The 113,078-nt window shown below is 42.6% G+C and overlaps 7 protein-coding genes across 11 annotated transcripts in view; 5 read left to right on the plus strand and 2 right to left on the minus strand.

Moving 5' to 3' along the window:
• The first annotated feature begins 1,671 nt into the window (after positions 1 to 1,671).
• adamts5 (ADAM metallopeptidase with thrombospondin type 1 motif, 5 (aggrecanase-2)) lies at positions 1,672 to 16,381 on the plus strand. Its single transcript, XM_026158618.2, has 8 exons — positions 1,672 to 3,120; positions 11,038 to 11,170; positions 11,408 to 11,575; positions 12,091 to 12,374; positions 13,680 to 13,863; positions 13,961 to 14,136; positions 14,222 to 14,397; positions 15,256 to 16,381. The coding sequence occupies exons 1-8, from the start codon at positions 2,041 to 2,043 to the stop codon at positions 15,935 to 15,937; spliced, it is 2,883 nt and encodes a 960-aa protein (XP_026014403.2). The 5' UTR covers positions 1,672 to 2,040; the 3' UTR covers positions 15,938 to 16,381.
• Positions 16,382 to 22,795: 6,414 nt separating this feature from the next.
• On the plus strand, positions 22,796 to 28,699 carry adamts1 (ADAM metallopeptidase with thrombospondin type 1 motif, 1). The gene is made up of 8 exons (XM_026158619.2): positions 22,796 to 23,820; positions 24,651 to 24,991; positions 25,092 to 25,224; positions 25,317 to 25,774; positions 25,869 to 26,055; positions 26,175 to 26,353; positions 26,582 to 26,757; positions 26,855 to 28,699. The coding sequence occupies exons 1-8, from the start codon at positions 23,196 to 23,198 to the stop codon at positions 27,600 to 27,602; spliced, it is 2,847 nt and encodes a 948-aa protein (XP_026014404.2). The 5' UTR covers positions 22,796 to 23,195; the 3' UTR covers positions 27,603 to 28,699.
• An 8,503-nt stretch (positions 28,700 to 37,202) lies between these two features.
• Positions 37,203 to 44,933, minus strand: LOC113025516 (uncharacterized). The gene is made up of 2 exons (XM_026173351.2): positions 44,818 to 44,933; positions 37,203 to 44,628 (listed from the first exon to the last, which is right to left on the minus strand). The coding sequence occupies exon 2, from the start codon at positions 43,798 to 43,800 to the stop codon at positions 37,849 to 37,851; it is 5,952 nt and encodes a 1,983-aa protein (XP_026029136.2). The 5' UTR covers positions 43,801 to 44,628; positions 44,818 to 44,933; the 3' UTR covers positions 37,203 to 37,848.
• Positions 44,934 to 51,111: 6,178 nt separating this feature from the next.
• cyyr1 (cysteine/tyrosine-rich 1) lies at positions 51,112 to 61,173 on the plus strand. Its single transcript, XM_026159013.2, has 4 exons — positions 51,112 to 51,524; positions 55,188 to 55,287; positions 57,164 to 57,327; positions 60,037 to 61,173. The coding sequence occupies exons 1-4, from the start codon at positions 51,449 to 51,451 to the stop codon at positions 60,168 to 60,170; spliced, it is 474 nt and encodes a 157-aa protein (XP_026014798.1). The 5' UTR covers positions 51,112 to 51,448; the 3' UTR covers positions 60,171 to 61,173.
• Positions 61,174 to 61,530: 357 nt separating this feature from the next.
• On the plus strand, positions 61,531 to 96,133 carry appa (amyloid beta (A4) precursor protein a). Of its 2 annotated transcripts, XM_026157783.2 has the most exons (17): positions 61,531 to 61,810; positions 79,549 to 79,716; positions 81,458 to 81,587; positions 82,190 to 82,302; positions 82,385 to 82,575; positions 82,897 to 83,210; positions 83,776 to 83,943; positions 87,424 to 87,557; positions 88,224 to 88,298; positions 88,391 to 88,549; positions 88,950 to 89,078; positions 89,235 to 89,334; positions 90,203 to 90,415; positions 90,568 to 90,621; positions 91,648 to 91,739; positions 94,698 to 94,844; positions 95,309 to 96,133. In XM_026157783.2, the coding sequence occupies exons 1-17, from the start codon at positions 61,751 to 61,753 to the stop codon at positions 95,408 to 95,410; spliced, it is 2,349 nt and encodes a 782-aa protein (XP_026013568.1). In that variant the 5' UTR covers positions 61,531 to 61,750; the 3' UTR covers positions 95,411 to 96,133. The 2 variants fall into 2 exon arrangements, with proteins under 2 accessions (XP_026013568.1, XP_026013569.1); XM_026157784.2 differs by lacking the exon at positions 83,776 to 83,943 and having other exon boundaries at positions 61,566 to 61,810.
• Positions 96,134 to 99,631: 3,498 nt separating this feature from the next.
• On the plus strand, positions 99,632 to 101,719 carry atp5pf (ATP synthase peripheral stalk subunit F6). The gene is made up of 4 exons (XM_026158615.2): positions 99,632 to 99,774; positions 100,377 to 100,546; positions 100,771 to 100,895; positions 101,618 to 101,719. Exons 1-4 carry the CDS (start codon positions 99,676 to 99,678, stop codon positions 101,644 to 101,646), a joined length of 423 nt encoding a protein of 140 aa, XP_026014400.1. The 5' UTR covers positions 99,632 to 99,675; the 3' UTR covers positions 101,647 to 101,719.
• Positions 101,720 to 103,807: 2,088 nt separating this feature from the next.
• The window catches only part of jam2a (junctional adhesion molecule 2a), a 21,472-nt gene continuing 12,201 nt past the window's right edge, over positions 103,808 to 113,078 (minus strand). The window contains exons 5-11 of one of the 4 annotated variants that reach the window (XM_080296895.1): positions 112,888 to 113,075; positions 112,558 to 112,660; positions 111,620 to 111,727; positions 111,464 to 111,476; positions 106,903 to 106,974; positions 104,864 to 104,897; positions 103,808 to 104,696 (exon numbers count right to left, since the gene is read on the minus strand). In XM_080296895.1, the coding sequence (XP_080153021.1) occupies positions 104,658 to 104,696; positions 104,864 to 104,897; positions 106,903 to 106,974; positions 111,464 to 111,476; positions 111,620 to 111,727; positions 112,558 to 112,660; positions 112,888 to 113,075 (557 nt within the window). In that variant the 3' untranslated portion in view covers positions 103,808 to 104,657. Of the gene's footprint in view, positions 104,697 to 104,863; positions 104,898 to 106,902; positions 106,975 to 111,463; positions 111,480 to 111,619; positions 111,728 to 112,557; positions 112,661 to 112,887; positions 113,076 to 113,078 lie in introns of all 4 variants that reach the window. The other 3 variants (XM_080296894.1, XM_026158614.2, XM_026158613.2) reach the window with 3 other exon arrangements.

Here is a 113,078-nt window from a genome sequence, read left to right on the forward strand (position 1 = left end):
AAGCACTTGGAGGGGGAATCGAGATGAAACTTGAGGACAGGGAGGAGAGAAAGGGTGGGGGGGTTGCATAACAGCTGGGTGATTTGCACGTGAAGTTGAGCTTGATATTGGATCCGCTGAGCAGTGGTGGTGCTGTCTTCAGGTCTGTGGGACTCTATAGCACAGGCTTTAACACTCAGCAGCAGAGCCGTAACAAAGATATGAGGAGGTCACGAGCCCAAGTCCCCCACCCAGCCGCCCCCACTAAACACACAACTTTGCACACTTTGTAACAATTTGTGATTATTCTCTAAATATTTAAGTTAGTCATTTACAAGTTTTAGAAAGTAAAGCGCTCCTCCGTGTGGGATGTTTGGTTCAAATGTGGATCGTACCATGGCGGGATTTGACAGGGGGTGTTCCAGGGTTTATGGTGGCGGTGCACTGTGTTCCCATTTTGGGCCGAGTTTCCGCTGTCCACCCACACGACCCCCACCCCCATCACACAGCTGCGTGCCAGCCAGCACTGCCCACACCACTCAGTTGTCCAGCAAGCTTTTGGATTATGGCTCTTTAGGAGGGCTGACATGCTCTCTCACCGTCCGACGCAGCAAAGTTGAAATGTAATATCTGTTCTCAAGTTCTGCACAGAGAAGAAAGAAAAGTAGGAGGGGGGGGAGTGTATCCACGAAGAGAGGCCTTCCTCTTAGCACACAGACACACACTGACCTCCCCCTTCGCTGGTGTGTGAAGGTAATAGCTGTTAGGTGAGTCAGCGAATGAGCAGTGTCTTGGAAGACTTTTTTTTTCTTTTCTTTTCAGAAAAGCCACTCTCCTGTTTGGCTGCCCTCTGAGAGCATGTTTGTTTGTGCATGAGTGAGACGTGGTGACTTCAGCCCCAGCAAGAGGCTAAATCTCTCTCAGCACACAAGTATGACATCCCATTTGCAATACCACACACACACACACACACTCCAGGCCCCTGAAAAGGTACAATAAATAATCAAGACAGGTCCTGGGGCAGTATCGGGCACAGCCACACACCTGCAGAGTCACACACACAACACACAACACACACACTTTTTTTCCTCTCCCACCACCTTTACATTCACAGAACCAGTTGGAGCAATACAGCACCTACTGTATGCACGCTCACAGATTTCCCTCCATTGCTTCCGTTTCCTCCTCAAACACACACACACAGCATTAAATGTTCTCACACCGGGAACAGTGAACTCCCAGAGTTCTTATTCAGGAGCGGCCATAAATTATCTATTCCGCTTTAAGTTTTTTGAAAGTCTCCTTTCAAATCCTGCCGCCCTTCAATTATTAAAGTAGTCAAAGTGGTAAAAGTGTTAAAAATAACAGGCTGGCATTTAATGGAGGGGTGTCGGAGTTCACTTTAAGGGGGGGGAGAAGCAACTTGGTTTTTTGTTTTTTGGGTGAAGTTTTTAATGTAAACTGGAAGTTGGTGTTGAAAACTTAAAACTGATGAATGCATAAGTTTTAGATTTTCATTATTTCTTCACAGCCACGAGTGACTTAAAGATAATAACTGCCTCCTCATTCCTTTGCTGAGGCAACAGAAAATCCTCCAGTGACAGCATTGTTACGGTTTCCCTCCTCTCCTCTCCTCCAGCACTTGACTTTACTCTGATTTGAGGAAGAGAGCGAGAGACAGAGAAAAGAGGAGGGGGGTGGAGGAATGGTGATTGAGCGCAAAGGGGGCAGGACTTTTTCCTCTCCGGGTCCTATTAAGAGCAAACTTTGTGTTTTTGTTCTCCAAGTTCAGCTCGGTGCTCTCCAGCCTGCGCACAGTTCCTCTCTGCTGCTCTTTTTTTCTTCCCTTTTCTGTTTTTTTCTGTTTTTTTCTTGGGTTTTTTTTTCTTCCTTTATGGTTTTATTTGCCTGCCTGTTGGTGAATGCTGTGTGCTTTTGGATGAGAGCTGTGGACACCGAGAGGATGCGCATTTTGGAGGAACAAGCACTCAAAGTTGTCTTCTCCTCTGGTCCAGGTTTGTTTTAGTGGATTCGTAGATGTTTGTCACGTTGGAATGAACAATGGTGCAGCTCCTGGGTGCTCTGACCGGGAGCATGCTCTGGTTTCGGCTACTGCTGCTGTGCGTCGTGGAGTTGGAGCTGGAAGCCGGGCTTGCCACTTTCCAGGGTTTCTATCTTCCACCTGCGAGCGGCTCGCCTCTGACACCTGCCCGGAGGACAGACGGGGTTGTGCGGACTATTGACCGGATTTACCACGGGGGAGGGAGGGTTGGCTACCTGGTGTACCTGGATGAGAGCCGCTTTCAGCTGGACATGGAACGAGACGAGTCGGTGCTGTCTCATCACTTCAGCCCCCAGTATGTGCTCGCCATGATGGGACAGAGCCCTGCGCCTCTGCAGAGGGAGTGCGTGTACCGCGGGACCGTGAACTCCAACCCGGAGTCCCTGGCCGTGTTCAACCTCTGCGGAGGAGGTCTCGAGGGCTTCTTCGCAGTGAAGGACGCGCGCTACACCGTCACCCCCATCGTCAGGGCAAAAGGACACGAGCATGACGTGCGCGCCCTGCAGGACAAGGATGCGGAGAGCGCGCTCCACGTGTTCACGCGCGAAAGTTTCAGCTTCGAGGAGATGAGCGAGGGCCGCGAGAGCTGCGGGACGCGCGACGGGCGCAAGAAACGCAAACGCCGGCGCAGAGGTCGCGGGAAGGGTAGACGGGAACGCGAGGGGCTCGCTTTGGAAGCCGAAGATGAGCGCGGGCGGAGATGGTGGAGCCGGCTCGCCACGGCACCCTCCCCGGAGCCGGGCGCACGGCGCAGGAGGTCGGTGTCTCGCGCCAGGTACGTGGAGCTGCTCCTGGTGGCGGACGAGACCATGACTAAGAAGTATGGAAAGGACTTGAACCACTACTTGCTCACGTTGGCCTCCATCGCCTCTAAGCTGTACGGGCACGCCAGCATCGAGAACCCCATCCGGCTGTCGGTGGTCAAAGTGACCGCGGTGACCGACAAGGAGAAGGGATTGGAGGTGACCAAGAACGCGGCGGCGACGCTCAAGAGCTTCTGCAAGTGGCAGAACCAGCAGAACCCACTGGACGACGACCACCAGCACCACCACGACGCCGCCATCCTCTTCACCAGGCAGGTAAACAGACAGCCCCCTCCCTTATTTATTTATGTTTCTCTTTTTTATTTTACGCGCCTCCACCTGCCGCTTCTCCGCTTGCGCGCTCGCATAGAGACCGAGGCAGCTGTTGGAGTGTGACGACACAGTTTGTTTTGATTTCGATGGCGCACGCGGGGGCAGCTGGTTCACTATAACCAAGGAGCTCACACACGTCACATATTCGTCTTTGAACATGAAGAAATGTCACGTTATTCTGTGTTTTAATCGATTTCCCTAAATATAAACCCCGAAGGTCGAAACAGCAACGACAGTTTGCCCGCGTGTCTCTGTGTTCACACCCCTGTAGTGTTTATTTTCCTGCTCCTTGTGTTTTCCTCCCATCTTCTGTTCTGCTGAAACTCGCGTGCGTAAATCGAGCGCAGCGTGTGTGAAAACGGCCATAAAAACTGTATTTCCTGCCCCTGGTGTTTTTCTGGGCAGGCCCTTCTGTCTCCATCCCACCCACCCCCATCCTCTCATCCCGTAACCCTCCCAGTCCCCTGACAACCCCAAAAAGCCTCGCAGTCTGTGTGTCCCAGTGTTGGAGACTTGAAATCAGCTGCAGGGTGCAGAGCAGAACTATCCCTAAAAAAAATTTCTAAATTCCCCCTGAAGCAGCATTTAATTAGGTAGCTGTCCCAGATCCCCCCCCCCCCCCCTCTTTTTTTCTTCTTCTTCTTCTCTTTCTCTCATCACTCCTGCCTGCACATTTCTTTCCCCAGTTACTTTTCCAGTGTCTGTCAGCTGGAGCCTGGGAGCTGTCAGAAAAACAAACACATCCACCCTGTGAGAAGCCCTGCGCTTTACTGAGACCACACTCTTCTATCCCTTCTTTCACCATCCCTTTCTCTCCTCCTACTCCTTCCCTAAATGTCTGGCCTGAAGCCGCAGGGCAGCAACAGCAGATCTGCATTTTTCACCTCTCCGGGTGTGGCTTTGTGGTGGTTTTAGCTGCAGTGTCAGATGGCTTCGCCTTGGATTGCGGTGGGTTTAAGTCATGCAAGGTCTTGTCATGGCTTGGGCTAAAAAAAAAAAAGAAAATAGCATTGGTATTACTTCGGATCTCCTGCACAAGACAGCCGGTAGTGCATGCCTGAGGTCAGCACAGCTGGCAGAGTGGCACAGTTTCTGTGCGCCAGCCACCTCGTGGCTCCTCTGCCACTACACCTGCAGGGGTGTGATTGAGAGAGAGCTCAGGCAGGAGGAAGTGGCATCCTTCGGCGCTTGTGTTTGGCAGGCTGGACGGGCACGGAAACACTAATCCAGATACTCAGGCAGACTCGGGACAGACAGGCAGACTCAGAATGGACAGGAATTTTTTATGAAACATGACAGGCCGTGTACTGTGACTTCTTTCCAGCTGTTCTGCTGCTTTGATCTCATTAAAATACCCATGCTCACACTGGCATAACACATCCATCAGAGTGTCAGTGTACTGGTTAAAGTCGCCTTTTCATCTCCAGCATGCTATAGATAAGATTACAGTCATGCACAGTTTGAAACTTCAGAGTTATATCATGTACATTCAGTCCATTTCTGTCCTCACAGGTTACAGTCCACATGAATGCACCTCCCAGGACTAATTATCAGACTTCAAGACAACAAAATTTCCCTTTTCAAGGGACGGAAAGGCACGTGTATGTTCCTAAAGAGCGAAAGGTCCATATTTCCACAGTTTGTTCTAGAATTTAAAGTGCAATATTAAGAGAGAAACACAAAAGAAAAGCATATGTGTATACATATATATGTGTGTGTGTGTGTGTGTGTGTGTGTGTGTGTGTGTGTGTGTGTGTGTGTGTGTGTGTGTGTGTGTGTGTGTGTGTGTGTGTGTGTACATATATATTTATTTAAGTTTGAACCTTTATGTCATTCCATGTGATGTGAGATAAAGCTTTGAGTCAGTCTGTACTCCCTCCACTGTTCAAGTGACAAACCACTGTATACCTAAAGGTTCAATAACATAGTTCCAATATGATCCTCACTATATCACTCAGCACAATATTTTAGTGTCACCTCTCACGGCTCCTGCATTATTCACAAACCTGTCTCTGGGTCTCTTTCACACCCATCTCACCTTCACTGCTGAACCTGGAGGTCATACAGTGGATTCAGCCTCCCAGCAGTGCTTTTAATCATCCGTAACATAACGAAGTCCTCCGATGAACTTCATAAGGTGGGTTCTTGATTTCTATCTGTCTCACCTCTGCAGGACAAATGAGCCCAGTCGCTGCTAAATGCGGTTAATGTGTGCGGTGAGCATTAGCACAATCAGGTAATGCATGACCTAGCTTTTGGTGGGTCGTGATTTTAACAAGCCAAAGAGAAGTTTCTGGCTATTAGAGTTGTTATGGGACAGGTCGACAAGCAGGGCCACACTGCTGCAGAGGTGCTGCAAAGAGTGAAAAGATGCTGACATCATGAAAAATGTCTGCTTCGTGAGAAAGAATATTTTGCTGTCAATTGTTGCATAAGAATTGAGCTTAAGAGCAGCAAATTCTACACACAGAATGCAGCTATTAATGTTTCCACTAACTGAGGGGGTGCCAGCAAGAACATAACTTGATTGGCCTCAATTACTTCATACCTTGTTGCTTTTTGCCTTGAAAAAGAAGAACTATTTTCTCAGGAACAGAACTTGTAGGCCAAATGGAAACGTCACGGGGAAAGACAAGTTTGAATGTGGCTTTGACTGAGCTCAAAGTTCCTTGTAAGCTCCATCTCACCGAATGTCAGAGGTATCAAATAATAAGAGGACGCTGGTTTTCATGTGAAAATCTTTCATCTGTGTATTCAGAGTGAAACTGTGATGCAGAGCCCAATTATTGCCATCCGACAAAGTAGAGCCAAAGCTCACAGTGACCGCAGAGTCAGGCCACTCCATTGTTCCCACACGAAAGGGCCAGATCGCACGGGGGCCCCTTTTGTGGTTGGGTCCAATTACTCCAACACCCAGTACCCGCAGTGTGCTGACCCGTGTGGCCGTGTCACCCAGTTCCACACATACCAGCACAAGAATAATACAACGGCTACATTGAACGGGACTTTGGACACTTTTGTGTGTGTTTGGCTGTGTTGTGTACAGTAGACAAAGCAGTACTATAAGGAAAGCATGAGCGCAAAACTGTGGATATACTGGCGTGCATACGTGTTCATGTTGCCATTTGGGGGGTGGGTTTCACTCACTTCAAACATTTGTAGCAATATTGCTCCCACCCTATGACCAACACTTGCCGACAGTGGGAAGGAAAAACTCTCTTTTCACAGGAACAAACCTCCAGCAGAACCAGGATCAGGGAGGGGCAGTCGTCTGTCACGGAGACAAGAAAAAAAAACACTGTGGAAGAGAGCCAGAGATTAATAACAACTAATGATTAAATGGAAAGTAGTGTATAAACAACAACAAGTTAGATAAATGCATATATTAGGGGAAAGTACTGTATGATAAATGTCTTAACAGCATTAATCCTCATGTGCCAGTGAGAAAGCTCGACGTAGAGACACATTACACCATCTATTCCCTCCACACGGTTGTAGTCATTTGCCCTCTGGCAGTATAAACATGTGTATAGTTTGGAGCCCCCCACCCCTTTCCTGTGCACTTGCCTCCACTCCTCTCCAGCGTCCATACATTGAAGTGTACATTTCCCAGCCCTCGCCCCCGTCACAGCCAGTTACTCTATTTGTTTTCAATGCTCTTGATATTTCACATGTGCTTTACTTCGTCTGGCATATGTTGACAACCTGCAGACAGCTTTTAGATTCCAAACTTTCGACCCCCTCGCAACCCCCCGCCCCCCATGTCTGTCTGTCGACATTACATAACTAGCCCAGGAGTTTGGTTTGTCCCATGCCAACAAACGAACCTCGCCCTCTTCACCCTCAAGATGCATCGGTGACTTTAAAACACACTCCTGTTTGCAGTCATTTCCTAAAGTTTCCTTTGATTCTGGACTAAAGGCCAATTCATGTGACACAACAAATTAAAAATAACTCCATTTATTCACTCCACCAAACTATTTATTTTCTCATTAACTGATAAGCAGTTTTTCTTTTGAACTGCACCAAGTGCAACTTAATCCGTCATGTGTGTTTCTTAACTCTTATCTGCCTCGCTGTTGTGTGCCACCTTCAAAAGCAGGGACTATGGCATCCTCATACTGGTTATTTATTTCTTTAAAGTATAGAACTGAAGTGCTTCTGTTCTTTGATTTACTATGGTGTTCCCCAAGGACCATTACTGGGACCACTGTTGTTCAGTGTGCAAGTGCTGCCACATTGTCAAATCCATCTACACTGATGACACACAGACATTTCTAGTAGTTCTTCCTAGACTTTGAAAGTAAAGGTTTACTTGTAAGGAATCATTTGGGTGCATTTGAACATTCTTCAGTCAAAAGTTTTCAAGGATGTCTCCATTAATCTCAAGGTAATGGATCTAAATGGATCTAAAATCAGGTGATAAAAATGTAGCAACCGTTGAGACGAGTCTGTTTCTGATGGGATGTAAGAATTTTGGAGGCAAAGCCTTGCTAGATAGGTCGTGCACATGTTTGGGGTAATTTTAGACATGCTAACAAGCTCATTACAAAGTATCTCAACTGCTTAGTTGAAAGTCTTTAATGTGGTTGCAAATCTTTTGTACTTAGCGCAAAGAACCATCAGCTAAGGCCGGGGTGAATGTCAGTTTTCAAAGGTGTTTGGTCATATGTTAAAGTGGACACTCCTTCCTTCTTATATTTTATTCTATTTTCAAGAAAATCTAAATACATAAGGACATTTTTTTTACTAATCATGAACATAATGACTGTAAAATAGTCTCATTTTGTGCATATCAAAGACTATAAAGAACAAGAGCAACCTATTAAATGGTTATTATTTACCTTTTGACGAATATGTGTCAGCTTTTGGTCAGCGTTACTCACTGGTGGCGAATCATTCGGAACCATTACGGTCAGTGTTTGTAATTAGGATTGCTGGAAATCAACCTGCAGCAGGTTTCACAAAGTGAGCTGAACTCTCTCTGCGAGAGGGACTGCTCTGTGTGTTTGGGTCTAGCCAACTGTTTGTTTAGCCTCGGCTTAGACTGCAAGTGGTCTTGTACCTCACACACACACAGAAACATACACACTGACACACTGCTCTGATCGCCTCTTGACCTTTGCAGCCAGCTTGCCACCTGTTCTCCTGTTATTTCTGCCAATATTGCCGTAACTCCTTGTCCTCTCAGTTCTTCTCCTTAATTTCCGGCAATCCTCCATCCTTTCCCAGCTGTGAGTGATTCTTGAACTTATTTTTCTTTACCCGCCCTGCTTTTCTTTTTCTCTGCATGTCTGCAGAGGCCTTCGAATGAAAGCGAGTTTAGGAAGTCTTGGCAGAGGGAAGAAGTAGAAAATATGCTCAGTTTTGGGGGGAATTTCCTGTATTATTCACTCGTCACTATTTATCAAACAGGAGATTCCAATTTTTCACCCGCTTGTTACACGGGGTTATATCAATGAAAGGCATGTACACAAAAAAAGGAGCGGAACAAAAACAGCTCTCACATTAATATCTGGGAGGGGATGAATGAATAAATAAATGAAATGGAAAAGGGGTGTAAAGCGCAGCAGGGTGAAAGAGTATGGGAAAAGGGGAGAAGAGAAAGCCAAAATATGAAGGCTAACTTCTCTATAAGTCCTCGGTTTCTGAGCAAAATAAACAAGCTTCCTTTTGTAGTTTTCAGGCCTTTCCACACACAGGCAGAAACTTCAGTTTTGCTCTAGTTAGCCGTCCGTGCAGTCAGAATCAGCCTTTGTTTGCTTCCTCTTTCATCCAGCAGCTAATTGGCAAAAGCACATGCGGTCTTCCTGTATCTGTGTGCATTGTGAATTTCCAGTAAAATGCTATATATGTTCCATGTCCTTAATTGTATGCACTTACAGCTATCTGAGTGTGTGTTTCTGTGCGAGCAGGTCCCACCCAGTCAGTCATGTGTGTGAGTGCAGAACACAAGGCAGTTTGTTCCAAACCGATCGGCCCGGAACGGGTAAACACCCTCCCCACAGAGCCTCTCACACACGACCCAGCAGGCCTGTCAGCACCATTTAACATGACAATTCATCCTCTCCATGGGACATGTGTGTGTCTGCGCGTGTGTGGAAATGCATGAATCTCAGTCTCCATATATGTATGTGCAACTACGTGCCGAACGCATATTTTTTAAGCATGTCCCGTTGGACTGGCTCATGTGCAGGCCTGCTTGTACTGATGGAACGGTACGATTTGCCGATTGATTTTAGCACTCAGTGCAGCCAGGCAGCGCCGCCTGAGGCATCATCTGCATGGACATGTGTGGGAATCAAAACAAAGATCAATACTGTGTACTCTGGCAAGGCAGACAGACAGATGGTGGAGGAGAGAGTGAGCAGGGAGAGCAAAAAAAGTGCGTATTAAAATCATTTTAGCTTGAAGAAAGGTGCCAAAGAACAATGACAGGCACATCTTTAATCTGGATCAGTCAGCACACTGGATTTAACAACAGCTTTTGAGAAATTAACATATTGGGTTGTGGTTAAAGACATTAGAAGTAAATTGTGAACAGCTGGGACTTACTGAAACTTTTGTGTGTTGTGTTGCAGATACATCCACCATAATTGGAAGTCACCTTGTACACTTGCACAATAATACCTTAACTATCCCATCTAGAGGTACAACCAGTATAGCTGCCCTCTATCCAAGATGAGAAGCAGAAGTTCTTCTATACAGCCTTTGGTTCAAACAGGTAGCTGGTGACTGAAATGGGAAACGCAACGACACCTGTAGCTCTTGCCATAGACTGTAGATAAAAGATGGGAGTAGCAACTAGTATCTGAGCTTCTCATTTTGAAACCTTCAGCATTTTGCCTCCCGTCATGTTGGTGTAATGATTCACAATATTTGGACAAGAGGACAAAAGACTTCATAAACGGCCTACACCAAACAGCAATCCATATTATTTGTCAAATAATTCCAGTGAAAGCAAAATGGAAAACGCAACAACACCATAAACCAGGCCCAGCTCAGTGGCTAGCGGGCGCGAGGCCTTGCAGGTGACATTGGCCTGTGTCGACACACCATAAAAAATAGTTCAACCACGATACAGTTGTAGAGTTGGAAACTATCCACGATGAACAAAATCAAGCTGTAAATATGCTTTTATAGTCTTTATAGTGGGGTATTTTAACATGCAGTTGGCTTCATTCTGTAGCCCCATAGGTAGCGTGTTGGTTTTGGAAAGTGAAGAAGAGTGACGTAAAACCAAACAATCATATGAGCAAGCACTTTGGCGACAGTGGGAAGGAAAAACTCCCTTTTAACAGGAAGAAACCGCTGACAGAACCAGGCTCAGGGTGGGGCGGGGCCATCTGCTGCAGCCGGTTGGGGTGAGAGGAGGAAGATAAAAGACATGCCTTCTCTAAAATCTGAGCAATAAACTGTAATTCTGAGATGGGTTTGTTACTGGCAAGAGGAGAGAAGGGTCAACCTTGGGTTTTTTTGTTTTTTTGTAAAAGTGGTCAGAGGACAGCATTCCTAAAATAAGCAGGGACTTTGCTAGACACTGGTGAAGCGTTGATTACGGCGAGTACACGGGGACCAGTAGATTAAAAGGCAGTTTTGAACTCATGGAGCTTCCTCCTACATCACTCGTAATTTCTCCTCCCCCAGCATGAGAGGACTGGTCCCGGCAACAAGCCGACCATTTAGCTTCTTCAGCAAGTGGATGATTTCTATGCTGGAGCAGACTCGAGATCCAGAGTTTCGAAGTAGCTTTACCTATATTTCATTTAATTGTGATGAAATATCTTGAGATTGAGTATGAAGCCCATTATTTATTTGTTATTAGCTTTTGATTTAAATGTGCAGTATTTTTTTGTCCAGGACCTCTGTGGCCACCACTCCTGTGACACGCTGGGCATGGCGGACGTCGGCACCATCTGCTCTCCAGAGAGGAGCTGCGCCGTCATCGAGGACGACGGGCTTCACGCCGCATTTACCGTCGCCCATGAGATAGGTAGGCATGGATACACACACACAGCAACACAAAGATGTAAACAAGCCAGGGCTTGCACATGCACATCTGTCAGCACTCTGTCTTCCTCTCGCTGATTAATCTCACACCAGTGTTCCCTGATGTCATACCACTGATAACATTAGGTGTGTTTTCTTTTCTCATTCTTGCTGCGTGTGCAAATCTGAGACAAGTCCTTCAGGGGGAAAAACAAAAATGTCCTCTCTCGTTGCGACTCAGGTCACCTGCTTGGTTTGTCCCACGACGACTCCAAGTTCTGCGAAGAGCGCTTCGGAGTGAACAGCGACAAGCGGCTCATGTCCTCCATTCTCACCTCCATCGATGCCTCCAAACCCTGGAGCCGCTGCACCTCAGCAACCATCACCGACTTCTTCGACGACGGCAACGGTGAGCGTGGGAGAAGATGCACGACAGCAATGCTTGTAATTTCTTTCTAAAAGTGAGAACTTTTCCCAGGCTGCCACCTCCAAATTGCATCCATGTGAATTTGACTGGTGATAGCTATCACTGAGAGCTGTTTACTACCAAGCAAAGCAATAATCTCTATTAATAGAGGCTTATTTACAATCCTGCTAAGTTCTTTAAAGAGCAGTTGCAGTGCAGCCAAAGATCAGGATGAGTCATGCTTTGCATTCCAGTTTGATCAGGCAGTTTTATTCATGACAACCATAAAGCACCACAGTTTGCTGACTTTTTGCTCAGCGTTTCCATGGATTTCGGCGTATTTCATGTACCAACAGCATGATTTAAGGCTTGACAGCATGTGCTGCTGCTCCAGCACTTTTATTGAGTGATAGGTCATAATGGCCTAGTTTATCTGTCAACTGAAAGAAGCATTCGTACACCAGTGCACAAACAGTATGCACGGCACAGATCTTTAAAAACACCTCCTTCCTCCACAGCCGAATGCCTCCTCGACTCGCCCCGCCAGGCCCTCCTCGGCCCCGAGGAGCTCCCGGGGCAGAGCTACGACGCCGTACGCCAGTGTCGCCTGGCCTTCGGCCCTGAGTACACGGTGTGCCCGGGCATGGACGTATGTTCGCGGCTGTGGTGCGCAGTGATTCGCCAGGGACAGATGGTGTGCCTGACCAAGAAGCTGCCGGCAGTGGAGGGAACGCCCTGTGGGAAGGGTCGCATCTGCCTGCAGGGAAAGTGCGTGGACAAGACCCGCAAGAAGCACTACTCGGTAAGAGGGATGGATGGATGGTGTTGGAGTCTAAGGTAAAAGACGCAGAGACAGAAGGAATTTGTCAGGAGAGACAAAAGGGAGTCGATAGAAATAGAGTTCTTTTTATAGCTCGCAAGCTGATATTTTAGGATCTCATTCCCACATTGGACAAACTTGTTTGTAGGAGACAAAGAGAAAAAGTATACACTTCATATGTAGAGCACACAGGGGTGCTTTGGAGAGCGCATGGAAGTAGAAAGTCAGTAAAAAAAAATGAAAGCGAGCAAAAGATCAAATTCATTCTGTGGCTTCATTGTGTGGTCTGCTGTATTCAAGACACTGCTGATCTGTGCTATTTGTTCCGTCGGCCTTACTCAAACAGGCCCAAATTGAATTTGGCCTTTATGAGTTAAAGGATCCAATCTGTTCTTGGCAGACTGTCGACCCCGTGTGTGTGTGTGCATCAGGGGAGGAAAAGAGAGGGAATGTCCAAAAAAGAAAGATTGGGAGCAAGGAGAATATTTTCTCCTTTTGTGTTTGTTTGTCACATGACATTTGACGAGAGCGACTGGATCCTTGGCAGACGGCTGCACGGCTAGATGTGGCTCAAGTTCTGAGTCATTTCATTTTCACTGCTTATATGACGAGCAGTTTCCTGCTCGGAGCAAGCTTAAACCCACTCCCTGTATTTTAGACTTTGGGATCTTTTAACCTCTCCGTATTTCTTGAAGTATGATTGCAGATTGCATAGCTTTTACTGTGGAAAGAATTGGTTCAAGTGCCATAAAACTCTGCAGTGGAATTAAATGGAAAGCTATTTCCAAAGAAATAGGGGGATTACACGATCCAGTTTGTCTCATAAAATGCAAAGAGCTACTTATCCAGTTGTTTTTATCGCCAATGAATCATGTAAGGCTGGTTGGAAAGACACAAAAAAATAGTCATGTTACCTGAAGAATTTCATTCAGGCTGCTCCTCCGGGGAAGCATGTGAGCTCTGACCGCAGATAGAACCTCCTCTGCTGCACTAACGAGTGGCTTTTAAAAAGAGTTATTATCACATGACCATAGTCTCCAACCTTTTCCCGTCTCTTTTCCAAAGTGAACGTCATATTTTCCTTTATCGCAGATCTCTCTCCAAACAGCTTTTCCTATGACACGTGATTTGGCCGACTCCAGCTTCTAGCATGTTTGATAAGCACTAATTGTTCTCTCTCATCTCCTTTTTTTCCTTCATCTTTTATACCCTCTGATCTTTCCTCTGCTGTCATTTTTGCCTCTTTCATCTTCCCTCTCCTCTCTACTCCTTTCGCTCCTCTGCCAGGCGTCCAATCACGGTAGCTGGAGTTCTTGGGGTCCTTGGGGTCCGTGCTCCAGAACTTGTGGGGGTGGGGTGCAGTTTGCCCAGCGCCTTTGCAACAACCCACCACCACGGAACAACGGGCGCTACTGCACAGGAAAGAGGGCCATCTATCGGTCTTGCAGTGTAACACCGTGCCCAACACCAAGTGAGCGTGACAGCTTAAGAATGCATAAGCTATTAGTGCACATCTATTAGTACGTAGTCATTAATTTCAAACCTCTTTTTACTGCACTTTCCTGCAGACAAGAGTTTCCGCCAGGAGCAGTGTGAGGTGCGCAACGGTCCCCAGACAGATCCCAAAGGGGTGAAGACCTTCGTTGAGTGGGTGCCTAAGTACGCAGGAGTTCTGCCTAAAGATGTGTGCAAGCTAACTTGCAGAGCAAAAGGAACTGGATACTATGTGGTGTTCTCTCAAAGGGTGAGTTACTTAGACGACAGCGCTGTGTATTTAATGACGGGGAAGATGTACACGATTGATCACGATAGCGACTTTGTGTTTTCAGGTGGTAGATGGGACAGAGTGCCGTCCGTACAGCAGTTCGGTATGCGTGAAAGGGAAATGTGTGCGGACAGGATGCGATGGCATCATTGGCTCCAAGCTTCAGTTTGACAAGTGTGGTATATGTGGAGGTGATGGCACAGGATGCATACGTGTGGTGGGAAACTTCACCAAGAAGAGGTAAGGCAAAAGCATTGTATGCATTGTAGCTCCATTGCATACATGCATGAGCAGGACTGTTAGTAGCTGGTCAGTTTGTACATGGAAGATGTCAACAACTATGTCATATTGCTTCTTGTCATGATACGCTCTTGTCAGTATTTACATAACAGCATCACTACTTCATAACTGCTGATGGTGGCGCTGCAGGTAGAGCAAATCGATGTTAATTTGTAGTGAAGCAGTAAAATATTAGACATTCAATTGATTATCTAACTCAATGGACGAATTACAACTTCATAATTCTATTCACTAGCACTAACACCACAATACAATGAAAAATTCCTGATTTTTGGATTTTTTTGTGGTGTTTTCCTTTAGGTACACAGATATTGTGGTCCATCATAGATAACTGCCTTGCAGGTTATCAGTCTTGCAGAATCACTACATCGTGATACCTTTGGTGTATTGTTATAATATCGTACCGTGAATAACTATGCGATACCCAGGCCTAAATGTTAACTCTGATTATATCTAATTATCAGTTGGCTTAAGACTTTATTTTGTGTTGTGCTAATCCTACTATATGGCCGGCGTAACAGTATCTAGCGTGAAAAAAGCTCACGGACTTAGCTACAGTCATAGTACAAACAAAAATGTATCCGCACATGACTATTTAGGCAGATATCCGTTGACTGTTGCTCTTTAACTCCCTCTATTTGCATTTGTTATTAGTGTTGCTAAACAAGCCTAAATTTATTCTGATTCTATAGCATGTGACAGCAGGTCTAAACACTGAAAACAGCTTTTAGTTTTATAAGGACAAGATCATGTGTTATTTACTGAACTGACCCCTCTACTTTCTCTCATGCCAAACAGTAAGGGCTACACTGACGTAGTGAAGATCCCTGCAGGCTCTACTCACATCAAGGTTCGTCAGCACAAGGCCAAGGACCAGACCCGGTACACTGCCTACCTAGCTCTTCGACGGCCCAATGGAGACTACCTCCTAAATGGCAAGTTCATGATCTCCACCTCTGAGACAGTCATCCCACTCAACGGTTCTGTGCTCAACTACAGTGGGTGGAGCCAGAGGGAGGAATGGCTTCACAGTATGGGCCCCGGGGCTCTTCAAGAACCCTTGGTGGTTCAGATTCTAGCGACAGATGCCAAAAAGCCTCTGGATGTCCATTATAGCTTTTTCATGCCCCGTCGGACAAATCCACAGCCACGGTCACTTCCTCTCATCCCCAATCCAAAGTTAACTACAACACTGTTAACTACGACAAGAACCACCACCACTACCACTAGCAGTACCACTTTGTCTTCCTACGCTCCTCCTCTTCTTGTTCCAGGGCCATCCACAGCTCCAGGTCCCTCAACCCCGGCTCCAGGGCCACAGTGGGTAACGGGGCCGTGGATGACCTGCTCCAGGACTTGTGACACTGGCTGGCAGAGCCGGACAGTACAGTGTAAGGACCGGGATGGGAAACTGTCTAAAAGATGTGTGCTGGGTGCCCGCCCCTCAGCCTTCAGACACTGTCTGGTGAAGAAATGCTGAGGCGGCAAGAGGAAAGTGTCAATTGATTAAAGTCTCAAGTGCTGGATGTAGAACTACGAACCAATGAATTAAAAATGTCGACCCTTAAACAGGATAGTGAATGTTGTCAGATAGCACCCAGAATAGACCCAAAGAGACTCTGAGGCAGATCGGCATGGATGTACCTGACCATATGGCAGAGGAATTATCTGGAATAACAATAGCTATGCAGAATCGAGGACAGTTTTGATATGAGAGTGATGACTGTTGCCCTGCCATGGCTAAGTTGCATGCCACATGGACAAATAACTAACTGTCTTTACTTCAGTCTCCAAATTCTGGAGGCCTAGTGTGTGTTGCCCCGTAATGGCATGCGTGTCGTGTCTTCTTATGATTCCATGTGTTCATCTCACTGTGGGAATTTGGAAATCGTCTTTTGTCCTAAGACAAGAGCCCCAACCAAGGGAAGCCTTCGTTACTCATCTCATCATCAGTCACACAACTTTCACACCACATGTCATGAACCTAGATTGTCATCTCCTGTACATTCGACATTTTAGTGTCTCTCACAGAAGGCAGCCCTGACCGACAAAAAGGTCTCTTCCATTAAACAGGCTTCCATTCTGTTAAATAGTGGTCCATAGTCTTCCAATCAAAGGTTCTTTGCTTATAAAAATGTGACTGAAATGTCCATATTACTGTAGCTGCAGACAGATCACAGCTAGCCATATATTTGACTTCAGGCATTTGCGTCTTTCTTTGATAGATCCAACTGACAACCAAAAACACAACAGATAGCTCATGAATACAGTTTCCAGCTGAAGGTACATGGGGAGATTGGCTCGATGACCAAGAACAAACGTGAAAACCCAGACATCGATGATACATTGTGTTAAAGCTCTATATTTAATCAAATGTACCAAGGTCAAGACAACTTTTGAGTGATCACTTCACTCAGAATGAGCATAGGAAGAAAGTTTATCCTAAAGACACCAGTATTGATTCTACTGACTTTTACAACTACCCGTTCACTGCAACAGCAGCATAGCATCTTAAAAAAGAAGTTGAATAAGAGGCAAAGTGACCATGACACTCCTTAATATTTATGGAGAATGATAGTGACTCACAGGTCTGGGACAATGCTTGGTTTTAATGCCTGTGCAGTGTGTAAGTGTGAGCATGTTATGTGCCACTACCCAGTCCTGTGTTTTAAGCACATTGAGTATATACCGTGAACATGTTTTACTACGTCTTGAAACTTCTTCACTCTCAGCTCCACATATGTCAGTCATTATACTGGTGCTGAAAGGGTATTTTTTGTGTTAGTTAATGCCTGTTTGTCTGTTTATCTGTTTAGGAAATTATGCTAATATGACATTGTGTGCCCTGGATACTCGCAATGACAGCAAGAGAAATAGTAATGCAGTCATTATTGTCCTTTTGCAATTCAATTCTTTTTTTCATCACATTTTACTCTTTTGCTCATTTTACATGCTGTCCAAGTCATTTTTTCAGGACTGATGGGTGAAGTTGGCTATCATACAAAAATATATTGATGTCACAAAAAAGTCCTTTGGAACAAGGATTAAATTGTTCAATCTGATTGCTGGTTTTTAAAAGCTAATGTCTGACCTTTCGTCAGTAACCTTTTGCTCTTTGCACAAGTCTAAGGACCAGTCGGAGACTATCTGGCAACACCAGTTGCCAGTGAATGATATGTATTGTGTATGTACAGCTGGTGATTGGTTGTTGAAGGTTGCTAACAGTTGCTGTGAAATCAATTGCTAAAGCCGCTGTCAACTAGTTGCTGACTTGTTTGCAAACACTTGCAAACTATTTGCCAAGTAGTGAAACTGTGCAATGCAAAGCAAAAACAAAGACTGCTCACCTTCAAAGTCAAATTTGTGTTGGTTGTAGTGGTATGGCACAACTTTTACTGTAAAGGCAAACATTCTACCTTTTTGGTTTATACTGGTGTTTTTCTAAACTTCACGACAGCTCAGACAGTTTTTAAATTGACATTTTCCACAAAAACTACAGGCAAGTGCAGCAATTTGCTAGTGCCCAAGCAACGATAAGTGCCCTGTACAGTGCCCTCTTTGTGACCAACAGCCAGCAACCTCCAGCATCCACTTGCCAATGCATTTTCGCATCTTTCCTCTGTGCCCAGCGGTTGCCAAGGGGTTACTGACCAGTTTATAGGTCTATGTGTCTGAGGTCTTAGCTTGTCTGGTGTTTCCACCAAAAATATAAGTATAGTTTGATGACAGATTTTTTTTTAATTCAGCAAATGGTAGCATTTTATATGGAATCTAAGGAGCTTGTAAAGAAAAATGACTGGACTTCTTTAAGTTCTAAAAGATGTTTTATCTCTCATCCGAGAGGCTTCTTCAGTTCTTAGATCAAATGTTGGAGAGTTCCAGGTATTTAAGCCCTAGTGGGAGTAGTACCTTAAGAGGGTCGTCAACCCATATAAGTGGACGTCAAGGCGCCTGGGAATTTTTTTTTAAAATTTTATATTGACTCCAGGTTCAGCTGTCATTAATGTCATTGGAACTATTTTAACTAACTACCGTAGAAATTGTTATATGTTAGCTAGTAAACACTGATTGTACAAAAAGAAATTGTCATTGAATTGTAAAAAGAAAACAAAGACAAAACACTTGTCTTTTGTGAAATTACACACATAGGCATCTTTTAAACAGAGTAGCGCACAAAACTAGCATGGCTTGCTTTATGCTAATTGTAGATCAAAAATACATTCAAGAAAGATTAAAAATACACACACTGGCATTTCTAAAGTAAAAAAATATGTCATTATACCATTCTTATTCATGTTTTACATAAACTGGAGTGTAAAGTTGTATTCAAATTTGCCTATGTTTGCTGTCTGAATGCTAAACTACGCTAACAAGCTGTTCCAAGACGACTGATGCTTAGCACCTGGCAAATAGATATTAAAACAATTAATTTAGGCAAAACCTTGCTAGTTAATACTTAATCTACTGTAAGCTTTTGTTTAATTTAAATAGACCAACCCCTTAAAATATTCATTTTGGGGTAACACTATATGAACAGCATTAATATTTCCATAAGAATTTAATACCGAGGACTTTAATTACCTCACTTATTGTTGATAATATTTAATCCCTATTATAACAAAGTAAAGTTAATTACATATCTAATGGGCTTAAAAAAAATACCTTCCTGTAATTGTATTAAAGTATCTGGCACCTATTGCATTTTCCTGTGTGACCAACCTCACCCATCTGGCATCTGTGCAGGAGAAAACAAAGCATGAGAAGAGGTTGCTGATATGACATGACCGAGGTCACTCTTAAAATGTTTTCTCTTTGCCGCTCAGACATTCACATTTATTTTCGCAATGTAGACAATGTTTGTACAATGCATAGATCATTCATATGTGTTAGTATTCAGCCATGTTGTAACAGTAATGTACACATGCAGTCACATTGAAACAATCCATCATTTGCACAGATTTCAGCCATAAACTTCGCAGACACAGACTCCACACACAACCCGACTCTGACTCCTGTGGGGAAAACCCCTCTCGCTGAATGACAGAAACACAGCACTGAACTTGTAATTTATTGTTTGTATAACTGGTATGTGTGAATAAAAAGCAATGAGATGAGTTTTATTTATTATAGTAATTTTGTATCAAATTACTATTTAACTTAGGAATATGACTGTGCAGAATCATTCCTTTGTAAGAATATAGTGTTTTCTTTTCTAGTCACCCACATGAATATATGTATATAAAATCTATATATTTAAAAGTCTTTGTGTCTGTGTCGTTTTTGTCATGGCATCAGTGTATATACCTGATGGTAGAGTCAATAACATATAGTCTTCCAATTACAGATTTAGTAAACTAGACTAAAAAATGTGCGAATGACAAATACTCTACTATAGATATTTGATCCATTTTAAGGACATACTACTCTGACCTCTGAAGCTGGACTGTTGTAAAGTAATTTAAGTAACCACTTCAGGTTTAAAACAAGAGCCATGATTCAGTTGTAGAAACCACATGGTTTTAGGACATGTCTAAAATCCATTGTTGAATACAGATTGTTAGTGCATCCAACCATGCAAGTTAAGCTTCTACCATGTAAAAATACATGTAGAAACACTCCCACTGTCTCTGGGCCTCAGTCGGTTTAGAAACAACCAAAGTGAATTAAAAATCTGTCCTGTTGATGGACGAGTAAAAACTTGACAGTCTTTCTAGAAATCACTGCGATCCTTCAGGTTTTATGTGAAAGGGAAGATTTGGCTCGTTACCAGTTTCTAGTTTATTACATTGCACACATAACTTGCACATCTGTGAAGGCACCATTAATGGTGGTTGATATATACAGGCTCTGAAATATTGTATCCCACTTCCAGATGACTTCTTTTGCAAGGAACACCCTGCTTACCTTGCAATGATGCCCAGAAATGTTCTGCATATATTACACCATGGTTCAAAGGTACAATCAAGATCTGAACCCATTAAGTGCATCTGGCCCAAACTAACAGCTCGAATGAAGCATCATTTTCCTTTAAAACTAGAGAAACTGGTCTGAGCTTCTGAACACTTACACACAGATCTTAAAGTGGCCCAGAATGATCCATAAATCACTTTAAGTTAATTAAGATGTTGTGAGTTCAATTAATGAGCAATTCGATGTAAAATGTGGGCTAATGCATACTTCTGTGGAATGAGCTAATGTTTTGCATGTTACAGCATTGCATTGCTTCCTGCATGGTAAACTGGTTAGTTGGCAGTACCATATAGAGAAGATTATAGTGATGCTTAAGCTAGACTGCTACAGAGCAGGCTATCATGTTCATGGTCCAGGTTAGGTTATATTCTGGTAGCAGATTTCTATTTAATACGATGATGCTTAATTCTAACTTTAAATTAGCTTTAGACTAGCTTTATAATGTCCAGGGATTGAAGATCAGCCTTATAACTCTCCTGAAACTGAAAATCACATCTCATCTGCTTGTTGAATTCAACTGGCTAAATCCACAAAGAGCAGTGAATATAGAGTAGCAGCCCAGGTCAGCTGTACACAAAGAAAAATCTACTGGAACTAACAGAAGAAATGATTATGTGACTTATTTTTAAGTAATTATTTTCCCCAAGCACTGATGCACCACATCGGTCAGTCCCAGTATTTATGAATCATATTCCTGGCATCAAATTCAAAATGAGCATTTATTTTACAATAAACGATTATATCTCTCAGATTCATTTTTTTGTTTGTTTCTTTTCTTTCAATACTACTCAATAAAATATAGGATTTTGGTGAATTTGTTCATTTATTCACTTCTGACATCATTTCAAGCTACACTGTTAACTTTCCTACACTGCATCTGGCTTAAGTGGGCGAAAGCCCATCTGGATCACCAATTAATGCTGTTTCAGGTGAAAAGTTTCACACCTCACGTTTTTCCTTGAAAATCATTTATCTCCCGTTTCTATTGAACATTTATCATCTCATAAACTTTCTGCGTTGCATAATCAGCACCCTAAAGCACAAACACCGTTCTCTACGCAGTACTTTCATATTGGTTTATGTGGGAAGGCTGCCCCCTCGCGTTCGGCAGCTCACCCCATTTCTGATGCAAGAGCACCACCTATCGGCCACGCTTATGGTTGCTCTATGGGGTCATGGAAAATTTCTCCAACTGCCTGGAGACATTCCTGAACAATTACCTGCCATCTACTGGAAGTAGCCGAAGTTACAGTTATTCTTTTTTTCGAACCTGTTGCTTTTAAGGTGGAATTCCACAATCTGTCCATTCACACTCATCACTGATGTTTGCTTCTATAAGTCAACAGTAACAACAAACAGAAAAAATAGATACAGAGAGAGAATAAGCAATGTAGGAGCTATCAAACTTGGTCCAAAACAATTAATTCAATCATTTCACACGTGTCTTTAAAGTCGTAACATTAATCTAACCTTAAAACATTTAAGGGTAATATCAGTATGTTTGCCTTTAAAAACTGCATAATTATTTTGATGATTTCTTTAAAAAGATGTATGCGGGCTATTTTCATTCATTTCTGACGTGTCTTGCAAGCACTGTAGATAACAGGAACCTTGCTTTGCCAGTTACTTTTTAATGAAACTCCAGCGTAAACTCTTCCTGTGTCTAAGAGGAGATCAGCAGTCGGTACGGGCGGGGGAAGGAGCCCGAGGGCTGGGGCTGTGCCTGCCGTGGCTGTAGTGCAGAAACAGCACAGTGGAGGAACCGCTCCACCTTAAGACCTCGGCGGCCCCTCTCTGCTCCCTCTCCCCGGGGAGCAGAGCGGTGGAACCTGGCCACGGCGCACCACAGCCGGCTTGGCACAGAAAAGGTGAGTACGGCTTCTGGAGCCCAGGCCAGCACGATATTGTTCCCATTCCCCAGCTTCCCTTCTTCAGCTGCAGTGACACTTCGCCATGCTAGAAACGGATTAACGTCTAATGAACGTTATACAGCTCTGAGAAAGTAGAACACCGCTTCTATAACAAAGCTTTATCAGGTATACACTAAAAGGGGCCTAAAGACGTTTCCAGTGAAATTCTTCGAAAGTCTATATTATAAGGTGAATGCTAATATAACCCACATACAGCAATGATACCGTGAGGGGCTTTAAGAGTAACTGTTCTGACAGATAAGCACGGACCAAAGAAGAAAAGTTCCTCTGCCAAGAGCTCTCTCCTCCACAATGATTGATTATCATGGCAACGCTCCAGGTCGCTGGTGCGTTTTCGTTGCGCACGGGATTCGGCCCCACTCAGATCAAAGGGCCCTCAGGAAAGGGGTGGTCCCGGGATATGGGGATAAATAGGAGGGACCGGCTCAGTTCTGACAGAAGGCAGAACAGACCAGACGGTCCTGCAGAGCAAAGACTTGCCTCTGACCTGACAGCTAGATTTAGACACGGAGACATCTCAGTTTTAAAGAAAGAGATAGAGAGATAGAGGCGACCTGTTGGATTTTACTGCCGCAACCCTTATTGTCGTTTAATGAACGGACTTCTTTGCAACAGTTCAAATCTGCACATAACTTTTAAATTAGTTTTGCACTGGATTTGATTTTTTTCTTAGTTATTTGTTTAGATTTATATACGTGTGCGTAATATTGGGTTTTGGGGGTTTTGTGAGTTCAAAGACCTTTTTTTAGTTCATGGTGGATTTTTAAAGGATTTACTTCTTCATTGTAAAGACTTAACTCTCAGTTTATCTTTCCACTTGTCGGATTCCACAGTTCCATGATGTCGTTTTTACCCATTTCCATCAGTTTAATTGCCGCTCTGTGCGTCTGCGCAGCGCACGGTGCTTGGGAGCAGGGCACCGTTGTGCCGGTCAGGTTAGACCCGACGGCCCGGTCGGAGAGCGAAACCGAACCGTGGCGGACTCTTTCCGCGGAGGAGAGCGAGAAGGAGGCGGAAATGAGGGTGTACCGGTTGGACGTATTTGGCATGCAGCTGGTTTTGCGTCTAGAGCCTGACCAGACCTTTTTGGCGCCAGGTTTTGTCTTCCACATCGTGGGGACTCCAGTGTCTGAACCGACACCGAAACCCAATAGCGGAGCCGAGCCGGGTTGCTTCTACTCGGGCACGGTGAACGGGGATGAGCGCTCCGCCGCTGCGCTCAACCTGTGCCATGGACTCAGGGGCGGATTCTACTTCAAGGGCGAAGAGTACTTTATTCAGCCCCTTAACTCCACTGATTTCTTGGGCACGGACGAAGATGTGCATACGATTCGCCGGAGAGGCCGGGCAGCTTCGGCTGAGGAGAGCACCTCCAAGTGCGGGGTCAACGAGGATGAGGAGAGGGTGCCAAAGAATCTGGGAAAAGCGGCCAGTCACGGAGCCCCTAACGCAGACCAGACAGGTAATGCTGTGCGCATTTTACACGCTGTTACTCATTTTTATGACGGACTTAGCTGAAATGCGGAGAGCAGCAACATAAAAGAAGCAAAGAAAACCCAACAAGGTTATTTATGTATTTTTAAAAACGAAAAGTATTCAGCTTTAAATATTAAAAAAGAGAGCAAAGATTAGATTTTATGTTAAACGTGTAAATGTAGCAAAAGTTAATGTGTCAGGGTTGCACAGCGTGCGCGATGCACTCGACTACCTTTTGACAGCTCTGTCAGCGCACTGCCAGTGAGGAAGGGAGGGGAGGAAAGGTGGGGGTGGTGTGTGTGTGTGTGTGGGGGGGGGGGGGTTAAACTACTTTAAGAGGAAAGAAGAGGAGGAGTGTGGGTGAAGGGGGTTGGGGCCAGTCAGAGCCCGGTATCGCTGAGGCGTGTAAACTCGCCTCCTGGTACAACTCTCACCGGCAGACACTCTTCCCCCCACCCCACCCCCAGAAAGGATTTTCTCCCTTCGCTCTTTCTCTCTCTGGCATAATTTTCCACCAGAGAAGGTCAGTTTAAGAATGCGTGGACCCCGAGGAGGAGGAGCTGTTGGTGGTGTGACGCTGAGTCATGGCAGCCAGGCTGCTCCAGGCACATCCGGAGCTCTCCTGGGAGCCTCTATCCCTCTGAGAAGAAAAAAAAAATAACGGGTCCCTGTAGCTGCTATTTAGGACACTAACTGCCCTCTAGCATTTCTTATAATTGAAGTCATTCAGTTTATCTGGGGCAACTTGCACACTGCAGAACTCAGCAGCAAACGTTGGACTAACAGAATAAATGCTCATTAAACCTCTGCTCTCAGCTCACCACAGGGCCAGGCGTTTTGTTTCCACCCCTCGTTATCTGGAGATCATGCTGGTGGCTGACCAGTCTATGGCCGAGTTCCACGGCACGGGGCTCAAACCTTACCTCCTGAGCATTATGGCAGTGGCGTCCCGCCTTTACCGCCACCCTAGCATCCACAACTCAATCAGCCTGGCGGTGGTGAAGCTGCTGGTGGTGTACGAGGAGGAGCGAGGTCCTCAGGTGTCATCCAACGCTGCCATGACTCTCCGCAACTTCTGCAAGTGGCAGCGACAGCACAATCCTCCAAGCGACCGCCACCCGGAGCACTACGACACGGCTGTGCTCTTCACCAGGACGGTAAGTCAGAGTGTTGGTTTTATGGTAGAGCATATAATAGAACAGGTGTGGAGAAATGGGGAGTATTCACGATCTTGCTCTCCACTTTCTGCTTTGTTAGGACCTTTGCGGTGCCCACTCGTGTGACACTTTGGGCATGGCGGATGTTGGCACGGTGTGTGACCCGGACAGGAGCTGCTCGATTATTGAGGATGATGGACTCCAAGCAGCATTTACAGTGGCACACGAACTGGGTAAGTAAAAAAAAAAAAGTTTGGCCATGATGTAAAATCTTTTTAATTACATGCATCACTTATTAAATAACTTATTTCATCTCCTCCTTCAGGCCACGTGTTTAACATGCCTCATGATGATGCCCAGCTGTGTTCTGGCATCAACGGTGCCCACTGGGGTTCCCACATGATGGCCTCCACCCTGTCTAACCTGGACCAGCAGCAGCCTTGGTCTCCTTGCTCCGCCCTAATGGTCACCACCTTCCTGGACAACGGCCATGGTCAGTGTCTGCTGGATAAGCCTGTTAAGCCCGAGCCACTGCCCCAGCCCCTGCCCGGGGCAGTCTATGATGCTGACCATCAGTGTAGCCTGACCTTTGATGAAGACTCCCAGCACTGCCCTGACCTGAGCACCACTTGTGCAGCTCTGTGGTGCACTGTGACTACATCCAATGGTTTGCTCGTGTGCCAAACCAAGAACTTCCCATGGGCTGATGGGACACCCTGCGGGCATGACAGCTACTGCTTGGCTGGGCACTGTCTCACTAAGAGCCAGGCCGCTAAACAACAGGTATGACCCAGACCTGATTTAAGCACTTTTTTTCTACATGCTGTTAGTCTGCTGGACCAATCGAGCTATAATTTTTAAATTGCCCTGATTTCAGACTCCTGTTAATGGTGGATGGGGTCCCTGGGGTCCCTGGGGCGACTGCTCTCGGACCTGTGGTGGAGGAGTGCAGTATTCCTTCCGTGCCTGTGATAACCCTGTGCCTGAGAATGGGGGAAAATACTGCGAGGGAAAGAGGATCCAGTACCGCTCATGCAACACAGAAGTGTGCCCAGACACCAATGGTAAGAAATTTTGGCGATTAAATAGAAATAATTCACTTCCCACTCGTTACCTGGGTGTGAATGCTGGCCTGCGGTTATACACTAGCACTAAAGCTGACTTATCCTTGTCTCTTTGTCAGGCCTGTCTTTCCGTGAGGAGCAGTGCTTGGCCCACAATGACATGTCAGCTCAAGTGTCACTGGGTTCAGGCGACGGCGTCGAGTGGGTCCCCAAGTACGCTGGAGTTTCACCTAAAGACCGCTGCAAGCTGGTGTGCAGGGCCAAGGGGACCGGATACTTCTTTGTCCTCAAGTCTAAGGTGAGAGTTTCTAAAGGCTACAAAAAACAATATTTATAGTGCACAAGTTCATTATTACCCTCAACAGTCCTCTAAGTCATGCAGACATCCAAGTGAAAGGATTAATCATTGCACTTTTCCCCCCCACCCTCTGGGTTTCAGTCTCAGCATGGAAAAGTCACCTTTTACCTTTTGAATCTTACAAAGCAAAACTTTAATGTCCCATTTGTGCTTCTCTGCTGACCCCAGGTGGCTGACGGCACACCATGCAGCCCTGATTCCACCTCAGTCTGCGTCCAGGGCCAGTGTGTGAAGGCTGGATGTGATCGTATCATCGGCTCCAACCGGCGCTTCGATAAGTGTGGCGTGTGTGGCGGAGATGGTTCGACCTGCAAGAAGGTGTCAGGCTCTATGGAGCGTGCCAGGTAGACATCTGACCTTAAAATATTCATCACTCTTGTATCAGATTCTTTTTTTAATATATATGTTGCTAAATTTACCCTCCATCTGTGTCTGTTTCAGGCCTGGTTACCAGGATGTTGTAACTATCCCTGCTGGTGCCACACACCTCGACATCAAGCAGCGTGCTCCAGCCAGTAGTCGTCACGATAACAGCTACTTGGCAGTGCGGCGCCAGGATGGAACCTATTTACTTAATGGTGATTACAAGCTGATGACCATGGAGACGGACATTCCCCTCCCAGGGGCACTCTTGCGCTACAGCGGCTCCTCAGCCACTCTGGAGCGCATCAGGAGCTTCTCCCCGCTCCCTGAGGCCCTCACAATCCAGGTGCTTTCCGTAGGGGAATCCCCGAGGCCCAGGGTTAAATACAGCTATTTTGCCCCTCGTCCCAATCATGCTGCTTCATCCTCCAACAACAACAACATTGGAGGCCGTCGGAAGTCTATCAATGCCATCCAAGAGGTGGGAGGAGCCGAGTGGACTCTGAGGGAGTGGGGTCCCTGTTCCCAGACCTGCGGAGAAGGTGTGCAACAGAGAGCGGTCGTGTGCCTGGACTCCCAGGGACATCCCTCTGGAGACTGCCCAGAGGAGCTTCGCCCTTTGGCCTCACGGTCCTGCGCCCTCCATTCCTGCCCCTCCTGGCTCCTTGGAAAATGGTCACCGTGCTCTAAGACCTGCGGCCGAGGTTTCCGTAAACGTGCGCTGCGCTGCATCGACCACAACGGGCGCACGCTAACCAACGACAGCTGTGACCCCAAAGACCGTCCGCGACCCCTGCTGGAGCTGTGCGATCAGAGTGCCTGCTGAGGACTGCATATGCAATCTAACCTTCTGTTACACCAGCACTCAGAAAGACAGCAGATTAAAAACTCTGATCTTTTCTGCCCACAGAGGCTAATGAATGTTTACATCCAGAGTGAGAGTGCCACAGAATTCAGTGTGTCCACAATTGTCACTGTAACTATCAATATTTAGCCATTCCCTCCATCAATCCGGGGGTTAAATGTTGAACAGTAGGACTGAACATAGCTTGCTGCCTGTCTGTCCTCCTTGTAAAGCAGTGGCACATTTCATTTGCGTCCCATTGAGGGGAAGAACGCATGGACATTCCTGATTTCCCTAAAAGAGGATGCTGCTTATCATACCAATGTCACACCTGTGTGTGTGTGTTTGTGTGTGTGTCAGACAGTATGTGTGTGTCATAATTTTAATGCATGTATATAATGTTTGTCCAAGCTGGGCTGGACAGATAAATAATGGTTGGAATGGGGGAGGAGCTTAATCGCACAGTATATAAAGAGACAAAAGGAAGAGAATAGCTCATAATCTAACTGCTCACCCCATCAGGTATGGAAAATAAGATGGCTCATGGTCATGTCCAAACTTCAGTCTGCATTTATTTATCATAAACCTGAAGCACTTCATCTTCTTTTCTATTCTTTTGTTTTAGCCAGCGGCACATTGTAACACCCAGTTTCTCTGAATGCCTCAGTATAGTGTTTTTTAGCCATATCTTGCCCTCGTCTACACAGCCTTCCAAGAGGGAATTCCTCAAAGACCAAAGAGGTGTGTGTGTGTGTGTGTGTGTGTGTGTGGGTGAACATGCGTGTGCGTGGAGGCCTAAAGAGGGACGTGTCTCCTACTACTACTTCATAAGTAAGTCTCTCCTGCCTTCTGTGAAGACACCATGTTTTGTTTTGTTTTCCTTTTGTATAGAATATCCAAACTTTATTTATTTTTGTACAGCCTGTTAAATATAACCATGTGGCTTTTTAAAAAAATATTATTTTTTATTTGTTATTGAGGTCAAAGAAGGAAGTAGAATATATAGAGTATTTATACAGTGTTTTATATATATAAATGGTCCTAGGTTCATGAATAAAACATCGCATTAACTTGTTCAATTTATGTGTCCCGAGTTGTTTGTCTGACTCAAAGTTATGCATTATTAGCAGAGCCCAACGTTTATCAGCCGATATTAGCTATTTGCTGAGATCTCAGTACTGGAATTTATGATGGAGTAAAGAATAAACAAGAGAAACATCCTTTAGCCTTTTTGTACGTGTTGATATTGTTTTAATCTGACAATCGACTATTGTGCGGGCAACTTCCCAACCAGCTCATACAAGTAGAGTCAGGCACAGCATAAGCAAGTAATTCACAACTACATTCTTTTTAAACTGCATAGCCGTATTACCTCAATAAGGACTCTAAAATAACTAAACTTAACAAATGTTAGGGAAATTCCTCTATGTTTCGTATGACTGAAAGAAAAAATATCAGCTCATATGTATCAACTGCTTAAATCAATAAATATTGGTTGGTATCAGTATTGGTCTTAAAATCAGGCTATAACAAATTATAAAAGCAGGCTGTAGCTGCCAGCTGTTTGCTAGGCTCCATCTCCACTAAGTTGACAGGACCTCTCGATTGTGTTTATGGTGTCTGTGGCCCTATGAGCATTTTTAATGCATTTTGTATGACAAACAACATTCCTCCATGTGGGAAAGTCCATCCAAGACATCTGTGCGACAGTTGTGGTCAGTGAAAGCATGTTACCTCGCTAATCCAGTCTATTAGGGTCAGCTGATGCACTCCAATACACACATGCACCTTAAAAAATATCTAACTTTAAAATGAGACTTCACCGAGCCGCTACATTCATCTGTTACATACAGCCCATGGTTCCAGTGAGCTCTGGGGGCCTGTTTGACAACTTCTTCTTTATTATTTATTGATGGTTGGCAAACAGCAAAATGGAGTTTGACGACTTTTGATTTTTGTGTCTTTGTGTGTGATTCAGAGTTCATCCACTAGATGGGACTACATAAATTTTTTCTCCTCCACTATGACTCCATAAACCACTATATTCCATAACTAACCATATAGTGGTCTGTGTCTCAGAAACGTTTGGGTTGCAAAAGGAAAGAGGGAAGGGCTTTAGTCATTTGGGTGAACTGGCCCCTTTTAAATAATGGTGTAACTGGACTGAAGACTGCAAAACAATCAGTTCATTAGCTGTTATCAGCCCAAATCTGTTTGAGCTGCTCACAAAACCTTTTTATATGCTCATTATTATCAGAATCAGAGTACTTTATTATTCTGTGAGGAAATTATATCATCACAGTTGCTCCCCGAGCTTCTGAAAAGACAGGGTGAAATATTTTTTCTCTGAAAAATTAAAATCAATGCCAGAGAAGCTTAAAATAATTATAGGAAAACGTGAATTCCACAACAACTGCAGGACTGACATTTTAATAGTAAGACAGCAGGAATAAATAACAAACAGGAGAGGAGGCACACATTAGAGAACAGGTCACATGACATGATATCATTTTCTCTGCAATTTCTACTCGTAGTTTTAACTGAATAACAAATAACATGTATTTTAAAGTCACAGACAATGAAAACTAACAGAAATCTGTGCTGAATTTGTTATGTTGTAAGTTCAATTCACTTCAATCTGTATAGTGCCAAATAGAATGAAATGATGGCTTTCTCAAGGTGTTTCACTCTGTAAGGTAAGGTAACAAGCTTACAGTATTAAAAAGTAACCCCCAACAGACAAGCCCCTTTGAGCCGAGCACTAGGCCACAGTGGGGAGGAAGAAACCTCTGGCAGAACCAGGCTCAGTGAGTGGGGGCCATTTCACGACTGCTCCAAGGGTTTTCAAAAAGAACTTGATCAATTAAAGAGCCATTATGATTTTAAAACTAGCTCATTTAAAGTCTCCAATTAGTTTTAAAGAATGTTTTCAGTGGATATCACAGTTTCCCTACATTTCAGAAACCTTATTTTGTCTGCTGGTGCAGTTGTTCCACCGAAACTTGTATTTTTCTTTCTTTTCTTATGTTAGTCTCAACATCATGGGCTCTTGCATTGCCAGTGCTTCACAGCATTGCAACAAAGAAGTGGATCGCAGATGATCATAAGCATATGATGCCAAATGAAGCTGTGCAGCAGGAGCACGCCACAGATGAATTACAGGAAGCTGTGAAACCAAATGACAGTGCATCACAGGTTGGAGATAGAAATGATGCAGATCATAGCTCACGTGGGTCTCAAGTGAGCCATCTTGAGACCCACATTACTACCAAATTAGTAGAGTTTCCTAAACTCGTGCTAAACAGGAAGCAGGAGCCATGCTGGAACGTGTCGCAGCGTTGAAGAAAAAGCAACAACTTGAGTTTGAGTTGGCCAGGATTAGGCAACATCTTGAGCTTGAAACAGCAAGAGTCAAAGCTGAAAAGGAAGAGTTAGAGCTGGAGACTGCATTAGCTGAAAGCCAAGCAAAGTTAAAGGTCCTTAAAGAATATGAAAGATCTGAAGATGGTCTGAGAAGTTATGTATCAATACAAAGATCGCAAGGTCGAGGAGTTAAAAAGGAAAGGGTTGGCATGATGCTCCCCACAACAAACTGATGTTATCACTGAGTTACTTGTGAAACAGCAGCAGCTGGCTCAGTAGCCAACAAAGGACAGTCCTGTTTTTAGAGGTGATGCACTAGCCTTCATAAGAGCCTCCGAGCATGCAGTAAAGCAAAAGACTGATAACAATCAAGATAAGTTGTATTTCTTGGAACAATTCACTGCTGGCGAACCACAGGAGCTAATTCACAGTTGTGTACACATGACTCCTAGCAAAGGTTACCGTGAGGCCAAACAGTTGCTACATAAGCACTATGGCGATGAGCTAAGGATCGCAAATGCATTCATTTAGAAAGCACTCAAATGGCCCCAAGTGAAAAATGATGACAGCAAAGCATTAAATGCTTATGCTATGTTTTTGACTGGATGTAGCAACATCATGAAGGATGTTGAATTTTTGGAAGAGATGGATAATCCTACCAATCTACGTACAGTGATATCCAAGCTGCCCTACAAAACCCAAAAACGGAGTGTTGAGGCATTTGAATTCCAAGAGAAAAGGGGTAAAAGAGAAAGATTTGCTGACTTCATGAACTTCATAGACCGCCAAGCTAAAATAGCTATGGATCCACTCTTTGGTAATATCCCAGACAACCATGTAATGACAAGTGGAAAGAGTGACCAAAGGGAAAGGTATCCAGCAAAGAAAGAGTTTCGGGGAAGCAATTTTGCCACCAACATTCCACTGAGAACAAAAGACCACAAGAAACAAACATTAAAACAGAAAACTTAATCAAAACAGTGAGTGCTTTTGAGAAGCCATGTTTGTACTGTCAGCAGCCTCACGCTCTTGTTTCTTGTGGCAAGATTAAGAATCAACCACACAAAGAACAAGTAGACTTGTGGAAGTCAAAAGGACTCTGTTTTGGATGTTTGGTTTCTGGGCGTCTCAGCAAGTTCTGCAAACGAAGAATGGAATGTAAAGAATGTTCACTAAAATCTAAAATGAGTGTTAAATACATAGAGACATACGCCTTTTTAGACCCGGGAAGCACGGCAACATTTTGCACTGAAGATCTGCAAAGGAAACTGAATGTTAAAGGAAAGCGTACACAGATACTCCTAAGTACCATGAGTCAAGAAAACCCAGGAGAACAGAAACTCATGAATAGTTTTGTTATATCAGACCTGGAAGTGTGTGGGTTGGAAGATTCCAAGTTCACTGACTTACCCAAGGTGTTTACTCACACTAGTATACCTGTGAGTAGTGGAAACATACCCAAACAGTCAGACATTCATAAATGGTCGTATCTACATGAAGTGAGGCTACCAGAGATAGAGGCTAATGTTGAGCTGCTTATATGAGTTAACTGTGCAAAAGCAATGGAGCCATGGCGTGTCATTAATGGACAAAATGGAGGTCCTTATGCAGTGAAGACTACCACTGGTTGGGTTGTGAACGGACCCATAAGCAAAGAACTAAACGGCACAGAAGACAAAGAACCACATTTCTCAGTAAGCAGAATCTCCTTGGTGGAAGTTGAGAAGCTTCTAGTCCAACAGTACAATATAGATTTTTCAGAACGTAATTATGATGACGAAGAGGAAATGTCACAAGAAGACAAAACAGTTTCTAAGATCAGTAGAAAAGACAACGACCTTTGAAAATGGACACTATAGCATTGGATTGCCGCTCAGGAATGAGAATATCCAAATGCCAGACAACCGTTGTGTTGCAGAACAGCGAATAGCATGTTTGCTCAGGAAGTTTAAGAAGAATCTTCAATTTTTTGAAGAGTACAAGGCTTTCGTGGAAAACATCATCACCAAGGGCTATGCAGTTCATGTGCCAGACCACCAGTTGAGCCATGATGACAACAGAGTGTTCTATATACCACACCATGGGGTGTATCACCCGAAGAAGAGAAAGTTGCGAGTCGTGTTTGACTGTACGGCTTCATACCAGGATATGTCTCTAAACAAGGGACTGCAGGGACCGGATCTGACTAACACACTGGTGGGTGTTCTTTTAAGATTCCATGAAGAACCAGTAGCGCTGATGGCAGACATTGAATCCATGTTTTACCAAGTCAATGTACCAGAACGAGATGCTGATCTTCTTCGTTTTCTTTGGTGGCCAGATGGCAAGCTGGATGAGCCCATGAAGAAATATAGGATAATGGTGCATCTCTTTGGAGCTACTTCCTCACCAAGTGTCACCTCATATGCACTAAGAAGAACGGCAGAAGATCACAAGGAAGAAGCGTCTCCAGAAGCTGTTTAGACAGTCCTGTGCAACTTCTACATAGATGACTGTCTGAAAGGTGTAGCTACAGAAGAAGCTGCAGTGAAATTAGTCAGTGATCTTCGTGCTTTGTGTACCAGTGGAGGGTTTACATTAACAAAGTGGACAAGTAACAGTAGGAAAGTGTTGATCTCAATTCCTGAAGAACACAGAGCAAGTGAAGTGAAAGATCTGCATCTTAGGCATGACACTGAGAGAACTCTCAGTGTACAGTGGGACATAGAAACAGATACCTTCACTTACACCATAAAGCTGCAAGACAAGCCAATAACCAGAAGAGGCATTTTGTCAGTCATTAATTCCATATGTGACCCTCTTGGCTTTTTAGCACCAGTCATCTTGCCTGCGAAACTTTTGTTGAAAGATCTCTGTAAAGAGCAGCATGGTTGGGACAAAGAGATCAACGAAAAGCATGCAAAATTTTGGAGAAAATGGCAAGAAGATGTTGTACTTCTCTCTAACTTCCATTTGAGTAGATGCCTAATGCCTACAGGTTTGGATGCACTGTTGTTGTGCAGTTGCACCATTTTTCCGATGCTTCAGATTATGCATGGAACTGTCTCCATCAACCTGTTGATGGAAAACAGACGAGGCAAGAGACATTGCGCTTTACTCATTGGGAAATCAAGAGTTTCTCCACTCAAGAAAATCACAATCCCCATGCTTGAGCTGACTGCAGCAGTGATTTCAGTGAGGATGGACAGATTACTGCGACAAGAGCTTCATGTTCCTCTGCAACAGTCAGTCTTCTGGACAGACAGTACAACTGTGCTTAGATACGTTGCCAGTGAAACATCTCGCTTCAAAACCTTTGTTCCAAATAGAGTTTCGCTGATTTGAGAAGCAACCAAACCATCGCAATGGAAGTATGTGACATCGGCAGAAAATCCTGCAGATCAAGCAAGCAGAGGCTTAATGGCAAAGGATCTGTTGGAAGGAGGTTCATGAATTCACAGGCCAAACTATCTTCTAGATGAAAATGAATGTCCAGAACAGCCAGTGAGAAAGAAGGAAAACCTTCAAAATGATCCAGAAGTCAAGACTTCAGCAAGTGTTAATATACACTTAAAGTTGAAGAAGGCATGGAACCAATGAACCGTGTGATTGACTACTATTCAGACTGGAATAAACTGAAAAGATCAGTGGCCTGGATGATGAAGCTAAGGGAGGGGCTGTGGATGTTAAAAGAAGAAAGTGAACATTTCTCAAAAATAATCCAGAAAAATGAAAATGATCCTGAAAAGCAAAAATTTAGGTTGCAGGTGCACATGGAGAAATTTAAATCTGCAATGGAAAGAAAGGCACTTGCTTTGGAGGATCTTGAGGCTGCCAAATCAGAAATTGTTCGCTTCACCCTACAGACAGGAGGACATCTTAGTTGTGGCAGTCAGTTGTTCAAATTAGACCCAGATCTTCGTGATGGGATGCTGAGAGTTGGTGGCAGACTCAATACATCGGGCTTGCCAGAAAATGCTAAGCAACCAACAAAATCTCTGAACTCATCTTGACAGACATCCATCAAAGAACTGGTCACTGCGGTCACAATTACGTGCTGGCGCAGCTGCGATGCAGATATTGGTTTCCACAAGCCAATTTGGCTGTTAGAAAGATAATCAACAAATGTCAAACTTGCCGTAGGATTTCTGGAAAGGTTGGTGAGCAGAAGATGGACACAGATTCCTGTATCAATGCGATTCGACGTTTCATTTGCAGAAGAGGTCAAGTCACCATAATGAGGTCAGATAATGTCACAAACTTTGTGGCAGCTGAAAGGGAGTTGAGGGAAGCCATTCAACGACTGGATAATGACAAAATAGAAAGAGTCCTACAACCAAAAGGTATAAAGTGGATTTTTATCAGCCCAGCTGCTTCACATAAAGGTGGGGTCTGGGAGAAACAAATTCAAACAGTGCGGCGAATTCTCACCGCTCTATTTTTTGCACCTGTACCGTTTGGTTCTTTAGTTGTCAGAATTGTTGTCTGAAGGCCAACAAAGATACCCAACGGTCCATTTGATCGACCTTTGTTGTTATTATTATATATTTAATTTTATTTTCAGTTGTTACAGACGGGACAGACATGGTTGGGGGATAGGAAAGGGAGAAAGAAAAATGAAGGAAAAGAGGGGAAGAGGGAGAGTGAGAAAGGGCACTTAAAAAGAAAAAAGAAATCTCCCGGATCACCTGTTGAGAGAGAAAAAAAAAAGAGAAAACAAGCACAAAAAGAGAGCAGCGCAATAAACACAACACCATCGCATTTATCTAGCCAAGTGTAAATAACAGTAAATACTAATATTGAATGTTGTTGTGCAGCATGCAGGGCCAACAGCGCACAGTGTGCTTTGAGGTAGCAGCCAAGAAAGGTGTGGTTTGTGTCTATGGACAGTGAACACCCGTGTGTACACCAGTGTGCACACCTGTGTGGATGAGCACGCTTGTATTCAAAAGGTTTCTCTATGTAACGATCTGCTAGAGCAGTGGTTCCCAAACTTTTTTCGCTAGGCCCCGCCTTTGTTTTACAAAAAAATCTTCGCGCCCCACCCCCTCCAACCACACACAGTCATATTTTGCTTTAAACTCCCATCCAGTTTATTTCACACCTTAAACATTTAGTAAACAATGAAACTAATAAAAGTAAACTGCAATAAATTACAGGCAGCAATAAAATAAACTACTAACTCTTACGCCACGTCCACACCTACATGGGTATTTTCGAAAATGCAGCTTTTTTTCTATGCGTTTGGACCTTTCGTCCACATGTAAACAGCGTTTCGATTATTAAATGTTATATTTTTTGTTTGTCAGGTGTCCTTTTTGAAGAAAACACATAGGAGCCACTTGAATGAATGTATATAAACACATTTACATGACGGAAAATTTCAAGGAAATAAAAATGCTCAAATTTGAAAGTTTATACAGTGAAGAAATTTAATTTTACGTTTTATAGCTGAAGGAAATGCCTGTAAATAGTACAGAGAATATACTGTTAATCTACAGAATTTTCCGTTTTATCATTTACGGAAAAGTCCTTCAACTTCCATAATAAAAAACTGAAATTGTACTGGCAGAAAATTACCAGGACATTTTTTTTGTTTTTCTATGGAATTCTTTTTTACAGTGTAGCTGTGTAGCTTGTCTTTGACTTGGACGTACTTCTACCTTGAAGACACAAAACTCAATCTATGTTGGCGTTCTGTACATGACCACAGACAACATGGTTGTATGCACTGAGTGACTTGTGTGCCTGAAATTTCTCTCTGGTGTATACACTGGGTTGCTCCACCAAATACGTGTATATATCTGCCCACTGGATATTTTGCCATCTACTAATGTCTTCCACTCAATCTGTAATATCACAAGGAAGTAATTTACTGGTCATCAAAGTTTATTTGCTCAGGTAGTTTTCCCCGTTTTGGGGGGGATAATTGGTTGATTATCTATCTACCTATTACACTCCACTATACTTCAGTTTCCAAATTACACATGCATCCATACCTACGTCATCAAATGTTAGTAAAACAATTTGCGTGCTTATATGAAATATCCTCCTCCCTCCTTTTGCGCCTTGAGAAAGGACCTCCCCAAAACACAACATATGTAACAGTAGTGATGGGAAAATGAAGCTCGTATCACCACCAAAACACAGCACAAATCCTGCCAATGATTCCATTTTTTTTTTTAAACTGCAGCAAAACCGCCATAAGTCCTTGGCGAAAAAGGTGAAAAATAGGGCTTGTAGCATTCCAGCCGGACTTTATTCAGACGATGCACTCAATGATCATTACGGATGGACCATGGTGGGGTATTCCAACCCATTTATTCACAAATTGCCATAGACACATCGTAAGAGCTGTAACCATAACATAAAACAAACATTCACTTGATATAACCACGTTTCTGTTATGCTAATCAATTCACAGAAAAGGCACAGGAGGTGCTAGCATCAGCCTGCTAGATCGCTCATAAACTTATTAACAATCAAGTAATACATTTACAAATTGTCCGAAATGTAAACAACAAGTACAACACACAAACATACCTGTTCGCCTTCCAGCTAGATGCTAATTTTAAGATGGATGGAAAACGATAACCTTCTCATTTAATCCTTTCTGCGGCAAGCAGTTGCGGTACGATCTTCCTTCCCGGAAGTTGCCCGTTACGAATTTCAAAATAAGAGTTTAATCTATATTATAAGGTATAATTCGTTCAGGGATTTAACTATTTGAAAAATATCAAATAAACAAATAATCTGGGTCATTTACACTCCCACCAAATCATTAGTGTTCAAAAACATAACTCCATAAACATAGGAAGAAAGAACACAATGATTTCATAATACAAATAATGACCAAACAACAGAAGCATAGTATGCAAGGAATGGACTAGTCACCTTCCAACAATAAGACTAGTTTTTGAACTGGCCGTTCGAGCACTGACCGCTTAGTAAGACGTTCACCATTTTTGCCAAGTTTCCTGTCACCTAGACAGAGCTTCACTCTCCTAACCAGTCCATCTCTGTCCATTGTAGTCTCTACGACTCTTCCCAACCTCCATTCATTTCTGGGCAAGTCTTCATCCTTCATTATGACTATATCCCCGATCTGCAGGTTTCTCTTTGGGGTGTGCCAGCGTTGTCTAAAGGCAATGTTGGCTAAGTACTCTTTCTGCCAACGGCTCCAGAACTGCTCGGCCAAATATTGTACGTGGCGCCATCTCTTTCTCGCATACATATCTTCCCTTATGAACTTGCCGGGGGGAGGAAGGGCCATGGTAGGCTTCAGGGTAAGTAAGTGGTTTGGTGTCAGTGGCTCAAGACTGTTGGGATCATGTAGGTTTTCAATAGTGAGAGGACGACTATTAACTATCGTCATTGCTTCATAGAAGAATGCTCGGAGGGAAGCATCAGGTAGGTTTCCAGGTGAGAGTCCAAGGGTCGCGTTGAGAACACTCCTGACTGTTCTAATTTGACGCTCCCACACTCCACCAACATGACTTGATCCAGGAGCATTTAGGATGAAGTCACACTGCTTCTTAGAAAGGAAGTTCGTCAGTTTATCACCATCTAATTCCGTGAGGGCTTCCTGCAGTTCATTCTTGGCTCCTAGGAAGTTACTGCCTTGGTCAGATTTGATCTGGCGTACGGCTCCACGTATAGCAATGAAGCAGCGCAGTCCAATTATGAATGAGTCTGTAGATAGATCCTCCAGCATTTCAATATGGATGGCTCTGGAGGAGAAGCAGGTGAAAAGGAGACCATATCGTTTTCGCACACTACGTCCTTGCTTGCTATAGAAGGGTCCAAAGCAATCCATTCCACAGTAGGTAAAGGGTGGAGATGGATTTACTCGCTCTGGAGGGAGATCGGCCATTTTCTGTTCTTCTGTCCGTCTCCGAAGCTTCCGACAAACTACACATCGGCGAAGATAGGATGCAACCGTCCTGCCAATTCCTGGTATCCAGTAACCTCTTGTCCTAATTGCACTGAGAGTCATCCCCTTGCCTTGATGTTTGACTTCTTCATGACAGTATGCTATGATCATCCTTGTAACATGATGTTCCTTTGGAATGATGGTAGGGTGTTTAACTGAGAGAGGAAGGTTTGAATCACGGAGTCGACCTCCCACCTTAATCACACCATTGTTGTCCAAGAAGGGGTTGAGGTGATGTAGCTTGTTATGAGGTGGCAGCTGACAACCTTTCTTCAGTAGCCGCACTTCCTCCGAATATGTTTGTCTCTGCAGATCTTTGATGATGAGGCGCTCGGCTTCTTCTCTTTCCTGCACTGTAGAGAGGCCGATTGACTTATCCTTGTTGATCCTTCGAAGAATGCGAGCCACTGCACAGATGGCACGAGTCCAGGATGAGAACTTTGCCAGCCGATAAGTAAGAGAATCTTGTTCTACAGTTTCCGTGTTTAGAGTCCGTGTTTCCTTAACTTCTGGATCTCCGACTGACAGTTCCGGAGCCACCTCTTCTGAGAGGTCAACTCCCTTTTCCCATAGAAATGCAGGGCCGGTAAACCAGTCCGATGATATTAGCTCATGGACAAAACAACCTCTAGAAGCACGATCCGCAGGATTCTGGTCAGTAGGGACGTATCTCCATTGCCTTTGATTCGTGTAGAGATGTATCTTCTGGATACGGTTGGCTACGAATGTATGAAAACGTCGAGCCTCATTATTGATGTACCCTAGTACAACCTTGGAATCGGTCCAAAAATGCTCTTCAATGTCCGCATATCCAAGTTCTTCCTTCAAAACATTGCTGGTTTTCACAGAGATGACTGCAGCCGTCAACTCTAATCTTGGGATCGTGGTGACCTTTGTTGGGGCGACACGAGATTTGGCCATGGCTAAAGCACAGTGGATGTCTCCTTCTTCATTGCTAAGCCTCAGATATGAACACTGTCCATAGCCAGTAGTGCTTGCGTCGGAGAAGTGATGTAACTCACGTTTAATAACCCTTCCGAAATCTGCCGGGGCATAACTTCGGGGTATATTTATCCTCTCCAAGTTGTTGAGGTCGTTTTTCCATTTCTCCCACCGTGGACGAAGTTCGTTGGTTAGAGGGTCGTCCCAACCTGTTCCATGGCAGCACATCTGCTGCAGCACTTCCTTTCCAATGAGCAAAAAGGGGGCTATGAGACCCAAGGGATCGTACAGGGATGCAACAATGGACAATATGCCTCGACGTGTTGCAGGCTGTTCCTTAAGGTTGGTGCTGATCTTCAGGCAGTCTGATTCGACGTGCCATTGGATACCCAACGCTCTCTCTGAAGGTAAGTTATCAAAGGCAAGGTTGAGGTCTTTAATGTCTGATGCACGTTCAGTTGCTGGTATGCTTACCAGGACAGCTTTGTCATTGGACACAAACTTGTGGAGCCTAAGACCACCCAGGGCACAAAGTTTTCTGGCTTCTTCTGCTAACTTGATAGCCTTCTCTGAGCTGTCTGTACTTGTGACTCCATCGTCGACATAGAAATTTCTCAGAATGAACTGAGAGCCTAATGGGTATCGGTCCTTATTTTCTGTAGCCAAATGCTTCAATCCGTAGTTCGCATAGCCAGGCGATGAGGCTGCGCCAAAGATATGCACCCTCATACGGTATTCTTGGGGCTGTGCACCGAGATCTCCTTTCTTCCACCAAAGGAAGCGCAGGTAATCCTGGTCTGACTTCTTCACATGAAATTGGTGAAACATTTTCTCTATGTCGCACATCAATGCAGTGGAGTGCAACCGGAAGCGAAGAAGTACACCGTTGAGATTGTTCATCAGGTCAGGTCCAGTGAGCAGATGATCATTCAAACTGGTTCCCTGGTACTTGGCAGAGCAGTCGAACACCACGCGCAGTTTGCCTGGCTTCTTGTCGTGGAATACACCGTGATGAGGTATGTACCATTTTTCGCCCTCTTTCCCATCATCGTGGACTTCCTCTGCATCACCCCTTTCTATGACCTCCTCCATGAACTTGATATACTGTTCTTTGTACCCTTCATCCTTTAACAGCTTCCTCTTTAGATGGCTCAGACGTATGACTGCAAGCTGTTTGTTGTCAGGTAAGGTAGGTCTCTCCTTAAAGGGCAACGGCATCTCGTAGTGACCTAGACTGTTCTTTTCGATGTGGTTCTTGAGTTTGTCCAGGAACAGGATGTCCTCCTGAGACACTGGTTTGCCGTCTTCCTTAGCATCCTTAAAGTCAGACTCTAGAATGCGAATGGCATCTGCCGGAGTGACTGGTGGGAGCTCCCTGACTGCAACTCGGAAGCACTGTCCCGCCGTACTTGAGGTGTCGGGGCATGTCGACGTACCACCAACTATGCTCCATCCTAAGTCGGTACGAATTGCATAAGGCTCATCGTCTCCTCCCGTTATGACGTCTCTTGGTGCCATTGCTCGTGCGCAGTTATAGCCTATCAATAAACCAACCTCACAGTCCTGTAGAGGTGGAATCTCTTCTATGACCTTGGAGAGATGATTCCACCTTTTAGCTGTCTCGCATGTTGGGATATGGGCTCTGTTTACTGGTATGCAATCCTTGGTATAAGCAGGAGGAAGGTCGATGAGGAGGGAAGAGCGATAACCCCGAACACAAAGCCCTGAGACTCTTTGGCTCTTTACGATCACGTCGCGTCCAATCATAGTAGTTAACTTCAGCTTAACTGGACAGGAATCTGCCTTTAATACATCACTCAGTTCCTGCTCAACAAACGTCGTGTCGCTTTGCGTGTCTAGCAAGGCGTAAACCAGTTTCTCAGTTCCTGTATCCTTTTTTGACACCCACACAGGCACAATCATTGATGTGTTAGTTGGCTGTCCAGTAATCACTGACATTGAAGTTGCAGCAGCCTCCGTTTGGCCGGCATTGCTCAGGATAGTGGTTTCCTGTGGCAGAACTCTTTCCTTCTTTAAATAGTTGTCATCGTGTAAACAAGTGGGATGTTTACCCTTGCACGTGTTGCATGAGTGTCGATGTCGACAGTCTTTTGCACTATGTCCAGGTTTGGTGCAGCCATAGCAGAGCTTATGTTCTCTGACAAAATCTCGACGCTCCTCCAGAGTTTTAGCAATAAACTTGGGACATCCATGTAGTCTGTGTTGATTATTTTGACAGAAGGCACAAGGAGACCTTTCCTTTCCTTTAACTGGCTTGAGCCTCTCGGTGTCAGCCTCAGTCTGTGTGTTTAGAACGCTTGCCTTGTTCCTCTTAGGGTCTCTGCTGCCTTGTTTTGCAGTGCTCGACTCAGAGCTGCGGAGGGCATAAGCTGAGGTGATTGGATTGCAAGCAATCTCTGCCTCTGTCGCCATAAATGCGGCGAAGTCCTTAAAACTGGGGAATTCCTTATTGCCCTTTAAGGCTTCAGTAACCTTCCTGTTCCAGTGAGATGCTATCCACTCTGGTAGTTTAAGGATTAGCTTCTTATTCTCTTCACAGTCGTTCAGTATTTCGAGGCTCTTCACATGTGTCATTGCATCTTGGCAAGCGTTTAAGAAATCTGAGAAGTCTCTTAATCCTTCTGCATCTCTTGGTTGGATCTTTGGCCAATCTGTGAGCTTATCTCTGAAGGCTTTCTGTATAATAAAGGTTTGGCCATATCTGTTATCCAGTTTGTTCCACGCATCCTTATAAGCGTCGCTGTCATTCCTATAGAAAGTTCCTTCTAATGTTTTACGAGCTGGGCCGCCTACATACTTCCTCAAGTAATAAAGTTTGTCTGCTGGGGAGATGGCCTTTTTGTCAATAAGTGACATGAATGAAGTTTTCCACTCGATGAACTGAATGGGGTCCCCACTAAATACAGACGGCTCTGGAACTGGAAGTCTATTTAGAGCCATACTGTCTTGTAGGGCTTGGGCAAGGGATGACACGTTTAGGTCGGGTGGCGATGCTGTGACGGTGGGAGTTGGAGGGTTGATAGCAGGGGGAACATGATGGTTTCCCACTGAACTATTAGAGGAATGGAGACTGCCTTCCTGCGAGGCTACCTGGCTGTAGACTTGCAGTTTGGCCCGAGCGGCCCTCAAATTCTTTTCTGCTTGGAGGCGTTCAAGTCTGCGCTTTTCTACTTCCATTTTTCTGTGCTGTTCCTCTATCTTCTCCATTTGTCTCTCTTCTTCCAGCAACCCTTCAAATTCGACTTCCTTAGCAGCTAGCTCTGCTGCTGCATCCGCCTGTTTGAGTGTTAGAGTAGTGCCTTTGTGACTACGGATTGACTTTGTCACTCTAGATGCAGTGGATCCATAGATGGAGCGTGCGTAGCTGTTCTTAAGCAGCTCCCTGAGACGGCAATGTACTTGTTCTGCATCATAATCACCATCGAGATCTGACATTCTCTCGTAGGTAACTTTCATAATTTCGGCTGTAACTGCCTCACAACTGTCAACGTGACGTCTTAATTCTGGAGAAGGTGTAATGTGACTTCGTATTTCAAGGTAAGTGTTTAACACAGTTTCTTTCTCTTTCTCCAAAGAATCCATCAAAGATGCCAGCTCGCCTTTACTAATGTCTGACTTGAGCTGCTCTCTTGACTCTCGGGCTCGAATCTTCCATCTTTCGTACGTTGAGATGAACTTTCTTTCCCTTTTTCTTGCTTCGTCCTGTTGCATTTCGAGCGCCTTTGGAGTTGGGAATTTTGTTCGAGTGGAACGTCGGAGGCCTTCCTTAAGCTCACCTTGTAAGTTGTTCAACGTTTCTTCTCTGCGTTGAATTTCCTTCTCCAAAAGTTCTATTTCCGTAGTTTCTGATGTGTCTTCAAGAGACGCTTTAAGCCCTTTGATTTTATTCTGCAGGTCGACTATCTGATGCTCTAGTTCTGTTTGTGAGGAGGGAGTCTCCATTTCCTTCGTGTTTATGTTATTTACTTATCTAATTTGCAGGCTTTAGTTAATGAGCTGCTTGTGGTTACTATAACTTACAGGCTGCATTAACAGATGGGAGGAGAATCTCTGCACTTTAAACCAAGTTGAAATAGAAGCGGATAACCAACACAACATTGAGAAGAAATGTATAAAATAATAAATGCAACCTGCTAGCTGTTGCAAACTGATGTGGTAAAGTAAACCTCTTATGCTAAACACAGATCAATACACCATTACTATTGTACAGTTACAAATTGAACTAAATGCCCCTCTTTCACCCCCTTTTGGGTCAGTAGAAAGAATGATAAATATACAGTAGTGGTGGTAAATACCAATAAACAAAATTACTTCACTTGTTATTACTTCATGTCCGTTGTGTCTTAATGCAGCAGATGTCCACAGTAGTTGACGACCTTCTCTCTCCCTTTAACCACCACTGATGAGAATGAATGTCCTTTCCTTGTCGATTAGAATGAAATGTTCCATACCTTTTCTGACCGTCACATCAAACCATTAAGCCAGCTGCATGATGATTATAAAGTCTCTGTCTAGAAGACCCATAGAATGGCACTGAGTTGCTCCGTGAAATGTCTTGTCAATCCCAGACGAATAGCAACACAGCTCCGTGACTCGTCCTCGTGGTTCCGTGGTGCAGGATGGCAGCAGGATGATGCGGGGGATCAGCTCTTACTGTAGCATTCCAGCCGGACTTTATTCAGACGATGCACTCAATGATCATTACGGATGGACCATGGTGGGGTATTCCAACCCATTTATTCACAAATTGCCATAGACACATCGTAAGAGCTGTAACCATAACATAAAACAAACATTCACTTGATATAACCACGTTTCTGTTATGCTAATCAATTCACAGAAAAGGCACAGGAGGTGCTAGCATCAGCCTGCTAGATCGCTCATAAACTTATTAACAATCAAGTAATACATTTACAAATTGTCCGAAATGTAAACAACAAGTACAACACACAAACATACCTGTTCGCCTTCCAGCTAGATGCTAATTTTAAGATGGATGGAAAACGATAACCTTCTCATTTAATCCTTTCTGCGGCAAGCAGTTGCGGTACGATCTTCCTTCCCGGAAGTTGCCCGTTACGAATTTCAAAATAAGAGTTTAATCTATATTATAAGGTATAATTCGTTCAGGGATTTAACTATTTGAAAAATATCAAATAAACAAATAATCTGGGTCATTTACAGGGCTTTAGGATTGAGGGTGTAACTATTGCACCTATTGTAACTATTAAATATTGTGCACTTGTGCTTTAGATGGAGAAGTTGTACAGCGAGATATCCACAGGCAGGAGTGATTTCCTGTGTCATTCAGCGGTGTATTTGGGTAATCTCAGTCTATCGCCGTACGTGCTCCTGGGACTGGCCACTATGTCATGGAGTGGGTGGGGTGTATTCTCCGGCATTGCCATTAACCTGCCAGTTCAGGTTATTGTTTAATTTCTCATCTCTGTTCGCCTGTGTTTTTGTTTTGTGGTAGTTATCAGCCTAAAGAAACGCTTCTTTAGTTTTGTCTCCCGTGTGTTCTGCTTTTGGGTCCCCTCCTCAAACACACCAGCCATTCCAGCCATGACAACCTCTTAATTTCAAATTAATTAAACCAATTAAACCATATCCAAACTTTATTTATTTTGGACAGCCTGTATAATTATTTGACTTAATAAAATGTTATTTATACATTTTGTTATTAAAGTCAAAGAAGGAAGTGGAACACAAAGAGTATTTTTGCTGTGTTTTATATCTATTTGACCCTTAGTGACCTAAACAATCAGTGGCTTCTAACTGTAACCATCACATCTAAATGACAGTTGTACAGGGGGTTGCTAAAGACTCAGAGTTATCCATTATTAGTAGAGCCCAGCTTATATCAGTCAATGTTAGCTATTTGCCAATATAACAGAACTGCCATTTATTATGAAAAGAAAGTTTAAGAAGCAAAGGAGAAGCAGCAGAAATACCCTTCAACCATGTTGTGAGTATTGATGTTGGATAATTCATCCATCATCTATTGTGTTGGCAACTTCCCAGCCAGTTGATCCAAGTGAGTAATCCACAACCTGATTATATTTAAAACTGCATTTCCATATTATCTTAGTAAGGACTCGCATGTATCTAGACTTAACAAACATTAGGGAAATTGTTTTATGTTTCATGTGTCAGAAAGAAAAAATACCGGTTAATATATTGGATTTTAAAAATCAGGAAATATTGGTATTGGTATCTGTCTTGAAGTCAAAGGAGCTTGCAAAGAAAAGCGTCTGGACTTCTTTAAGTTACTTGAAGACGTTTCACCTCTCATCCGAGAAGCTTCTTCAGTTCTAAGGTCAAATGGTGGAGAGTCCCAGATATAAACCTAGTGGGAGTGACCCCCCACAGAGGGACAAAAGGACCCCCTGATGATCCTCTAATCGCCTGAGCCAAGGTGTGTAACTGGGTGTGGGTCCCAATCAGCCAGAGTTTCGGGTGTGTTCATTGTGAAACCTGGCCCCACCTTATCATGCGAATTCCTGAGGTCAGATGGCCCAGGATGTGAGTGGGCGTTAAGGCGTCTGGGAAGGGATCTCAAAACTGGATTATAGATGGCAGAGAGTTGGTGTCGTAAACCCCCGCCTGTGTTCAAAGATGGTCGCTCACAGTGGACATAGATGGCTTCTTTCACTCCTCTTTCAAACCATCTGTCCTCTCTGTCCAAAATGTGAACATTGGCATCCTCGAAAGAGTGTCCTTTATCCTTAAGATGCAGATGGACTGCTGAGTCTTGTCCTGTGGAGGTGGCTCTTCTGTGTTGTGCCATGCGCTTGTGAAGTGGCTGTTTGGTCTCTCCAATGTAGAGGTCTGAGCATTCCTCGCTGCACTGTACAGTATACACCACATTGTTAAGTTTGTGTTTTGGCGTTTTGTCTTTCAGGTGAACCAGTTTCTGTCTGAGCGTGTTGCTGGGTCTGAAATGCACTGGGATGTCATGCTTGGAGAAAACTCTCCTGAGTTTCTCTGATACACTGGCTACATAGGGGATGACAATCATTGTCACGCTCAGACAAAAACTGGTTCACCCGAAAGACAAAACGCCAAATCACAGACTTAACAATGTGGTGTATGCTGTACAGTGCGCGCGCACACACACACACACACACACACACACACACACACACACACACACACACACACACACACACACACACACACACACCAGTAGGTGAATTATCTAAATTGGAAAAGTAAGTTGCAGTACACGAGTGAAAAGAACTCCTTGTTTGTGAGTAAGGTAAGGATGGGTCTGACATTATTCTGTTATTATTCCCATATATATCTGTTCAATTTCATACTTAGATGTAATATAACAAATGTTGTGCTGAGTACATTGACGTCACTCTGAATAAGCCGAGCACCTACCTTCCTCCTCTAAAATTGGTCTAATCAAAGTGAGGCGCTACTTCAGATCCGGCTTAAAAGCAGTCATTGTCATGTCGAGCTACAGTGCAGGAAGTGGAAAATACACTGTCCTTACTGTACGGTCCGGTATGACAGGAAATAACTTTTAGGAAGCCACTGACGTCTTTTTTGCCTCAATGAAAAGTTTGATTGCCACCTCGTCTCTCCTGAACTAGAAGCTGGAGCACATGTGGCACTTCCTGTTTGGCCCCGAGGAAGATGATTTCCCGCCCTGTCGGCTTCAGTGCAGCACAAAGGAAATGATTATCCCCTAATTATAGATGGTTGAGAAGAAAATTGTCTGTCTCTGTAATCTTGATAATAGCATAATGTGTCACCAGCCCAAACAACTGGTCACAGTGATGTTTTGACTTTTTTTTTCCCCTCTCAAATTACAGCTAATAGAAAATCACACAGTTATGGGGGAGATGTCACCTTCAGTGTGAATGTCTAAAATGAAAGCGATGCCTACTTTCTTCCTCTTCTTCTTCTTCTTTTTTTACCTGCTTGTTTTTACATGTCTTGCCGTCACATCATTACAGCTTAAAAGAAACATCTGGAAGGCATTATGAATCATCGCTGCTCGATGTGGGTGGCATTTCCGAGAACTAAATTACCTTCATCCTCTTGCCACCCTTGGTTGCTTGTAAAAGTTTGTTTAAATTATGGCAAATTTGATCCAGTTTTCCCAACTGCAGAGGAAACTGCATTCATATTTTGAGGATCTAAACCCATTACGGCCAAAAGAGGACTTCAGTAGGCCCGTGCAGTAAGTGCAATATGTGTGCAAGCACAGATATGAAAATGTTCATAGTCCTCTAGATAAATTCATGCAATAAACTCTACAGTTTAAGTCAAATTGTTACAGATTACTTCTGAAATCAGGACTGGAGTTTGCACATTTTTTCTTTGGCATGTAGTGATATGTTTCCATCCACGCCTTTTTTTTGTGACTTAATATATCAGCTATAAAAATGTCTGGAGTGTCTTGAATATATAATATGAAACTATTTTATTTCTGCTCTCTACATCCACTAACCAAAAAAAAAAGCATGCTTGAGGTTGGGGGTATATTAGTGTTCACATCCTGTCATGCCACTGCTAGCATCTGGCCACATGTCTCTTCGCACTGCTGCAGAGTGATGTGGATGGTGCGTAGTTTGGTGGAAAGGAAAACTGGATCTGAGGTTTCCATATGTATTTTTAACACATACGACCAGTGCCATTTAGCTCCATTGTATTCAAGTGTAGGGCGGCACGGTAGACCATCACCTCAAACTGGTACACATTTTAGATCAGGGGTGTCAAATGCAAGATTTGGCCCAGCACTCCAATCTGGCCCACTGAGGAGCTCTTGAAAACTTGATTTGGGACTTCTTCTTTTTTTTTCTACTGATAAAGGCCTCCCCAGTGGCCATTCATAGTACATCAAGGTGAGTTCAGGATTTCATTAGAAAGCTGAGACGTGCAGTTGATGTTGCACTTCTTTCTCTGTGGTGAAGTCAGCAGAAAAGGACAACTGTTGTGTCTGACCAAATTTCCTAGCACAGTGGGGGGTGCATGGGGGTGGTGGACTTACCCTTTTGGCTAAAGGTGCAATAATGTCCCTCCCCTATATATACTGCCTTTACTCTGCCATGTGATCAGATATATATAATCCCTTAAATAAATAATAAATAATGTTTTCTGCTGTCATGGCCATAATTTTTCCTGCACACAATACTCAGAAGGCAGAGGCCTTGAAACACAGACCAGATTTAATCAGAATCAGAATCAGAAAGACTTTATTTATCCCCAGGGGGCAATTAACATACAATAGAGGTAGATAGAAGACAAGGGTAATAAGAACAGGCAATAAGAGTGAGATATACACAGAATATCCAGTATATACAGTTTTAAAATTAATGGTTCTCTGTACCTATAATGCGCCTCATACCCCTGAGTTTGAGGGGCTGTGCAACTTTTTGTGTTCCCCTGTCCCTGACACTGGTCTAAGCGTGTGTGATTCGTGTTGTTTGGCTTGCTGTAAAAAAAAAATCCCCTGAGTGTTGTCAGGCAGGTGTGAAGCGGTGTATCGTGCCGCCGTGGGTCATTATCCTCTTTTATCTCAATAGAGGTCGTGATGTGACGGCAGCACGAGAAGCTGCGGCCTGAGATGAGTGGAGGACAAGCGTGTGCGCGAGCACGTCGAAACACGTGCACCTTTCTCTCTCCGCGCCAGGCTGACGGTCACAACGAAGATAAAACAGGAGCCCAGACAGTGCCTTCAAAGTAAAAGCACCAGTGGCTGTAAAATTCATTGTATACCAATATTTTAACTACATCTCATTCCTACTCAACTCTTACCACAGCGTGAACACCTGAGTTGCTATAGTTACCAGACATTTGAACCATAAACTACTAAAATTCAGTAGTGATGATTTGTATGGATACGTGCTATAGAGTCAAAACAAGTCTTAAAGTGCGTAGGTTGACAGTATAGGTCTACATTCTATTAGTGGCACATGACTAGCACAGGGTTGGACCATGTTTTGTCTTTAGAACTGCCTTAATTGTTCATGAATCAAATCTCCAGTCTCCAAATCCCTAATGTGCCCGATTGAGTTGATACTTGGTGACTGCGGGGGTCAGTGAGTGCAGTGAACTCATTGCTCTCTTTAGGCCATTCTCTGTAAACCCTATAGAGGGTTGCATGGGAAAATCCCACCAGATCAGCAGTTTTTTAGAATATCATACAAAGCATGCAAATACCAACAACCCTGTCATGTTCAAAGTCACCTTTCTCAGTTTGAGCTTCAGCAGGTCATCTTTCAAAGTGAAAATTGCAGAAAATGTTGTTAATTATGGCAATATTTTCAATAAAATGCATGGCTATTCCTGGTTTGGTGATGCTAGCCTTAGACAGGAGTCAGAATTAACTGAAAATGAAAGTAATTATTAGAGGCATGTGAAATGATCCAAACATTGATAGTATTGATACCAATGCTGGTACTAGTATTGGATCGATACTATCGCGATAGGATCGATACTTTGTTTCTATCCTCTCAGTTCAGTATGAAGCGCACTGAATTGTGTTAAAATAGTTATTTTTTGTTGCAACATTCATCTTTTATTTATAGCCTATAGCACATTTAAATAACAGAGCGGACCCAAAGTGCTTCAGGGACAAGCGCATTTTAATTCCAGCTCTTTCAAAATACAAAAAAAGCTGAAAGTTGTGTTTTATTGTTGTAACTAATTATCATGGAAAATAATCATCTCATAAATCATGACACACTGCTCTCCCCTGCTTAAGCTGCCTTTATAAGTTAAAACTATGGGTATCGGTATTGATATCTGGAATACGGGCCTTGTATTGAACTGGTAACTAATTATAGAGCTAGAAAAAAGCTTGTATCATGAAGACAGAAAATAGGCCTAATAATGTTGTTTCACTCAAAAACAACAACAAAACTCAAAGGCTTTATGCCTTTATTCTGAAATCTTTAATTTTTTATATGATAGTACACTCAATGCATATGGAAAAAATAAGATATATTTCTTTTTGAAATGTATTTTTCTTAAGACCTCTCGAGCTAATTAATACTTTCGCGTGAAACGTTTTTAAATGATAAAAATCGTATTTTAATATTAACAACCACTTTCTGTTGTCTGGCAGAAGTGAGATAAAAGGGTGTCTTCCACTTGGGCTTATGGTTTTAGCTTGATTTTTTATATATATACTTCGGGTGAAGAAAAATCTAAATAAATAAACAAATAAAAATAAAAACCATCCATTAATTTTATTTTGAAAGTCTCGGCCAGAAGCTTTTATATATAGCCCGTATCCCTCTGTAATTTGAGAAAAGGGGGGACGGCAGGAGGGAGGGCAGGACAATAAAAAAAAAAAAACCTTGGCGATCAGTCGGAGGTGTGAGAACGAGACCCAGCAGGACAGGAAAAGACGCTCACGCGTGGAGGAACAAACCGAGCGCTTAAACAAGTAGCCTACCCAACTAACTGCTGTCTGTTTCGGGGGGAATGAAGGGATAAGGCAATGCTACTGGGAGAGCCGTATAGGTGAGGAGACCAGGCAGTGTAAATGAGCGCTTTTTGTTATATTTTGTGGTTGAGAAAGTAAGAGCAGAGAGGGAGGAAAGTGGGCACCCGGTGAGTGAAGATTATGGAAACCCTCTGGAGGAGGAGGACGCAGGCGGTGAGATGGAAGTGGAACTCGCTGCTGCTCTGTTTATTCACCGGTGAGTTTCTGCTTTAATCGTTTAAAACACTTTCATCTCCCAGTCACCTTTAAGGTGGCTGTAGTGGCTCTTCCAGCCGTACAAATAAGCCACTGGACAAGCGCAATGAAACGTTTGGAAAGGAAGGAAACGTGTTTAATATATAAGCACATTTGGGGGGATGGTTGTTTGTTTGTTTTTTGTAGAGATTTTCAAAATCCGAGAACAGTCAGGACTTGAAAACTGCTAAAACTTCTCATCTTGAGTTAAAGTGTGCCTTACAAGGCTGCTGTGGTTGGGGGCAGGGGAGAGGACTGGCTGGAGGGGTTGGTGTATGTATTTGAGAGAAGGAGCAAAAAAGAAAAGAGGTGGGGGTGAAGGACATGGTCCCATTGTCTCCCAGCGTGTGGAGAGACAGGAGCCAGGACCTCAAGAGGGACCACCCAGATTGAGCACACCAGAGGTCTGCAAAAAAACCAAAAATGGGACCTCCTATTGATTTGACATGGAAGTATTTGATTCAGGGAGGTAGTGTGTAATTAAAAGGATGTGTCACCACTGCAGAGACAGCATCTATTAAACTAAGATAAATAAATAAATAAAGGCTTAACTGATTTGGAAATCCACACTTTCACTGCACACGCCCCTGCCACCCCACCCTGCCCAATTTTCATATTACGTTTTTATGACATACCTCCATCTGTAGTAATGTAAAGCCACCCCTCTCTCATCTACTTTCTTTGCCTCCGTTTGAACCCATGTGTGGAAATATGTGTGTATATTCCCCTTGGGCAAACACAGTCTGAGTGTGAGTGACTGCTGAGAGAAAGCAGAGCCGGGTGTACACACATGCTTGTTTTTTCTTCCTTTCTTTTCCTTTTTTTTTCTGCATTGTCCTTCATCTGAATCACGTCCCCGGCGCGCTCTTGGTTGTGAAAGGCTCCCGACCTTCTGCGCGAAAAAGCTGCAAATATCGCAGAGAGCCTTCGGGACGAAAAGGGCTGGTGTCGTGACAGCAGGTTGAGACGAGTATACAGAGAGGCACAGCTGTGTGCACAATGCTTTTTAGCTGAGCCCTGGGAGGGGGGGTTAATAAAGCACATTAGTCAAACACACACACTAAAAGAGATCCTGCCAGTGTCACTCACTCAAATGGGTGTTAAATTCTCGTTGTGGATCATGAATTGCGTCGGCGCAGAAGGAGAAAAGCACTGAAACCATCTTAATTTGATCCATCACGCATACACAAACACTTGTACTGTATCTTATTCTAATGGTCTCCCACTCAAAGGGTAATTAATTCAGCTGGTGGATTGCTGAGGCTCACGAGCGTGTGCTAATTTGAGAGCCACAGTCATGAGTTTAAGAGCTTGGGGAGGGAAAAAAAAGGGTGACTGGACCTCCCATCCGAGAGGCTTCCTCAGTTCTAAAAACAAAAAAGGTGGAGAGACCTGCGTATTTAAACCCTAGTGGAGGTTGTCCCCTTTGGACACCCACTATTGATCATCACATCACAAGACTGCCATGAGCGTGACGACTGAGAGCCTAAACAGTTCTTGAGGACTCTTAAAGGTTGCCTGAACTCCAGCAATGTGGCTTTTCTCAAAGCTGAGGGGCTCGTAGGAAATAGGTACTTAAGGTAATAGCTAAAAAACAAATTTTAGAGGTTGAGACATCTTCGGTGAACTCCCCAAAACACTGGAGTCTAGGCTGCCTATAATAAGACCAATCTTTATGCTTCATTTGTACTAAATGCATTTTTCTAGCAATTTGCAGTCTCTGAGTCAGAGCCTGATGGTCCACAGAGATTTCAGTTTTCTTCTTGATTTTTTTATCAGTTTTGGTAAAGGCTCGGTTTTATCTCCCGGAGCCTGAATACAGTGGAAAAACAGCTGAGGTGGGGAAAAAAGGTTTGCAAGTGGCTTAAGTGTGTAAAAGATCTACTTCTATCCGGTCGAAGTCATGGCAGCCTCGACAGAAAGAGCTGCTAAGCTAGGGGCGTGCTATTATTACTGATAAACTGCATTGTTTGGTGCTTATTCTCAAATCTCTTGTTCAAGTGCAGAGCCAGTTCTGCTTCAGTTCCTTTTAAAAACCATCCCTCATTTGATCACTTCTGAGAACTGAGCCTTGTGTCCCTTAGTGGTTGCCTAGTGCCGCATTGCCTGGGTGTTGCATACCTGTACACAGGCTACACAATGGAACGCAGCATTGGAAGAAGTTTGTGTAATTTTGGTGGGAAGAAACCGAGAGTGGACTGAATATGGATCTGTGAAATCAGCTGTGAGCTCTCAAACAGAAAACCACAACAGCGGTTTCATCTTTCTTTCTTTTTTTAATACTGCACAATATAGGTGATTAATACAAAAATATTGCCTCACACAGTTTTGGGACAACAACTTTGTGGTGGTGCCGGTTCCAGATTAGGCACCAGACTACACCCAGAGTCAGTGGAGAAGAGTCGATGGTGTCCACCGTGTCCAAATGCCTCACCAAGATTTAATGCCAGATACTCTCCATGACGCAGCTCTTCCCATTTATCCAGGCTTGGGACTGGTGAAGTACCAAAAGGGATTGCCTGTATTTAAACCGTTGTAAATGACTTGTTGTCTTATAATATGTCAAACATAGATGTCATGAAGGATATCAAGTCATTTTAAGCTAATCAAAAGATTCTTGTCATCAGGTAGAAGCTGCAGAAACCACTGAATTGATTTTAATGTAGGTACAGTAACGCAGCGTCATAAAAACACTTACAAAATAGGTCATTTCTTTATTTTACATATAGTTTATTAACCAGTGGCTGGGTTATATTCAAGCCCATGGAATAAGCTTTAAAAACCTTAACCTTAAGACAAGGAAGGTTCTGGTATCCTAACACGATCTAAATTTAATATTACTGGTACGTCATCACATGAAAAGTGTTATGTTTTTTTGCTGTGTCACAGATTTGTCTGTCATCCTACATCAGCCTACAGTGTTTGATTCAGCCGGTGGGACACGTGGGCTGTTTTGCCACCTCGGTCCAGCCTGCGTGTGGGAAAATAAACCGTGCACATGTAGTTTTCAACGGTGAAACCCTGAACGGCACATGGCCTTGCTGTTCTATGCCATCAGGAGGTTCTTCTTTCATAGGCCATTGTGACATTTTTCTTTGTAATTGAAGACTGAATTAAAATGTTTTTTGTCCCCGCTGGCTGTTATTAAGAAACATTGTGATGGAGGCAAGCAGGGCTGGCTGAGTGCATTGAAACAAAACCCTAATGTGTGTGTTTCTCTTTTTCTTTTTCCCCTGAATGCTCCGCAGGTGCATTTAACGCAGGCAGTGCCTTTAAATCAGTCTTGAAATATAAATAGAAGCTGCCAGTTGGAGGTTGTGTACTTAGGGGTTAGTTCATAAGAGGTTTCATTATAGTGTTGAAGTTTTTTTTTTTTTTCTTTTTCGTGATGGGAAAGGATCAAAAAGTGTTGGCAAGATCTGAATGAAGAAGTTTTTGAAGTGTACACTGGCAGCTTAACACCTTGACAATGCTCTGTGACTTTTTATTTCCACTATTTCATCGAAGCAACTATCTCTCAGGCTTCACCTTTTTGTCCACTCGCACTTCTTTGGCTCCACAAACCTATGACATCCTGCATTAGCAGTCTGTAACCAGTGTGTGGTTGCTTTTGTGTGTGTTACAGGTGGCAGCGAAGCCCAGTGTGAGGGCTGCGTAGAGTACTGCTGCGATGGGTCGCCGCCTTTCTGCTGTTCCTACTACGCCTATGTGGGAGACGTCCTCTCGTAAGTAGAGGTGGGGGATTAATCCAAATATCGATACTAATGGTATTGGTACTGGATCGATACTAGCCCAGCAGGATCGATACTTTGTATTTACTTGATATCGGATCGATACCACAATTTACAGTATCACGTCACCCCACATACACAGGAAGCAATCCAGAGATATCAAAGACAGTGTTTTTGTTGGAGTTTCCTCAAGTTTTAAGGTCCTGATTTCTGTAAAGGCAAAAATATCTAGCAGTGGTGTTAAGACTGCCATCATCCTTTCCCTTTTTGTGTCTAAATATAGCTGATAACAAAATGCAGGTGTAACCGCTGGCAAATCTGTTTGTCAGACTCTTTCATCATAAATGAAGGACTGACCCGAGGTCCCGGTGTAGCTGTCCAGCCTTTAACAGCCTTGGTTGCCGGGAAGCCGCAATTATATCCCATCAGTTCACGGTCACATTACATGTATTGTGTCGGATCCTACTGGAAATAAGAGAACGCATTATCCGATGTCTGTGTTTACTGTTTTGTTGTTTTAGTTTTTCTTTTCTTTTGCTGTCACCATAAAACTAAGAGTGGAAGGAAGAGCTTGATGTGCTTAGGTAGTTTGGTGCTAAAAGCGTAAAAAGGAGGTCAATGATTTAATCTGCTCAGAGTCAGTAAATGCTGGCTAAGAAAGCCCTCAGTATTTGAATCTCTGACTGGAATCTGTGGAGTGTGGAGGTTATTTAAAGGAGAGAGAATTCATTCAGGTCAGAGCTATTCAGAAGACATTCAGTTGATCTGCACAGCACAGCTGCTTTAGCGCATACAAGGGGACCTGAGGGCTTTTCCTATATTTTTATGGCCAGTTTTAAATCATGTCACTGCATGTGCAAATAGTCCCCGCAAGTGAAGGGCGGGCTTCAGACAAAAAATAATAATAATTGGCAGTTTTAAAAAAATATTTGGCTCCATGTGATGTCAGTGAGAGCAGATATCCCTAATATGGTCAGCCCAGTTCAGATCTTTTGTTAATGAGGGGCAGCCGATCAGAAGTACATTGGCTTAAAGTGAGGGTTTAACATGTCCCCTTTAGCTCTGCAATAGACTGGTGGCCTGCTCAGGCTGCATCCAAGCTCTCATTAGGCTCCAGCCCCCCGACAACCCTTAAGACAATGGAGGATGGATGTAGGTCTCCTTTAACATATCTTTCAGACCTTTAAAGTCTTAGCATGCCTTTTGTCCGGTCTTTCTCCCCTCACCTCCAACTCATCACGACAGATGGCTGTCCATCCCTGAGCCTAGCTTGTTGCAGGTTCCTGTTAAAATTGAGTTTTTTCTTTCCTGCTGTCACCAAGTGCTTGCACATAGGGGGTCATCTGATTTTTGTGGTTTTTCTAGTTTTTTTTTTTTTGTTTTTTTTTTTTATCTTCCAAGATAAAGCGCCTTGAGGCAACTGTTGTTCTTATTTGGTGCTATATAAATAAAACTGAATTGAAATTGAATTCATGGTAATTGTAAAAAAGTAACTGTATCCTTCATTTTTTTTTTCTTTTTTTTTTTTCCTCCATCTTATGTGTATATTTGTACCAATTCTATCTGATAACCTTTTAAGGCTTGATTATATTCAGAATTTGCAAAGCAGCCTTGGCTGACATGTTGACTCATGCTGACCACGAAGATGTAACAAACCTGTCAGCGATGAGTCCTTTTTCTATTTTCCAGTGCCAGTTCACAAGATCTTCTGCAGTCACATGGTCACAGGCACACGCATATCACACACAGCTGAGTTACATCAGATGCTGCAGTTTATCTCCATGGCAGCACCTTAGAAATATTGGGTAGCATGTCTGTTGGAGACAGCTGCCTCCTTTCTCACGTGTGTGTGTGTGTGTGTTTTTTCCAGGGGCACTGCCATCTCTGGTATTGTTTTTGGTGTGGTGTTTTTGATGGGGGCCGTGGCAGCCTTATTCCTGTGCGTGTGCATGTGCATGAAGAACGGGCGTGGTGCACGGGTTGGCGTGTTCAGCACCTCCTATAACATCAGCACTGTGACCCAGGGCTATCCAGGTGGGACAATATACACAACCACACAACTTGATGTGTCCTATACCATGTCTATGTTATATATATTTTAAAATACATGAAGTTAATTGGATTTTAACTGCATACAAGGGGCAAGAGAATTAGATATTTACTCTTTAAGACAGAAAGATTTATCAATAGGTCAATATTGTCATCTATCATCATTTTCATCAAATGGTAGAAAGTAAAGCAGAGAGGAGAAACACCTTTCAACTATGTCACAAGTGTTGCTCTCAGGCGTGCTCTCCACCAGAGGGCAATGTTTGTGTATACCGGGAAAACAAACAGGCATTTGCTTAGGTAAATGTCAATTTGTGTCTGCACCTTCAGACTTGATATGAAGGATCATAATATTGTTTTATCAACGGAGAAGTAGTCCTCTTCACCAAAGAAGTGAAAACGTAAAGGAAAGGGACATGTTATTAAAATGTCATCTTCTTCCTTCTCGCCTAAAGCTGCATCTCCAGAACTGAAATCATGTGCATAAACATGCTTATGTATTACAGATATTGTCACAATTACTTACTGTCAGCAGATTAGACATGTGACCCCTCCCTTCTCTGGACAGCTGACCACGAGCCGGTGTTGTGCCACTGCGGTTTTGTTGTCTTAGTACACCCAATACAGATGAACAGTGTTCAGACTTTTCGAGGTGACTCTGGGGTAAAAACGTAAAGTACTGCAAAATATTTAATTGATCGAATCTGTTTTGAAGTCATTGCTAAGTGTTGGTATTATTTAAATATGTTATTATATAGTTTGTACAAACAGTATTAGAAACATGCTGGCTGTCTGTGGCCATTATGGGGATCTAAAGTTAATGTGTTTGTAGTATAGCGGCCACCATAACTAGTATTATCTGCCTGTATTGGTAGCGGTAAGAAAACAGAGCTTAGTTGACTACAGTCTACTGACATCTAGTGGTGAGATTTTACACACGTCAGCATTAAATCATTAAATATTGGTATCGGTCTTAAAAATCCTATATCGATCAGGCTCTACTATTGTTGAACACTGATAGCTGTAACTTTTTTTTTTTAAACTAAAATCATTAATTAATGTTAATGATGGGTTTGGGGTTTCAAGCTAGTTAGTTGTGATCCTATTATACTACATGTGCTGTAGGCAGTGCTGAAAGCATATTGGAGTTGGAGCATTTCTTCTGGGCAAACTATTGCCTTTTTTACACCAAAATGGTATCCCTAGTCCCGTTCTGAGTTTGCTCCATATCAGAGCTGGTCTGCTTTTCAGCGTGATTAGCACGCAGCATTTGCACCCAGAATTGGGATATTTCCCATAAGAACAACATTAGGACGCATCTTGTGGGCTGCATCTGCCGGTTCTAGATTGGGCACCGGAACAATACTATATACAGAAGCACATGTGCACTTTTAGTGTTATAACTATTAAAGGGCAATACTGAACAATAATAAAAGCGGTACAACCAAGTTAATCAAACATTTTAAGGATATTTATTAGTTAATGCTGCTCAATTGTTTGTAACAAATCTTTCATATATGAATATATTATTAGTATTAGAAGTTTATTTATACTATAGTTTATCAGGAAGCAGTCTAAGTAATTCATTTGGGTCTACATGATGACTTACGCACAAATGAGGCTGCTACACTGATTTCGGTATGGTGAAACCTTATCTACTGGCCTCAGGCGACACCTGAAAATAAAATTGAAAAAGAAAAATGAAGGGGCATATTATGTTACAAGCTCCACCGGGACCACAAACAGATTTACCATGGCCACTATTTAATCATTATAGACAAATAAGTACTTTTCTTTAAATAGCTTTCATTATCTGCTAGATTCTATGCTTGTTTTTTCTCCCTGCTCTCAGCGCTCCACATCTGATACTCTGTTCCTGCTTAAGAGGGAGAAAATGGCAACAATGTTTCCACCTTGTTCTCACAAGGTACATTGTCTGCGCATCATAGTCTGTGTTCTATGATACTCTCCAGCCTAAGGAATGCTACTTTGTTTTGTTTTTGTTTTGTTTTTTTCCTTCTGGGGCTCATTATTTATTTATCATGTTTCATTCTTCTCTGCGTATCACCTTGATGGTACACTGGCCGAGAGCTCGCCGCGCTGCCCTGCAGCTCTGATCATGTTTCATGAATACAGCACAGTGCAATGTCAGTGCATGTACTGTATAATGAACGTACGCTTGTTTCTCCATTGGGTGTGAGGAGTATTTGCTGCTATTACTTGCTTACTCCAATCCCATAAGTGAGTCACTTTCGATTGATATTCATTTTTTTATTTATTTTCCCTATCAGCACTAGTCATTTTAAAATAAAGTCCTTACTCACCACTATGTGACTGTTTGCAAGCTCTAACCTCTTAACCCCTTTTCTGTTATATCTGCAGCTTTGTTGTTCTTGTGAATAATGCAAGTTCCCTCAGTGAAATTGATAGACGGGGTCAACTAAAGTGCCTTTTTACAGTATTTCCATTTCTTCCTTCATTCAGCATGGGCACCAAAGTATGTGGTTTCTCTATGTAGCCACTAGAGGGTGCAACTGTCGTGTGAAACCTGCAGTAAAATTGGGGCAGGCATCCTGAGCTTCAGTGGGCCTCATTCATATTGAATATGGAAGAAATGTGAAGCCTGCAATTATTACAGAATAACAGTTGTTTTTTGACCAGCCTGCTTACTGTCAATTTTGTTCTCACACACAGGTCCACCGCCTCCATACACCTACGACTGTGAGATGTACCCTCCATCCCTTCATCCCCCGCCCTACACCCCAACACAGCCTAGGTCAGCTAACTACTCCCCGCCGCCTCCTTACCCTGGATACACCCGAAAGTGAATCCCCGCTGCACTAAACATGCTGCCACGGCCCAGATTCGCAAACACAGAGACGGCTGTGCAAATCCGAACTCCGAAGCAGCGAGCTGGTGTTGCAATTTGGGTGTGACCACCAAAAATTTCCACACTGAAACACAAACCTAACTGGCAGGCCAGAGCACTCGGTTCAGCTTTCCTGTATTTCTGCTGCTCTGTAGTTGAGGACATGGCGGGGAAGTAATCATTTGACAAATGTGGGTCAAGCTGGCCAAAGAGCCTCAACTCATCTGATGATAGACTTAACAGTTAGCAGCCCTGCTGGCCTGCAGCTGGTACTTTTTTGCCCACTAATAACCGATATCCCTTATCCGTCCCCCACACCTGTGCACATTAAAAGCATTCAAATGATCATTTTGTCAGCACAGAGGGGAGAAAGCTCGTATCACTTGAGGCAAAGAGTCTTTCCTGGACACAGTGTAGACTTACAGAAAGATATCAAGCCCTCATGGGTTTTTCTTGTTTGTTTTAAATCTTGAGTTATGTCAGCGTCTGAAGTGTACATTGATAATTAAGGCTGTTTTTAAATGCAGGTCTGGACCTGTCACATAAAGACTTGAATATAATTCATAATAATGCCCGTCTTAATGGCCTGGATGGCTTGTAAGGATTAATGAACTGTTTTGGTTTGTTTTGTTTTTTTTTGCTTTTTTGCTTTTATATTGTCTTACTTGAAAAAACATGTTATGAACTGTGGTCACACTGAAACAGAAACATGTCTTTCTGTTATGTTTTATGAAACTGTTGAACTGACACAGTAACGGATTCATGGTGGAATTACAGCTGAAGGCTGATTTAAAGATTTTAATCTAGAGTGACTTCAGCCATAGCACAATGAGGTCGCTTTGCCAGGCTGACTGTGAATGATGGAAAGGATTTAAACCATGTAATAAATATAGTGAGGTAAATAAAGTGCTTTGTTACTGTTTCCAATAACTGTTGTAAATAAAATGTGTTTAAAGTGTTAACTCCAGTATTCCTTTACACTATGATTAATAATACAACTTGTTTTATTGGGGTTTTTCTGTTTAATATGTTTTCCTAATAACAAAAACTCATAACAGGAATACAAATATTCACAATATAATCCAGTGACTCATAATAGCAGCATTAGTTACTCAATATAGTGAAGTAAGCTAGAAACAAGGCTAACATTAAAATAAACAGAATAATACTAATCATGACTAATACTGGGAGATTTATTTTTCTCAGTTAAACGTAATGCTTGGACTTTTTTTGTTTTGTTTTTTGCTCTAAAATAAAAAAGGGAACATGCGCGCGCAAGTAGGCTATGTGCGCGTGTGAGTAAACTCAACGTGCACGCCGGGAAGATAGCGCGTGAGTGTGTATGTGTGTGTGTGTTAATCCCACTCTGCCGTGGTCAGGTGATCCGGCGCTGAGCAGCTGTACAGCCTCGGTATTGCTCACCATCAGACAACGGGAGACACCGGCGCTGAGCAGACTCGTTTTCTCGCCTGACGCAAAGCTTTAGAAAACGGTGCGGTATAACGCTAGCCTGTAGGAGCGTTGTTTTAGCGAAAAGGCATGGGGGACCGAGTAGCTTTACTGCTGCTGGTTTTAGCGGCTTCGGCTCTGGCTGTCGAGGTAAGAGAAAAGCTTCATTTTTTTCCCTATGTGTGAGAATTTGTAGCATTTAACCCCCTCCACCATATTGTTGGTGTCGGCTGAGTCAAGCGAGCTAGAGGTAGCTAAAAGGAGACCGGAAGTTGAACTGTTGTTCCTTCAAATGTAAAGCTTAGACTAGATTTGTTTAATTGTTTTTTTAAAAAAAGAAGGAATTGAATCTTTGTAGGTAAATGTATTGTGTCTACCGATCCATCAACAACAAGTTGTTATTTCTGTCCTATAAAACTGCTCCTAACACGGTGTGTTTGAATATAAATGCGCAGTTTGTTTTGTGTTGAAGGCTGTAACCGGAAGTGTAATGTAAAACAATCAAGCTAACTTGAATGCTAAACATGAATTCTTTTGGATTCCTAAATAAAGGCGACGTTAATATTTAGTACAATTTCGCGTATCCACTGGGCTATTTCGTTACAATGCTTCACTGTCTGTTGTTAACAAGTACAATTTGAAACAAATGATGTATTCACGTAGTTTAATTTAAATACCCTCGCTTTAAGTGTAATTTAATTTCATTTACTGAGTCTTTGTGACAAAGGAGACAAGCGCCGAAACCTTTGACTTAAACCTGTAGCCTATGTGTTTCCCTTTCCCCCCCCTCACTTTGCGTTAAAACTGAGAAACTGCTCGTTTTGCTGTGATTTAAAACGTTACAAACCGGTCAGGTTTGCCAGCGAACCATTTCCAGCCAGTGACACTGCGCAGATGGTTACGGAATCTGTTCCTGTCCAGTGGTCATCTGCGCTAATTCAATCTCGTTATACTAATCACGGTGAATAAACGTAAAAGCGTATTGTCTCATTTTCTATATCCCCGGGGCTAATTTATTGGCAGTGGGCGTGTTTTTTGTTTGTTTTGTAAGTGTAAGTAAAAACGTAATTCTCTCACGTTAATAATAATAAAAGCTTGGGATGACGGGGCTTTAAATACAATAAAAATGTAAAAATAAAATAGCGAATATGCGAGTTTCTGCGGGAAAACAAAACGCCACAAACGCCCTCCACGTATTAGATGGGCGAGAATAGAGAAGTAAGATGGCGGCGGTGCACTGCAGCATTTATCGAGGGGAAACTGGGAAGCCAACAGGAGCTTTGACTGGCATTGTTGCCTTTCATTGCTCTTTCTTTTTAAGCCATATAGGAGAGTTTAACATGCGAGCAGTAACACTGGTTATGTATTATCACGGAGCTCTACATAATCTCTGTTTATGGATTTTTTTTAAACAGGGTCTTTGCCAGGAACAGCGCTTTGTGACTGTCCACTGCGAAAATGCCTATTTTTACACGCCATCTACTCAATCCTGTGCTGATGCCTGTCTGATTTCAGACATGTTCAGTGGCCTACGCGTTACAAAAAAAAAAAAAAATCATCATTGTCGTCATTATTGTCTATTGTGGCTCTGTCATGACAGAATTACTCATTTCCTTGTCTCAAATAAATAAATCACAATCCCCTCCCTAACGATGAAATTTTCTGTTATTTTAATCGGTAATTTTCATGAGAATAAGAATGTATTAAAATCTTGCTTTTTATGATTTGCGCTGTGGCTTTGTTGTGAGAGAAATGACACATTCCCCTAGCCACATTGAATGTCCAATTGTGGAAGAGGAGGGATTGGGAGCTCTTAAACATGATAAATCGACTAATGGTGCCAGCAACCTGTTAGCCTGGGTCCTTCTTTGTATTAAGGATCAGTGTTTGAGGTGAAATTAGGCAGCTGATCTTTGTTGTTTCCTGTAAGCATACGCTGCAATCAGTGGACTTGAAATGGGGAGTTTGGACTTCTTTTTAAGCAAACCCTTGGCTTTGTTGATTATCCAAAGCTGAGGTCAGTCCAGACAATCCCTGGCCTTTGAGTCCTGTGTTTACATCAAAGACACAAGCATGAATAGAGCGAATTTACCCAAGATGAGATAAACGAGATAAGACTTGAAAACGAGATGTTATAAGTTTTTGATCTTGTTATGGCTTGCTTTTTCTCGGCCCTTGATGACTGGCACATACAAACGCTTCTAAACACTTAGCCCGAGGAAGCAGCTTTTCCTGACAGACCCGCCCTGTACACGCTGGCCGCAGTGTGGAGTGTGGGAGTTAGATGCCAGTCTTTGTCTGTTTCCAAATCCTTGGGAAATGGCTCTTGGATGGGTGCTGGTAGCCTGTTTGTGTGCACACTGCAGTGTTTCAGCCTGGGGGTGGACCAGCCCTCTCCCTTTATTAGCAAACCTTAATGCCATTATGCCTGTTGGCAGTGCCAGTGCTTCGCTCTCTGGCATGCTCTCCGCTGCTCACACTGCAGTTTGAGGTCTTTGAAGGAGAAATCCACTTGACACTAATGTGTCCTCTCTCATTTTCCATTTTCTTATTTTCCGCTTTCTTGAGCTCAATTTCACCTGCATGGCATCCACTTCTGTTCCAGTTTGAAGTTGATATTTTGCAGAAGGCCTTTTTGACAGCCCTCACAGAAGGAGGGGGTCGTTTTGTGTTTAACCCGGTGTCTCCAGCATATTTGTAGACTGAAAAGCAATTGCAAGTGAGTGAGTTTTAACTCTGAGAAATGTGCGTGATTGTCGACTGTCAAATTGGTCTGGGACTGACACCGAAAAACCTGCTGTAGTTTTTTTTTTTTTTTTTTCCTTTTTTTTTTTCCTTTGTATGTTAATCTAGAGCTTAGACAATTAGTCCATTAATTGATCAGTCATTCCATGGAAAGCATCAACTACTCGTAATTAATTAAAATCCTCTGTTTACAGCCTGTTTTACAATGAATCGTATTGATTTCTCATAAAGCTGTTATTTGTATACGAACCGGGATTACTCGATTTCATGAATAACCCTTCAAATTAATTACTCAGTACAGATGTGCACTCAAATCAGTGGTTTGGATGTTTTTGGAAACAAATACTTGAGCTCTTAAGTGATACATTGGCTCATTGCTAAGTGTAGTGACCAAAATAATCAGTTTAGATTTTTCAGTTCTTTTTAATCATCAAGAATTATTTAAGTGAACTGTCAAGCAATTGAAACTAGTGCTAGGCTGTCAGGCTGTAACTTTTTTTCCTGGATATTGTCATATGCCCTTCTTTTATCTGGCTTTAATCCCGCCTCTCCTACCAGCTGTGATAATATTTGGTTATGAAAAATACTGGTGCAAACAGCACATTGTCCATCCTGGTTGTGTCAACAATGACGACGTTGATACCGCAGCACTCCCAGTTAATGCCTCTCCCCTCCCCGTCTGACCAAGAGAAAAGAATTCCTGACCTTTTGTTTCTGTTGTGGTAAACTGGGATGACACCTATCTGCTTGTTGTCTTTTGTAGCTTTGTGTCTGTCTCCACCTAACAAAACCTGAGACAGCTCATAGGGGTTTTTCTTTCCAAGTAATGCGCTGTCCAAAACAGCAAACAGTGTTCATTTCCCATTGTATCAGAAATGGGTGCAGTTCACCAGTCACTCTGTCAAAAAATGGTCCTCATTGAATATAAGTGAATAGAGCTAAATGGCCAAGGCAATTACAGCTGAATGTAGACAAAGAAGCCCAGATTTTAGTAAATTAAGATGTGAAAGGAAAGTCAAACATGCCCAAAACACACCAGCACAATAAACCTTTAGATGAGTTGACTCAAAACTGAAAGTTAGACACGCATGCTATCAGGTGGCTTGTGGTGCTGTGACGTACCTAATACTTAAAGAGAAGTCTCTTACTGTGATCAGTTTTGCTTCTAATAAAGAAGACACTGTGAGACACTGTGAAACTGTAAGTTTAAGTATAGGAGGGTCTGTTTAGAAATGGTCTGCCTCAACCTTATTCCAGCGTTTTCCTCTCTAGGCTCCCTCCTTTTCAAAGCATGGTAGGAATCCGGTAGTGCAGAGGCCAGTAGCGAGGTCAAAGGCTTGCATTGTGTACTTCAGCCTGCTCTCTGAATGAAATATTGTGGACAACCACAAGAAGGTTCGAATAAATCCATCAAGTATCTGATGGTTGGACTTCCTTTGAAGTCTGCAAAGTATATCTCTGCAGGTGCATTAGTACTAGTAGTCTCAGGGTTTTTCCATCTAGTTTTAAGTTTAGGATTGAGTCAAGAACCTGCTACACTGACTGTAATGAAGAGTAGTACGAGGCATAAATTGCCAAGTTGTATAGGGGAGCTTTTGTTGGTTTTCTTTTTGGTTAATGTGCGGTTGTGTTAACCTGACAGTTTTTGATGACTCTTTCACACCACGGCGCCTTCATTTTCAAGACATTGTGTCTCGCTAATGCGATTCTGCAAGTCAGTCCTCCAGAAAAAGCCTTCGCCTCTTCTTCCTCCGCCTCTTTGTGTCTGGCTTATAATTAGCTCTAATAGGTCAACATGTACTTTATTCTCAGGTTGTCTTCAGGGAACATTCTTCCTCCTCCCTTTTTTTTCCCACTACACGGCAGCACCATTCATCACTATTCCACTGTTATTTCCATCTGTAAATATCAACGCGCCATGAAGACAAACTCTTCATTTCTCTGCTGCTGAGTAAGCAGCTGTTTGGTACAAAATCTGAATAATAAGCTGAGAAACAAGTCGCCCTGACCTGCACAATCATTCAGCAGCTGCGCAGAGTACATCCAGCACAGTAGTCATGCCACATCTGAAAGTGCATCCCTGCCATTTCAATGCGTCAAAGCTCCATCACGAGTGCAGCATCGGTTTGGCTGTGATTTGTTGTATGGAACTGGCTTTCCACTTAGATATGACCTGCAGTGTGATGATCTGACCAATGACAATCATGTTTTTCTTTTCTTTTTTTACCGCACAAATGCAGCCCTATCAGAGCAGGATGGATGACTCTGCATGATAACTGAGTGTATAGTTTCACAGTGGTGTAACACATGGTGCTGCAGTCATTATGTTACTATATATGAAGTCCTTCATTATCATCATCATCATCACAACTATCATGACTCAGACAGGACTCAATGTGTTTGACAGGCTGCCTTGCTTGGAGGTTTGTAATGAACCAGAGAGGATCTTCTAAGCTAACCTCAATACTCGGAGGTCCAGCTCCCATTTTTGTGCTGGCGAGGTTTGACATTTGCTAAGGGGTCTTGACATATATACTGCAGCTCTATAAACTCAGGTTCATTAAACTAGAGTGCCAGTTTAATGGTACTTGTCTTTTCTACCCCACTATGAAGGATGGTGGGGTAGAAAACATCTGTCGCCAGAGACATTTTAAAAGAGACAATTCTGCAGAAGGTAGGTGGTGGAATAAAACCTTTTTGTGGTCTTGGTGACGATTTAAAATTAAAGTTAATTTAGACAATGCTTCAAAAAACTGTTCAGTTATGTGCCTGGAGGCCTTGGTAAGAAGCCTGCTGAGAAGAGAGACTTGCTTTGCTAGGACCAGGTTTGATTTGCAAGAAAGTCTTTGGTTTGCAAGAAAGGTTCTCGCTGCCTCTCTGCTTGCTCTCCTGTTTTCTTATTTGCCGACCATCCAAAAACATGCTGCACCATCACAAATCTGACGCATCACGATTACATTTCAACTTAAAAAGTAAATGTTCTTTAATCATGAACTTGCAGGGCACAGTCCAGAAATGGCATTATGCTTGTGGTGCTAATAGTTTTCTCCTTGCTGATGCTGTTGACAAAAAAGGTCAGAAACCTTTCGAACGCACAAATTAACAATCAAAAATTCAGGTTGCAGTGATTAAATATGTCCTTTGATAATTGTGGATTAAAGATTTGATTTTTGGCCTATGAACTGAATTTTAAATCATAATTAAATATGCATGCATCTTATTTCAGCTCCTGACAAGGTATACACAAGCAAACTAATGAACAGCAGAGGCTGAATCTTTAAAAGTAACCGTTCAAATGTTTCCCAGAGCCACAGTGCGGCTGGAGATGGAGTTTCCATCATTCTCGTATGCAGCTTTTTTTTTTCCTTTCTTTTCATTAAATGAATGTAGACTAAGAAAGTGCTTTGCCTCAGTATGTGTCTGATTACTGCAGAGGTTGTGGGCTTTTTCTAAGATGGGTGAATCTTCTAGGGAAAGTTCCTTCCTAAGGAATGGGGGGGGTTGTTCTGTTTTTGTTTTTGGTTTCACCATCTCTGTCGATGCATAAAAAGCCACAAGGGTCCTTGTTTTTAAAGCTTATATTTCATCACTTACAGAAATGATCTCATCCTCTCCTGTCTCGCTTCCCCCTTCGTCGTCTTGGGTGTTCATGGTTGCCATAGCAGTACAGCCTTCTCCCAAGTGCCTGGTATAATTAGGCTTTTCCATGTTATTCCCGCTGTTCTTCTTCTTACCCGTGTCTAGATTTTCATCACAAGAATTTGTCACTTTTTCTTTTATTCTGAAAAACCCGTGCTTTCCATGTGTTACTGGTGTGCTTGTACATGGAATGGGATGGAGATGCACAGATCAGAGGGTTTATGAATCTAGTACCTCTTCATGTCAGGCGGCACGCCATCAATTGTAGATGACAAGTGCTCTCGGAGTCCAACTGTGAAATTGGAACACTTGTTTCAAATGCCGTGTGTGTGTGTGTGTGTGTGTGTGTGTGTGTGTGTGAGAGCATGATTTGTGCTGTGTGCAAGCATAGTGGAGATTTGCACCAAAGAGCGAACGGGAATTCTTGACGGCATTGTGCTATTTCTGGATCCCTTTCCTGTTTGGACTCCATGATAGAAGCGGGCTTCCTGCATTTGTGCAGTAAACCGGACCGATGCAGAACAAGCCATGTGTGTTTGTGTTTTTGCGTGGATGGTGGGAAACCACTCATTAAAAAAATCCCAATTGTTTGAAATGACAATGACAAACCCTGAGCTGCTTTCATATCCGTTTGAGATTTTAGAAACAGAATTTGCCCACCTTGCTAAGCTGGTCAGTTTGTTGTCCTCTGCATGTAATGCAGTTAAGGTTAAAGCAGGAAAATAAGAACACTGTATAATACTAAAATCTACATTGCAAATACTGGTGTGGTGCTTTAGCATGTTTGTCCCCCCCCTTCATTTACCTCCTGTCTAGAGATCACCAAGACCCCAGGCTCCTCACTAGAACAAATAAGACATTTCTTTTTAGCTGTGATTTTTTTTTTTTTTTTTTTTTTTTTTTTGTCTCCCATCAATTTTGTGCCAGCTAAATATGTAAACATAATGTTAAGAGCTAAAAGAGACAGATAATTTCTGTTTCCCCAGGTACAAATCGGGGTGTTTTTTTGTTTTTAAAAAAAAAAAAAAAAACCCAAAGCAGAAGGACAATCAAATAATCAAATACTAAATGAGTATCGACAGCAGCCAGCTGAATTATTTTAAGCAGTGTCCTCTAAAATTGATGCTAATGAATACATTACGAAATGTTTTTTTCAATGGGTGGCACAGTGGTAGCGGTTTTGTCTGCATTGTCGTCTCACAGCAGGAAGGTCCTGGTTCAAATCCTGGCTCTACCCTGGCCTTTCATTTCTATGTGGTGTTTGCTTGTCCTCTAAGTGCTACCAGCGTCCTCCCACAGTCCAAAGACATTCATGTTAAGTTGATCCATAAATCTAAATTGGCTGTAGGTAGTTCAAGTCCTGAAAGTGTGTATATTGACTCTTTTTGGTTAAAAGTGCACAAGTTTTAGTGTAATATTCTTTGAGACTAAACAAACCCCAGCAATGCCCGTCTATTTCCATGCCCATCAGTTATAATTGGAAATTCTGTTTTTCCTTTGGTCCATTTGTGACCACAAGGCTTTAACTTGTTGTGGGTTGGTTGGTTTTGTAATTCTGGCCACTGACAAAAAAGCTGACATGGTGATAAAAGTCAATAACATTCAGAAATGTTTGCCCACATAATTAAACATTTTAATTACAAGAAGCTGTAAAAAATAAAATAAAATAAATTCCCACCGCAGTCCTGCAAAGAAGCGTTTGACAGAAATATTTAGTGTATTTGTGCATATTTCTGTTGAAGCAAAAGCGGTTTTGGTAATCTCTGATCTAAGTTTATAAATTAGTCACCGTATTTGTGTGTCTGTGGGCATCAGCGATCAGAGGTCCATCTGTTTATGTTGGCATGTCGCTGCAAAGTGACTCCTGCCTGAGTGGTGTTGAGGTCAGGGCCAGTTTACCAGGCCGGTACAATGGCTTAACGTTTAACACACAAACGCATGCACACGCAGTGATGTGCAAGTTACAGATCAACCAACCCACTTCCTTTCAAAGCTAAGTAACCAGATGATGAAATTCCTGCTCCCTGGCGACTTGGATAATGGTGTTGCCGCAGCCAGAGGGAGGTTATAACAAGCTGTTCCCCGGGGTTGAGACCAGCCTCTGTGTCCATGGTGATTATAACTAAGGAAACCAAAAGTCCTTCCATCACCTCTAGACAAATTAAATGGGCAGAAGTTAGATGTGTGTTTCTTACACACTTCTTAATCAGATTTTAAACAGATTTGTCTGAGATGCTAATTCCAGGGGAACCCCCCGAGACAAAGCTTAATCGCACTGAATATGAATGAAGATAATTCTTCAAACAAACTTAAATTCTCCTCTCAGACTGTTTGCAAACTTTTTAAGATGAGGACTGTGGGATAAGCCGCGAGTAAGGAAAAAAATAGATGGCATGCACATGAAGAGAACATATCAAGAACACCAGTTAGGGTGTCGTTGTGAAGGTCATCGACACAGACAGACGCGCTTAAAAGGAATTAGCCGTCAGTCTTGATCCGAGGAAACATTTGATTGTGTCAGTTTATTCTTTAAGCAGAAATCAGTAAGGAAATCTATATTTATCCCATACTGATGCACATCTATCGATATTTTTGTTTTTTTTGTTGTTTTGTTTTTTTTAAGCAATCCCTGAATGGACATGATGCACTGTTGTTGAGGTGCTCGGGTTTCATTAAAACCTGATTTAGCTCCATATGCCCCACCTGAAGCTATTGGAGGATGAGCTAAGCAATCATCCTGGTCCCAGATTTTTTTTTCCCTGTTATATATTTAGATCAGAGCTTCTGTCCTGAATAACCTAAAAATATTTGATGACAATGTTTATTTAGTTTTTTAGATCTACTCTGTAATTGAATTTCTGGTCGACAGGGAGGGTGAGGGGAGGGGAAGCAGGCCTGACTGCCCTGTAATTGGTGAAACACTATCCACTAGATGTGCTTCCCAAACATCAGGTACTGGTAATGTTATATACACACCAGTATGATGGGATGCCATTCTACACACACTTTAGGGCAGGTCAGAGGTGATCTGGGGGTTTGGGTAACATCAAGGCCAGCTTGTCGTGCCGATGCAGACTCGCACATACTGCAGCACTTCCATTACCTCGCCGGTCTTATTTAATTCAGTGATGCATCTTGTAAGCAAGCCACAGACAGCCGGGCTTCTGCTCGATTCCACCGCAGCTGATTGATTAATGACTGGAAGGAAAGCCATCTAAGTTTGCAGTGCATCACACGGCATCTAATCTGAATCTCAAATGCTGAAAGCTTCTGAGGTTAATGCAGCAAAGTCATTATTTGCATTGTTAAGCTGCCATTTCTCGTGTATCTAAGTAATTGTTAGGCATTTCTAAACACTCACCACTCGGTTGACGTTATCATTTGTCTGTGGAACATTATGTACCAGCTTGGACAATAATGCCTTGTTTTGTTTGCTGCTAGCCTGGACATATAAAACCAAAGATGCCTGTAAAAGATGCGTCCCAGAATGTGTGTGGGGCTCCTGCAACACATTGTGCACTCCAGGGAGTCTCCCCCTGGAGGGAGAGCTGATCTAAGACACCCTCCCTCTTATTCCCCCCCCCTCCTCCTTCCACCAGCCCCACCACCTTCACCCAACTCCCCATGGCAGGCCTGGGCCACACAGATAAGACTGCACAATTAATAGCGCTTCAGGACCAGTGCCCATGGGGGACACTTCAAAGATTGCGTTTGTGTGTGTCTTTTGGTGCGCTGGAATACATTAAACTATTTCCGTGAGTGAGCCGCGTGCATGAGAAAATGGATTTTTATTTGCATTTCGTATACATGTGATGTAATATTTCTTTCTCTGACACCAAAGGGGTAATAAACTTGTCCCTGCTTTTCTCTGCTATTAATGCAGATAATCACATCAGTGAATGCAGCAGTCACAGGCGGCTCTGAGACGGGAACGGTTGGGCAGTTTACCATAAAGCGGAAGAATTTATTTAAGAAGTTATGTCTTTATGACTCCCACGTGTGGAGTGGCGTGCAGTGGTATAGATCGCTGGGCATGTTTGGTCCTCTGAGAGTCGAGGAGCAGATAGTAGAGTTTACACCGAATTTGTTTTTTCAAGGTTGAACTAATTATTTCAAAAAGAATTTTTCTTTTAAAGGAGATTTAAAAACAAAACAAGATTTTGGGACATTTTTAAGACTGTATGGTGTTTTAAAGTAGCCTTATTACCATTTTCTATTTATTTTTTTTAATGTTTAAAAAAATAGACTCTGATTAGCCCATTGGGAAGTGAATACACTTATATATTACTTATACAATAAAGCATAAGTGTGTGTGTTTTTCTTATTTTACAGATGTCAGCATTTCCCTGTTAATTAAAAATGTCTGCTATGCTTTAATGAATAAAAATCCAATAAATAACCAGGGGCTTTTACCCAGATGTCTATCACATAATTTAAAAACTGCATTTTGTAGGGAAGTATCGTTATTTTCAAATAAAGTTTAACACTGGACCTTTTTAAAATTCAGATGTTTTACACTCATCATCCAACTATTATTTTATGTTACAATAAATCATCATATATTGATCATTTCAGACAGAATGAGGAAGGAAAATGCTGGAATAAGACAGGGTTATGATGCAGATATTTACAGCATTTTTTTTTTTTTTTTTTTTTTTTTTTTTTTTTTACAAGGATACAACAATTAGATAAAAATAATTCAAAAAGCTTTTAAAGTACATATTGTGCATTTAAGCCCCCTTTCCATTAGTACCTACTCAGATCAACTTGGCACGGTTTTGAGGGTTTTCCATTAGGTCGCAGTACCAGGTACTAAAATAGTACCTGCCCGGCCGGGGTTCCAAACGATCTGATCAGATACTAAACTGACATTGTCGGACTGCATGCCACCGATTGGCTGATCACTGGCGTCACTTGATGAGTCATGTGAGCATCTCGTTGAGGAAAAGCAAAACTGCCATTTTTGTAACCCGACAATAGGGCTGCCACAAACGATTATTTTGATAGTCGACGTAATCGTGACTAGTCGGCTAATCGTGGCAGCCCTACCCAACAACGAGGGAAATGGCTACAAAAAACAACGTCTTGGTCCCAGCAGGTATATTGTTTCCTCTATGTCCACCTTTGTTGCAGCGTTCATGTTGCATGCTAATTACGCAACGGGACGCTCGGTAGCATTGCGGTGATGACAACCACGAATATCCTGGTCGTACTAGATTGTAATGGAAAACCATTCGAGTCAAGTTGTGGCGAGTCAATCCGAGTAGGTACTAGTGGAAAAGGGGCTTTAGAGATGCTCTCCTGCAGACCTTGGTTGTAACTGTTACCTTCCCATCGACACCTGTCCAGCCATTCTTCACTTTCTGTGGGTGAAGAGGTCTTGGATATTTTCTCTTTTAGGGTCATTCTCTGTAAACCTTAGAGATAGTTCTGCATGAAAATCTCAGCAGATCAGCATTGTATGAAGTACTCAGACAACCAAGGCACATTCAAAATGAGTTAAATCACCTTCCTTCCCCATTCTAATGCTCAGTTTGAACTTGAGCGAGTCATCTTAACCATGTCTACATACCTAAAGGCACTGAGTTGCTGTCATGTGATTGGCTATTTAGATATTTGTGTTAATGAGTAGTTGAACAGCTGCACCTATTGTAGTGGTCAGTATAGACTAGGGGTGGGGGGGAATCGATACTGTGTAGTATCGTGATATTTTGTTTGCTAATAATGTATCGATACAGGGACAGCAGAAATCGATACTTTGTTACAAAAAAAGTTTTTGTGGACTGGAACTCTGACTTCAGAGCATGTTGATCCTTTTTCTGAGCAAGAATCCTGACATTCCTTCACTGTCCAAATGTGTTTAACTTGTTTTTTGGCAGCAATAAACATGACAGTTTACTTATTTTAATTTAAGACATGTTTTATTTTAATTAAGTTTAAAACTTTTTTATTTAATGTAAAATTATATTTTATTTTAATTTACTTTCAAGTTCTTCAGTTGCTGAATGGGCTGCATAGTTTTCATAAATTGCATAGTTCACAATAGCTATAATTGTACCAGATGGTTGCATTCAGTTAAGTTGGACTAGACTGTAATACAAACCGTTCAGTTTGTCAACAATAAAACTGACTGAAATGAGAGAGAGACTGAGTGCGAGACTTTGATATTAGATAAAATGAATATTGATAAAGTTTACCTTTATGTACAGAATCTGAATATTGCAAAATATTTAAAAAAATTGCAATAATATCGTATCGTACGCTAAGTATTGTGATAATATCGTATCGTGGGATGTATGGTGATTCCCACCTCTAGTATAGACATAAATTTGCAATAGACCTATGTAAGCATGACAGTCTTGTGGCAAGGTTCTCATTTGTTTTTAGTCTATAAAGGTTTATATAAAGTTTTAATTCTGCTTTTTTAATTCTCTTTTTCTAAAATGTGTGTGCTACTTTGAATTTCTGTAATAAATTAGGAGAAATAAGCAAGTCTTCCCAACTGAGAACCTGTAACTTTAATGTCTATTTCTGTTGGGGGGGGGGGGAAGGCTCAATCAGTTAAAACAAAAAAATTAAAAATTAAAAAGTAGCAGGTTTTCTGTTGATTTATAAAATGGCTCATCAGTAATTAGTTTTAGCACTAATCTAACTACTGATCTTTAAATCAAAAGTGGATGAACCAAAAAAAGACCACAACCAAATCAATTATCCCTTAAAGCAGAACATTTGACAGTCACACGATGAGGACGACGATGATGATGATGAAGCAAAGATCACGTTGCATGAGTCTAAGATTTGTCAGATGTGATGGAAATGCATCCATGTGTGATTTTTACATCATAGCGTGACAGAAATGTGGGCCGGTTGAGGTGAAGCGCCGCACTGATCTTGTCACTCTCATCAGAACCCTCTGTGGGGTAGCACACCACTCTAGAAAATTGCAGCAGGAAATAATCTCACTTTAATTGCAAAACTAATATAAACTTGTATGTTATTGCATTACATTATTGGATTTTTTTTTTTAGCTTGTTTTTTTTTTTTTTTTGTGCATTTCTTTTTACTGGAGGGTTAACAATGTCCTTTTTATACTTAGATTATCATGGTGATGTGCTTTTTAGGGCTCAGTAACGAGCTGTAACAACCTGAACAAAAGACTACACACAACTTAATGTTGCTGCGACCGCGCCCGGTAGCTCAGCTTTATATTTTCTCTACTCAGTTGCAGTAATTTTGTCGTTTTTTGCTGAGAAAAAGCACATGAGAAGATTTCGTCTTCTTTTTTTCTGGTATTTGTTTGACCTCTTAAACTGGAGCTCTCGAATTTCTTGCTCTCATTTTGATCATACAATAGGCTCCTTTCATCAGTTAATCTGATTAATAAAAGCAGCCTGAAGCTGAAAGCTGCTTTTTTTTTTTTTTTTTTTTTTTTTTTCCGATGGATCACTGCTTTAGTTGCATCACTTTTCAGGGAGAAATAGCATACCAAGCAGTATGTGACTGGATTTTCTGCTGACTTTAATTGAACTATCTTCACAGGGTCAATCTCATATACCATCACCCTCCTTTCCCCTAGCTTATTCCCTGTTTTTGCCGTGATGCCTATCATGCCAGATTGAGACCAAAGGGGGATATTTCTCCTGGCCGTGCTGGCGTTCTAATCCTCAGTGCCCAGATTACTGCTCCCTCCCCTCTGTGCCAGTCTGACCGGCTGGCAGACTGGAAGGACTGTGAACTGGAGACGTGATAGGATAAAGACAGAGCGAATGAAGGAGATGAGGGAAGCCTGGTGTCTCCTCGTATAATGTGCAACACTTTGTTGCTGACGTGTGTCACCATTTTATTGTGACTGCCTTTTATTGAGTCCATCTGTTGCCTGCTCGGGGTAGATTCTAGCTCACAAGGTTGTCTCTGAAACCAGAAGACAACAACAAAATAAAAAAGAATGGCCTTTTTTATTCAGCCCATCTTTCATTTAGAGAGGATTTGTAAACTGGAAAATGTGTGCAAGTCATTATTTATGTAGCTACTAGAAGATTCAGCATGAGAAATTCAGTGGTTCTTTCTAAAGAACTGATGTAATCGACTACAAAATTCTTTTCATCTTCTAAGCTTTTCCTGACACCAAAGCTTCACATCTTATCATCTGTCTCTGGCCCTTCATTCTCGCATCCTTTCAGTTTTACTAAGAGCCTGACCTGCTCGAGCCTGAAGGCTTATTGTCCAATTCATCTGCCCTCCCATTTCTCTCTGTCTCTCGGTATTGTGGTTATTGTTCTTTCTCGCACTTGCTTCTCTCTCGATCATCCAGTGATTCTGATTTATAAGCTTGCTGCGAAGCCTTGGCCGACAACCCACTTCCCCTCCTCCTCCATCAACAGAAGACGGAGCGGTCGAGATATAGCAGCGGCGAATGAGAAGGAAGAGAGCATGATTAGCTGGGGTACGATTTGCCAACCAAAACAGTTCTACACACAGAATTTAAATGCCAGCAAGCAGTCGGCAGTAATTTCCCTACCTATGCCCCAAAGCAGAGAGGAAGTCGGGCTTTTTTTTTTTGTTTTTGTTTTTTCCCCTTTTCTAGTACGCGGTAGAGTAAGGCCAGAGGGTGGAGAGATACGGTCAGAATTGAATTGGGCACCCAGAGTTTTAATTAAAAGATGGTGTATATGAACTACTTTTTAAAGAAAAGTTTCCATTCTTACTTTGCCCTGGGATTTTACTATTAGTGAACAGGGCGGACTGTGATCTGTGTCTGATGGCTCACAGATGGCAGTGTGGGAATCGAGCAGCAGACCCTTAAATAACCCTGGGTGGTGCAGATGGCTTAGTGTCAAGACCAATGGCCACCAGTGTTAAGCGTCATTTGTGGGAGATGAGGAGGGCTGCGGCTAATGGGGGACTTTACACCCTACTCCGTGTGTGGAGATGGGGATTTACTGACTTTGGCGCTACTACATGCTGCCACTTATGTTGATGAGTGGGGGATGTGAACTTTTAAAGGTGTGCATATTTGACCCATGTCAGTGTAACCTGAAAAGAGAGAGCGTGTGTGCGTGTGCGTGCGTGCTGTGGTTTCATTTCAAACACATTATTACACTGTTTTTATTAATTTGGTTTCTTTTTCATTGTGATGATAAAATGATGTTACTGTTAAGTTAAATGCCTCAAAACAAACGACATTGGACATTAGCCCATTGGTCTAAAATGCTAAAGCTTCAGTGCATTTAACAGCCATAAGACGCCATATTTGGACTGTAGACAGTATAAAACATGGATTAAGCCAATCTAGAAGTGCGTTAAAGCTGCATTCTGTCTGAAGGCCACCAGATGGCGATAGTTGTGGTTGCAAAAAGACTTGCGGTCCAATAGACGCCTATTTGAAAACCATTAAATTTTAGGAAAGCCCTTGCACCTCGGGTGGAGTTGCTCTCTTTGCATGCCCTTGTATTTTTCTATGTTTTATGTGTAAAACAGTTGACAAGAACAGGATGCTAATGATAAAATACATTGGTTAGCCTCATCTCACATGTTTGTAAGCAGCAAATAGTAACTTATAAACGCTCAGAATTTAAGATTGTTTATCATTAATTACAATGTGTAAGTGCGATCTTGCAGAAATGCTTCATCATTTTTGATCAAGATTATAAATTTCTACTTAATCCTGCTTTTTGTTTTCACAGTAATTGTATTTACTGAAATAAAAGGGCTGCAGATAAATAGGGGTAAAATCTAATTAGTTTTTCGCAATGAATGCGCTCTTTGAATGGCCCTTTAATGGTTTCAAGTCTATAATTGAGAACTACCAAGATATGTGATCGCCTTCATATGAATCTGATTAGTGTAAAGCAAAACACTCTGTTTATACTATTTGACAGATGGATTTACTACTGCTAGCACCTATGTATATAACAGTTTTCTTTTAACGGTACAAGTTTTTGTTTTGCTTTTTTAAAGAGCCAATTGAATACATTTCAGCTCGATATGTTTCAGATGTTCATTTCCCAGCTTCACAGCAGTAGTCCTCAGCTGCATTACAGCTTACAGGTAGATTTTTATTGCGTTTGTGTACCTGGCAAGCTTTCTTTTCTGCTTTACTTGGCTTTTCTGAGCGCCATCAGGTGAGAATAGAAAATGAAGTAACGGGTCCAGAGAGGGCTGCCATCTTCTCCTCCTGCCAAGTGTGTAAATACAATATGTGTGTAAATGGGACATAATGAAAGCTGATATAGTTCATCTCTGTGCCGATAAACCAGATACTCGCTAAATTGATCCAAAGGTTTGAGTTTTCGGCTTTAAATTGAATCCAAATTGATGGCCCCCACCAGCCATTCTCATATTGGAAGAGAACTTTATGCCCCTGGCTGCTTGGAGAGAATCAAGTCTGGAGGGGGGAAAAATATGCTATCCATCTCACAAAACAACATTTGTTTGCCTGCCAGTCCCTTCAAAACCATTAACAAGATTAGGGGAGCACACAATGGCAACAGCCCCCTCTCTCCTCTCTCTCTCTCTGTCTCCTTCCCCACCCTCCTGTATTCCCTCCCATTTTGTTCTAGCTCATTTGCCAGTACAATGCAGACATTCAGAGGTTTGTCTGCACCTCCTCTCCTAGGGGAGCTCCAGCACAAAACCTCCTTATGCGGGCAAGTCAGCAGTGGCACACGCAGAGGAGAGGCACGAATCGACAAACACCCAGGAGCGTAAATTAATACAAAAATTAATACAGTCATGCCAAAGGCAGACTTTCTCTCTTCCATACACGAACACGCACGGACACACACTCCCCGTGCCTGCAGCCAGCTTGTTCCCAGAGAAATGAGCCAAAAACAAATCAACAGAGGGTTATATAAACACTATACTGTCCTGGAAAAAAAGGCAAAAACATGAGCAGAGATATACCCGTGAATAGGGTATAGCACAGGGCAGTTGAGTGGGTGTATGTGCGCATGTGGCTGAGCATCATAGACAGCAGAGGGTGTATTAGATTGCCCCAGGCCTGTTGTCTGAGGTAATTTATTCTTGTAAAGATATTGATTTTTATTTTTCCCACCACCAAGTCCATCACTTTTGTTTCACTTATTTAGATCTGTTATTTTCATCGTTTCTGTTCAGCAGGATCTTTCTGAACAGTGAGCAATACTGCAGCAATAAGTGTTTGATTGCACTGTTAAGGGTTTTATGGCCATAAACCTACATTTTTGATGAAATCTGACGGGGGTACAGAAAAAACTTGCTCCAGCGCTCCCTTCACGAACATCTTATCTTCGGCTTTCCTCATTTCCCACTTCTCATCTTAAACCAGCTCGTCTCATCTTACTTTTCATCTAACGCACTAATCTCTTCTCCTCTCCCGACCCTCCTCTATCTGAGTAATAAAATTTAATTGCATCCGTCTCGCATTTTTCAGCACGAGTGCTCAAGGAGCTTTACGTGAGTTGTATATCTCATTAAATCTCTCACTCTCTGTTTTCCCCCTTCACCCCTGCCCCGCCCACCCGCAGGTGCCTACAGATGTTTCGATGGGCCTGTTGGCAGAGCCCCAGGTGGCCATGTTTTGTGGTAAACTCAACATGCACATCAACGTCCAGACTGGCAAGTGGGAGCCGGACCCCTCGGGCACAAAGAGCTGCATCGGTACCAAGGAGGGCATCCTGCAATACTGCCAGGAGGTAAAGTGTGTGTTTTTGTGGGGCGGAGGTTTCCTATTAATCAACTGATATAAATCTTTATTGTTTTAATTGTAATAAAAAGGCCCAAAGTGGGATACTAAAGACAGGGGGATACACACTGTGAATGTCAGGATAGTGTGATAGAGGGGAAAACGTCAACAGCTATGTGGTTATTTTGTTTTGAGTGGGGAATGAGTCTAGATGATGATCTTGGGATGTGGTGACGTGGGCGATTTTTAGTAGATTTTAACCATTAGATTGACCCTCTGAGAGCAACGTGTGTAACCTCTGTAGGGTCCAGATATCACCTCATGCTACCAGTAGTGACAGTGACCCCAGCCAAATGCAAAACTAGTGAACAAACAGTCAGAAAAGATGAGGAGGGAGAACATGTTAGCAGCCTGCACCAGTAAAACCATTCCTGTTTTAGTGGTTGTCTCATTGTTGCCTTGTCTAGGTGTTAGTTTCGTTAACACCAAAGATGAAACTGATGAACAGACCCCTTCTGCTACTTAACTGACCTGATCAATATCCCACAAGTTTAACTGGATTGATGCTGTAGAAGTGTAATAGAGAAGTGAATAGTGAACAGAGAAGTCTGTCACGAGTGGGCTACACAGTCGGCAAGCAGATTTGTTTTTAGTCACCAAAATCCCCAGTTTGGCAGGATGACATGATGCCAAAACTCTGCTCAGTAAACAAGCTGCTTAAGTCCATGTGACTTGGCTTGTAATTAGGCAGCTTGAAAGTGAACTAACCAAAAGTTTAACGTGAGACGGTGAGCTCTTTTTCGTTGCCGTTGCTGTGGCTGTTACATTTCACTGTGACTTTTCTGCAAACACAAAACAGGAGCTTTTCATCTGGATAATTACAGCAGTCTCACTTATCAGTGTGTAAATAATCTACGATAAAAGCAATTCACCTGATAAAAGGAGGTGAGCAGTCTCTGGGGGGGGGGGAAATTACAGCAAAGGAAAATAAATTTACCCTCCCATTGTTTACACTGATAACAAATCTTGTGATAAGAAACAAATGCTTGCCAAGTCCCAGCTTTTTATGCAGTTTGAACTGCTGATATTAAAGACAAAAAAGGGAAAAGATTGAGAACCTTCCTCTTATAAGCTGAACAGAGGAAAAAATACGACTTGTCTACGGTGACAAGGAACCAAGAAGGTTATGGAAAGACTTTTTTTTTTTTTTTTTTTCCCCCATTGCTTTTGTGAGAGGCGTGAAGGCAGAGAAAATAGAAGAGGAGGTGTCATGAAAAAGAACGAAGGGAGAGGGATGACATGCCAACTCAGAATATTGTGTAGAGGCAGATGTCACGCATGGCTGAGAATATAGAGGTAAACACAGCAGTCCTGGTAGGCAGGAACAGCATCGAGGAGCACTGCAGAGCTGTGAAGATTGTATCTCGGGGGGATGGAGAAAAAGCAAAACTATTCTGAAAGGAAAGGTGTGGTGGATTCTTTTTTTTTCTTTCTTTCTTTTTTAAAGGCAATTTAAAAAGGGAAGGATTGATAATCTTTAAAATAGATTAGCAAACGCTTAATGGCTGTAACTATGTGGCTAAGAAGGCATGACTAAAGATGAGCTCAGCATCATCAGTTTGAGCTCACTGTGGCCAAAAGTGTGACAAGCTGACTATTAAGTCATTCAAGCTAATGTTAGGAAAGCAGGTGACACGTCCCTGCTCAGTAGATATAGTGTCCCATTGTAAGACTTAATGTTGTGTGTACAGGTTTACCCTGAACTCCAGATTACCAACGTGGTGGAGGCCAATCAACCAGTCAGCATCCAGAACTGGTGCAAGAAGGGGCGCAAGCAGTGTCGCAGTCACATGCACATCGTGGTGCCTTACCGCTGCCTAGGTGAGTCCACTCAGTTTTCACACAATCTGCCAGATTTACTTAACACAAGCAACATGGTGTGTGAGCACAATCCCAAAGCAGCGCTCATAGGTGTGGTTAGTTACTTCTAAACCCAAATTCACTGTAATCCTCACAGTTTTCCTTGGGTAGGATATATGGTTTGATGCATGCAGATTGCATGGCAATGATGACTACATTATTGGGATCAAGACACATGAGGACAGGAGTCAGCTGCCACAAATCATCTTGATTTTTATATTTTTCCACGTAACGTCAGTTCTGCTTTCCTGTTGGCTGGTCATGGCAGCAGTCAGATTGTGAATAGGATCTGTCTTTGTTCACAAGACTGGTGCAGTGGCCAGCTTTGAACCTCCCACTTTAATGGTTTTAATGGGCAGAAGAGTTCCCCACTTTTTGTTTGATGTTGGTCCTCTCTTGTCTTATAGAGGCCAAAAATCTCTCGGTTTATATGAAGCTCTGATTTTACTCAAAAGAGCTTTTTATGAGATGAATCAGTGTTTGTTGAAATTTGTCTGCAGCCAGTCGGACACAAGATTCCGATTATGTGTTAAATCTAAACGTGTGTATGGTTTTTGCCGCAGTGGGAGAATTTGTGAGCGATGCTCTGCTTGTTCCTGATAAGTGCAAGTTCCTGCACCAGGAGCGCATGGATCAGTGTGAGAGCCACCTGCACTGGCACACTGTAGCCAAAGAGGTGTGTACACACTTGCACACATAACACACCCTCCTTTAATGACTTACACGAGCATGTACTGATCCGCTTTGTCTCGTCTCAGTCCTGCGGAGACCGCACCATGAACCTCCACGACTATGGGATGCTGCTGCCGTGCGGCATCGACCGCTTCCGAGGAGTGGAGTTTGTGTGCTGCCCCGCTGAGGCGGAGCGTGACGCCGATAGTGCTGAGCAGGATCCTGATGATTCTGATGTCTGGTGGGGCGGAGCGGAGACCGACTACTCTGACAACAGGTACGCACTCGCACAAATAAATGAGGCCAAGGCAGCAAAGAGCAGAGTGATGCCTCAGTGTTTAGGTGATCGGAGGCGAAGCCGATTTAATTTGTAGCTTTGCCACGTGGGCACAATTTCTCTTCTTGAAGGGAAGCTGCAAAATGGTTATATCATAGTCTCCGTTCTTCTGCCTCCCTCATCCTTCTCATCTACCTCCTCCTTCATTTTTTATCTCCTTTCCCCCATCCCACTTTTTTTTCTTTTTTTTTTTCCACCATATGTCTCTTGACTCCCTCCTGCTTCACCATTTCCCCTTTTTCTTCTCTCCTTTTCTCCCAGTATGGTGCGTGAGCCAGAGCCAGTGGAGCAGCAAGAGGAAACAAAGCCATCTGTGGTAGACGAGGATGAGGACGAGGAGGAAGAGGTGGAAGAGGAGGAAGAGGAAGAGGATGAAGAAGAGGACGTGCTGGACAATGACCAGGATGGAGATGGAGAGGAAGATGAGGAGCTGGTGGACGACGAGGACGAAGAGGAAGACGATGACAATGATGACGACATCCTCGACTCGCTCATCGACGGTGAGCCGACTACCAACGTTGCCATGACGACAACCACCACCACCACCACAGAGTCTGTGGAGGAAGTTGTCAGGGGTGAGGATCATCAAGTGTTTTTGTTAGTCTGGTAAATAAAAGGCTGGAATATGTGAAACGTGCTTAATAGAGCCGTCAGGTGACTTGGAGATTTTGCATTTAGATTAATGTGGAACAATCGCACAACAAGCTAAACATGTTTTGATTTTTTTCTGTTTTTATTACCCTGCAAAAAATTTTTATGCTTTGCTGAACGCGATTGAACCTCGTGTTCTTCACCAATTAATTTCCTGCTGTCATTTTTCTCAGCGTGTTCATTTGTCATCTCACAGCTTTCATTAGCCACGTTTCACTAGAGTCAGAATTGGTTGTACAGCAATGTTTCTACATTAGCGTTAAATTGGTCTAAAGATTCAAACCCAGGCAGCATCAATAATGCGCAAAACTTAACTTTTTTTTTCCAGATGCTGTATTTATTTTTGTGTCCTTAAATTTAAATCTTTTTTTTTTTCTTTGCAAAGACATCAATCAACGATGACACTCCAGCATGATTAACTACAGAGGTTTTCTGGGAATTTGTGGTTGATAAGTGTGTGTACGTGTGTGTGTGTGTGTGTCCTCCAAGATGTGTGCTGGGCCAGTGCAGAGACAGGTCCATGCCGGGCGATGCTGCCCCGCTGGTACTTTGACCGCGAGGAAGGCCGCTGTGTTCAGTTTATCTACGGCGGCTGTGGAGGCAACAGGAATAACTTTGAGTCAGAGGCGTACTGCCTGTCTGTCTGCAGCAGTGTCAGTAAGTCCAGCCTAAGGCAGCGTCTCGCTGGCTCAATTGCCAGTTGTTTTGTCCACAACTCCTCACTCTTTTTTTACTCACCCGGTCTATCCCAGCTGTCTACTAGCCGCAAAACAGGTTTCCGAAGTTTCTTGCTCGCTGTGCCTCTCCTGCCTAACCGTTTCCTCACACTCTCCGTGTGTGTGTGTGTGTGTGTGTGTGTGTGTTTTTCCGTCAGGTAAATAAATATGTTTGCACCAAAAACTGACTCTACCTCTCCCGCACTTCTATTAAAAACACCTGCCTGACTGCCTGCACACTCACTCTTGCCTTTACTTTCACACCCACCGATGTCAGTGAGCAGGTTGGGTCCTTCTGGCGTGTCACGCCGAGCGTTTTGTGTGGGTGCACCTGTGCTTTAAAGCATTTCTATTTTCCAATACATTTAACTTTGGAACAGGTTGAACGTAGTTTTGTTTTGAAAGCTGTTAAGAGCTGGACATGCCTATTTTTTATTTTTATTTTAGCAGACAGCGCTGGAGCGAGGTGCCAACGCCTAAAAGCTCCAGTAACTGGTTAGATACACAGGGCTTATTTTCATGGACAGTTTGCTCCATGAACTAAATGGCATGCTTTATATTGCAAGAGCTGCACTGCTCTCCCCCTATGAAGCCTGTAGGATAACCAGTATAATTTCTATAATTACAGCTATTTCATGGCCATCATCTTATATATGACACTGCAGCATGAATACGATGCATAAAATCATCCAGGCACAAATAAATTTTGCAATAATCCTCACTCCGTTGCTTGTTACGCCCTCGCGTCCCTGATGTGGTGTGGGCTTGCTTACATTATTTCGTCCTCATCGCTGAGGAAAAAAGTTAAAGTTAATTCAGTCAATTCACCGAAATCAGATGTCAAATTACCCTTGTGCAATTTTGCAGAATGTGACACATTCCCCAGGTAGAGGTAAGGGGAAAAACTCATCAATGCAACATTACACGCTCACAGAGCATACCTGCCTCCCATCTCCACATTGTGATGATTGATTATCAGTGGTATCGCTGAAAATGGGGATGATTGCTCAATTATTTATTCTATATTTTGCTCCCACCTTGATGATACGTTGAATCGTCAGAGGTTTTTAATGGAAACTTGAAACTTGGGGGAGGAAAATTATTTATTTTCTGATTTATGTATTTTTCAGCGCCTCTGTGTTTGGTTAGACGCAATCACTGAGTCACAAACTGATTGGATTTCAAATGGTAACTCAGCCCTGGATTGCCAAATTACTTCCCCCTTGTTGTTGTTTACAGGTGTGCGTTTGTGTGTGTGACAGCGTGACATTGATTTCGCTTTTTCACTGTGTAAGGTCAATGACCTTGCTCAATATGTGTGTTGGTGGTTGTGTGCATGTGTGCCCTGCGGCATTCTCTCTTTCTCCCCGTATTGTGATCTAATATAATCGATCATGTGTGTGAGTTCAGGATTTCTGCTCTGCTCTGAGCATGGTTTAGGTAAGAAAATGATGCACTGTAACCTTTGCCCTGAAGTCACACACATACACAGGCTCCCCACTTGGATGTTTTCTTAATGAATTCATTCACATGCAGACTCGGTGAGGCTGACATCGTGAGTTCTCTGCAGGGGACTGCAGGAAAACAATTACACCAACGCTACTGCACTGACAGATCAGTTTTTAGCGAGACATATAAATCCTAGCGTGCATGTTCCTGACATCTTTGCTCTATTCAGTCATCTCCTTTGTTACAATGCTTGGGTAACAATGCTTATAGTCCTGTCTACAAAAGAGCCTATTGTGTAGTGAGAAGTGGGTATTTTTGAAATGGCTCATATTGAAATTGGTTAGTTTCCCGTCCTTTCTTTTTTTTTTTTTTTTTTTTTTTTTTTTTCCCTCCTTCTTCTTATCAGCCCTTTAGTGCAGTGCATTGATTTATTACTTGTCCAGGTAATGGAAACTAGCTATTGTAAGAGGCTTTATTTGGAAAGCACTTCATATTTTTGTGCAGCTATGAGATCAGTTAGCAAGGAAAACAAGGATAGAAATCAGGACTTAGCTGTTGAGTTTATAATGAGCAGTAAATCGATGCCATTATTAACATTATTATTATTATTAATTTATACCCCGCTGTAGCCTTTACAGCGCAGGAAAAGGCCACACCAATAAAGTGGAGCAAACGAAGACTAATTAAAGGGAAAAGATCACATTGTTATGATTACCGCAAAAACAAAGAATGCTGTAGAATCACTGCAGACGTGGATTATATCTAAAGAGTGAATTACTGGATCGCCACCCTAAATAACATCAAGGAACATTAAAGGGACATTTCATCCTGCATTCACACACAAATACATTAGAATGATGATTTGAACTGAATCAGTGGGGAACTGCTTTACAGGGACGTCTCCAAGCCTCTAATCCTGACATTTGGCCATCATAACAAACCCTCACCTCTACTCTAATTCAAAATTCAGCCTTAAAACCAAGATTTAATTCTTAAAACAGGTCTTAGAAAAGCTAAAATCTGGTCAAAAAGTGTAAACCTTCACAACATTACATCACTATGATGCGCCAAAGCTCTTACAAATACAGCCGGATAAGTACAAGGGTATGTGACAAATGACTTCACTCCCGAGCTGTCGTCTGTTCGGAGCGGCACGTTTGCTTGTATGTGATGCATTTAGTGGAGATCTGTAGCTGTAATAAAAAATAACCTTGGCTATACTCTCGCTGAATGGACTTGATTCTAGTCTGTTTTAAAGGCAAGAGAGAAAAGTGCTTTTTGTAATTTGGGTGAACGAGGCCTTTAAAGGATTTGCGAGACCAGAGGCTAAGAAAACGCTCTGCTCAGGGTCAGACTGAATAACATCTCCCTGTTGTCTTTTCTCGCGTGTGTGTGTGTGTGTGTGTGTCTTGCGCAGTCATGTGCTCGCCTCAGACGTAACCAATTTCACATGATGCGCGACCTTCATGCGATCACACCGTCTCGTGCACTCAGATTCTCACACAAACCAACAACCGCTCTCGATGGCGCGTTTGTGAGAGATAATCAACTTTCCACTGATTAAATCCAGGTTTCACGCAATAACTGATCCAATTTATTTTCTTGTTGGTAAGACTATCACAATTTAGTGCGCGCCTCTGAGCCCACAGGATAAATTCCAGCATCTGTGGTTTGGCAGGAGAGCTCCATCACGCTCTGAATGAAGTTATATAAATGAGAGGGGTTTTGTTTCTCTTCTAGAAAGCACTGCGGGTCATCTGAGGGGCTCGCTCTTTCCCTTTCGAAGGGGGCTGCTTCCAGCTACAGCTGCTATCTTATATTCTTTCCCTCTTGAGCTCTCACTAACCCTATTAACCCTTTCTGAACTTGAGTGTTTGTGTGTGCTGAGACAGCTCTGCCAAATGAAAGTGTGCAGCAGCAGTGAGAAGCGTCGCTTAAAGTCTTTTTTTCCTTCATCTCAAATTCCACGCAGTTCCCACAGCAACGCCCAGCTCCTCCGATGCAGTGGACCACTACCTGGAGACGCCCGCTGACGAGAATGAACATGCACACTTCCAGAAGGCCAAAGAGAGTCTGGAGGCCAAGCACCGTGAGAGAATGTCCCAGGTACTCTGAGACTGGAATTTATTTATTTTCCTCATTAGACATTCATTTTAATAAATGTGATGTGCAGGGAAAACAGAGTATCAGGACAAAGATTTCACAGAATAGAAAATGGCAAGAGAAGGTATGTCAAGTAAAACAAGTAGGTGCGTTTGTTAATCCCTCCTGAGTGAGCCGACTGAGCCATTTCAACTTTAATTGTTTTCTTTAATCAACCGGCGGAGAGCCAGATGGCCCGCCACGATGCGACAGCTTCCAGAGTTCCAGACGAGAGAGGCATCGTTTCATATATGCTCACACTTTGGTTGGTAAAGGGCTGAATAGGATTGGATAATCCCCCAAATAAGTCAGAGAGGGCAAAACAGATGTAGGATTTGCAATAATCGTTCTGGAGGGGATGTAACTGACCAAAAAAGGGGGAAACAAACTGTTTTTCATCCTCACCACACCGGTCTTTAAGCAAGCATCCACACCCTGTGATTTTTATCAGGGGAAACTCCTTCCTGCTGATATTCTGAGCACCGATATCGCACTTTTTTTTTTTTTTTTTTCTTTGACACCTGTGAGAAGTAAAACCTCACTTGCATGTGAAGGATAAAAAGATGACAGTAGATTGACAGTTTGTTTTATTAATTTTATTTCATCTTTCCCTCCTTTGTTTGCCTTCAGGTGATGAAGGAGTGGGAAGAGGCCGAGCGGGAAGCCAAGACTCTTCCACGTGCTGAAAAGAAGGCCGTGATTCAGGTAAGGCGAGCATGTTCTGCCTGTGTGCTGTGTCATCGCCCCCCTCCTCCTCCTCTGATGCACACTTGGTAATTTCCTTTGTGTGTTTATAGCGTTTCCAAGAGAAGGTAGAAGCACTGGAGCAAGAGGCAGCCAGCGAGCGCCAGCAGCTGGTGGAGACTCACATGGCCCGGGTGGAGGCTCTGCTGAACGACCGCCGCCGCCTGGCTCTGGAGAGCTACCTGACTGCATTGCAGCAGGATCCACCCCGGGTAAGCGGCACGCACAGCTCAGCAGTGCTCTCCTGCTCGTATTAAAGCCACTTTGTAATAAACTGTGTGTCTTGTGGAAAAATGAACCATCTCCAGGTTGCTTTTTAACACTCCCGGCTCTTCATCTCTGCATCTCTCGTTCTGTTTTCTTTTGAAGTACGGCTCCCTTTTATCTGACCTGCTGCATAAATAAATCCCCCCGCATGTTTTCTGTTTTGCTAGACCTCTGTGTTTTGTTACAGTGCAACTGCACATTGCCAGTTTTTATGGAGGCTTTCAAAATTAGATTTCTAAAAACAGAATCAAAATGAAATTTTTAAAAGGCTAGGCTTGAAGTGACTGATTTCCTTCTGCTTCCTCTGCTCTTAACCAGCTGTCTTGTTTCCGCTGTCTCTTGCAGCCCCGTCATGTTTTCAGCCTGCTGAAGAAGTACGTGCGCGCTGAGCAGAAGGACAGGCAACACACCCTCAAACACTTCGAGCACGTCCGCATGGTGGATCCCAAGAAGGCCGCCCAGATTAGACCTCAGGTAGCATCAAACACGCTGAAAAATGATTGGACTTCTTTATTGTTTTTAGTGTAAAGTGTTGATTTTGTGCTTCCTGCTCTTTCAGTTGAATGTTTTTTGTTTTTGTTTTTTTCTCTGGGAAACATAAAAAAACATCATATTTGATATGTTTAAAAGGTGCTGACCCACCTGCGCGTTATTGAGGAGCGCATGAACCAGTCTCTCGGACTCCTCTACAAAGTGCCCGGTGTGGCTGATGATATCCAGGACCAAGTCGGTGAGTTCCTCCACTGAAGACTCACTGAACTTCCACTATCAGCCATTTAAAATCAGCACAAGGAAACACAATGCAGACCAGGCAAATGTGATGGAACTACAGGGAGTGACGCTGACGTACATTTAACCGAGACTCAGTGGAGATGACCCGTGGGTGGGAGAAAGGCAGGGGAAGACGCACTGGTCTGATTACATGTAATAGAGATTGAATGCTCTAAATTCCAGCCTGCAAAACGCTTTTATTTTTTTATTTTTCCCCTCTCTCTGATGAGGGCATTGGAGCCATTTGGCCTAATTCTTCTGTTAGGAGTCAAATGAAACTGTTCGCTGGGAAGATAAATCCCCCTCCCTCCCCTCCCCCTCCTCTCCATTTGCTAGGTTTCTGTGGGTTTTTGGGTTTATTGGAGTTGTGTGCGTCATGTGGCCATCTGTGTCTCTATCTTGGAGACACAGTCTGTCACAGTCTGTACCGCCCGGCAAAAAAACGGGAACAAACACACAGAAGAGAAACCCCTCACTCAGCCTTTGCTAAACATCAGGTCTGTTAAAGGAAGATTTCTCCTTCTGAGGCGGTCTCTCCCTTCTGACACAGAAACATTTGCGTAGGTAGACAGTGTGAGATTTCATATTTAAAGAATCATTTAGCAAACAAATTAGTCTCCTCTTTAATTCTAACTGGCATCGGAAATATTCTCACCATATTGTGTTGAAACAACAATAGAGTCACATGACAAGTGAATAAATGATGCTGCTTCCTTTCTTGTTTCCACCTCCTGTTTCTCTCCCCTCTTGACTCCTGACCTCTATCCTTCCTTCCTTCCTTCCTTCCTTCCTGTCTTCCTGCCTCCCTCTTGGTTGTGTTCACACAGAGCTCCTGCAGAGGGAGCAGGCAGAGATGGCTCAGCAGCTGGCTAACCTGCAGACAGACGTAAGGGTGAGCTATGGAAATGACGCCCTGATGCCCGACCAGGAGCTGGGAGATGGCCAGACCGACCTGTTGCCGCAGGAAGACACTCTGGGACTGGCTGGAGTCGGCTTCATTCACCCTGAGAGCTTCAACCAGCCCAATACCGACAACCAGGGTACTTTCTGAAGCACCGCATTGTCATAACGAGTGGTAGCTCTAGTAGCTAACAAATTAGCCTCCAAAATGCATCACAATGATATTCTAGCTCCTTTTTTTAGGTTGGACAACGACTGAAAAGTGAAATCTCTCTGTGCCTTCCCCTTTTAGTTGAGCCAGTAGACTCCCGCCCCAATCTCGACGGAGGCATTCCAACACGACCAGGTTGGTGCTTTTGTTTAACAATGACCAGTGATGTGTTCAGATGACAGATCAAGAGTCATTTTAGGTGGAAGCCGACAGCAACGTGTCAACAGTGTGTTAGGAAAAATCCAGCTATCCTCTGTCCCCTCTAGTGTAAAGGTAGCATAAGGTGTAAACAGCTGATTCAATTACAAATGTGCAGTATGGTCTTTAAAGACCATGGAGGACTAGTAATGTTACCAATTTATAATAACTCATGCAGGCTCTTTGTAGCTCATCATTTCAACTACTTTGATGCTTTTTTAACTTTCTGAATCAGCGATGCCAAACTCATTTTACATCGTGAACCACATGCAGCCCACTTTGATCTTCAGTGAGCCGGACCAGCAAAATTCCTCTTTCTGTCAGTGTGAAGGAATTTAGCTGCACAGCAGACAGCTGCTGACGCCCCGGCTCTAAATGATGTGTTGTAACTAAAATGGTAACGTTTGATAACATTAGTGAATATTTTTAGGTGTGACTAATTTACAGTGTGTGTTAGAAAGGGATGTGAGCATCTGTAGTTTGATATTAATGTTATTCAGTACATAATGATTCCCTCGGGCCTGTAAGCCATTTCCAGCTTGGGTATAAATCATAAAGTGCTTTAGGTCATGTGATTTGGTGCATGCGAGTGCTGAGCTGAAGTGGTTTTGAGGCTAGCAGAAAATATTTGCTCAGGTTATACAAGATTCTGAGATTGTTTTGAAGTACACTGTAGAAGTAAAGGCACCACAGCATGTTCTCCTCAGAGTCAATATTTGCACACAGCCGGCTCCACTTGACCTCCATTGAGGTGCAGGTGTGGCTGTTAAGAGATTGGTGGTGCAGCTGCACGCGGTCTATGCATCCTGCGTATGCCGTGCTCTTTTCTATTCGTACTGCTGGTGCAGTCGGCTCTCCGCTATCCAGTGTGCTTCAGTCAGAGCTTTTTATTTCAGCAGGAGACCGAGAGAGTGGCTTAATGTCACCATCTATAATAGATTGTACTTTTTCTTCCCTCGCCAGTGACTGGAATGAAGATGGAAGCTATTCCTGAGATGCGGATGGAGACTGAGGACAGACAGAGCACAGAGTACGAAGTTCGCCACCAGAAACTGGTGAGCAAAGGCGGAGCCGTGCAGATATGCAGACTTGTTTGGGATTCGCTGATCTGAATATTCAGGCTGCTTAATAAGCCCACAGAAATAGACGCAGGCATGCGCACACACATAAAAATGCATATTACTCACACATGCGGGTTTTGCACTCTGCCCCCTTCTCCTCCACGCACATACACATATGCTCCACTTTGTCCTCCTGGTAAACTTCCCAAGGTTGTCACCATGGAGACAGGTGCCCATGGAGACATCCGTGATAATGCGTGCGTCACACTCGATGTGCTCCTCTCTGAAAAATAAATAAATGAATCCTGTGCCCTCTGATCGGGGAAGTTTGATGCTGTTAATATCGCTAAGTTCTGCACGCACTCATTAATCTCATCCAGTGTTGTAATCCCAGAACAATCCATCCTCAGTCAAATCCAAATCCACGTACCTTATTCCTCTCACCTAAAGGCTTCAAATCCCTTAATCCCTACATTTTATTACATATCACATTTTTGGCATTCACAGTGAGCAGTCAGTGTGTCAGGCTGCCTCTTTAACTCGTCTCCTTAATTTGATATTCACAGTAGCAAAATTTTGTGCCGGTTGAGGAGGTTTCTGTCCCGTTATCCCTGCTGAAGATATCAGGAGGTGTTTTTATTTTCTTTTTTTCTTTCCCATTCAGTGAAGGTTCTATTTATCATTGTAAAATGTGAAAAATGAGTCCCACCGAGCACCCGTTATTCTGTGACAGATGTGCTGAAGCTCTCATTTTGTTTGGTTATTTATTTTTTTAATAGTTTTGTGTTGGAGCTGAGTCATTGTGCATCAGTGCTGTGCTCTGCTTTCAACCCATTATTACTTTTCTATCCATTTGCTTGCTTTGCTTATAAACAACCAAAGTAATGTGAGTGTTAAAAATCTCAAATTGGAAGTTAATGACCTTAAACCAAAGACGACTTATAAAAGACGGCACAAGTAACACGATGGGAATTCCTGTTTTGGAGCGACCAGGGTGCAAAATTACCCGCTGTTTTTAATAAGAGGTTTGGTTAGAAATCTGCATCCTTAAACTGCACAGGTCCATCACACAGGCACAGATATATGGCAGTTTGTGCTGGAGAACTATGAGGGGACTGTTAGTTCAGGTGACTGTACAGAAATTATTTATGTGATAAATCCAAAAGGCACCAACACCACAAATGTGGTCAGAAGGTTCAGTTCAGTGACTCGCAAGCAGTTATGCTACAGCTACTTGTCAAAGTGGACACACCTCTAATAATGGGTGACTTGGTGTTACGGAAAATCCAGTTGTCCCTGTAGGGCACTCTGTAAATTTCTTGATCGCTGTGATGATGCGTTTGAAATGCCAAAAACGACAACAACCAGCTAATCTAAGGAGACTACATATGAGTAATCCATGACCAGCTGTGACAGTAGAATAAGATTACATTTAAAATGGACTGACGTGCTATCTCAGTAAGAAACCATAAATAACTACACACAACACATCATGTTTTTTGTGGCTTAAAGCAAAGAAATATCGACCAGTATATCAGATTTTTTTAATCACCAGGCATCAGCATTGGTCCTATAATAGATTGGCTCTGTCGCTACCAATCATTTTAACACAGTAGTTTACAGTGATATACTCACTCTTGGAATCAGCCTCAAGTGACCATTCAAAGAATTGCATGTATCCATAAATCTGCAAATTCTGTGTGATGTAGCATAACTTAAGCAGCAAGGAAGGTGATAAGTAAATAGCATTAGCAGACAATTGAAGTTCTTTTTAAGCATACTTTATTGCTAGCATCTCCCTTTTACCATAAAACAATCAATCAGGCAAGACTCTGGCAAGACTTTGCCCACACCTGACCTCGTTAGTCCCTACCATTGAAACAAAATAGGTCAAACCAAATAATACAATTCTAAACAAAGAACAGGAATAAAGTCATGCATGAAACTGACAAACTCATTTACTCAACTAAATGGTTTTTAAAGTAAAACACTGCATACAATATAACTCAAAAGGCTACTTTAAAGAAAACAAACAGTACTATACAAAATGAAAAACCCTCCATTTGGTTACACCCAGTGATGCAATCATTGACCTCATGACCCTATATAAACAGGAAGTAGTGGGCGGCCCTTCCCATACACCTGTCTCACATATAGGACCTGAATGCACAACATGGACACCATGGTAAGTATAACCAAAGAAACATAATTTAACAGACATGTGCCTGTAAACAGAAGAAAATTCAGATGATCTGATGGTTAGTAGTGTTTGCTTTAAAACACATGCATGGATGTAAAGGATGTAACTACTGCTACCACAAACAAAACCCAGAATAGTGTGTGTTAAGAGAAGTTACACCAGCAATGTCTAAATTAAAGGATTATGGCTGACTGTAAAAATAACAGAACACAAAATAACAATATATGCAAGTGACAAATGGCAAATTAATTCTGTCCTAGCCACTTTGTCACACTCTGACAGAAGTTAGTTTTCGTGTGTGTGTGTGTGTGTGTGTGTGTGTGTGTGTGTGTGTGTGTGTGTGTGTGTGTGTGTGTGTGTGTGTTTTTAAGTGTTCTGTTGGTGCTGCGTCATTGCATTGATGCTTTTTTTTTTTTTTTATGCTGTGCTATTCTTTCTGTAAATCACTCGACATCCGCAGTAAGAAAATATTTCCATCCAAAAAAAGCTGCCCACATCAAGTCGTCTTCACTTTTTTTTTGTGTGTGCGTGTGTGTATTGTCTTTGTTCCCGAGCAGCTATTCTCAAGCTAAATTTGACTCCGTAATGACAAAAATGACAAGAAGAGGTAGGAGATGTAATTAAACCCAGCAAGCACAGCAAAAGATGTGAGGAAACGAAGCGAGTGCTGACCTCGAGAATATCGCTTAAATTCACACAATCTGTTGTGTGTTGTGCCACTGACTGATCACCTGACCGCTCGGCACCCACAGGTCTTCTTCGCAGAGGATGTGGGCTCCAACAAGGGCGCCATCATCGGCCTGATGGTCGGAGGCGTCGTCATAGCAACCGTGATCGTCATCACCCTGGTGATGCTGAGAAAGAAACAGTACACCTCCATCCACCACGGAGTCATCGAGGTGAGAAACAGCTGACCCGCGCGTTCGTCGGTGTGGCGTGTGAGGAGGATGCTGTGCATGCACTGGCGCTTTTAAGCCATTTGTGCAGCACCACGTAGAAACAAAGTATCCAGATTTTTGTGTCGCTGATAAAGGCTTTAAAATGTGCTGCACGAATGCTAAGCTGTGCAAAAAAATTAGTTTTAATTATATCTGCTTGGTAAATATAATTGGATTAAAGCCTGTTACCGATTAATTTCCTGCTTTTCTTTTTTTAATTATCTGTGTTTATCATTTCAGAACTTTCATTAGATGTTTAATTAAAAAAAATACGATAGCCAGCGCAGCCTGGTTACTCTTAATGTTTTCCCAGAAGCAGTAAAAAGGTCTTAAAATGTAAATTGTGTTTACATTACGCCACAGGACCTATTTTGCTTGTAACCTCCCTCCCCTTCTGTCTCCCCCACCCCTTGGCTCTCCTCCAGGTGGATGCTGCCGTCACCCCCGAGGAGCGCCACCTGTCAAAGATGCAGCAGAATGGTTACGAGAACCCAACCTACAAGTTCTTCGAGCAGATGCAGAACTGAGGAGGATATCACATGTACACATACGTAAACACACACAAAAAAACAACAACAAATGCACACAAACCATTCTCATCCCACACATCGTCACCTCCCCTTACCTTCCCTCCTCTTCCCTTCCCCAGCCCTCCCTTCAACCAAAAGACGGATCTTTAAGTGACTGAAATAGTCAGTTACGAGCACAAGGAGCGACTGTAGCATGGGTCTTTTTTTTTTTTTTTTCTTTCTCTTCTCTCTCTCTTTTTTTCTTACACTGCGGCCAAGCCACTCTGCACCAAGTTTGTTCACTTTACTGGAGCAAGACGCCTTTTTAATTAAAGGAAGGAGTTTTTATACGTTGCTCCATCAGGGCCTGCTGATGTATGGAGGGGAAAGAAAAACCTTAAAACAAGCAAAGCCCCTGCCCGGTGCATGGAAACAAACCCGTTCTCTTGGGGAAGACGAGCACACGTTCGCTCTCTCTCAACACTGATTCAGGGCCAGTGTGTAGTTGGGTTTATTATGTTTATTTTTAGGCTCGGGTCGCTTTTAGGTGTGGACTTTGTAAGCAGATCCGACCGCTGATCAGTAGGGTGTTTAGACGCATGCTGGCCACGGCCTTTGTTATTAAAATAATTTAAAAAATTGTTGCATGCAGAATCATCAGAATCGAGCAGTTTCCTCTGAATCGTTTTTGTTTTTGCGTATTCGTAATGATTATATGATTTTGGAAATATAGCAGCACCATGATTTTTACGAGGCCCAGTGTTTTCCTCGCCTACTGCACCACTACTGCACACTCTCTACAGTCTACACTGGAGTATAAATGAGCCTCCTCTCCCTCCCTACTCCTTGGATCCTTCCCTTCCTCCCTCCCTTCATCCTCTCCCTTAATTTTTTTGTTTTTTTTGTTTTGTGCATTCATACAACAGCTGGGCTGTGTTAAGTCACACAAGGCTCTTAAGGATATCTGAAGATGCTGATTCTGATGATGATGGTGAATATGTTGATGATTATGACGACGGTAGTAATCATGTATTCTGAATGAGCTGTTTTTATTTTAAAGTTGTTTTTTTTTCTCTCTTTATCGTTTTCCAGTTTTGTTTTTCAAAAAAGACCGAAAACGGAGGAAAAAAAAAAAGATGTAAAGTCCTTTTTTTAAATTACGTGTAATGTTACAGAAGTAATGCTGAAGTCTTAGCTGTTCCTATGTAGTGCATGACAACAATGACAACAGGATTTGGAAGTTTCAAGAAAATAAAAAGGGGGGAAAAAACAAAACACCACCACATGGAGATCTTACAGCTGCTCTCTCTCGAGATCATTTCTCACTTATAGATTGTCATTCTAGCAAGATTGTACATTTAGTATGTTCTCGTGATCACGTGACTTTAAAAACAATGATGAAAAATATATATAAATCTAGATGAACGGGCTCTGCTTTGATATCATGTAAAGAAAAAAACACATTTAAAAGATATGTTTTTGTTTTTTGTTTGTTTTTTTTCCTCCTCCTTCTTTTGCCGTTTAAGTGCGATCCTCATACATATATATATATATATAATTTTTTTTTTTTAATCCTGCTACTTTCCAGAAGCTGCAGGAGAGGGAGCCGGCTTCATCTCTGTATATTATTCTCGTTCACTGAAGTATATTGTGTTAAATGCTTCGGAAATCACTCCTCTTGGTTTCTTGATCATTTCATGCTAGGTTTTTTTTAATAAGGGCATCGTATGTCAGTTAGAGTGTATGTTGTTTGGGGAAGGCGGGGGGTGGGGGTGAAGGCGGGGAAACACGTGAGGAGTCTGTTATGGAGGTTAAGATCATCTCGGCGTGTACGTGTTTTCATTTTTAGTCTGGTGGTTCATCCAGTTGTAAGCCGACGCAGTCTCTTTTGTTTGGTTTTGTTTTTTCTTCTGCGGATAGAACAGGTGGAGTTCTGAGAAGAGGAGGTGGTGGAGGTAGAGAGGAAATGACTTGCAGTTCCGGTTGGATAGCCAGGCAGGCAGTCTGTGTGTGTGTATATATAATGGATTTTCACCCCCCCACCTCGGCACCTCCCTCCTCTTTCGACTTCCCTTTCCTTCAGGCATGCTGCTCACCTCTCTGCCATCATCTCACACTTGACTCCTGAAAGGCAGCGTTGATGATGATGATGATGATGATGATGATGATGGGATTTACCATCAAGAGCTGACGGCAAATCCGGGGGCTTGGGGTGGGGGGGCAAAGCAGCGATCCAATGTTGGTCAGAGGTAGGCAAGAAGCCCCTGTTCAGCATTATCAGGTCAGCTCATGCTTGACGGGTGGTCACCGTGTTAACACTGTGTGGAAGGAGACGCACTGTGGCCTCTCGCTGAGATCCGTGAGGAAATGGCGAGTAGAACATGTAGATATGGGGGCTGCAGAGGGATGAGTGTGTGTGCTTTTCGGAGGGTGCTCATTAGAAGCCCAACAGAGGGCAGTAGAGTAGAAGAGGAAGCAGGATTATCTTTCTTTTACTTTTTTTTTTTTTTTTTTTTTTTTCCCTGTGGGTTATCTTATTGGTTTTGTTTTCCACTGTGTAATATTGTGCAGGCCATTTGCATTGACTGGGAAAATGCTTTCTACACTGTATTCCATAATAAAGTTTTGAATGTACATATAAGTGCTGTGTCTCTGTGATGTTTCTACTATTAATGCTCAAAAACAGGCATAAGCATCCAGTTTAATTCTAATAATTCACATTTGTCTGTTTTTAAATATCAAAAGAGTGGCCCCACTACAAGGACATTTTTTCTTATCTTGGGTAAGGAGGCCAAAGGTCATTCTCAGACAGAAAACAGCAGAGTGGAGCTGACAGGGATTCAGAGTGTTGCTCCGGCGTGGGTCTTAACTTCCAGACGCAGCTGAACCCAGGTCATCTTGTTAAAGGTTAACTGGAACACAGGCAGTGTTTGAACAGGACCTGATCCTCACTGTGAGAAGGCAACAATTAAACTGCATATCTATGAGTTTTATTTTGGCTACTTTGTGACTTTCTGGCAAATGTAACTCTGTAAAGGAGCGGAGTCAAAACTAAACACTAAAAAGTCAGGGAAAACAAGTTTTTAAAATAAAATTGCCAAGTTGGCCATGGGACAAGCCAAGATGTCACAGTGAGTGATAGACCGTACTGGGCCAAAGTCTTGAGTCATCCATCATTTCTTTATATTTTGCTTCCAAGGAGGCAGACGTTCTAATTTTAACTCCTCCATTTAAAAGTAATTCACTGTTTACTGACCACTTTCACCATTTTTTTCCGCTTTGTTTAGTGAACACATTCAATTCAACTCTTCACTCACTTTTCACTTTCATGCTTTTGTTGAGCTATTTCAAATGTTACTGCGTACTTTGAGCAAAGCATTTAAATTAAAACCACACTATCATTTTCCGCTTCTAGTTCATAATTTCAGTTAGCTTAAACACGTCAAGATGGCTAACAATTTTGACTGTTTACCCCCACCCTTTTTACCTTAATACTTTTGCCAACTAGACTACAAAGTCTTGAGCCACCCCTCGTTTCTTTGTTTTGCTTCCAATGAGCCAACCTTTCTTTTGTTTTGTTGTTTTGATGATCTTCTATGAAACATTCAAGCATAAAGAAGGCATTTAACTCAAGGTATGAACCAATTTTGTGTTGACACATAAAAGACAACTTTGCAAAAATACTATTTTAAATTGGATCTTGAGACACTTTGCCAGCAGCCTCTTACAAAAGCAAATCACCGGTTCCCATTTCTTTGGTTAAATCCATGATAACACCCTAACAGGGATAAAAAATTATATTTTTTGACCAACAATGTGATTCCCAAAGAGCAATTAACCAGAAATGTTGGCTATGTCAGCATGTTGTGCAATGTATCCTTAAAAAAATCTGAGGAAACTGGACAAGTGGAAGACAAAAGAAGAAGCAGTAGGCCTCAATAAATTATCTACAGCAGGTGAGCCATATCCAAAATTGGAATAAATATCTGAGAGATGCATTTGGCCCTTCATTTGGTCCACCTAATGTTACAGTGAAGGTGGAATTCGGCAAGAAGTAAACTAACAAGAGAAATGCATTAATGTGATAAAATGAACATCTTTCCACGGCCAATTAGAAGGCCATAGTAGAGATTTTCAATAGAAAGAGTCATTTACAACCATGTCACTTTAATTTAGCAAGAAAAAATGCTTCTGTTAGTCATTTTAAGTCAAACTTCGTTGACCTCTTTCGACTGTAATTTGAGATCAAACTGAGCGTGCGCAGTCCTGCGCATATAGAGTTAATGCGTGACGTTCGCGAACGCCTCCTGTCAACAACGAACTCCCACAATTCACCGCGGTCCTTCACATTTGGCTCTGTTGCTCTGGGTGTCAAATCCAAGGTGAGTACGGTGTCTTAAAAAGAAAAGCTATCAAACATTTAACTTCACCTCTTCTGTCACGACGCTCTGCGTACACAGATACGTGCACGGTGGTGCGTTTGGTGAGAGCGGTGGTGTAACACACCGCGGTACATCAAACCGTATAAAAATGTCCGAACGCTCCCTAGTGTCAGCTAAAGCTAGCTTAGCATGTTAGCATAAGCCGCTGTTTTGTCATTTGAATGAAGGAAACGTCAAGTGTTGACCAGCAAGCAGCAACTCAGTAAAGCCGATCTAACATCTTGTAGTTATAGTAACTCTGTTTCTATAGACTGGGTGTTTGGGTTAGTAGCAAACTGAGTGTGCTAGTTAGCTATGCTCTGCCTTTGACGTGAACTAGCTAATGCTAAAGGCAGCTAGTGGTACTGATTGATAGGGAATTAGTAAAAGATAGCAAACATGTCCATGTGAAAGCGGAATTAAAGACTTTAACACGCAGAAAAAAAATGCGTTTATCACTTATTGAGGGGTGTAATTTCAAGCCCTCAGAGTACTTTGTACCAGCACATTTCGTCCAAAATCAGTTTAAATGTCACCCAAACTCGACGCTTTGGCTCCTTCAGATGGCTCTGCACCGGTTATTCCAGCTGTCCTCCGTGCTGCGCTCTGCCGTGAGCCTGACCCTGCGCAGGAACATCGGCATCTCTGCTGTCCTCTTCCAGCGGGCCAAGGAGCTCGACCCCGTCCAGAAACTGTTCCTGGACAAGATCCGTGACTACAACAGCAAGGCCAAGTGAGTTGGTGATACCTCCAGCCACTGACAGACAAGTTTGAATAAAGTTTAGCAAACAGACTTCCAGCTCAGAGGTCAGCCGTTGGCAAAACATTAACTTTAAATGTCCTTTGGGTGCGCTCTGGCATGCACTTCACTAACATCTGTTCAAACAGCATCTCCTCCTCTTGCTGCAACCGTGCTCAGAATGTTGAACATTTTTTTTGATGCCTTTGCTCTCCCAGGACTGCTGGTGGCATTGTGGATGCAGGTCCAGCTTATCAGAAGAATCTGGGTGAAGAAGTAATCAAACTGCAGAGACTATATGGAGGAGGAGACCTCAACAAGTTCCCTGAATTCAAATTCACAGGTCTGTTTGGGCTCATGGGCTCAGCAAGTGCAGTTTGCTGAATAGTCTTTAATACTGTAGTTACAGTTTAGGTAAAAATATTTATCACTAAAGGTTTCCTTGCCACAAGGGGTCGCCACAGTGGGTAGGTCCCACAGCACTTCATTTCAAAGGGGATTTGTGTCTCTGGAGTTGAACCAGCGACCTTTCGCTTACCACTACAGCACTGGAGGCACTAAGCCTGTAAAAATGTTTTGATTTGTTTCTTTCCAGTTTAAATGAATCTTTGGGTTACTGACATAATGCGGTCGTTCTTGTTTTGTGTTATTTAAGCAAATGCCTAAAACGTGTTATTTTATGGTTAAAACTGTGCCTTTTGTTACTGATTATCGAGAAGGCGCAGGACTACAGTGACAATGGCATGTGCTTATTATGCCACAGTTGTTCCCTTCATAAATATTTATGCCTTTGCTACAGAGGAGGCAGTCTGTGATTTGAGTCTTGGGTCTATAAATAGCGTAGATGTTGTCATCAAACACAGCCAGATGACTTGCTTGAAATTGGGTCAGAAAGATTTTATTTTTTAACTTCAATGTGTTTTTGATGAAGCTAATAGTAGCCACTTTTTGTATATTTCTATACCTTTATTTTTATTTTTGTTTTAGATGTCAGAATAATCACTAATATTGCAGTGCAGGAGGAAGTGATTCACATTTTTTTCCATCTTGTCTATTTTTTTGCAGAGCCGAAGTTTGACGAGGGCGCCAAGTGAATGATGTGCATGTTGTGTATCTCCTACCTGTCACAAAATATGTTGTATTTAATAAAAAAGATAGTGGACTGAACTACGAGATCTTTGTGACTCTATAAATATGTTGTGATTGAGGCTGTGTAGTAAAATCTGGACCTAAAAATCTGAATGACTAATTTCCAGACACTCGCCCTCAAACCATGAATTTGTGCCAGGAAATGAGGGCTGCTTAGGAACTTGTATAACTAGGCCTGCACATTTTCTGCATGTCTATAAATCTGTCCCCGGGCTACTATTAAAAGACTAAAGATGTCAACATTATTTACTTTTTCCTTTGGAGCTGAAAAATGTTTAATAGCAGTTTCCCTCAAATAACCGTTTGTCGGATTGGACAAATGCAAACAAGCTCAGAACTCGAAGGAGGTTTGATTAGAAATACTGAAAGACATCCAGCTGCAGTGACACTCCCAGAACATATGGTGAGGCACAGTTAATTTAATTTTTTAATTTATATGTAGATATCCAAAAAGCAGCAAGCCAAATGTTGGCTGACCTAGATGCAAACTGGCTGTCAATCTGCACCGTTCTTGAGCGTTCCCCGTTATGACAAGGTCAGCGATGCATTTAAGCCTTTCCGTGATGAATGTTTTGAAACCCCAAAATAGCATCAGAAAGGGCAAGTTTCTGTCTGACCTGGTGCCTAAATTTTTTAGACTGTGCAGCCAGCCTTTAAAGCTGCGCTCAGAAAATGTACCAACATCTACCGCTGTGATTTCAAGCAGTGCACGACTTCATTAAACACACTGAAAAGAAATAGAAGTGCATGTAGTCATGGCTGTGGGTTAAAAATGTTGCTGTTTATTCTGTTAGAGGGGGAGAAAAGCAACTCTGGAAATATTTAGTTAACCTGTCTGGGAGGGAACAGGTCTGCTGGGAGATTATCACTTGAAAGATTAATGTAAAGTCTTGCCGACCGAGGCCGCTGCACTTCACTGTAGCCATCTATGGGAATACAGCAGAGACTGTGAGCATTATAAGAGATGATGCAGTTAGTTTGACGAATAAAGCAATAATGCAACTACCAGTTTTCCACATTGATAAATCTGCAGTCCACTTAATTAGATTTACACGTTCTTGTCACTTTAAGTAGAAGTCATGAATAATTCCTCTTGTCAGGTTGATGCTTGTGCTGACTGCAGCGGTGGGAGAAGTGCTGTTACTCTGAAAACTACTCAAACACATCCATATCTATATTAATGTAACACCTGAGTGTTGCGGCTGGTAAAGGCAGGCAGGGATGATAAAAACACAAGCTAATGTAAAAATGGTGAAAAAGCGAGTGACGTTTGGTTCTGATCAAACATGGATATAAAAAGTGGCAGCAAATGCTTAAGGACTTTGAGATGATGCTTTAGTAGGTAGCTGGTTACTACAGTGTACAAACATGGGGTTTGCATCAGTAACTGGCTTTGGAAGTGCAAGTTAATGGTTGTTTACAGGATTTTATAGGCAGCGCAGAAAGTCAATACAGCGTAGTATCACAATATTTTGCCTGATGATATCGTATCGGTAAAGGAACACCAAATATTGGTCTTTTATTAAGTCAATCAGCACCACCGTAAAGTTATAACATTAGCTGAGCAAACTGCTAAACTATCCAACACTGGATGCACTTAGCTCGACAAAGCTACCTGAGCTAGCTAGCAGCTCAGTCACAGGAATAAAGCCAGGACAGCAACCTCCTTACATCTACAAAAGAAGAAAAACTCAGTGGCTTTTGTTGTTTACTCATGCCCACTTGTGATTGCAAAGTGTGGAGATCGGAAAGTGTACTGAGCACAAATGTGAAAGTTAAAGGTGAATTTCTGTCCATGTAGACGGCACCAGATGTGTAATTTCCAGTGATTTATCACAGGAAGTTGCTGTACCATCAGAAACAGATTGTATGTAATTGCAAACTTCACCCCATTCAATCTCAGACTGATAGCAGACTGCCTTACAGGCAGGTTTTAGTGACAGTGTTATGCTTGAAAATCTCATTTTGTTGCCAACCCCTCCAACATGTGATATAACTTGACGTAATTTGTGGTTTTGAAAAACATGCCACCTCTAGTGTATAGGCAGCTACTTCTCGTGTTGCATTCTTTCCACCATTGGAAACACGGTAATAACAAACATGGGCTTGAGTAGAAAAAACTTTATTACTGATACACTATTCAAATAAAACTCTGAAGTCATTCACACAGCCTAAAAACAGACACTCCATTTGATAATCAGTGGCACAGAAATATAAAGACATATAAAGAAAAAAGTAAGGCAAATTTTTTTTTACAAAAAAAGAACTGTGATCCATAGATAAATATGACAGACAGACAAATTAAAAAGGCACAAGGTATATAGTATATATGTATATTTATAAAAAAGACCATGCAGGCACATCAGGATGGAATGGGGTTGTCCTCAGCGTTATTGTTAAGTGGCTTCTTGTTCTTACTAAGATCACGAGTGGTCCCAGTGTCGAAGACGAAATACTGACTGAGGTAAGCTGTAGTTTTATTGAAAACAACTGAGATGCTTCCCTTATGGCTTTAAGGAGAATTCCCTGTCATGATTCAATTTTTTAAAGACAAGAAATCTATCAAATTAAACATCAGTCTTTGGTAAAAAATAAAAATTGAGTAATTAAAGCAGTTAGCCTTAGAAATTTATACTGAGAAAAAAAAGATCAATTGCAAATTCAACATCTGACCACCAGGGGGAAGCAGAGTACCATGAAACTGTACTTAATCCCATAATAGCAGGAGACATCAATGTAAGAGGCGAATACACAACAAAGCCAGAGTAAAGAAGCCTTGCAGATTTTCTTGACATCAACCATCCGGAAGGATTGGCGGAGGAATAAAGATTGAAATTAGCACGTATTGGAAGATCAAGAGCTCGTTCTGAGTCCGAAACAAAATCAGAATCCAGTGTTGGCACCTTATCACCTTTTTTTTCTTTTTGTTTTGCTTTTGGAGAAGAAGACCAGCTTCTCAGAGCATGAACGACTGTGTGTGTTTAAAATCCTGGGGCTGAGAAGAGGGACACAAAACAAGTATTAATGTTTGCTAAATAAACTGATGATTTAAATTAAAAAGCACACACACACACACACACACATCAAACATCCGGTAAGTGCGAACTGCTACATTTAGGCAAAGTGAGAGGGAAAGAAGCAAACCTGAAAACAAACACTTACTTCTTGGGGTGGAGGGATGTAGTTGACATTGGACCTGGAAGACAGAAACATGGTAAGAACACCTGACAGCTCTAACCTGAGTTATATCTCGCCTGTATTAATAATGCACGTGGCAAACACAGGTAGGAAGAACAGTCAGAGCGAGCTCGTCATTAGGCAGCACTGGAACAAAGTGGAGAGCAAAGTGTAAGGAAAGTGCTGCAGTTTGTCGCAGGAGGGCTTGTGTATGTGCATTTGGAGAATGAGAGACCTTTTTAAATCAATCAAGATGTGCAGACTTTAATTGCTCTAACAATAATTTGTTAATTATTTAGGAGTTACAGCCATTTCTATAGACTGCTGTGGTATACAGGGGCGGGATTATGAAAACCGTGGTGATGATCAGAGCTTTAAATGTGCCTGTAAGCAGATACGATTCGGAGAGAGTCGGGGTAATGCTTTTCTCATTTCCGATCTTTACACCAAGCTAACGTCTCCTGTTTGAATAAACAGCTATGAGAGTGCTATTGATCTCCTTTCAACATGACAAGCTCGATGTTAAAAAACAGCTCCCTGAATTTCTTTCTTCCACATTTACAGTCATTTTAAATAGTGCAAAAGAGGGATTTGCACATTGAAAAGTTGCAATTTAATTGTTTTTTTTTAAATATATAATATATGTATGAAAATTAATCCTGTGGAGCTTTAACAGAGTGATTATCCAGATGTCTGACAATTAAAAACAATAAACAACTTGCATGTATGAGTTTTACTTATATTGGCTTCATTGACATTTAATGCTTAAAATTCTATCGGGCAATTTACCTCACCTCGGAGATGTAGAGATCTTAAAAACTCGTGTATCAAATATGACACACTCGGTGTTACAGGATTAAGCAATCAAGGCTGAATGATGGTCAGAGCGCTGCCCTTTTGTCTGCCACGAGTTCAACGCTCAGTGAAAGTTGCAGCTTCAAAAAATCAGGTTGAAAATTAAAAATGTCTATATTTACGTTTCTTTGGGTTGTGAATGCAGATAAATTGGTGCCAATTTGAGACCTCATCAAAACTGTTGAAATTTTTACTTCTTGCTTCCGTTTATGATGTTTGACCTCATTTCCTCCCCTAAATGGTTCATTACACAAACTCACTGGCAAATGAAAACCAAATTTTTGTTCACAGGAAAATCAGTTTTCGACCAGAATCTGCGAACATCTTGAATCAGAGAAGACTTTAATGTAGTTTAATGTGATTTAAATGTAACAATTATGTGTTCAATCTGAAACTAAAAGCCGAAGAACCTGTGTTTTTCCAGATGAGGGAACTTTTAGTGCATACATCCAACTGTAGGTGTGTTTTCACCATTCAAAACAAAAAAGTTCACATAGTCAACTTTGACTTGTAAGTACGTTTGACATACTCATTTTCTTTAACTGTAAATAATGTGGAATTGATCAGAGATGCTGTAAAACGCCATTTATGAACACTGGAATCATTCATCGTGAACTGTTTGCATCTGCAGAGATGTGCAAAGGTCCTTTTGTTCAGCAACAGTATTGTGTTGCAGCGGCACGCGGTGTTAAAAGTCTAAGTGATCGCGTTAGCGGAGCTGTGAACTGTTGTGTAATGCATTTGGCTTGCTGAGTGTCTGGCACATCAACCTCTATGGCTTTAATTATAGTCTCGAAATCACCTCCAAAAATAAGTCTTTTGGAAGTGATCCTCTTCTAAGAAATTAAAACTATTTCACAGGGAAAAAATAAAAATATCAATAACCCATAACTTAGCCAGTAAATTTAAAGTTGTAGCCAAAAAGATGTTCAGCTTTAAATGAAGACAGGAAACAAGTAGCTTGGCTCTCTGTGAGCAAAAGAAATCTTCTTACCGGCACCTCTAAAGCTCAGTAATTAACACGTTATCTCGTTTGTTTAATCCAAACACAAACAGCCAAAACAACATATGGTTTTAATGGTGGGTCAGGTTCTGCGGTTCCTCCAAAGTCTCGCTGTCTGCGAAGCAGTTACGTCTGTTTATTTTATTTCCTAATGTGCCACACTCACATGTCCTCAGCTCTGTGCAGGGTTTGGCTGCTGATGTGGGCTGCACCATGACACTGGGAGATCCAAAATGACCTGCGGGGGGTCAGGGCATGGGCTTTAACAAGAAGCATGCCCTCGTGGACTCGTACTGCACACCATGCTTTGGAGTGTGAGTATTAGTGTGAAGTCATCCGTAAAGATGTGCAGCTTAACTGTTGGTTTGGAAAGCTGGAACATTTGTAACCTAAATCTGTCAACCTCCACATTTGATTTCTATTCCATGCATTTAGCTCTCTGTTAAATTTACCCCACAGGATTGTGCATTCAGATTTATACCTGGAAAGCCAAAAGATACCACAATTAACATGCACAGGCGCCCAACCAATTATGTCTCTGGAACTGCTGGTTGGACAACAATGACATTCACTCATATGCTTAGGTTTAGTCAGGCATGTTGAATCATAGTGGATTCTGTCATTCTGCAACAAAACAAGCAAAGAAATGACCCTGACCAGTGTTTTATGGTCATTTGTGTGTAGTTTTTAGCAATGCCAGACCTCTAAACTCTCATCTTTGGAATAATATTACTAGTAGTAGAAGTCCTAATAGTCCATCTAATATTTGAGCAATGACCTGAATTCCAACAGACGTTGGAAACCCAAATGAAAAAGTAAGAATCAAAATAGGCAGAACTAATATGTTCAAGCCCACTTTTAAATTACATAGAGAAGTAAACCAAGATGTTCAAGCTTATTTGAGCACACTTTATGAATGACATTTCATAAACCAGCAAGCATGCAGCCAATCACATGCAGCAATCCAACACCGCAGTATTAAAAAGCTCAAACTGTGTGACTGCCTTTTGTTTGAGCAATGCATTTAATAGCTGGAGTTACCCAAGGCTCCAGTTTAGGCCCCTTTAAAGGCACAGTGTGTAAAATCTCACCACTAGGTGTCAGTAGACTGCAGATTACAGGCAATTGATTTCTGTTTTCTTACCCTCCTAACATTAGCTAATATCTAATAAGCTGAGAGTAAGTAATTGTGACAATATCGGGAATAAATAAGCCTGTTCATGAAGTGCCAGTCACGTTAACTCTTTCCTTCACGTTTTCACTTCTTTGGTGTGGGAGACCTCTTCTCAGATGATTAAACATAGGTATGATCATTCATATTTAAGTCTGAAGTTGTACACATGAATTAAAATTCAAATCAAGTTTAAATTTGGATTGAACTGATTTAATAACAAACTACTGCTAAATGCAGAAAAAAGCTTGTCTTGCTAGAATGGCAGACTAACTAAAAACACAAGGAATCAAAAACATAAGCAAAGCTTGCGGCATGTGAATGCCATGAGTTCTCTTCTCCATCATTAGTGGACTACACGTGGTCAGGCAATGTCCATTTCAGCCACTGTAATTAGGATGGAGGAGAACATGGTGGCTTCCACTAACTGTGCTCTATGCTTTCTATCAAACACTGAAACACTGACGACTGCAGCTGAGAGCAACTTGGGGTTCAGTATCAAGGATATTTAGGATCGAAGCACCAACCTTCCAATCAGTTCCTGCTTTACCTCCTTAACTCCACAAACTAAACACCAAAGAATGCATATTTATGTGTACAGCTGACTGTACCTTTAAAGACCTGTACTATATCTAGTTCCTTACTACAACTAGAGCTGGGCGATATAAGATTTTTTCATATCACGATATGTTTTTTTCCATTTCAGGCGATAACGATATCTATCACGATATAAGCCAAATAACTATATTTGTAAGATTTAAATGTGCCGTTGCTCACAAGTAAAATGTGAAATAATCAGCAGCTTGTTTTTATTTAAATATTTATTTCCCATAATAAGTTCAACAGGGTAGATGTACTTAAGGAACATGAGACTTTTTCAGATAAATAAAGGCAAATATTGCAAACTACACAAAAGGCAGCCGCTAAAGCGTTTAAGTTTCAAAATAGAACAAACGAAACAGACTAAATTGTCAATTCCACTTAGAAACAAAATATTAATTCTAAAAATAAATCTTAGTTTGTTTTACAGAAGAACAGACAAAACTGACTAACTTTTGTCAATATCAAATAAACTGAGAACTAAAAGGAAATTCTCAATCTCTCCTTGTTGTATAGTTTAGCTTTTCAAACAGTTTTAACAGTTACTTTAGTCTGACAAAAGCCGAATGACGAATTAGCGCTTCCAGTCAGAGACTGAGGCTACGTCCACACGTACACGGGTATTTTTGAAAACGGAGATTTTCCGTTTTCGTTTTAAAAAATAATCCCGTCCACACGTAAAGGCAGAAATGAAGGAAAACGCTGCTATGAACATGCCAAAGCAGCAGGTGGAGCTAGATTCCTAACCGTGCAGAAATGTTGGCCAATCAGAAGTCTAGAAGCCTCGGTGGGAAAAAGTAAACAAAGCTGCGGCATAGAAGCAGAACCGAGTCGTATGCGTGGAGGGACAGTAACTGTGTGTGTATATGTAAGCATTTAAACACTGCAGAGAGTAGAATTAACAGTAACAGTATTGTAGAAATTCATTTCACAGAAACAATAACGTGGCGCACAGTGTGACGTCAAAAAATGCGCACATCTTTGACGCTGCGTTTTCTCCGTTTTTCTAGTCCACATGTAAATGCAAAAACGGAGTTTTCAAAAATATCCACCCTGGCCGGAGTTTTTAAAAATCTTCGTTTTCAGTGACCAAAAACGCCGCTTACGTGTGGACGAAAGGTGCAAACACATAGAAAAAATCTGCGTTTTCAAAAATACCCAGGTACGTGTGGGTATTGAGCATGCACCAGTTTATTGTATTTCCAGACTTGCTTTCGGCACAATTTACAGTGCGCGCAACTCTGTTTTTTGTCAGACTTGAAATAGCCGAAATACCTTCACACTACGGAACTTCTCTGGCTCTTCCGTTCGACAATCTCTCCGGCATTGGAACCATCATCTGTTTTCTCTTCGGTAACCTTCGGTCACGCTCGGTTGATTTTTCTAGTCGGCACACTCATTTCCTTCATTACCCGGGCGGTACGGTGGCTGGCTGCTTCCCAAACAAATACACATGTGCGGCTTGGCACTTGTGCTGTACGTAACAAGTCACGTGACGTGACGCTGCGGCTGTGATTGGTTCGGCTCTGCGCTACTTAATTTGGATTGGCTGTTCTTTTTTTTTTTTTTTTTTTTAAGAGGACGAGAGCGGCGAGGTCTATCGCGATAGTTTAATTTTTCTATCGAGAAAAAGTTATATCGCGGTACATATCGTTATCGTTCTATCGCCCAGCTCTAACTACAACCGATCATTTCAAGTATTCACCATACACTGTGAAATCACTAGTGCCTCATTTGAAATAAAAGAAGTAAACTGTTTCCTTCTTCTTTGGCTAATATTTTCCAACAGGATCTTAAGTGAGCAACTAAATGTGACCGCAGCTACGCTTTTTAGTATCCTAAAAAAAAAAGCCAGAACAGTCCGAACTGTGCTTCATTCAACCAACATTCATCTACGACGACTGAAAACACATCCGCTGTCAGTCCTCAGCATGAAATAACATTCATCCATCTAACCAGGTGCCCGAGGGACCATTTTTCTCTTAGATGCCACAATCTAGATCTGCATCGCCGCTCAGTAAATTTGTACCCACTATCGGTGCATCAGAAATCATGTCGCATTGTCTTTGATTCTTTGTGAAGAAGCCTGTTCTATAAATAGGAAGTTGACACTGACAACTCCAGTTAGCTCAGCAGGATAAGCATCAGACTTTAACCCAGACAAAGAGCTTTCGCATCAGCTTTAAGGAGAGCTCTACGCTGACTCCCCATCAAACTCCAAGCAGTAACAAGCCAGTAATCAAATAACATAAAGTCAGGCGAGTCAGACCTGGGATACGAGGCCATGCATTTATGTCTCTGTGTCTTCTGGAACCTCTTTACACCCACTCTGGTGTGTTTGGAGGGCAGTGTCTGTAAGACGGGTGTAAGCGCCTTCAGCTATGCCACACTCTCATTCTTCAATATCCAAATAATCCTTTTCAAATTACCCGTCCAATCAGTTTAATTGCCTATAATTCCTTCTACTGCCAATATTTTCCTTCTTGCTGATTAACAGCCTGTAATTATTCCATAATTATGTAGCACTGATTGTTTCCCCCACAGCCCTGTTTTGAGGAGGGAGGAGGCGGGTGGAGTGGTCATCTGTCTGGCTGTATTTTGACATGAATTCAACATTAGTACATCTGCTTGGAAGTGGAAATCAATTCTAAAAAAAAAAAAAATCAATCAAAATAATAGCAAAAAAACTTTTTCCCAGGGTTTTGCATCTGTTGCCGCCAATCAAATGACCCAGTGAGTTGAAAAGCAGGCACTGCTGCATCTCAAATGAAAACACACACTCACACACAGCCACAGCTGTCACTCCATACAGTCCTGACTCAGCACACAGATGCAGACAGGCCGGCTAAGTGCAACAACAATCCACCCCTCCCCACCGCCTCCCCTCGACTTCAGCGTGTAAGATATTAGCTTGTGTTTGTTCACATCAATGTTAATTTAATCACAAAGCTCTTACCTTCCTCTGTGTCCTGCTGATGAATGAGCCGGGACCGTGGAAGAGAAAACAGAGTCAATGTCATTCTTTTTTTGGCGGGAATTGAAAACAGTTTCTATATTAATTGGTGCACTGTGGAGTGGTTATCGGACTGCCAAGACAGCCACACAAACTCACGGCTGAAGAAGCCGTTCCTCTGTAACAGGAAACCGCCGCATCCACAGATGAGCACGGCCAGGAAGACCCCCAACACTGTTGCCACTATCGCTGTGATGTTGACGTCCTCTGGAAGTGTGAATGAAGACTGAATTATGAGCTGTTTACTCGCTAATTTATTGAAGCAGCGAGACACAAGATAAATCAGGAAGCAGCAAATAAAGCAAAGTAATCTCCTAAAGTGGGAAGCTGTACTGCAGCGTTCCTATAATTTAATAAAGTCCACTTAATATGCTTTTCTTTTTGTCATATATATACAGTTACAATGATGAACGCTCATCTTAAACAAGTAATGCCTGTGAGCCACAAGCTCAGGTCACACACTGCTGTAAATGCTCTGTTTTAGACAGGCTTCTCCTCTCGTGGCTCTGTGTGATGTCACTGAGAGCAGCAACCCCTAATATGGCCATCTGTGATTGCAAAAGCTCCACCCACCTGCTGTTAAAACATTAATGAGCCAATGGGAAGCAAGTGGGAGGAGCTAGTTTCAGACAGATGGACTGCACCAGGCTCAGTGTAAAATAAACTACTTTTTAAAATCAAGCACAGCTGCTCCTGCACAGTCTAAGAATAAAAAATATGGAGCTGAAAATGAGCATAACAGGTCTACTTAAAGTGCTTAAATGGTAGTGTGCATTAACGTAGAGCACATTACATGATTTATTAACAAGCCCAGCACTTATTTTCATCAACAGCGTCGTTTTATATTTTGTAATTTGGCCCACACTGGCCACAGGATCTCTTCAAACTGTAGGCTAGGCTATAAATGTGTCCAGACTTTAGAAGCAGGATGGAATGAACTTAGTGGGCTTTTCCTCTCCACTGCATCCTTGATTTTGTCTGGTGCTGAAAGGTGTGGGGGATGAGGCGGGATTTAGTGTGGAAACGCACACACACACCTATCGTCATATGCTTGGCCTCGCACATCTTGGGTAGTCCCACTCCGTTGGATGCCAGGCAACTGTATCGGCCAGTGTCCTCTTTGGCTACAGATTTAAACTCCTGTGGAAGAGAAAAACCAACCAACAAACCTCTATTATTAGAAAGAGCACGCTTTAAAGTGAAGTGTCTTCTCTCCTGACGTGTCCTTGAGGAAGAATCAGGAATGCTACCTTGTATCAAACCGAAGAGCAACTCAGCAGAAGCATCTTTATGCTTACACGATACTACAGTGTGCAACATTTGCCTGGTTTTCTTTATCTGCATGCACACACACTTATTTGTCTCACCAGAACTCCTGTGCGCGAGTTGATTAGATAGGTTGCGTTGGAATGACGGGGCGGGTTCATTGGCTGGTTGTCCTTGTACCAGGAGTAAGTGGCAGGTGGGATGCTGTGCTGGTCCCTGCAACTCAGCTGTACCACTGAGCCAGTCACTGCTGAGCTGGGGATTTCACAGAGTGGGGTTTGAGGCGGCACTA

The sequence above is a fragment of the Astatotilapia calliptera genome, chromosome 23 (genome assembly GCF_964374335.1).
Source record: "Astatotilapia calliptera chromosome 23, fAstCal68.1, whole genome shotgun sequence".
NCBI classification, from domain to species: Eukaryota; Metazoa; Chordata; class Actinopteri; order Cichliformes; family Cichlidae; genus Astatotilapia; species Astatotilapia calliptera.

Bases quoted from the DNA above. Each gene is read 5' to 3' on its own strand.
- LOC113025516 (XM_026173351.2), bottom strand. From the start codon at position 43,800: ATGGAGACTCCCTCCTCACAAACAGAACTAGAGCATCAGATAGTCGAC.
- atp5pf (XM_026158615.2), top strand. From the start codon at position 99,676: ATGCGTGACGTTCGCGAACGCCTCCTGTCAACAACGAACTCCCACAAT. The intron at 99,775-100,376 runs GTGAGTACGGTG...TGGCTCCTTCAG, and splicing joins CTCTGGGTGTCAAATCCAAG to ATGGCTCTGCACCGGTTATT. The intron at 100,896-101,617 runs GTCTGTTTGGGC...ATTTTTTTGCAG, and splicing joins CCCTGAATTCAAATTCACAG to AGCCGAAGTTTGACGAGGGC.
- appa (XM_026157783.2), top strand. From the start codon at position 61,751: ATGGGGGACCGAGTAGCTTTACTGCTGCTGGTTTTAGCGGCTTCGGCT. The intron at 82,303-82,384 runs GTGTGTACACAC...GTCTCGTCTCAG, and splicing joins GGCACACTGTAGCCAAAGAG to TCCTGCGGAGACCGCACCAT. The intron at 89,335-90,202 runs GTGAGTTCCTCC...GTGTTCACACAG, and splicing joins TGATATCCAGGACCAAGTCG to AGCTCCTGCAGAGGGAGCAG.
- adamts5 (XM_026158618.2), top strand. From the start codon at position 2,041: ATGGTGCAGCTCCTGGGTGCTCTGACCGGGAGCATGCTCTGGTTTCGG. The intron at 11,576-12,090 runs GTGAGCGTGGGA...CTTCCTCCACAG, and splicing joins CTTCTTCGACGACGGCAACG to CCGAATGCCTCCTCGACTCG. The intron at 14,398-15,255 runs GTAAGGCAAAAG...CATGCCAAACAG, and splicing joins GGAAACTTCACCAAGAAGAG to TAAGGGCTACACTGACGTAG.
- adamts1 (XM_026158619.2), top strand. From the start codon at position 23,196: ATGATGTCGTTTTTACCCATTTCCATCAGTTTAATTGCCGCTCTGTGC. The intron at 25,225-25,316 runs GTAAGTAAAAAA...CTCCTCCTTCAG, and splicing joins TACAGTGGCACACGAACTGG to GCCACGTGTTTAACATGCCT. The intron at 26,758-26,854 runs GTAGACATCTGA...TGTCTGTTTCAG, and splicing joins GGCTCTATGGAGCGTGCCAG to GCCTGGTTACCAGGATGTTG.
- cyyr1 (XM_026159013.2), top strand. From the start codon at position 51,449: ATGGAAACCCTCTGGAGGAGGAGGACGCAGGCGGTGAGATGGAAGTGG. The intron at 51,525-55,187 runs GTGAGTTTCTGC...TGTGTGTTACAG, and splicing joins GCTGCTCTGTTTATTCACCG to GTGGCAGCGAAGCCCAGTGT. The intron at 55,288-57,163 runs GTAAGTAGAGGT...TGTTTTTTCCAG, and splicing joins TATGTGGGAGACGTCCTCTC to GGGCACTGCCATCTCTGGTA.